This window comes from Myotis myotis, unplaced genomic scaffold, assembly GCF_014108235.1.
Source record: "Myotis myotis isolate mMyoMyo1 unplaced genomic scaffold, mMyoMyo1.p scaffold_m19_p_6, whole genome shotgun sequence".
Taxonomy (NCBI): domain Eukaryota; kingdom Metazoa; phylum Chordata; class Mammalia; order Chiroptera; family Vespertilionidae; genus Myotis; species Myotis myotis.
The window spans coordinates 15903237-16010974 of record NW_023416368.1 but is presented as its reverse complement, the minus strand read 5'-3'; the positions used below and the strand labels follow the sequence as shown (position 1 = coordinate 16010974).

General features: G+C 48.0%; 2 protein-coding genes across 4 annotated transcripts; one reads left to right on the top strand and one right to left on the bottom strand.

Annotated features, from left to right (window-relative positions):
- Nucleotides 1–1986: 1986 nt before the first annotated feature.
- On the top strand, nt 1987–17486 carry NIPAL4 (NIPA like domain containing 4). Of its 2 annotated transcripts, none has more exons than XM_036315274.1 (6): nt 1987–2270; nt 6659–6898; nt 8662–8749; nt 10304–10360; nt 13861–14021; nt 15156–17486. In XM_036315274.1, exons 1-6 carry the CDS (start codon nt 2225–2227, stop codon nt 15788–15790), a joined length of 1227 nt encoding a protein of 408 aa, XP_036171167.1. In that variant the 5' UTR covers nt 1987–2224; the 3' UTR covers nt 15791–17486. The 2 variants fall into 2 exon arrangements, with proteins under 2 accessions (XP_036171167.1, XP_036171166.1); XM_036315273.1 differs by lacking the exon at nt 8662–8749 and adding an exon at nt 11526–11616 and having other exon boundaries at nt 1990–2270.
- A 1565-nt stretch (nt 17487–19051) lies between these two features.
- Nucleotides 19052–100626, bottom strand: ADAM19 (ADAM metallopeptidase domain 19). 2 transcript variants are annotated; one of them, XM_036315271.1, is made up of 23 exons: nt 100474–100626; nt 97725–97810; nt 92619–92689; nt 65251–65329; nt 59244–59320; nt 49632–49824; nt 48956–49021; nt 44180–44251; nt 40076–40242; nt 38380–38464; nt 37460–37599; nt 35684–35861; nt 33010–33099; nt 32093–32288; nt 30542–30650; nt 29204–29408; nt 28447–28524; nt 28229–28337; nt 27525–27669; nt 26648–26732; nt 25871–26083; nt 23080–23235; nt 19052–22386 (listed from the first exon to the last, which is right to left on the bottom strand). In XM_036315271.1, the coding sequence occupies exons 1-23, from the start codon at nt 100538–100540 to the stop codon at nt 22333–22335; spliced, it is 2721 nt and encodes a 906-aa protein (XP_036171164.1). In that variant the 5' UTR covers nt 100541–100626; the 3' UTR covers nt 19052–22332. The 2 variants fall into 2 exon arrangements, with proteins under 2 accessions (XP_036171164.1, XP_036171165.1); XM_036315272.1 differs by lacking the exons at nt 19052–22386; nt 23080–23235 and adding an exon at nt 24685–25578.
- Between the last annotated feature and the right edge of the window lie 7112 nt (nt 100627–107738).

Sequence of the window (107738 nt, the reverse complement as noted above, 5' to 3'; positions counted from 1 at the left end):
AATTTTAATAATATAATAATTTTCTTAACCCATGCATCCAAGATATCATTTCAGCAAGTCATTAATACTAAAAAAATTATGAATGAGGTATTTTGTTCTTTTTTTTTTTCTTACTAAGCTTGAAATCTGGATGATTTTCAACTTGGGGCAACTTTGGCAATTGTCTAGGATGCTTTTGGTTGTCACAAGGGGAGGGGCAGGGAGTGCAGCTGTGTGTGCTACTGGCATCTAGAGGGCAGAGACCAGGATGCTGCTAACCACCCTCCATACATAGGGCAGCCCCCCCACAACAAAGCAGAAACAGTGCCTGCTTTACGCGTGCAACCTAGCACAGTGCAGATCAGCCAAGAGTCGCATGGAGCTGGTGGCTACCATACTGGACACGATGGCTCTATAATAAAAACATTTAGTCATGCACTTAGAGAAGCCACGTTTTTAGGAATTGGGGTTTTGGTAAGTTTGTTTTTCTACTCATCCCAAAATGATCGGCCAAATGAGATGTGGCGGGTTCCCAGTGCCTGGCTGGCTAAGGACAGAGCCCATCTGACTCTTCCCAAAGCCACCCACCCTCCCTGGGGGACTGAGCCTGGGACAGACAGTGCACCCTGTTGTTCTCTTCTGGGGAGACAACGCTGCAGGCCCTGCTACCTGCCTGACAGGGCTATTGTGGCTCCGGGAGAAAAGGGCTTTGTCGGGAAGCAGTGAGGAGCCTGCAGTTCAATGGGCTCTTTATGCCCGCACTCCCAGGATGCACCGGATGGCAGCCCGGCCGAGGCCCCGCCCCCTCCTAGAACAAACAGGACCCTGGGCCCAGAGGGGGTGTTGGGGGGCCCTCCCGTAGATCCCAGCTCCCTCCAGCTCAGCCCACTGAGCTGAAACCGGAAATTGGCCTAACTCTGAAAGGCCTGTCTCGAAGCACAGGGTGAACTCAGGACTGCCCTTCGCTCTGGGTAAGGGGGCCCAGCCCTGCACCCTGAAATGTAGTGGCTCCACCAGTCACAAACACATACAAAAACAAATGTATTAATAACGCGTGGGCGTCTGTATCTCAGAATCTGGGCTGCACAATGCACTGTAACCTCAACAGGCTCTCCCATGATTTGAAACGGCCAGGCCGCGGGGGCCGCTCCACCTCTCTTGTCCTCTGTTTTTTTGTTTGTTTTGTTTTTTTTAATATATTTTATTTTTTACAGAGAGGAAGGGAGAGGGGTAGAGAGTTAGAAACATCGATGAGAGAGAAACATTATCGATCAGCTGCCTCCTGCACACTCCCTACTGGGATATGCCTGCAACCAAGGTACATGCCCCTGACCGGAATCGAACCTTAAACCCTTCAGTCCGCAGGCCAAGGCTCCATCCACTGAGCCAAACCGGGCGGGGCTTGTCCTCTGTTTTTATTGTTACACAACAGTAACACGGTCCTTCCACCGCCCTATTTTTTAAGTGGTGATTTAGATAACTGACCCCATTGTGTTTCCCCCATAATACATAAGGTTCTCCGGGGACAGGGGCCAGGTAGGACTCATTTTGGCCTCCAGTCACCTCACTTCCGTCTTTCATTCCATTTACCAAGCGTCTGCCATCACTCACTCCACATGCACACCGACTGCTCACTGCGCACCCACTGTGTGCCCAGCACTATCAGACCTACGTTGAAGGAATGAGCAAGGCAGGGAGGTAGGAAGTCCGGAAGGCAGGCGGGAAGGAAAAAACCAGGGTCCTGGCCCCCCTCCCCGGGCCCGAGAGGACCCCAAGTGGCACCAGTGTCCCCTTCCACCCCCCACTTCCACCTTGGCCAGAAAACTGCCCTCTCTCCCGCCGTCCTGGGGCCCATCAACGCTGTCACTGGAGAGGGAACAGGGTGCCAGTCCCAGCTTCGGAGGGTGGTGGCGCCCGGGGACCCGCCCCCAGCCGCCTGCGCTGGGCGAGGGGCGGTGACTCCCTCGCGCGGAGCCCGGCAGCCTCCGCCCCCCAGAGGGCGTGCGCCCCTCTGCGGCAGCCCCAGTGCGTGGGGTGGGGGTGGGGGGACCCCGGCCTCAGAGTTGCCCAAGACCCTGGGTGACTCCTCCCCGGGGACCCTCCCCTTCTGGGGCGCGTCATTCTCCCCACCCTGGGTCCCGACCCGGGCGGCTTCTCGCACGCCCGGGACAAGTCCCAGCCACCTGCTCCGGAGCCCCGGCGCCCGGGCGCCATCCGCGCGCGTCGGTGCGTGCGCCCAGGGCCCATGGAGCCGCCCGCCAGCAATGCCAGCTATGCCAGCTGCGAGAACGGTGAGTACAGGGCCAGGAAGGGGGGCGGGGCGGGGTAGGGGGAACCCAGGGGTCTGCGCGCCTTCCATTCCGCCTCCTTTCCTTCACATCCTCTCCTGCCAGGGGGGCCCCAAACGGAGGGGTGATGTGTGGGGTTGGCGTTGGGGAGGGAGGTCAGCACGAGTTGTCTTCCACCCAGTTCTCAGACCTAACTTGGGAAGGAGCAGGGGTTCTGGCTGACTTCCCCCATCTTGGGAGCTGGGTAGCTGAAGGGACAATGGGAGGAAGGGGCACACATGGGGTAGGGAGGAGGGGGAAGCAGGCATTGATTGCAGTAGGTCGACCTAAAGGTGTGGGATCCCAGGTTTCTTTTAATGTAATACTTGCTTCAGATTTTGGTACCTACCCATGCTTAGCTGTCTTCCTGGGGCCCACTAAAGACAGGTGAGGGACACCCCCCCCCCCCCCAAACCCACACACACCTTTTAGAAAAAGGTGGGAAAGAACAAGCCAGGAAAGGATAAGTCAAGACCCTTGGCTTTACATTGTCTTCTTGCCATTTCACTCCTAACACAACCCTGGAAGACAGGTTGATGTGATTGCCTTACTGTCTGGAGACAGAGATTCCGTGGCTCCGGAAAGTCTGATAACTCGGGGTAATTCAGTGGGGAAGTGGAATACAGAACGAGGGCTCTTGGATTCTGAAACCCATACTCACACCACTGTGCTCAACTCGTTCTCGCTGTGTCTGCTTTCTCACCTTTCTAAGCTGTGGGATACCCCTGTTGCTCTAACTTCTCTCTCCGGTGAAGCTTTCAAAGCCGGCCTGTTGGGTGTTGGCTCGCTCTGGTTTCCTGACCAACAAGGTAGCTCGTTTTCAGCCTCTCCTTCCCCCGGGGAAGAAGATGTTCCCCAGCCCCAGTGTATTCTGGAAGAGAAGCAGGAATGATGGGCCCAGCACCTGCTTGTCCGATGGCATCCTTCCCAGAACTGGGTTTCCTTTGGCCCTCAGCCCTCTTTTTCTTTTTATCCCTATGGGAGAACTTGGCTCAGTGTAGGGTGCTGTGCCCCTGGGGACTTCAGGCCTCTCCAAAACAGCCAAACCCACAGTGGGGCCTCTGCTTCCACCTGCCGGAGGTGCACATTCAGGAGGGCAGGAGATGGTGTGGGGACGGGCTTGACCTTCCCCTTGGGAGTCGCCTTCCTTGGCCCACGACCTCCCAGGCTCTGGCTCATTTCCTGGGCGCAGGGAACTCCCAGGCTTGACTCTTGAGGAACAGGAGTGAGCAATCAGAACGAGTTTGATTAGGGGCCGAGCGGGCTTCTTGTCTCATCTTCTCTCGATTGTGACACGGATGTCAGAAAGACAGATCGCCCACTGCAAAGGACACAGAGGTGTCCTCTGGTGGGTTCCACACCCAGCTGCCACTGGGTGTGTGACACAACTTAGTACTTGCCCTTCTTGGGGCCTCAGTTTCCCCAGCTGAAAGAGGGCTAGATGGGTGCCCTCTAAGGACTGTTCCAGCTCGGCTGGTCCGTGCTTCTGTGCGAAGGAAGAAAGGTCAACATTGCCCTTATTTAGTGGCATCCACTAAGATGCCACTCTGGGGGCTGGGTATTCCAAAGCCAGAGCTGCTTGACTGTGAATTATTGCAGGGTTGGTCCAAGGAGAAGTGCTTGGCCCAGGCTTACATCCCTGACACTGGATACGGATCTTTATAACACACAGTTAGAAAAAGACCTTCTCCCACCAGAGGTCACAAATTCAAAAGCCTACAAGGGCTGAGTAAGTAAAAAAAAAAATATGACCAAAGGAAGCCTGGTATGGACTCCGGGGCATGGCAAAGAGCATGTCCCATCTAGGGCAGTGGTCGGCAAACTCATTAGTCAACAGAGCCAAATATCAACAGTACAACGATTGAAATTTCTTTTGAGAGCCAAATTTTTTTTAACTTAAACTATATAGGTAGGTACATTGTTATTAACTTAATTAGGGTACTCCTAAGCTGGCCTTTGCTATAAACGTCCTCAATCTGATTGAGGTACATTCGCTGAGGTCGACCCCTTCCAACTCTCCCATCCACACTCTTCTTGTATACTTGTTTCGTGTATCTCCTTTCGTTCATCCTCTCTATATGTCCAAACCATCTCAACATACCTTTCTCAAACCTCGACACTACATCTTCTTCCACTCCACAACGTTCCCTGTACGTGTGCACCCGCACGTGGTATTTTGTGGAAGAGCCACATTCAAGGGGCCAAAGAGCCTCATGTGGCTCGCCAGCCGTGGTTTGCCGACCACTGGTCTAGGGGGACAGCAGTGCTCCGAGGCAGCCAATTGTTACAGTGGGAAGGTCTGCCCCATAAGGTAACCAAGAGCTGCATTTTCATGAGAAGTCTCCTGATTTTTAAATGTTGGTAACTAATTCATATTTTAAAATAACCCTCAAGAGGCCAAATGAAACACCACCACCCCCTTGCTCCCTATTTTGAGGGGTGGTGGTGGTTGAGAGCATGGGCTTTGGCGGCAGGTAGGCTTGGGGTCCAATTCTGGTTTCACCAGTTTCCAGCAATGTAGCCTTAGGCAGGTTGCGGAACTTATCAGGGTCCCGATTTCACCAGCTAAAACCTTGGACGTGATCACTGTGCCATTTTCATGATGGGAAGGTCCATGGAAAGCCCAGAGCAGAGGGCCACGTGAACACTAGCAATGGAGGACCATTGGCTATGCTTTGTACTGTTCCTTGAACTTGGACAGTTTAGCTTTTTGACTAAAGGTCTGCCCCTCAGGCCCAAGTTTGTCCTGTTGTCCTCAGTGTTTGTGCCAGGAGGACAAGCAGAAGTGGGCTGGCTCTGGGGTGTTGGGGTCCAGCCCCAGCAGGTCCAGGGGTTCCCAAAGGTGTGGACGGAGTCGGCGAAGAATGAAGGACACGGAGGCAGCGTTCAGTTGATCAGCATAGCGAGGTTCTTTTTTTATTGTCCTGTTACATCTATATTTATACCATTTGATCCCATAAGCATGCCTCTATAATCACATCATGGTATGTTTTGGGTAACGTTCTACAGTTCCTTGTTTCTTATCTGACCTTTGCCAAAAATCCTGTCTCTATCTATCTAGTTCTGTTGATTTTAATCTTGTCTAGGTTAATCTCTGTGTTTCCATTACAAGGGCTATTCCAAGGTCGATGCTCTACTGATAAGCTACAAGGAAGTGACTGAAGGAGATTATCCTAGCCAGTAAAGGTTATGTCCTCCCAGCCTCGCTGCTTGCCTTCCCTGGGACTGCCCTGTGTCGATGGATCTCCAGGGGTATAGGCTTTGGTGCTTTCCCTGGTGGGCAGACCCCTGGGGATGTGGGCCCAACAAGTCTCAAATTTATTGCCAACAGTCTTAGTCCAAGTTCTTCGTAAGTAGTACATGGTATTTCTGTAACAGTAGGGGGATTTACTGATTTATTCTCTTCCTTAGTCCTGTTAATCCCTAACCTGGGGAAACAACCTTTCTCGGGGAGGTGGTCCTGTTTAAAACACATAGCGCTAAAACGGGGAGCAAACATATGCCATATACGCCAGGTCCCTTGAAACATAAGCTGTGCAGATGTTTCTTCCTTGCAGCGACTGTGTCAAGCAGCAAGGGTGGACCGGCTTCCGGCACTGGGGCATGAGGGCGGATTCAGACTCACAGACTCTAGGACTTGGAAAGCAAAATGTAATCAGAATCTGAGAGGGACTCTGGTCCCTCTGAGGCCTAAAAATAAGCCCCCGCCACTGGCCACAAGCATGGGAGGTCTCAGAAGTAAGGCCTGGGAATGGTCAGTTATAACCAATGGAACGCTCATATTTCATCATCCTCAGACCTACAAAGGGCTGTGGGCTCTCTAACCTCACTGCCTTGTGTTACCTGTCAGGGTCTCCATTGTGGCTGGTTAGGGAGATGTAAACGAGGAGGCCTCTGGGAGGGAGAATCCCGGTGTGATCCTGAGCTGTTGGAGGCCTGGAGGCTGGGAGGGGATTCCTATGGAGGTGGGAGGTTGGATTCAAGGATAGCTCAGGGACTCTGCCTGTTGTTTGGGCATCAGAATAGCTGAGTGGCTAGGTGCTGGGGTTCGGGAGTCCATCTGTGGTCTTGGGCGAGGTGCCTGACCTCTCAGGGCTTCCAAATCTGTGTCTGTGAAATGGGATTTAAAGACAGCACTTATGTGACAGGTGGTTATAAGAATTTGATGAGTTCATGCAGGCCTGGCATAAGCTCCGGTGAATGCTAACTGCTGCTTTTAGGTGGGGGGCCTAGTGTGCGCATGGAGTCCTGCCATGGTTGAAGCATAGGGTCTGAAACGGTGGTCGATTCTAATATTTTTAGTGTGCCGATGTCCCCCTACATGACTCTCTCCCCCTGGTCTTCCCGCCTAGGTTCCCTGATCACCCTATACTGCTCCTCCCAGCAAGTCCTATGCCAGATCGTCGGTGACCTCAACCCCCAGGCGCCCAGCAATGCCACCTCTATCAGCTGGCATGAGAGATTCACGAAGAACTACAGCTTCTACGTCGGCCTGGGTCTGGCCTTCCTGTCCAGCTTCCTCATCGGCAGCAGCGTCATCCTCAAGAAGAAAGGCCTCCTGCGTCTGGTGGCCTCGGGGGCCACGCGGGCTGGTAGGCTCCTGGTGGGGGAGGCGGGCAGGTAGAGATGAGGTGCTGGGCAGCTGAACCCTCAGACAGCCCTGTGAACCTCACTTCACTGAAGCAGTTTGAGAGCCTGGCCTGTAACGGCGCAAAAGGCTCACTGTCGACCCCATTGGGAATCCAGTCCACCACCAGGAGACCTTCGTTTATAATCCAATTTCCTGACATCCTCATGGTCAGTTAACTGGGGTGAAGAGAGGGAATAGTCTCAGGGCCAAGACTCAGAAACCCCAGGTCTAGTCCCAATTTTATTTCTTTTCTTTTTTTTCTTTTTTTAATATATTTTATTGATTTTTTACAGAGAGGAAGGGAGAGAGATAGAGGGTTAGAAACATCGATGAGAGAGAAACATCGATCAGCTGCCTCCTGCACATCTCCTACTGGGGATATGCCCACAACCAAGGTACATGCCCTTGACCGGAATCGAACCTGGGACCTTTCAGTCCGCAGGCCGACGCTCTATCCACTGAGCCAAACCGGTTTCGGCCCAATTTTATTTCTTATCAGCTGTGTCATCATAGACAAGTCACAACTTCCCTTCAAAATGAGACTACAAATACCTCTGATGAAACAATATCAGACACTACTGTGCCCTCACTTGCTAACATATTGACCCCTTTATGGGCTACACAAAATCGTAGAATCTCTGTCCACAGGGAGGTGCTTGTTTGGAAAATAAGACGTGTACCCATGAAATATTTCTTGAGAAATGGCATCATGTGTACAAGAATGTCCTCATTTAATCATCATTCACTGTGTACCTGCTGTGTGCCAGGTGCCATGTTGGACATGGGATGCAGTGCCTTTGTGGGGCATTGAATCTGGTGGGAGAGACAGACATGTAGTAGGCAGTTGTTTCATTGTGTGTTAAGTGATGGGGAAAATAGGATGCTATGGCAATATTTTGGAGGGGCATGTAAAGCCTGGGCTTTGGGGGTTAGGAGAGGTTTTCTGGAGAAGCAATTCAGAAGCTGCGACCTAAATAATGAAGTGATAACACGGCGGGGGGGGGGGGGGGGCGGGGGGTGGTGCGGAGGAGGATGTAGTGTTCCAGGCAGAAAGAACAGCATGTGTGAAGGCTCAGAGGTGAGAGAGCATGAGTGATGTTAGAGACTAAATGTAGTTCAGGATAGCTGGATCATAGCCAGGGAAGAGATGGTGTTGGGGCCAGATCTTGACGGGTCTTGTAAACTGGGCTTCAGAATTTGAATGTGATTGTAAGTGACTGAAATTTATGATGTGCGATGATTCCCGGTGGCTGGGTGGAGAATGGATTAGGGACAAGTTGGAAGACCAATTGGGGGAGAGAGACAACAGAACTTGGTCTGGGCCTGAGAGAGAGCAGTGGGCATGGAGACAAGTGGTGGAGTCCAGTTTTGAAGGTAGAACTTACTGGGTTTGATGTTGAAGGGGAGGGTAAGGACACGAGGCAAGGATGACACAGCTTTACGGTTTGAGCAACTGGGGAAATGAGGGTGCTGTTTTGAGAGATGAATAATGCAGGAGGAGCAGGTTTGTGGGAAGATGATGTGTTCAAGTTGGGACATGTTCAATTTAATTTTCTGCAATTTTAATATCTTCTGAGATTTCAAACCTTAGAATAAAATGCTTTCAGAGCTGTTAACTTTTTTGTGTGTATGTGTGAGAGATTTTAACTCCTTTAGGAACCTAAAGACCTTCTTAGGAAAATGGGAATTTACAAAAAAATGACATGCAATTTTGGATCTTCACAGAACCATCTTTAACCCAGGCATCATCATCATCATCATCATTGCTAATATTATTGAGTATTGACTATGGACCAGGCTCTGTGCCCACCATGTGAGCAAAGCAGACACAATTCCATTTTAGTGGGAGAAATGCCAGAAAATAAACAGATCGATTCACATTATAGATGAGGAAGAAGAGCTGGGTGAGATGATAGAAAACCCCAAGGGGAAGTCACAGAGATACGGGTTCAGGGAGCAAGGTCTCAGAGGCAGCAGCACTCAGGCAGAGCCTATAGAGTGGGTGTAGATTCAGGCAAATATCCTTAAGGAGACTCTTCTGAACACAGAAAAGCATGTGCAAAGATCTTAAGGCCAAGCCCAGCATGTGTGGCTCAGTGGTTTAGCCTTGACCAATGAACCAGGAGGTCACGCAGTTCGATTCCTGGCAGGGCACATGCCCGGGTTGTGGGCTCTATCGCCAGTAGGGTGTGTGCAGGAGGCAGCTGATCAATGATTCTCTATCATCATTGATGTTTCTATTGCTCTCTCCCTCTCCCTCTCTAAAATCAATATCTATATATATAAAAGCTTAAGCGACCGAACGACAGATCAACCAGTTTCTATGACATGCACTGACCACCAGGGGGCAGATGCTCAATGCAGGAGCTGCCTCCTGGTGGTCAATGTACTCCCACAGCCAACCTCCTGGGGCTGGCCAACCTCCCGTGGTCCCTCCCCCTGGCTGACCAGCCCCGATCGCCCTGATTGGGACTGGGCGAAACAGCCCCAATCAGTCCTGATCACCAGCCAGGCCGAGGGACCCCACCATGCACAAATTCGTGCACTGGGCCTCTAATATATATATATAAATGATATATACAAAAGACTCATCATTTTTGAAGAACTAAAATAAAGCTTCAGCGGCTAGATTGTAGTAAGAAGAGTGGCAGGAGATACCTTGGGAGAGGTGAGCAGGGTCAAAACTATGAACTTGTTCATAGTCTTTATCCTAAGAGTATTTGGAAGCCATTGACCAGCTATCCGCTGAGAATGACTAAATCGTAGACTACTGGCTGCTATGAAAGGAATGGATTATAATGGGGCAAGAGAAGAACCAGAGGAGGCTGCTGCCTCAACCCAGCCCAGAGGTGATGACAGTCCTTGGAGTTGGGTGGTGGCCGTGGAGAGGACACATGTAAGATGCTTTTTGGAGACAGAATGAGCAGGATGGACTGGATGCAGAAGGTGGAGGGGTGGGAGGAGCCAAGGGATAAGCCTGGTTTCTGGCTTCAGCAACTAGGTACATGGAGGTGCCAGTTTCTGAGTTTCATTTGGTGGGTGGATGGGGAGCATGTAAAATCAAGAGTTCCATTTAGGACCGAGTTTGAGGTGCCTTCGAGAGATCCAAGAGATGTCAAATAAGCAACTGGATATACACCTGGGCTCAGAAGAAAGGATCGGGGCACATACATGAAATAGGGACACACAGTATTTAAAATTTGGGGAATGGGTGACCTCACTAGGAAAGGGCCCAGAAGCAAGCCCGGAGAACTAACCACAGCTAACGTATATTGAACCCTGGAGATTGTGGAGCGAAGGCAGAGATGGCACCGGTGCCAGAGAAAGTGTGGCCAAGTGCTACCTTTGTGTCCCTTTCTTTCTACAGTGGACGGAGGCTACGGCTACCTGAAGGACGCGATGTGGTGGGCCGGATTTCTCACCAGTGAGTAGGGGCTTTGCTGAGTGACAGTGACCTATTGATGGCAGAGGCAGAGGGGAAAGGAAGGGTGGAGGGGATGTTCCTGTCTCTAAAGTATGAGCGCGAGGCCCAGGTTTTCAGGGGGACGCCTGAGAGTCTTTGCAGGTAGAACATCTTACCTGCGTCTCAGGTCACTTTCTCAACCCCAAGTCGGTTTTTCATCCATGAAGCATCTGTTCCCAGAGAGGTTTGTACAGAGCTGGTCATGATAAAAGAGCAATTTCTCAACGTCCCCTGAAATATAGGGAGAGATCATTGTCTGTTGGTGTCTTTTGGGCTTCTCCGTGCAGAAGCTGGTGCTCCTGAGCCAGTTCCCCCATTCCACAGGCAATCTGTGGGTTCACGTGGACCAAGGCTGGTCTGCCACTTAAGGTTTGCTCCAATTTGCACGTTCTCACAGTTCCCCCACTTGCCACCCACCCTCTCTGGCTTTTAAGCCCTAATTCTTTCAGATGGAAAATTAGCCAGCTTTCCATTTATAATTCCCCATGTCAGATTTTGATTCCAGTGCTAGCCAGAGCGATCACATTTGCCATCTTCTTTCAAAGAGCAGACCCAGGTCATTCTCTTCCAGCAGAGAGACAGAAGAGGCATGGCAGGAGTTTGCAAACGGGGGAGAATTTGGCCCTTGGAGAATGTCAGGCTTTCTAACCACCTGCCTCTCTGTTGTAAACCACCCACATTTCCTCCGGGAAAGATGACTCTGGACCAGTTGGTACCTGGAGAATTGATAACTGTAACTGTCTCTTTATTTGATAATTAACACCTTTTAGAACTTACCTTAAAGACACAGAGGAAATATGGGCAGTCCTTGAGACACACTTAACGATGCCTGGCCTAGAAGCCAAGAGACGCCCAACAATAAGACCATGTCTACCACAACCATGTCATGTGACTTTGAACTCTGGGCCTCGCTTCCCCATCTTTAACATGGAAAGATTTGATCAGGATGACCTGGGCCTGGCCTTCTGATCAGAGTCTCCAGGGAGAGCACATAAGGATCAGGAGTTTAAGGACTGCTGGTCTGGGATTCTGTGAATGGTCCAACACTGAGTGAAGCCGTCTCCACCCAGATTCATTTGGGCTGGAGATGGGGCATTGGAGCCTCTTTTCTCCCTTCATTTCCTAGTGGCTGCTGGAGAAATCGCCAACTTCGGGGCCTATGCATTTGCTCCTGCGACAGTCATCACGCCTCTGGGAGCGCTGAGTGTCCTCATCAGGTTATTGCCACCTCTCTTGCTTTCCCTGGCTCTTTCCTATTTGCAGTTTGTTGAGGTCTGGAACTGCCAAGTGGGGTCAGCTGCCACTTGCAATCAGGGACATGGGTCGGTCCCAGCTCCCAGAGGAGGCATGATGCTATTCAGAGCTCTGGCTCCTGGAATTGCTTGCTGCCAGTGGCTCTAGCATCTCCTCATCTCACCGGGCAATGGACGGGCAGGCCACGCCCAAACCCATGGGAAGGGCTTCCACTGCCAACAGCCCAAACGTTTCACGTCAGTGTTTTGGTTCCCCAATAGGAGAAGCTTACAAATGAAAAGCATGAACCCAAGGTGAACATTCCCTGAGTTCTCACCGTAGCTCTACCGCGTCGCAGTTACGTTACCATGTGCAAGTCACTGAACCTCTCTAAGCCTCAGTTTCCCCACCTGCTAAATGGGGATGCTAATAACACCTACCTGAAGGCATTGCCACAAGCACTAAATGAGATTGCACAGAAAGTGCATAGTTAGACTGGCATTGAAAAGTAACCATGGCTAACATATATGAACGGCTTACTACGTGCTAGATGTTCTAAATGGATTCCGTGTAGTAACTCATTTAGTCCTGACAGCATCCCTGCTAATAGTAGGGGAGACCTGAGGCCCAGAGAGGTGAAGCAACTTGGACAAGGTCACGCAGGCCCTAAGAGGCTGAGCCGGGTTTCCCACCAGCAGTCTAATGTGAGTCTGGGTGCTCAGCCACTGTGCTGTGTTGCCTTGCAAACATTAGCTAGTTTTAAAAATAACTAATACTCAATGTGTGCTTCCCGTTGCCCTTTTCCTCCCGATCCACAAACACAGTTCCTCTGTGAGGGTCCTATAGCCCCATTTGAAGCTGCCTCGAATTGTCTTAACCTTGGAGCCCTGGTAGATCCTAGCCACCCACACCCAGCATCTATGACTTCGCTGCTTCATTTTATCTCCTTGATGACAGCTTTGCAACATTTACACAGTCAAACACAACAACTAGAGCTGTGACTCACCTTGCATAGTTGGCTGCTGTAGCAGCTGCCTATCTGATTCGTTTACAAATTCCCACCCCTGGGAAGTTGGGAGGGTCGGAAGTCCTCCTGTGTGTGACCTCTGCCCACGCGTAGGCACCAGGCTCTCTTGAACAGGCCGTGTGGGTAGAATGTTTTTGGTCTTTTTAGAGGAGAGATGGGAGACATCCCAAGGAGCTTGGGCATTAATCCCCTCCAACTAGGCCTGGGTCTGATTAACAGATTTTTACCTTAAATGCATGCTATCTTTGTAAAGAAACCAAAGCATGCTCCAGCATTATATCGGTCTTGCCCGATTTCCCTCCCTTCTCCCTTCTTCCCTCACCTCTGCTGGCTCACCTGGAAGATGTGAGGGGAATGAAAATTACATCATCTAGGAACAGCAAGGAAGTGGGGGTTCTTTGCCCAGACAAGAAAGAGAGACTCAGGGAAGTTGTGAGAATTCTCTGCAGTGATGTGTAGAGGAAAACCCAGAGGCTCTATAATGAGACAGAACTGGAGCTCAGATCCTGGATCAGCTACTAACCAGTTGTATGACCTTTCCAAGTTATTTTAACTTCTGTGAGACTCAGTTTTCTCATCTGTATAATGGGGATAGCATATGTTACTTCTCAAGGAGTCGTGAGATGCTAGTGAGATAGTAAATAAAAAGTTCCTAGTGTAATACGTAGTACGTAACACAGGCCTGAGACACAGGCCTAGAATTGTTATTGTGGTTGTTTATATTGATATACAAAAGGAAAAAGGAATAGATTTGTTCTATATGGCTCATGCAATAGAAATGGAATAATGAATACAAATTGCCATAATTTTGGTGTATAATTAAAATGAGCCTACAATGGATTCATTTGCCTTGTGAAGGGGTGAGCTGCTTGCCACCAGAGGTATACAAGCCCAGGCTGAAAGCCGTCGTTTGCAAAGACGTGCTCATCTGGGAGGAAGTTAGACAAGAGTGCTTCGAAGGACTCTTCCAAATCTTCTGCTTTGGAATACTTCCAGTCTCTAGAGTGAAAGACACTCCCAGGCACGTCCTCACACACCGTAACCCTCAATCAGTGAGGGCTTTGGGGGAGTCTCGAAAAGCTTCCCTGTGAGAGAGGAGTGCGTCCTCTGTTCTCGGGGAGCACTTGCGCGGACCCCGTTTCTCTCCTGGGCGCTGCCCAGGCCTGGCTGCCTCATGGCTTCCTCCCATTCCCACCCGCAGTGCCATCCTTTCCTCCTATTTCCTGGGAGAGAGTCTGAACCTGCTGGGGAAGCTGGGCTGTGTGATCTGTGTGACCGGCAGCACAGTGATGGTGATACACGCCCCCGAGGAGGAGAAGGTCACCACTGTCATTGAGATGGCTGCCAAGATGAAAGACACAGGTAGGCCCCAAGCCCCCCACCGACCCCGCAGCCCCTCTCCCTCCACCCCTGAGCAGGAAAGCCCTGGGGATCAAGTGGAAGGGCTGACTGGGATGGGAGCATCTCAGGTGCTGCCACCTGGAGGAGAAGGCAAGCTACAGAAAGTTGGCGGCTGGTGCTAAGGCCAGCTTATAGGTTTCCCAGCCTGATATATACCCACCCCATTTATTCAGTGTGCAGTGTGTGCCAGGCACTGTGCTGAATGCTTTATCTGCATTGTCCAGGGGTGGGGAACGTCCAGCCCGAGGGCCACATAAGGCCTGTGAAACCACTTGGTCTGGCCCTGCCAAAGCATGAGGGGTGAGTTAATGAAATGTTTGACCAAAGAGAGCAGGCTAATTTTTAAGTGGATACTTTTGTCTGGCCCGAGAATGATGTTATAAATATCCAAATGGCCCTTGGCAGAAAACAGGTCCCCCACCCCTGGCATTGTCTTTGTCAGTTGTGGCTGCTATAACAGAATACCATAGACTGGCTGACTTATAAACAACAGCAATTATTTCCCATGGTTCTGGAGGCTGGAAAGTCCATGATGAAGGTGCTGGCAGACTGGGTGTCTGGCGAAAGCTGGCTTCCGGATTCATAGATAACCATCTTCCCACTGTGTCCCATGGGCGGAGGGGTCGAGGGAGCTCTCTGAGGTCCTTTAATAAGGATACTAACCCCATTCCTGAGGGCTCCATCCTCATGACCCAATCACCTCCCAAAGGCCCCACCTCCAAATACCATCACTTTGGGGATTATGTTTCAACATATGAACTTGGGGGGACACATTCTGCCTTACAGCATACATTATCTCATTTAATCCTGTGAGGAAAGCTCTCTGTGGAAGGCCTTTTTTAAAAAAATCTTTATTGTTGAAAGTATTACATAGGTCCTCCCCCCCCCCCCGCCCTCCGCCCCATTAACCTCTTCCAGCTCACTCTCTTCCCCCCACCCACTCTCACCACCCCATTGTCCATGTCCACGGGTTATGCACATATGCATACAAGTTCATTGGTTGATCTCTTCCCACCCACCCTCCCCAGGAAGGTCTTATTATTAGCCTTAGTTTACTACAGCCTTGGGGTTTCTCTGTCCCCCTCCTCTCTGAAGGGTACATCGTGTTTGCTGTGCTGCTGCTGGTCTTCTGCCTCATCCTCATCTTCGTCGTCGCCCCACGTTACGGACAAAGGAACATCCTCGTCTACATCGTCATCTGCTCTGTGATCGGGGCCTTCTCGGTGTCTGCCGTCAAGGGTCTGGGCATCACCATCAAGAACTTCTTCCAGGGGATGCCAGTCGTGCGGCACCCCCTCCCCTACATCCTGTCCCTCATCCTCGCCCTTTCGCTCAGCACTCAGGTCAACTTCCTCAACAGGGCGCTGGACATCTTCAATACCTCCCTGGTGTTCCCCATCTACTACGTGTTCTTCACCACCATCGTGGTCACCTCCTCCATCATCCTCTTCAAGGAGTGGCACAGCATGTCCGCCGTGGACATCGTGGGCACCCTCTCGGGCTTCGTCACCATCATCCTGGGTGTGTTCATGCTTCATGCTTTCAGAGACCTGGACATGAGCCAGACACGCTTGCCCCACATGCACAAAACCCCCACCCCGGCCCCCGCCCCTGCCCCCGAGCCCACTGTCATTCGACTCGAAGACAAGAATGTCCTCGTGGACAATATAGAACTCTCCAGGACCCCCTCGCCAGAAGAGAAGCCCAAAGTATTTATCGTCCATTCTTAAAGCTCAGGGATCTCGAGTGAGGATGAGCCCTGTGGTACAGCCTGACTTCTCAGTGTGGGAAGTTATTTTCAGCACAGCTGTTACCCATGGGCTCTCTTTTCTGAGACATTCGTTGATACCTCATCGCTGTCTCCAGGAGGAAAACCCGTACCCACTGAGTGGTGGGGACAGAACTTCCTGGAATCACAGCCTCAGTGACCAAACGCCCTGCTTACACTGTTGCCAGCAGGACCCCTGGACCTCCCTTCCCACGTGTTTCCTGGGTGCCATCTGTATGTGGGTGGGGAGAAGACAGAATCTGACCTGTTGAATGTAGCACTAAGGACTTCCCTGAGATGTTGGTCGGCAGGAAATCCTCAGCGCCATTCTCCTGAGACTGACTTGCCATTCCGCAGCCCAAAGATGAGGCTCAGAGAGCGATCACCAGGCTTCCCTGTCCAGAGACACAGCTCATGAAAAATGCCTTGCTGCTTTCGCCGCTTCCTCTTTCTTTGGAGACAGAAGTAAGACCTCAACTGACCTTCTTACTGTGAAAGTCACCTGGTGTCTCAGGGAAACATTTCCACCAGCCCCACTCCCCAAGCACTCCAGTCGGAGGTCAGCATCTTCGTTCCCATGGCCTCCTCCCCCACGCCTGCCCCTTTCCTCTCTCCTTACATCTTAAGGAGTTCGTCACTGAGACAGTCAGGCAGTTATCTCAGAACTGAACACAAAGCGACAACCACCACAACAAAAGCTGCTTCACAGCCAAGCTCTGCTGGCCAAACCCAGCGTGTCCTTCTGCCTCAGAGAACAGCAGTTGCACTGCTCTTAAATGTACCCTGTCGAGCTATTGGCAGATGCACTCTTCTTTTCATCGAGGAGTGGAACCAAATATGATTTGGAAGATGGGGAGAGTGAAGAGCAAAGTCAGGATTTGGCAGGAAGCAGCCAGCGGCTCCATGGAAACCAGGAGCTAACTTTTGTGTTTACTCTGGTGCCCAACCAATTCCCCAGGCAGAGAGGGCTCTGGGTAATTGCTGGGCTCCAGCCTTAAAGGCTTGGCCACTGGGACCAGCTTTGAACTTCAGTGACCAAGGGGAGTGTAGGCTTGGCACGGGAGCATCTGGCTGCTGACCAGGTTGCCACCAAGACCCCAGTTCCACTCATGAGCTGCCCACCTGGGAAGCAGCGTGTCATGATGCTCCAACACCACCTGCTTTGGGGTCTGCCGTCGGTCCCCTCACACTTGGCCAGAGGCATTCACAAAACAGGAGCAGCTGGGGAGAGAGATACTTGATATCCTTCCTGCAAGTCTGCTTTCCAGCTGCAGGAGAGTGGGAGTTGGTACAAGGACTACTGAATGGAGCCAAGTATCTGTAAAGAGGGAGGAGTTGACCCTCAGTCCCTGAGCTGGGGCAGCACCTCCCCTGAGAGCTCCCTGCTGCGCCCTGTGTTTACATACCACCCCCCAACCCCCCAGCGCAGCCAACCCCAGGCCAGTCTCTTGCCGGCCTTGGAGCTCCCAAGGTGCATCTGACCAACAGGCTGGCTTCCCGCACCTCCAGCCTCAAATCCCCAGTTGTTCAGGAATGGATTTCTGCCTGTAACTAAAATCAATGCACCGTGTTGGATTTTGGGAAGAGCAGTAATCTGAGGGCCCTGAGAGTGTGGTCTGCAGGGTCAAGAATAAAGACCTTCGGGTGTGTTTACTTTAGACTTGCGTCTTAGCCTTCCTTGGACACGGAGCAATTAATTACCCTGGTGCCTCTAGTGCTGGGAAGCCGGTCCCCGATCTCTGGAGGGTTGTGGCTTCCAAGGAAGTCCCTATAGCGCAAGGCTGACTAGGGAAGAGAGTCAGTAGAAGACACCCGAGCCCTTGCAACATGCTAAGAGCTTCACGTAAATTCTCTCTTTGTGTCCTCCAAAATCCTCAAGGAAGATATATTTTTATCCTCATCTTATAGATGAGGAAAGGGTCTCAGTCAGAGGTGAAGAAATGGGCCAAGGCCACACAGCCAGGAAGAGTCCACGTTGACATCTGGCTCCAAGCCCACAGTCTTAACCCCCAGGCACAGTCTGATATTACTCTGCTCATTTCTTCTGTGATCTGTGCTGTCACCGCCTCGGAGTACAGAGCGACCACCACGGCCCAGATGGATGTCCTAAGCACATAGCTGGGACTCATAAAAACCTGTATTGAATGAAGAACAGTACCATTCCAAATAGTCCTTCTTGGCCCAAACTCTCTTGGGGACCAGCTCTCAACCCAGAATAAGTCCTAATCGAACCCCATGTTCAGCTCTGACATGGATGTCATCTCTGAGCACTTAGCCTGGGCCAGTCCCAGCTGGGCGGGTTCCCGCAGGGCACTTTGCTAATGAGCACGGCATTCCCGAGGCAGGAGTTATTCCCACTTGCATTAAAAGGAGACTCACTCGGGGCTCTGGAACGTACCCCCTCTCACAGCACGGGCAGAATCTGAACCCAGGTCTGGACAGCCAGGCTCCGTGTCTGAACAGTGGTTGGCTTCGCTGATGGTGTTAGGCAGGCAGGGCTGTGGGGTGGTGGCTAATTTCATGAGCAGGCACTTTAGTAGGCAGGGCACTTGTGTTTGGCGCCTTTGATGTCCTTAGGCAAACTCAGCACGAGAAAAGTAGGATCAGAACCAAGGACCCTCCCAGGGCTGCTGTGAAGAACAAATGAGGTGAAGTAGCACTGCTGGGCAAGTACTCAGTAAATGCTTCCTGCTATCACGGTGATGCGGATCCTGTCTGTCTGAGAGAGCCTCAAACTTGAAATGGGTCCAGTGAGGGAATGAGGGTGGGACCCCTGCATGGATTGGGAAGCGCTAATGGATGAGCTCTGGAGTCTGAAAGCACACCCCACTCCCAGCCCCACGTGCCCACCCAGCCCAATAGACCAGAGCAAGTCCTCTCTCTCTTTGAAGTGTAGGATCCTAGCAATTAAGATGAGGAGAACAGAGGGCCTCAGCTGCCTCCTAAACTCATATCAGGGAACCCCAGAGTCATTCATGCCTTTCCTGACCCAGAGCCTAATTAAACTAGACCAGCCTATGTCCAAGCGCAGACGAACAGCCCCTTCGACTGGTCTGGGGCTGCCCAAGGCTTGTGTACGGCTCAGCTTCTCCCATGAAGGCTGCGGGCTGTGGACTCTGTGGGCACTCTCCCGAGGAGTCCTCTGGCAACAGATCCTCTCCAGGCTGAGCAGCAGGACATCCAAACAAACAAACAAACAAACAAGGAATAGCCAAACCAGACATTTCAAATGACAATTTAGTTTAATTAAATACAAACAAGGGGAAAAGGCACCATGGCCCATTCAAGTATTTTGCATAGATGTACAAATACTGTAAACAATTACTAGGTGGACGAGAGAGAAGATGATGTTTCCTATGAACAATCTCCCATATAAAAGAAAATTCACATTGCCCTGGATCGCAGACTCACACACGCACACACAGTGGATGGTGTGAGAGGATGCGGGGAAGGGGAGCTTTGGGGGCGCCTGGCTTAGATTCTGCAGAACCCCGTTTAGCACCTTTCTAGTCGGCATACCCGTGGCTTCCTGGGGTGTCCAGCAGAGCTATTGTACACGCAGTTCACACAGTCGCTGACTGCAGAACTCGTCCCCAATTTAAATATGCAGGTCTGCCATTCCCTCTGCCAAACGCGAATTCGGACCTGGGTAAGGGGAGGCTGTATTCGAAAGGATTATTGCAAGAGGCAGCAAGGGCGGTGGGGCCAGGGGCTACTGCAATCCCGAGAGACCTGTGAGCGGCTCAGAGCTGCGGCAGAAAGGGCTTTTCTTTCATAGGGAGAAGTAAACAGGGCCAAAGAGAACCCAGGCCGGCAGGTACTTCCCACCTGGAGCCCGCGCCTGGCCTGCCGCTCCCACCCAGACAGGCAGGGAGCCAGGCGCTGTCTCCCTGAGGTCCCCTGAGGTTTACATTTCAGAGATGGCTCCCAGGCTCGTAAGGAAAACATTTCCAAGGTTGTAAAACTGGCAGAAGGCTGAATTAGCTTTAAAAAAGATTTATACACAGCTCCATCTGAACAAAGCGCTGGTTAACTCGGTCCACGAAACCTTAGCTCCACTCCTCTCCTCCCCATGGGACTCTGAACCTGGACCCACCCTCGGCCCAACATACAGCCCCTCCCCCAAAAAGCCAAGCACAAGATGGTCCCTGAATACACCTCTTTCTCGCCAAGTTCACTCCTCCCTGCGAAAAGGCCTTTCTTCTGGAGCTCTGGGAGGCGGGCAGCCCTGGCAGCAGCTTGCCTGAGCATTCTCCCGGCTGAAATATTCCCTTTCCCCGTCTTGCAGTGATCCTTTCAAATACAGCCCCTCCTTCCTTGAGTCCGGATTTATCTTTGCAGCACATGGGCACAGGCGGGTAAAGGGCACGGCATGGCCGGTTCTGCTCCTGGGCAGCCACCGTGGCCTGCCAGAGTGGCGACACCTGGCCCCATACAGAGAGCCCGGAGTGAAACAGCCAAGAGAACCGGCTGCCAAAAGTCTATCAAATTTAAAAAATTCTACCATCTTCCAGTTCACAGTACAATTTTATGGGATGGAGGTGGTAATCATGGAAAACAAAAACAAAACAAAACAAAAAGAAGAAAGCAACAACCCGGATCTCTTTGGGTTCTGGTTCCAGGGAGAGTGGACTTCGGGTTCAAAAGGCTCAAGCGGCCACAGGGCGGGGGCATTTCCCCTGCAGGGCCATCTGCCCCTGACGCCAGGGAGAAAGGCTGGACACGCCACAGGAGAGCCTGTGAGCCACGGGTGGCTTCAGGGTGATTTTTTTTTAGGGGGTTGTTCTTTACATTTCTGGCACCCAGCACTGAGGCCTGGACGTTTGCAGTACCACACTTCAATGACAGGCTGCCCCCTGACTTAATCAACAGCAAGGAAGGCAGAAATTGGCGATGGGGGGCCACCAGGGCCCATGTCAGGGAGACGGGGCATGAACATCATGACTACCTGAGGGAAGAGACCCCATTTCCCTGAGACCTTTCTAAACCCACCGATGTGTGTCCCCAGGTGCAGGTCCCAAATCTCCCACTTGCCTGCGAACCCAATCTATTGAGCACCTGTCGTGTGCAGAGAACTGTAAGGGGTCGGGGGTGAGAGCTCAAGTCTTTTCCGTGCACTGAGGTTTCCAAGAGCACCTTCCCGGGGGTGGCAGTCCCAGAGAACATTCCAGGGACAAGTGGTCCAACCGTGCAGAGCACCACACAGCCCTCCCTCCTGCTCCGGGGAGGGCAGGACTCTCTGAGCGGCGTCTGAGGCTGCTCCGAGTTCTCTCCGTGAGGGCAGGTAAGGCAGTGACCGGAGAGAACGCAAGGAAGTAGAGCCTAAACAGCCTGGCTGGCCCCAGCTCAGACTCTCTTGCTTCGAGATGGCCGATGGCGGCTTCTTAGGCACCTCCAGAGACAGGGCTGCTCTGTCGAGGGCCGTGACCAGACCTAGGCACAAACTGGGGTTCCTAGGACGTCTGCTCCCTAGGTCACTGCACCCGCTGCCGTCCCTGCCCCTAGGGACCTTGCTTAGGCTTAGGTCAGGGAGTAAGGGGGAGACACCTTGCTGAGGTTATAAAACACAATGGAAAACGAAGCCACGCCCCCACAGCCAGGGCCCGAGTCCACTTTGGTCAACACCCGTGAGAACCGATGGCACGCACCCTCGGGCAGGACACAAGCACCAGGTCCCCAGGAAGTCAGCACTGCGGTGGGTCCACTCCCCGCAGCACCTCACACGGGGCGGGTCCAAGCGGGGGGAAGGGTGGGGCACTTAGAAAGTGCAGAAGACAATGGCTATCAAGAATGATCGTGAGTCAGGAGTCTAAACCTTTGGCATTACGGCTCAGGGGAGGCCTGGCGCTCCCCCTGCTGTCGACACTGCCTACAACTAGTACCTGTCTGAGTCAGAGAGACCCGAGAAATAATGGGATGGGGGATGTGGGGTGTGGGAGGGCAGAGGAGGGAACTAGACTTGTTCCCATGTGGATGCAGAGCCAGAAGCTGTGATGCCCAAGCCCGGGCAGGGACACAGCAGCGGCTGGTTTGACCCTCTGTCTCAGAGCTACGAAGGATGGGGAAGTGCCCGGCCTCCGTCCAGCCGGGGACCTTCAGGAAGACAAGCACTGGCAAGCTCCCATGCACACCTTCCACCAAGGGACGAGGATGGACGGCTCCTCCGCGCTAAGTCCTGACCTGAAGGGCTGAGGGGACCTTTCCCAGCCGGGCTCCTCAGCGCAGACAGCCCGGGCCTGGGCACCTCTGCGGTGAGGGGCCAGCTGAAGGGAGCTTGGAGAAGCCTCCATTCATCCTCTCCCCCCGGGCTGTATATTGCACAAAACAACTCTGGGATGCCGTTGGATGGTGGGGACTCTGGGCCTGAGAGGAGGCTGGGAGGCAATGAGTCAAGAAGGAGATTTTCGGAGATGCGGTGGTCCGGGAGGAGGGGCTCGGAGGCGGCCAGGCGGCTTCCAGACTGTGGTGCTGAGTCCTGGGAAAGGAAGCAGCCCCTAGACAGGTCTAGATTCTTGAGTTAGTCATCCACCCAGCCCTCTGCGCTGTGTAGTCAGGAAACTGTGGAAAGAGAGGGAGGGGAGGGAGAGAAGCGTCAGCTACCTGCGATCGGTGGTGTCCTCTGGGGTGTGGACAGGTCGGACGCGGACAGCCGGTCAGTGAGAGGAATGGTTTCCCGTGACATCAACTCTGCATGCTGGCGCCCCACCCCGTGCTGACAAGCCATCTCCCTTCCTCCCCGCAAAGCTGCAGCTCAGTCCACAGATTTCCCGGGGCCCCTGGGAACACAGGGAGTCAGCCAGCTTCCTCCCCTCCCCTGTGCTCCTAGGCCTGGCAGCCAGAGAGCAGGTCAGCCCAGGGAAGCGGGAAGAGGAGTCACTGTGCACATGCTACCAGGGCCGGCAGTCTGCATCCGTGAACTGCCTCGGCCTCCATGGCAGCCGGGGAAAGGGAACAGGCTCAGGAGGGTGACTTGCTCAGGGCCACCCAGCCAGTCGGGTGCAGATCCAGGTGTGGAGCCATCAAGAGCTCAGGCTCCTAAGCATCACTTTCCACACGAAACAAAAAGACCCCCGCCCCCCATTTAAGGGACAGTCACACAGGCACCGAGAAACACTAAGCTTTAGTCCTTGGCCTCGGTTCGGAAGCTCAGCCCTCCAACAGGAAGCGTGAACTCAGTGTTTTCTCGATCACACTCTTGCCCCCGGGACCCTCTGGCTTCCGCTTTGACCTTGAGGGCTTCTGCAGACTCACCTTTGGGGCAGGGGTTAACAGAGGCCAGGACTGCTGAGGGCGGCCCGCGGCGGTGGGTGGCAGGATGGCGGCACCGCCGGGCCTGGAGGCGTTCTTGCGGCCTGGCACGGGGTTTGCCGGGAGCGCCTTCTGAGGTGGCCGAGGCCTGGAGATATCCTGGGGAGAAAGCCACAAGCCTCACTCACAGCCCGAGGGGCCTGCTCAAAAGAAAACCTTCCCGTTACACGGAGCAGAGTCAGCTGTAAGGGGCATGCTCTCCTGTGCGGAGCCACGGAAGAAGCTGCCTGCAGCTGTGTGTTAACGCTCAGGAAAAAGCCTGGAGAGAGAGCAAGTCGGCGGCACCTACGAACACGAGAAAGACCCATTCTCCGACCGAGCCCTTCCACGTCGCGTGACTCAGGTGAGAGAGCCACCTGCACAGGTGCACAAAAGTGAGATGACGAGGACGGTCCTTGCAGCACATACGTGACAGCAAAAGAAACCATAAATGACCATAATTTCCATCGGCAGACAAATGACTACATTTATACAGTGACGTATACAGTGACACAGGATGCAGCATTTAAAAGGAATGAAGAAGGCTGATATGTGCTAATGTGGACAGATGACCAAGAGTCACTGAGAGCTGACCTACTAGTATAAGCTACAGAGGCAAATTCACGTAAACTCTGCCACCACGGCCTCTCACCCATCCCCGGGGTAAATACAACTGTACGGAAGAAAGCCAGGAAGGACACAGACCACGCTGATAACTGAGGTTAGGGATGGTGTGTGAGCGCGGAGGGCGTTCACCCAGGAGAACATGTAATTTTTTCCGCAAGAGCATATATGTGTACCATTTGTGCAAATAAAAATAAAGTGGAAAAATGACTGGTTGACTATGGGGGGCACAATGAACAGGAATTCTTTCCTCTCTGCTTTTATGTTAGCTTCATGTTTTATCACCTTCTCAATAAGGCCGTCCCAGACCATCTTATTTAAAATTAACACCCTGCCCCTGGTGCCCCACCCCCCTGCTCAGTGCCTTGGGGTGAGGCTGACACCATCTTCATTCAACAAGCCTCCAGTGTGGGGGTCACAGTGTGGGGGTCACAGGGACAGCTGTCTCATCAGACTGCTCCCTCCGTCTCTCCTCCCGCACCTCTGTACTCCCTCCACACCCTGTCGCTTGCCTTGCTTTCTCCCTTCTTGCTCCCTTTCCCTCCTGCACCCTCTCTGTTAGAGGCTGAACTGTGCCCCTTCAAATCCATATGTTGCAGCCCTAACCCCCAGTACCTCAGAATAGAACTGTCTTTGGAGAGAGGGCCTTTAAAGGGGTGATTAAGTTAAAAACGAGGCCCTGATTCAATCCCCCGGGTGTCCTCAGCAGAGGCCATCGGACACAGGGATACTGGGGCACACATGCATGAAGGAAGGACGTATGAGGACATGGGAGAAGCCAAGGAGAGAGGCCGAAGATGAAACCAAATCTACTGACACCTGAATCATGGACTTGTAGCCTCTAGACCAGCCGTGGGCAAACTACGTTTGAAATGAATAAAACTAAAAAAAAAAAAAAGACCGTACCCTTTTATGTAATGATGTTTACTTTGAATTTATATTAGTTCACACAAACACTCCATCCATGCTTTTGTTCCGGCCCTCTGGTCCAGTGTAAGAACCCATTGTGGCCCTCGAGTCAAAAAGTTTGCCCACGGCTGCTCTAGACTGTGAGAAAGTAGATTCCTGTTGTTCAGGCCACTGGCCTGTGATGTTTGCTATGGCTGCCCAAGCAGACTCATGCGCTCTCATCTCCTCCCCTCCCCTCTCTGCCAGGCTTTCCCCTCCCTCCCTGTCCACACAGCTTCTCCCACCCGTTTCAGCTTATCAGAGAACCAAACCGGTGCTCTGATCTCTGCCAAACGGTGACACTGCCTGTGCCCATGGGCCCCCTGAGACCTGGTGCCAACACCAGTCCAGGTTCAGAGACAGGCTGGGTCCCCGTGACGCCCTCTGGACTGTGCCCAAGAAAAGCAGTCCCAGGAGGAAAATAAGCAAATCTCCACGGTGGGGTCACACCCAAAATACAGTTTGGCTCGGAAGGCCGGCCACCGCCCTGGAAACATCTGGGTCTGCCTGCGGGAACTTCTGCCAGGAGGTACAGTTGCAGCCGCAGAGCACAGGCGCTGGGTAAACAGGCAGCGGGCGGGGCGGCTCGGCTTCCGAAGGGCACCCCTGGGAGTAGAGCCCAGGCCCACTTCACCCCCCACAGCCTCCTGCCCCCGACCGACCCCCATGAGCCAGGCGTCACAGCACACCCCTCCTCGGGCTTCCTGACTAGTGGACGGCACCCATAGGTACAATTTGGTGGGGTAATTACAAAGGTGAGGGAAGTCTGGGGCTGCCACATTCAGGTTTCCGGGGTCAGAGGAGGCTTCTTAGGAGAGGTGGCATCTGAAGGGAGACCTGAGGATGAAGAGGTGCTGGGCATTCAGCAGAGGAAACAGCCTTTGCAAAGACCTAGAGAAGGGAAGACGACGGCAGGGAACTGGGAGAAGTAACTTTGGGGTGGAAGGTGGGTGGGTAGTGACTTGTCATAAAATAGGCCACCCAGGGAGGAACTCCTCCGTGGTTTAGGGGCTGCCTGGGAGCATATTTCCCCAGACTCTTCACTCTGACCCTGTAGTTACCAAAATGCAGAAAAGGCAGTCAGCTCAGACTTAGTGAGCTCCCCCTTCCCAGCCTCAGTCACCCTCCATGGCCAGAGGACTTAAAAGCAATGTCCCCAGCTTTTTGCTGAGCATCCACTTACCTGGGAGACGATGCAATGTGGTGCGGGGGGCATTGGCCGGCTTGGGGGCGGCCTCCGGGCTGACTCCTTCCGCTCTACTTGGGGTCCAGCCCCAGGGGGGTTCCTAGGAGTCCTGAGGAGGTGTGCTGGCAATGGCACAGATGGGGAGCTGCCCTGCAGATAGTCCGGAGGGGGCACAGGAGGCTTCCGTGGGGGTTCAGGGGTGTTAATCACCTGTATGGATAAGACAAGGAACGTCTAAGACAATGGTTCTCAACCTGTGGGTCGCGACCCCTTTCACAGGGGTCGCCTAAGACCATCAGAAAACACATATATAATTACATATTGTTTTTGTGATTAATCACTATGCTTTAATTATGTTCAATTTGTAACAATGAAAATACATCCTGCATATCAGATATTTATATTACGATTCATAACAGTAGCAAAATTACAGTTATGAAGTAGCAACGAAAATAATTTTATGGTTGGGGGTCACCACAACATGAGGAACTGTATTAAAGGGTTGCGGCATTAGGAAGTTTGAGAACCACTGGTCTAAAACAAAGGAACTCTTAATGCACTTAAAAACTCAGGGAGCCCTTGTGAGATGACCAGAGGCTGAGGGAGAACTGGGTGACTTCTTAAATCCCTGGGATCCCAGAGGCCAGATGTAACCTTTCAAGTCACTAGGGGTTTTTATTATCAATTTCATAAACCACAGAGGCTATTAGGAAAACCCAGCAGGGTCCCGATGGTGAAGGAAAAGTAGCGAAGTTCAAGGTGCAAAGTCCTTACCTTTCGCTTGCCCTGGGGGGTCTGCAACTTGAATGTTGGGTTGGCATGTCCAGTTCCACTGTTCTGAGACACCCTGAAGGGACAACTGGTAACAAGGATTGGGGGGAGAAGAAATGGGAGTGATTATCGAGGGTCAGTGCCTGAGTTCCCTCTCACCCGGGCACAGCCAGTAAACAGCTAAATCCTCCCCAAAGTCTGCTCTGGAGGAAGTGGGATTGGTCCCCTGAACCCCAGCTCCCTAGGTATAAAGATGTGTGGCCAATGGAGACCTCCCTGGGAAAAAGAGTTGGCCTTATTCAAACCAGAGTTTTCCTCAGCACCTTATTTTCACCCATTTAAGACCTTTCTCCTGCACGGAGATTCAAGGGTGTCATCAACCACCAAGTAATTCCCCTTAGGGCATCGATTCAGAGGGATCAGGGCTTTAAAATCCCCTGCAGGACATGTGTAATATAATACGGGACCCAGAGACTAGACATCTTCAACATCCCAAGGGATGAATTGCTTAAAGAAAACTTAGTGTTTGTCTTGAGTTGATGCCCAGCCACCCCTGTGAGTGTCCTGGGCTCGTCATTCGTTCTCTGTTGCCTCGGTTTCCTGCTCTTTAAAATGGGATGGAAATAAAGGGTGGAAAATAGAGTTCTTCAACCTTAACTGATTGGGGGCATTCTGCTGAGAAGGGTTCTGAGTAATGACCAGACTCCGCAGAGAATAGGTAGAGTAAGGTCGACGAGCACTGTCAGCGTGGTCCTGGAGCATGGCCGAGGGAAGAGGGTGGCATGCACCTTGCATTGACCTTCCCTGAATTAGACCCACCACCACAGAAAGCTCAACGATCCACAAGGGACCCCAAGGCCTTCGTGGCACCCCGTCATACCTGAACTGTTGCCTCAACTTGGAGGGAAGGGCAAAGGCCTTGAGCTGGCCCAGCCTGCTGTCCTGCTTGCAGCAGTAGTACATCAGCACGAGCACCGCCAGCACGAAGAGGGCCGAGAACACGCCGGCCAGCACGGGACCTACGCCTGCAGGACAGAGCCCGGTGAGAGATGCAGATGCTGCCTGGGCCACCGCAGTGGGTTCCAAACAACAGATCCTGGTTCTTCCTCAGATATTTGATGTGCAGTGAATGTGTATTACTTAATTTAAATACTATCATAAAGACATATTTTAAAAAGCTTGGAAGCCAAAGGGCTGGAATCTCTGAGATTTCCAGGAAAACACTGTACATTTTTCTGCGTGTCTGGTTCTCCATTGTAAGCTTTGTTTCATCCAAGGGAATCTAAAGCACTAGAATGTGCCCCAGGTTCCTGATTATTTTTAAGTGGCTGATCAGGACTGGTTGCCACCCACCCCCAAGAGGATGAGATCAGTTAATCTACGGTCTGTCTTAATCTCCCTTTCTCTCTAAGAGGACAGAAGAGCAACTGAGCTGAGCCCCACAATGGGCTCAGGCCCTCTTTTTCTTGTTCCCTCATCTACAAAATCAGGATAATAAAGCTGTTGCATCATCCCTTTGCAACATGCCACCTGCCCCCATGGTGCCAACATCTCCTCACAAAGGTGGGCAAGCCAGGCACTCACCCTCGGGGGGCATGGGCCCGCTGTCGATGCTGCCTCCAAAGCCAGGCGTGTTGCAGTAGGGTGGGGCCCAGCCTGGGTTGCAGTGGCAGTTCTGGTTGTTGTTGCAGACCTGGAGCGAGGGCCAGGCAGAGGCGTCAGCACCCTGGAGAGCTCCCACCTCCCACAGGGCCGGTAGCCGGGACACTAGCGAGGAGCCCCAGAACCCTGGGCACACGTACCCCATGGTCATTGCACTTCTTCCCACAGCCTTCGGTTTCAAAGAAGGAGGTGTTCCTGCACTCCCCCTCGAAGCAAATCTGCAGTGAGGAGGAGACCGAACCGTCAGCACAAGCAAAGAGACACTGCTCCACAATCAGAAGACTGGGGCTTTGCACCTAAGACCTATGGGGCTCAGAAAGGCAGCCCGCTTCAGGCTATGCTTTACAGTAAAAATTAAAAAACCAAAAAAAGCCAGGGCTGGATAGCATTTAACTAAATTCCACTTTTACTTTTGTGATTAGCGAGAAAACAACAAATATTATATTGTTAAAACAATAATATAAATATGTAATAATATAATAAATATGCGTTATTACACCCTGTATTATTATATGTTGGTATATGTTAGTTTCTTAATTGTATGCTAATAGGCACTAATTTTAATATTAAATTTAAAAATAATGATGATGGTGGCAGCAGTCTACTCTGTGCCAGGTGCTATACAAAGATGCGTTCTATGTTTTTTAAAAATAATTTTGTTCTCAGAGTTAACTCTGCGATGGTGCCACTATTCCCCCAGGCTTCCCTGACTCCTGGTCTTAACTCACATTAATGATGAGGACAAAGGTGATGAGGACAGAAGCTAGCCTGTGGAAGCGCAGTCATGTTGGGCCGGCTGGGATTTGAGCTCAGGCATCCTCCCTCCCGAGTTCACGCTCCTCAGTCACTGCCCTCCTGCAGCCCAAACCCTGAGTGAAGCTGGAGGAAGAGACTCACATGGTTGTAGCCACACTTGGTCCCCGTCAGCACCAGGCCTGGGTCCAGCATGTCATTCTCCTCCTCGGCACTTTGGTAGACGTGGATGCCCCGACACTGGACTTCCCGCCCGTTTATGGTGATGGTGGTGTCGATGGCCACGGCGTTGTACTCCAGGGGCCGGGACTGAGAAGCCTGACACTGGATCTTCCCACACTTGGCATCCCTGGGCCCAGGAGAGAAGGAGGTGGAATCAGAGGCTGGGAAAGAGCTGGGCACAGAAGAGCTTAGTTTTTCTTGACCAGGACAGCAGGCTTGCAAGCCTGGGGAAAGGGCAAAGGAGCAACGGGCATGCTCGAGGGACCCACCAGGAGAGACCCCACGTGGGCGTAGACAAAGGGAAAGAAACAGGATCCTTGTCCCCAAGCAGATCCAGGCCGGAGCGCTGGCCTTAGGAAGTCCCCTTTCCTGCCAGGACAACGGCCGGAACTGAGCAACCTGCCTGTATGGTCCTTGCACCCCATGCACCCAGATGCTGCCACCACATCATCATCCTCTCTCATCTGGACACCAGGAAACGGATCTTTCTGCCTCCAGTCTTGCCCCATTAGAATCTAATTTCTAAATTGCTCTCAAGCCAAAGTCCACGCTCTCTCAGCCATGTCTTTAAGGAATTTATGATCTGGTCTCCAACCATCCAGTCTCATTTCTCAGAAGCCCCTTCTCCATTACACCTCAACATTATACTTTATATCAAATTATTAGTTCTACTGACCACTGATTTTTCTCTGCCTGGGACACTCTTCCCAGGGACCAGCACCATTCCCCACCCTACTCAACGAGATCATTTGTCCAGATCTCCACTTAGGCATAACTGCTGTTGGGAAATGATCTACACCCACTAAGATCATGTCCATTATCATGCTACATTGTTAATTAAAAGTCCCATGTACTCAGCAGAGTGTCTGGCACACGGTACACCCTCCACAGAGAGTGGATAGGTGAACAGATGGATGGGTGGCTGAAATGAATGAATACATGAATGAGTGAGTGACTGAGTGAATGAATGATGGGTTATTCAGATGAGGGTGTAATCAGCACCCTGCAGCAATGACCCAAGAAGGCTGATGGCCTGCCCTACTGCAAGAAAGTCCTGAACGGAAGTCTGATCGGCTTTCTAGGAAGCATTGCCATCGCACCCTCCCCCGGACTTCCTCAGGCTGAATGGGGCATTGTTCAACAGCCGCCCAGCTCCGGGGCTGCCAAGCTGCTGAGCCGGCAGGAGGGAGGAGTGAGGAGGACACAGAAGGAATTGCTTCGTGACCCTGCATCCCACGGGGTCTGCCCAGCGGTCATTACCTGATGCTGCACTTCTTGTGTTTCCCATTCATGTCCTTCCCACAGTTCCCATAGGTGTCCCCTGCCACATTCACCCTCTCGAAGCAGAGGTCGTGAGCAAGCCGGGCACCTGAGTGGGCAAGAAACATCCGTCAGTACCCTAGCCAGCTTGAGGAGAAGTCAGAAGCCCCCAGTGAGCAAAACCGGTCCTTGGTAAAGGGTCAAGGTGAAGAAAGCTTTTGGGGAGAGAATGTTTTCTTCCTTTTCTCCAATTAGGTTACTCCATTCCTACTCATAGCAAAAGCTTTTATATCAGCTCTTTATACCTTACCGAGGTTTTGTGTCTACCTGTGGGTTTGTATGTTAAACCTTTTTCTCTCTAGTAAAGAAACCCTGTCCTTTTAGGGATTTTTAAAAAGTGATACACGAGCAAATGTTTAAAGAAATAAAGTATGTCTTGGGAATTTTCTTGGGACTAGCCATTCCAATTCTTACTTCCCTACACCCTGGATAAGTAATCACAATTAATGATGTATCTTCTATAGAGAACTATGTTAACTTCTAGATCAGTGGTTCTCAACCTGTGGGTCGCGACCCCTTTGGAGGTCGAACGACCCTTTCACAGGGGTCACCTAAGACCATCCTGCATATCAGATATTTACATTACGATTCATAATAGTAGCAACATTACAGTTATGAAGTAGCAATGAAAATAATTTTATGGTCGGGTCACAACATGAGGAACTGTATTTAAAGGGCCAGAAGGTTGAGAACCACTGTTCTAGATACAATTCTTGTGTATCTTTTGGAGACAATTTATCTCATCAAGAATGACAGCCTATTCTATTCGCCGTCCTGCCTCTTGCACTGTTCTCTCAATTCACTGTGGGAGATTTTATTCAGTAGACACTGAGCTGCTGTTTTTATTCAGCTGCACCGTGTTCCACTGTATGGATGTACCAGAATTAATTTAATTGGCCCCTATGAAGGATGTATAGGCTGTTATTGCTAGAAAGAAGAATGCTGCAACCATTATCCTTGTAAGCTTATCTTCACATACATGTTCAAGTACAGTGGACGATACATGCCTAAGCAGTAGAATGGATGGGCCCGATGACTAGTGCATTTAAAATGTTCACATCTCCAAATCGCTCTCCACAGGGGCTGTACCTATCTGTGGCCCCCTCACTCTCCACATCTATATTATCATTGCCCTTGTGGTCGTTAGAGTATCACTGTTATTACTACTACATTACATTAACTCTTACGTCGCTGCCAATCTGATGCATGCACAAGCCCACCTTACAGTAGTTAGCATTTGCCTTCACTTCATATGAGTGCGGGTAAGCATCTTCCTGTTCTGTCTCCATCCTCTGCCCATTTGTCTTTTGGATGATTCTTACCCATTTACTCGCTCTGAGAACTGACAGCATCGAGGAACTGGGAGGAACACACTGTCTCTCCCTAAAAGTCTACCCTGACCCGAGGGCAGCACCTGGAGATGCTGCGTTGAAGCCAAGATTCCGCGCTCAGCAGAGGTGGGCGGGACGAGGGCTGACCCCGCCCACTTACCGGGACCCCACAGCTGCTCGCACTGGGCCTGGTAGGTGAGGCACATGCCGTTGTAGCAGTAGGCCTGGCCGCCCTCGCAGGAGGTGCCGTCCATCTGGTAGAAGTTGGTGGGACAGTGGGGAGACTTGCCCGTGCAGAACTCTGGGAGGTCGCACTGCCGGGCCTGTGGGCGGCACAGCGTGCCAGGGGCCACCAGCTGGGCGAGGAAAAGAGGGGAAGACATCAGTCTCCCTCCAGCCTCCCAGAGAGGCCCGTGAGCATCACTGTGTGGAACGGAATTCCCATTCCCATTATTTCACAGGCCCTCAGTAGTTCAAACCATCATCACCCTCTAATGTGAACAGTGACTTAGAGTTTTCCAGGCGTTTTCCCAAAGGTAACTCACTTCCTCTCCAGAGGAGGTCGGCCAGAGATCATATTCATGCAACAACTTACAGCTGACTAAATACTTCAGTAATAATGACTACTTTTATGGAGCTCCCGCTTAGGTGCCCAGTACAACTATTATTTCATTTAGTTTTCATGACAGTTTTATGTGATATAATTATCCCTATTTTACAGATTATGAAACCTGAGGCCGAAGAGGCTAAGCAATGTATCCAAAGCCTTATGGTGAATAAATGGCAAAAGAATCAGGCCCACTAATATACACACACACACACACACACACAGCACACACATATTATAAACTCACATAAGCAAATATATAGACCCATTTACACAAATGCATCTAAATTATACATATGCACATTTCCCCCGAACACCTACATGTATACTCACATGTGCTCATTATGTGTTCAAGGGGGTCCAGGCTCCATGCTTCTGAAACTTTGAGGCCCTCCCTCCCCCCAGAAGGAGGCTGTGGCCTGTCCATCACCCCACAGTGGTTCTGTTAGGTCAGGGAAAGGGCCACTCACCTTACAGCGGTGACAGCAGGAGCCGTGGGCACACTCCGCCCCTTCCCTCAGGGTGCAATTAGAGGCATTGCAGCAGGGATTGTCACATTCCTGGGGAGACAGTGGGAGTGGGCATGAGCCTCCGGGGCAGCAGGACAGGGAGACAGAGTTTGGGAGAGGTCAGGGCCTTCACCTGCCTCTCCCATCTCCCCAACCCTGCCCGCATGCCCGGAGCCTGGCTCCCTAGGAAGCCTTTATAAAAAAATCACTTTATAGCTTAATCGCTAAGGTAATGTATATTGATCCTAGGGGTGGGGGAATATATTTGTTTATATTTATATTTAATACACACACACACACACACAATCATCAGCTCAGACACAACTACATTTTGAGTGTGGATATTTTCCCAGGCATTTTCCTATACACATACACTTATTTTATAAAATCAAAGTATCCACACTGCTTTTTAACACACTGTAATAGGCACACACCTCCTTATAATCATGTATCCTTCCAAAACCTGATTTTCAGAATAGCATCCCACTATATGGAAATTCTGTGATTTTTTTCTCATCCCCAATATAACACCCCAAGACTCTGTCTTCTGTGCTTTTCTACACTGCCCTCCCTGCCCCCCCCGTCCCCCCACCCCCGGGTCTTCCTATCCCACAAAAAGAGGCCATCAGGAGCCAGGGCATCCTGCAACAACCTTGCACACAGTTTACGTCAGCCCCTGGCCTGCTTCCTCAGACTTCTCTCACCATCTGCTGCTCTTCCTCAAGCCTCGCCAGCCCGGGCCTTTCCGGGACAGGTCTCTAGGGCTTCCACGCTCTCCTCGCTTCCTTCCTGCCCTACTGCTCCCCATTTGCTGACAGCAAGAGATTTAAAAGGATGACGAGATGGCCAGTGGCTGTGAGTGTCCTTATAACACTCCAACTAGAGTCACAGGCCTGGCCACAAACATTTCTTGACAATGTGCTGGTCTCCGTGCATAGGACCATCACAGCCTGTAAGGCAAGACCATTCCCATTTCACAGGCGGGGAAACTGGGGCTGAAACAAGTCGAGGCGCACACACCTGGCAAGTGTTGGAGCAGAATTCAAGCCATGTCTACCTGGGGCCCACTTCATGCTTATTAACCATATCATAAACATAACTGTCCAGGTCAAGCATATTGAAGACACCACTGCCTGACTATAGATGCCCACCCATCTTTCCCAAGAGAGGGAACTAGAACACTTCCCTTCCATTCATCCCTCACCACCCTGGGCTCCGGGCAGACCCCTGTTCCCGCCCTTCTAACATATCATATCTCTTCCCACCTCTAGGCACAGTGTGTCTTCTCTCCTTGTGCTCCTCACTCACTCCTCATAGCCTTTGATATGGGGGTCAGAGGTCACACCCACACTCAGGAGGGCAGCTCCCCTTATACTACAAATACTCACAGCATCTTGTCATTGGCCCTCCTAGCGTTTACCATGGATTGTATTTAGATACCTTTGCAGCTATTTGGTCAAAGTGTGTTTCCCCTGCTGTACTATATGCTCCACACAGACAGAGACCACGTCTATTTTTGCTATATTTACCCTAGCCCTAGCATCAGCATAGTACCCCCCACTTAGTAAAAAGCTGTAGAATCAGCAGCTGCTTCAAATATAAGCTAACTGGCTGAGCCCACTCAGGGGTGTTCCTCAACCACACCTCCTTTCTGAAGCGTCTGGACTGACTGTTCTGAACTATGTCTGGTCCTATCCTATATAATAAAAGGCTAATATGCAAACTGTCCCCTCAACCGGGAATTTGATGGGGAGTTTGACCAGGGGGCGGGGCCAGCTGGCCAACGTCCAGTGTCCCCTCCCCCTGGCCGCCCGGCCCAATCGGACCTGATTGGGGCAGGCCGGCGGACCCCAACTGTGCACAAATTTGTGCACCGGGTCTCCAGTTTATTATAATATTTACATGCTGACAGTGAAAAAAAAATCAAGCCATAGAGAAGGTTATAAAATCAAATACTTTTCCCGCATAAACAGACTCGAAATCTCACTACCATAGCTGTTTCTCATGTTTTCTCCCCCAAATTGTTTTCATTTGTTAATGTACATATTTCCATCTTTCAAAAAATAGAGATGAAACTACCCAGTTCTGCTTTTTGCAGAACCACTTGCGTCCGCTAAAGTGACACAGCTATGCTGTATGCCTGCCACTCATTTTGAAGATCAAAACAGCTTGCTCCTTCTTCCTCCTGGGGGCCCTTTCAGACCTGACTGAGCTTTCTACTTCCCCTTTCCGCCATGTCGTCTCCAGGCTACGCAGCACAGCTTATTACTTTCAGCATTCTCCAAAGGCCCAAGGTCAAGTTCAGATATCCGGCTGGGTGGCCCCCAGAATAAATTTGGTGCAGCTGGAAGGCCAAGAAGTGCATCTGTCACTGCACTGGTGTGGACTGTGGTTTGTGGTGAGATCAGACACTCACAGGAAGAACTCCACCCAAACTTGGACACCAACAGGGCCAGGCTCAAACTGGGAGTCTGCAGAGGTGGTCCACAGTGAAGGCTGACCCTCCACGTCTTATTTGTGATGTCACAGGAAATGTGCATGAGTAAGACATTTTTCAATTGCATCCTCTTTGACCTTGAGATTTGAAATGAACGCAAACTCTTTCTCTCCTGCCTGTGCTGCCATGACACCTTACCTCTTCCTCCCCACAGTCACACTCTTCCCCTTCTTCCAGGTACCCATTTCCGCATCTCCGGCCTCCGTACAGCATCTTGATGTCTGGCATGTTCGAGAGACACATCCCACCACCTGACTGCAAATACCTTTCCAGCTCCCTCCTGTTGCATCCATTGAACACTTTGGGAAAAGGATGCCTAGAAGAGAATGAGCTGGAGTCAGTTGGGAGTCTGCACATCAAGCAGCCGGGACAGCTGTCAATCCTTCTGCCCATTGGGCTGATGGACTCAGACCCCCGCTAGTCCCATGCACATACCTCTTGCCCTTTTAGAACTTCAGTGATATATTAACTTACAATTCTAAGAATGAAGAAATACTAACCACCCATCATATTTCCCCCTCCTTCTGCCCAGAGGAAGTCTCTGAGAATCAGAGGCAGCAATTTCTGCCCTTTGCATGAAGCGGTTGCAATAAAGAAAGGGATGCGAGTGTTACAACAGGTCTCCAGAGCCAGAGAGCTGAATAAAATACCAGCCAACCCAAACGTTTTCTGAAGCTGATATCAGATAGAGATTTTCTTGGGACTGAGGACCAGGCCAAAAAAAGGCCAAGACCATGGGTTTAATTTTTGGTTGGGCCAGCAATCTGCTCTCTGTACTAAGGATTCAGGCAGTGCTCCAAATTCAACCAGCCAACTCGCAAAGGCACATTCTTTATCACAAGGGTATGAAAGGGCCTGGGGCCCACTGCTGGGAAAAAGAATTAAAAGTCATTCACTCCCTGGTAGCAGGTCAGTACTACCATTTGGGTCTATAAAAGAAGTCATCCTGATCCCAAGTCTCTAAGCCAACTACAGGTTAGACGCTAGAGGGTCTTCCTCAGTTATCAGATATGCCACACGGAACTTGTTACTAACTGTTAAACTACTGAAATTGCTAACTAGGTTAAAAACAAACTGGAGCAGTAACTAATATAACTCTCAGCTGCTTGTCTACGAATGTGCTCTTTAGATTGGGGGAGAAAGAGGTGGACTTAACCAGGAGCTCATGGGATGTGAGCATGGCCCATGGCCTTGCATCCTGCATGGCAACACCCTCCTCTGTGTGTCACAGCAGAGAAGGGATGGGAAAGGCACTGGCCCCGGGGGCTCCAATGTGCTCCTGGAGACACTGACACCATTTCTTTAAGAAGCATAAGCAGGTCCTAATGGTTTGGGGTGGGAGAACACAGGCTTCCACCAGGAGGCCTTCCAAAGGGAGAACCCAATGCTCTCTGCTGAGTGAGTCCAGACACTATCGGCCTCTGAATAAACTCCAGAATTCTCTTTAAAGGCTCTGGGTTTAAAACCGTCACAGCTACAGGGAGATGGGGCTGCCTTGCCCTTGTTCCGGTAAACGCAGCCTGTAAATCCCCTGTGGGCTCGCTGTGGGGTGTACAGATGCTCCTCTTTCTTGCCCTTGTTCTGGAGCCTACATCAGCCCTGTCAATCAAGCCTGGGAGGTGAGAGCACGCATCAAACCCCCTTGGGGTGGAGGGACTAAGAATTGGGACTGTTAGCAAAATGGATCCTCATCAAAAATTTCTGAAAAGAAAAGGACACAGGTCGTCGGGTGAATTTTGCAGCCGAAGACCTAGGACAGCACACCTCCTGCTAGACACCTGGTGCTCCCTGCATGCATTTGCTTCCTTTGTCCTCTTCCCACTTCTTTGCTGTCAAAATCACATTTCTCTCCAAGGTCTAACAGAGGCTCCCTTGCTCTGCCCTCTGCCCTGCCCTCCCCTTCCTATGACTCACCCGGTGGCGGCTGCCATGATGCACCCACCGTCAGCTGCGCTGGCGTGGCAGCAACCTTTCAGATCATGGGTCATGCCAAAGTTGTGGCCCATCTCATGGGCCATGGTGGCAGCCACGCCAATGGAATTCTCAGAGTGGTCCTGCTCAGGGAGAGAGTGCAGGTCAGGAAGACAGCCCCCGACCCCAACCCTGCCTTTCCTTTGGCCAAGCCTGGCAGCTTGATTAAAAACCTGTGCTTTTAACTACGTGCTGCACTGCCAATCCTAAGGGCTGGATAAAGGATGAGCAGACAGATGCTAGCAGGCTCCTTGATATCCACTTCATAGGTCAGAAATGAACAAAGTCATTTAATAAGTAGTCACCAAGTGAGAGAGAATTTCTGAAGAAGGTAGGAAGTTCCTAATCATGACTTTGAGACAGGCTCTTGTTTCATAATGATGTACATAACATAAAACCTAGAACTAAAAAAACCTCCATCTGTTGTCTTACTACTCCCCTGGTTTGGAATATATGAAAGACCTAGCGATGTATTAATATGACTGCTTCCGCGTTTTCCTGGGCTTGACAACTGGGGATAAACTACAACCCATGAAAATCCACCCCTGGTATCTCCATCTCTGATCACTGACTGACTTCCTTTTAAACAACTGCTCGAAGCTTTTCTTTTTTCTGCAATACTGAGTATAAAATTGTGGGTTTTGGGGGGTTTTTTTGTTTGTTTGTTTGTTTTTATATATATTTTTTTCTTGATTTCAGAGAGGAAGGGAGAGGGAGAGACAGAAATACCAATGATGAGAGAATCACTCATCAGCTGCCCCCCGCATGCCCCCAACCTATTGTTTTTGACGAGATGACCTCCTGTCCTGTGAGGCAGTCTTCTGCCTTCTGCCACCCGATTCGATGTAGCAGCTGAGACTCACCATGTTCACGCCTCCAGACTGGTACACGGAGCACATGACGTTGAGGGGGGCCAGGCCGATGGTGACGCCCTGGAAACGCACGCCTCTGCAGAATGGAAGGAGAGGGTGACTAGGGAAGGGATTGAGTGGGCTGTTTCGACGTGCCCATGCAGGTGGCCGTCATGGTGTCCCCTGGCCCCTCTGACACACCCAGATCATTCCCAAGGGGCGAGGCCCTGGTATTCCAGGCCAGCTGGACCGAGTCCAGGCAGCCAGGACTCTCATTTCCTCTCACCTACCCTCTCACTGCTCTAAAAAAACAGAAAGAGAGAGTGAAAGGTCCCTTTGTCCCACATATGCCCACAGCCCCGATCCCTGGAAGGAAATGGGCAGGGCTTGCACAGTTGCATCCCGTCCCTGCTGCACAGGAAAAGGTCACAGGGAGGGGTGAGGTGAGGGAAGAATGGCACAGGGGCTGATGCTGAAGTGAATCATGCCCACTTCCTCCAGCTGCAGGGTCGCATGCCACATCCTGGCTTTGGGGTATGTGCCTGGGGGTAGGTGGGGGGAATGTGGGGTAGCAGCTGCCAGAGGGCTGATGCTTCATTCCCTCACCGCCCGGGGCCAAGGAAACAGATGTGTCCCATCGGAAGCCTTGCAGAGTGCAGCAGGGTGCCAGAATGACCCGTTTCTGCCTCTGTTTCACAACTGTGATCCTAATCTGCCAACAGCCAAACTCCATTCCCCCAGTTTAATCCATCCCTCCCCCAGGGCAGGGGCCAAGGAGTAACTAAAACCCAGTGGTTTCATGCATGCCACAAAACGTAATTTGTTTAAATAAGCTTTTTGTGGAAAACTTCTAAATGACTTCTAATAACTTCTAAATAACTCGTGGCTTAAAAAGAAAACAAACTGAAGTGACAATTAGCAAGGACACTGGAGCGTTATATTTTAAAACCAATGGGACATACGAGGCCTTCTAAATGAGTAAACAAAGGTTTAAATGACTGTTGATTCAAAAAGGTATTTAAGCATCAGGAAGGCAGTGACTTACTATGTATGGGACTTCTGTTGTAACTGTCTCAGAATACCTTTGGAAGTCAACCCTAATAAACACCAGACAATCACCCCCGGGGACTGTCACATGCCAACATGACCCCCATCCACGTCTTCTCGTTTTCCCCCTGGGATGGAAGAAATTCCAACACAATCCTCACCCCACCCCCTTCCGGGTCTCCCTCTGACTGAGCACACAGTTCCTGTACCATCTGCCACTTGGACCGCCTTGGGCAGTCAGCCCTCAGCCCCTCAGAACGAAGTGAAGGACAACCCAGGGAGCCCTCGCCCTCCTCCCGGGCCCGGGCCTGCTTCAAAGCCCCAAGATGAAGATGAGCCCCTTACAAAGTCTGTTTCAAAACTGCCCGTGACCACGAGTCAGTCAGTCACTTCCCCAAACACTCCCAGTTGTTTCAGACGCTCAACTGAATATGGGTCGGTCTAATTTTCTCATCTGGATTGTAAGTACTTCTTGGGACTGGTCTGCCTCTTTTTAAATCTTTTCCACCGTGTGCTAGGTACAGAGCACATGTCTGAGAAATGCCCGATTCTGTGCAACCGACACTCAGCACCAGGAAACGAAGGGGCAGCCAGCACAGCACTGCGGGCAGGGGCTCTGCGGCCAAGGCAAAGGCAAGGCATATGGGGACAGGCTACTTACGTGATTAACTGTGCATTGTCGTGCTTCTTCCGAAAGACCAGCTTGCGCCTCCAACGAAGAAATGACCAGAGGGTGGTATAGGGGTTCGTCGAAATTTCACACTGATCCCCATGAGTCCATACTTCCAAGCCCACGAGAGCAATCCGGATGTTGTAGGGTCGGTAAAACTGTCGGGTGAAAGAGAAAAGCTACAGCATCACCTTCATCTGCCAATGCTAGGGAGGAGCTGAAACATCTCAGGTGGCTAAACAGCATGCCACTGGATGGACGCACCCAATTGTATATGGACATTTCATGGTCAGATGTCTCCACTCGTTTAGGAAGTACATGTGTATATAAGTAGGTAGACATGCTTACTCTCAGAAGTGTCCTTCCCCATCACTGGAGCTGTCCAGCTTTTGTCAAGGATACCATAAACAGGCTACAAGCATTAGGCTGCAAAGGCCCCAGATAACTGTCAGGGTTCCATCCAACCCAAAGATTTGGAAATTCTGTACATGAGACCTGACTCTTGGGACCTTAAGGCTACAGCTCTACCTAACCTTTATGATATACTGTCTCTTTTATGTCGTATACATATAACAGGATGAGAGCTTTCTTTAAAGCTGACTATTGGAAGGTGTGGGTATAAGCAATTCTTTGACTGGCATACCCTAGAGCAGGGGTGGGCAAACTTTTTGACTCGAGGGCCACAATGGGTTCTTAAACTGGACCGGAGGGCCGGAACAAAAGCATGGATGGAGTGTTTGTGTGAACTAATATAAATTCAAAGTAAACATCATTACATAAAAGGGTACGGTCTTTTTTTTCAATAGTTTTATTCATTTCAAATGGGCCGGATCTGGCCAGCTGGCCGTAGTTTGCCCACAGCTGCCCTAGAGGCTACTGAGGCAGTGACTTACCAAAAAGAAAAAAAAAAATTGCATGTAAATCTAGGTCATGTGAGCAAGGAGATACCATTTAATCTAAAATTGGATGACTTGCCTGACTGGTGTGGCTCAGTGGTTGAGCATTGACCTATGAACCACGAGGTCAGGGTTCGATTCCTGGTCAGGGTACATGCCCAGGTTGCAGGCTTGATCCTCAGTGTGGGGCATGCAGGAGACAGCCAATCAATAATTCTCTCTCATCATTGATGTTTCTCTTCCCTCCCTCTCCCTCTATCCCTCTTTCTCTCTCTCTCTCTCTCTCTCTCTGAAATCAATAAAAATGTATTTTAAAAAATAAAAACACTGGATGACTTTGGGCAAGTACTGCCCTGGCTAAACGCAGCAACTGGAGCACTTTCTACGCACTATGTACTGAGGCTTGAAGTTAAATACCTTCCTCGTCTAAACTCTCAGCAGAAAAATGGTGGAGCCAGGATTCGAGCCAAAATGATCAGATCTCAGAGCCTGTATATGGCCCCACGCTGCTTGAGTGTGGGCGGTTCTACATCCACACCATCCACTTGCCTCCAAGACGCTGTGCTGTAAAAGATGGGCTCCAGATTCAGCAAAACATCCGTTGATCTCAACGGAAATTTTGATTTTCCTGTTTTGTGCCAGGCCAATCATTACAGCAAATAAAAGGTTTGGATTCCAATTTGAACTTGCTTTATTCAGGGAGCTTTTTAAGGACTTAAACTTGGCTTTTTTTTTTTTTTTATGGCTAAAGAAAAGCATTTTGGATTGGGTTCATGATTCAGCAAATTAGTGCAGTTCATTCCAGGTTTAGTTCAACAACAGTTCAGTTCAAGCAGCTGGGTCAGCAGCCTCAGGGAAGTGGGCTAGCCTTCCAGCCGGGAATGCCGGGTGTCAGCTGCTGAGGACGGAACCGAGACTGCTCCACGGAAGGGAGCAGCTCTCCTCTCCTCTCATCTTTCATCAGCACCCTCGGTCCTATCACCCAGACCAGCCGGACAGTTCACAAAGGGGAGACCCAGCCAAGCCTGCCACCTGCCGCGTCTGCAGAACAATAGATGTCACGTGGGTGATAACAGAGCCGGCCTCCTGTATACCCCGCAGGGAATCAGGCTTTTCTTGTTTTCCCAGATGTTGAGGGTGTGGGTTGGAGGGCCATTTGGATGTTATTGTTGAGTGAGTGGAGAGCTAGAGGACTTGGACTGCGCTCCTGGAGCCCTTCCTCCCAGGAAATGCCGGTGTTGGACTTTCACCAGTCACTGACCAGGGCCTTCTGGAATTTCCAGAGCCATTTTTGGCATAGACTTTCCCACCTGATGGCATCAGAATGCTACCAAATCTGCTTGTAAATGTCTAGAAAATATTTCAGTTCTCTCCTTTATACTCTAGTGTTTAGGAAAAAATGGTTTCTCCTTTGGACCTGAGACCCATGACTCCCTAGCCGGCCCAGAGTGAAAGCTGCAGGAGTTCTGTGAGTGGCCTGAAATTGTACCATGTTGTTAGAGTCTCACAGAGACCCGTGACCCCAAACATATTAAAACCTACATTTTAAAACGGCTGCTAGCCTATGAAGAGGCTAGATTACCTGTTCTACTACATTTTGCACTATAACAAATGTAAAAAAAATATTTTCGAGACCATGTCCCAGACCAGCCTGTTCTAATAAACGTCAAAGAATTTGGGCATGCCCTAAGAGCATGTTTGAAAGGACTGCCCTAGGAAAGTTAGCCATGGTCTAGCCTGGTCTTTCTGAGACAGGACATCACTTTAGAACCTTTCACAGATAGAGGCTACACAGATTATTCCTGAAACAAGCCACTCCTCAACTTTTAAGATTCTGTCCTGTTCCCTTGCTGACCTAGCTCAATTCTCTCCTCAGGCAGAGAACTCCTGAGTTCCGTGCCTGGAAGGAACCTTAAAGCCTTAAAGAACCTTAACGCATTCTGAAACCAGGCTCCTCCATGTCCTCGGCTCCCTGGGAGCCCCTGCAGGGATGGAGAGAAGGGGTGAGAGGGCAGAGCTCTCTCTAGTCCTCACCCTGCTTCAGCCCGGAGCAGCCCGTTTCATCTGACTTTTATATTGGACGGTTTTGAACTGATCTCAGCCTATTCATAACCAGCGTTATAGAGCGGGACTACCCTTGTGATTCTTACTGTGACTGCAAGACTCCCTTCAGCAATAACCATCAGGAAACTGAGCAGATACAGGTGTATTACTCACAAGACCTGGAAATCACACAGCACACCTGGGGCCACACAGCGAGGTGGGGCGTGGGGGTGGGGGAGGTGAGGGGGGAAGAGTGAGAAAGGGCCTGGGTTCAGCTTTTATTGGGGTGAAGGGTGAGGATCCAGGTTTTTGAGGTCACTCTTTCTTGGTGAATTTAAAACACCGAGTGGGAATTTAAAGCACAGGAAAATAAAAATAAAAACCACACTAGCACCCAAATGGTCTCTTACTAAAATCAATCACGATCTCTAAACCAGAAGAGCCTCAGTGGAGGGAGGGGGCCTGGATCTTCCCCTTCCTGTAGTGGCTGAGAGAGACCACTTTGAAGTGGATGCCTCTTGGTAACGAAGGCCTGGGCACTCAAAGCTTAAGCCAGGCACTTGCGTTACAAACACAAAATAAGCAAACAATGCCAGGCTTATAATACATGGACAGTGGTGTAAGATTTCATTTTAAAAAAGTATGTCACCTGTCTGGCTGATGTGGCTCAGTGGCTGAGTGTCAACCTATGAACCAGGATGTCAGGGGTCCATTCCCGGTCAGGGCACATGCCCAGGTTGCAGGCTCGATCCCCAGGTAGGAAATGTACAGGAGACAGCCAATCAATGATTCTCTCTCATCATTGATGTTTCTCTCTCTCCCTCTCTGAAATCAATAAAAAGTATATATATTTAAACAACCACAAAAAAGGAAGCCACCAGAAAATGAAAAATTCTCCAAAACCCTTGATTTAGGTCAACCCCTCTATTTTATCAATTCCAAACAAAACAAAACTTCAAGCCAAAAAAGATAAGTCACTTGGCTCCGGTCACATAGTTGAGCTTCGAGTTCACCTGCGCCGCTGAGGCACTGCTGTTCCCTCTCAGAGGCTGGCTGGGCCGGCCCGTCCGTTACACACGAGGCAGCTCAGGGGCCATGTGCTCGCCTGTCCTCTGAGTGCTGGCACCGTTCCCACAAAGTACACACCTGGTCTCACCTTATCAACATAATTGGCGATCTCGATGAGCTTGTTTTTGGTGGCTTCCAGATCTCGTCCATTCTTGGTAAACTAAATGGGACAAGCAGAACTAGGTAAGACGCCAGGGCCTCTCGCATAACCCCTCCCATGCCCAGTACTTGTCTCTGAACTAGTTTTTACTTGCTTCCATCTTCTATGAGCAGTCATTTTTACACAGCTGTCCCCCCGCCCCCTCAACACACACAGTGTCAGCTGAGGGAGAACAGAGCTGGATCACATCCATCCTGGTAGCCGCACCGACCAGTGCCCAGCACGGAGTAGGCGCGCCATGGTTGTACAGTGAATTGAATTCTCTTTCTCCAGCCCTTGAAGTCAACCTTGTTCTCCTATTCTCCAAAGGAGAAGGCCTCCCACAAACTCACTGGGCCTTAGAAGAGGGACCGATCTGACCCCTGCCTTGGGTATCATCCAACTTAAAGCCACCAACCCAGGGGTTTCAACAGGGCTCCTTTCATGTGATCGATCAGCAGTGGTCAAACTGTTGCTGATCGCCCGCTCTACACAAGGCACTGGACTCGGCATAGGTGTGAGATCCTGGTCCTAGCCTAGAGGAGCTCCAGTTACAACAGAGAGAGGGCCAGAAATAACAGCAGTGGCAGGTTCTGTATCGAAGGGGCATATAACTGAAATGGACTGAGAAAACATGGACAGAAATCATGGCCACAGGAGGCCACAGGAGTGCTACAAAGCGAGTGCTGGTATCGAGGATCATAAGACCCGGGCTTTGTCTGGCACGCCACTCAGATGGACTGGCAGTGCCTTCTACGGTGAGAAGAATCCTGAGACTGCATGGGGCTTGGCAGGAAAGAGTGCGGTGCCCGATTGGAAATGTCCGCCATGGGTACCAGGAAGAAGGCATTTCATGATGCAGCCTCACATTTATCCTTCCTGCTTCAAAAGGATCGGCCTCTTTCAGCTGCAATGAAGGAAAGCTTCGCCGTGTAAAGATAAAATCTGCCACAAGTGACCTAAATTTGCAAGCGATGGGCATGTCCTGTCTGCTATCATTGTTACACAGAATGTGGGTACCTAGCTCATTTATCTTGTGTACACAACTATATATGCTACTTCAATTCCAAACCTCCACGCCCTTCCTCCACCTCCTTCAGCAAGAATAGCCAAACAAGAAATAAAGGACATCCAGGTAAAACTCTCAAGGATACTGGTTGTGATGGGTGTGTCTCTGCCATGACACAGGGGAGAAAACCACCCTTTCCTATTCTTCCACTGCACTGACTTTCCTGGGCTTCCTGGGAGCTGTCACTCATCTGAACTGTCAATCACCTCACTTTCACTAGTGTTTTCTAAGAGTTCAAGTCAGTATCAGGCATTGTGACTTAGCCTTTACGAGGTGTTAATCCTGAAGCTTCTCATTATAAAGTCATCCCATTTCTAAATTGGTCTCACTGCACAGAAAGTATGGCAGGATGTAGTGAATATTTACTATAAAATCAGTCCTATTTTATTGCCTTTCTAATATATTGCTCCTACCTTCAAGCAACTGTCTGATAACACCACCGCCATTTAAGGAATGTACCGTGTCATCTAGAAGAGTCTCAAGCAGGAGCCAGCAAACTTTTTCTTAAATGGGCAGACTGTAACTATTTCCGGCTTTGCATCCATATTGTCTCTGTTGCATCGACTCAACTCTGCCATTCTAGCTCAGCCATGGACAATACTCGCAGCAGTAGGCATGGAAGTGTTCCGGTAAAACTTTGCTTACAAAAACGTGTGGGCTGGATCTGACCATGGGTTGTAGCTTGCAGACCCCTGATCTATAGAAAGGACTGTCTTAACCTTATACTTTCTAGGTGATAAGAAAGTAAAACACAGTGTGTCACCTGGCCTTTCCCAACGGCCTCACATGCCGCCTACATCATGCAAGTTCTTGGCATTCCCGCTCTTCCAGCTGTCCTGCCCCTTCTGCCACACCCCATCTTGCTCTTCCCTCTCCTGGATTTCCCATTTTGCCCGAGGACGAGGACTTAAGCTGAGCCCACCCAGGTGCTCCCACCCAGACCCAGGGAGCGAGCAGCTGCTTAGTCAGTTTTACTGCTGACAATACTCGCTCTCGTTCTGCTCCCTCTCCCTCTCCCTCTCCCTCTCCCTCCCTCTCCTCCCACTCCCTCTCCCTCTCCCTCTCCCTCCCTCTCCTCCCTCTCCCTCTCCCTCTCCCTCTCCCTCCCTCTCCTTCTCCATCTCCCTCTCTCTTAGCAGCAACAGCAGCACTATCCCTGCCTCTGCTCCCTGTGCAGCCCAGAGGAGGAGCTTGGCCTGTCTAAGCACCAGGTTGTAAATCACAGATAAGGCCGCCCTCCTCCTCCCTGCCTTCCCATCCTTTCAGATTAATTGTCAGGAATACATTTCTGCCAGCAGAGGCCGAGGCCAAGAGGCCGCTGGGAGAGGGAGTGGGGGAGAGGTGGCGAGGGGGAGGGACTTGTGAGCCTGAGAACCAGCACGGCCTATTGTATCCCCTATTCCACCCCTCCCATGACTCATTCAAACCCCAGGACCCTGAGAAATAAGCAAGTTCCCGTCTCCAGGCAGCGCTCCCCAGGCAGCACAAGCCCGCCTGTCTGTCAGGAACGCCTGCCTGGCTGCTGCTGAAGGCAGCCCCTCTGAAAAAAGATGGTGGCCCAGGCGACACCTTAGTCCTGAAGGCACCCTGAGCAGCCAGTTTTCCTTGTGGGTGTTTTCTGCGACCCTGGAGGTCAAGAGACTAAAGATGCCCAATCCCTTCCCTGCCCCCGCTTCTCTGACTTGCAGAGACTCACATCCAGTGGGTTTTAAAACCCTGCCCAGGATTCCTCTGGGGAGAGTGCAGGGCTGCAGGGGAGGGTCCCCCACCTTTATAACAGAGTGGCTGTGTTTCTATATGCTTAACTCCTGGGTCCCAGGAGCTTTCCTCTGAACAAAGGATTCTGTGACTGAAAAAAACTGGTTCATGACACTATAGTGGATGATTTCAGATGCAAAGTTAAAATGAAAACGTCCTGGAGTCAGAAGAGCTCAGCTCTTCCAGCAACCCTCCCACTAGGGGCCAGTGAGGGTTGCCGCCTCCCATGACCCTGGGACCTTGGCCTTTGCATCAGCTTTAGATCCTGACCCCACCGTTCCCCATCCCACACATACACACACCAGTCTTCGGAAAGGAAAACAAAAGGGGGAGAAGAGGCTGCTAAAAACCAATACCAACAGCAATTAAAAAGCAAAACTCTTCTCAAAGCAGAACACGATGTTCTCGGACCTGGAATGCCCTTCACCTCCACCACTCTGCGCAGTTAACATCCTGTCCTTTAGGACAGCTCAAGGCCACCTCCTCCTGCCACTGACCCACGAAGGCAGGTTGTCCGGCCTGGAATCTAGTGTCCTTCCCACTACCCTGCACTGCCTCCAGGACCTGAGCTCTGGGACTGTGGACCAGGTAGAGCGGCCTTGGAAGGAAGCCCTCTGGGGAGCTGGTAACTAAACCACTTGGACGGGGTATGAGACAGACTGGAGCTTGGATAAGCCTCGGTCTCAGGGAGCCCCAGGCGAGCATGCAGCGAGCGTAGAGCCCAGCGAGTGCTCAGCTGCTCATGTTTTCCATGCCCAGAAGATGTGCTTAGCTATGTGGTCAAGTCGCTACATAAAGTGAGAACTGGAGGTAAAATACGGCGAATTTGGGCAAATAGGAGCACTGGGGCTTGAACCCATTCTTTGGGTGTCAACTTCAACCTCACCACCTTGGAGAAGCTTTGCCAGTTTCCAAAGCCACCGTGTTGGAACCCTCATTGTCTGCATTTCTAATCCTCTGCAACGGAACATCCTAGCAGTTACCACGCCTGGAACCAGTATGCAGTTCCCTGTGGGTGTTGTCAGCTCTGTGACTCCAGGGGCAGGTCTGTCTATATCTCTTGGGGCCAAGTTCTGTGAGTGCTATGATTGGCACATAAGAGAGAATCGAGACATCACGGACGAATAAATGAAATGAAAGAGAGAGATGAGTGTTCATCAAATCTTAAAGGTCAAGGCCTGCGAGAACCTGTCTAGTTTGAGGAATATGGAAGTAAAGGCCAAACAGCTAGTCCTTTGCGTCAAAAGTTCTCCAACTTGCCTGTGTATTGGAATCACCCAGAGGGCTTGTTAAAACCTAGATTGCTGGACCCCAGCCTGTCCACAGCTCAGGATGCAGTTCTAAGGTACAGCCCAGGAATTGGCATTTTTCACAAGTTCCGGTGCTACCAATACCACTGGTCCAGGGACTACATTTTGGGAACCACAGCTTCGGGTTTTCATTTAGTGCCAACCTGATTATAAAAATGGACCCATACATGGGCAAGAAAATTGTATTAAGTCTGATGACTCAGAATACACCTATTATCTGTGCCAAAAAAAAAAAAAAAATGTTTTTTAAATTTCTATCAAGAATTCACAGACTCCTCAAGAATAAGCACCAAAACCTAGAAGTCCTCAGACCCAGTCTAAGAAATGGTAATCCCACTAATGCAATTGCACTGTTTTTTGTTGTTTTTTTTATCTGATGAATGTATCAGGCTAGAAGAGACTTTCCTTGTTTTTCTCCTCCAACCATGTTTAAAACAGCCAAAAGAGCCCTTGGTCAGAGTTAAGGTCAAAATCCTATGACGAACGGGAGAAAGACGAGTGCTTCAGCATTCCCCCAAAGCAGTTGGAAGCGTGGGATGGAAGCTATTAAAAGAGCAGTTCTGCTGAAAGCCACTGCCTCCCCCTTACCTCCGCAGAATCAGCCACGATGTAGAGCTCCACGTACTTCATGTAGTTCAAGTCTTCCCTTTTTATCTGGGAAGGAGAGACAAGCACATCAGAGCCTGTAGAAATGGTGACGTGGCCTCATTTCAAAACAGTGGTGCTAGTTTAATTTTGTACGTGGGCACGTGGGCCAGCTCCAGCCTTGGTCACCATCCCCCTCAGTGCCCCCTCCGCCTGCCATGTTGGGTACCGCCGGTAGTTGCTCTGGGACACTGGGTCCTGTCCTCTAGTCCCAGCTGCCTAGCCCAGGAAGGTCAGAGGCCAACACACGGTGTGTGGGACATGCTGACATCAAGTTCCCCCAAACCATTTAAACCACATACCTCTATAAGTAAACAAACACTTTGGGCATCAGGTTAAGAGGCTATCCAAAAACGGGAAGTATAGGTTTTCCCCCCTCACATTGTGAAGTTTCTGAAATTAGCATCTCAGAGTATTTTAGATGTAGTAGTGTTTTCCCCAAAGCACTATTCTATCAAATACAAGGGTAACCCACACTCAACGATGACTCGGAATGAAAAAAAAGCTATTTACTCCTTTTAGCCATCTCCCTTGACTTCAGAATTACCCCTGGATCCAAAGTAAGGGCCCTCAGAGGGGACAAGCCTATCCCGAGGTGACTCCCGCACCGAGAACTCACCCGGTGAGGTCGTTTCTTGATCTGGTTTGTAAACTGAAAGCCCCAGTCCCTGCTGGTGTTTCCAGAGTGCTCGAACCCACAGTTCCCGGGAGGCAGCTTGAGATGTTCAGATCTGTAAATAAGGTGGTGGCCCCCACTGTCGGGGAGGGGCTCGATGATGTAGCTGAGGTTACTGTTCACCACAATCAGTCCTCTGTCAATAGGATAAACAGAATCTCTGGTTAAAGACTGAGGCCCTGGAAAAGTCCCTTGCTCAGGACTCAGTTTCCCCACATGCAAAATGGCACCATTGATTGTGATCACTGGTTCTTTTTGTTTGTTTGTTAATCCTCACCTGAGGATATTTTTTCCATTGATTTTTAGAGAAAGTGAAAGGGAGGGAGGGAGGTGGAGAGAGAGAGAGAGAGAGAGAGAGAGAGAGAGAGAGAGAGAGAGAGAGACATAGATGTGAGAGAGACACATTGATTGGTTGCCTCCCACAGTGCCCTGCCGATCAAACCTGCAACTCAGGTACGTGCCCTTGACTGGGAATAGAACCTGCGACTCTTCAGTGCATGGGCCAACGCTCTAGCGACTATGCACAAGGGCCAGGGCTAACCACTGGTTCTTAACCTTATTATGGAGTCATGCACCCTTTGGCGAAAAGCTGAGGCAAGCTCAGACTTCCTCCCCAGAGAAATGTGCATGTGTGTAAATGTGGTACACACTTTCAGGTACTAAAGCTTATCACAGAGAAGCTCAAAGGTTCTAAAAAGGCTGGAACAGGCACGGTTAATAGTTACAAATGTGGTAGGACCAGGATTCCAAAAAGCTTCCCAAACCCAAATATGGCATATGGTAAGTCATAGGTCAAAACTTTATGGACTCAGTAGAAGATGGTATGCTGACCAGAGGAAGAACACTGGCCTGGAGGTGAGACCTGGTCTTACCTCCAACATGAAATTGCCAAATGCTCTTCCACAGACTCTCTTAAATAATTCTGAGCCTCAGTTTTCCCAGGTGCAAGTGCAAATGGTAATTTACTAACTCGTGGGGACTCTTGGGATGATTAAATGGGATGACAAGTATCTTTGTCCTTGGAAACCAGAGTTGGAGGCATCACCGATGGCATTCCTTCTAGCCCCAACTTGCCCATGTCAGCAAGGCAGCTCTTTGGTAAAGTGACATCCACAACCAAGAATGTGTGTCTACTCTTTCTCTTGATTGTAGACACTAGCTTTGAACGCAGAATAAAGATATATTTGTTCATTATATTTACTCACTGAGCCCTTACTCTGGACTAGATGTAATCTAGACATGATCCCTGTCTTCGAGTAATTTGCAGCCCACTGGAGGACAGACATTCATTCCACAAATATTTCCCGAGCCCCTGCTATGGGCCAGGCATCCTGCTAGTTGCTGAAGATGGCATAGCGAACAAAACAGACAAAGTGCCTGCCCTCGTGGAGCCTGGGGTCTGGACATGGGAGTGAATCACTACGGTACATAACAGAGACAGCAAGGTTTCATCACCCAACACTGGTGGATTGGACGCAGCTGCCTGAAGGGCTGCATCAGTGAGGTGAGAAGAGTGCTACGACTTATTATGGATCACTATTGCAAATAATCAGTGGAAGGGTGAGTAGCCCTGGCCAGTGTGGCTGGAGCATCGCCCCATACACCAAAAGGTCACAGGTTCGATTCCAGGTCAAGGCCCATACCCAGGTTTTAGGTTCAATCCCCAGGCAGGGTATGTACGGGAGGCAACCAGCTGATGTTTCTCTCTCCCCCTCCCCCTCCCTTGTCTCTCTAAAATCAATAAAAACATATCATTGGGTGAGGATTAAAAGAACTTAAAATAATCAATGGAAGAATGAGTAGAAGCCCATTTGCCATCCTTGATGCAGTGACATGACTACAAGGGAATGCACCCAGGACTCCGGGGGACGAAGAAACCCAGCACTGAGCCCAGGGGCCCCGACAGCATTTCATGTACTCCAAAACCTCAGGCTCTCATCCATCCAGAAAACGCACAAGTTAAATGATCTCCATGTCAGTCTTTGCCACTCCAAGTTCAAAGGACCTCTCTCTTCAGCTGTGTTGGCTTCCAGCCCCACCCGAGCGCCTCAGGACCCCACCCAGGTTCTGCCCTTTGGGGAGAGCCTGTGATGCTCTCAGGAGAGACACGCCAGACTGATCAGCAGCAGCCCTTCCTGGAACCATCCCTGCCTGACCTCATTCCGGGTCCGGAGCCTGGCGGCTTCCAGGCGGCCTCGCCCAGGCTGACACAGCAGTCCCAGAGCTATCTGCAGCTGCCCACTGGTGGGACACCCAAGGTGCTCCCTGGACAGCTAGGGGTGGGAATGGGGCAAAGAGCAAGGGTCACATCCGCTCCCAACCCCAGACAGGAAAGGGCACAGGGCAGAGCTGCTACGGGCATCCTGTTCCCAAACTATCTCTCATCTCGGCTGACCAAGGCCCTTCCCGTCACCTCAGTTTCCCCCGATGGTTATGAACTTTGCAAACACAGAGGGCTGGACCACAGACCAGCTAATGCCAGTGTGCAGGTCAGGTTGGGCTGTGGAGATAACACCCAGTGAATGGAAAGTTCCAGGTAGGGATTGGGGCAAGTTCCAGAGGAGCTGACGGGGCATCACTTGGATAGGCCTCTGGGCCAAGTGGACAGAGATGATGCCAAAGTTTAGTGCAGGGTGAACATTAATAATCACGGTGATTATAAATGAGTGAGCCTTTGCTAAGGGCCAGGCACTGTGCTGAGTATTTTACTCAGCACACCAGCTTCCATGATCCTTACAAACATTATCCCCATTGTGCAAATGAGAAAACTAAGACTCAGCGAGGTTAAATAACCAACCCAAACTCACACAGGTAGCAAGGACCTAAGCAGTCTGGCTCCAGCTCCCACGACCTTAACCATGGCACTGTAGAGTGGGTCAGAAAGGTATCCCCAGATTACAGATGGCTACAAATGTCAGGCACCAGCACCCTCAGCCGGCCCATCTGAAGACACCATCTCTTATTTCATTCCCACATCAACGCTATGAGGCACCACCATGGGTCCCATTTTATAGACGAGGAAACTGAGCCCCAGAGAGATTAAGTAACAAGCTCTTATGAGATTGGGGCCAAAGATTCAAGGTCTGGTAGATTCTGGACACCATGCCCTTAACCTCTACGCTGTCTCCAGCAGTGAGTTCCAAACCTATGGGTCAGAGTTTGCTAGGATCAGAGCTCGCAGAGTTCTATACTAGAACATTCTACGGAGTGCATTATAAACACAAATGTAGGAATGTTGGATTCTACAAGCCTGGGTATTGTTACATAACAAGTCCCACAGTAATTCCTTGCACAGCCACACTCGGGACTGCAGCCTGGAGCCCGGGCTGTGCAGCAGGGGCGCAGCTCTCACAAAGCTCCTAGCAATTCTGTTTCAGGGAGAGGGCAGATGACAATCTGAAAAACACAGGCTCAGAAGGACACTGGAAGTCCTCCCAACAATAGGACTCTGTGGCCCTCCCTTCCCCCCCCCCCCCCCGAGTTGTAGCCCCTGGTGACTCACCCCATGTCACAGTTGCAATCCTCCCAGACTGCCTGGGGTCGGGGGAGAGGATGGCACAAGTCCCAGCACCTCACAGCCAACCCCAGCTTTGACAGCAGGGGATTTCTAAGAATCTAGTTCCTGGAGTCCTCCCCCATCACCACCCTCAGGTCCTGCTGACTGCCCTCCTGTGAACACTCACCAATTGTTTATCCTTCCAGCAGCCTCGGTTGATCTAATTTGCTAAATATAAGCATGGCGGAGTTTCACCAGGGGCATGGGAGGGGGCCCGGCGGCTGGGACCTCACAAGCTATTCTCCATTCTGCTCCCCATCCTATCCCTCATTGCTAAGCGCTTGATACAAAGGAAATTGCACAGAGGAACCCTGGCAGGGCAGGGCAGGGCAGGCTGACAGCAGCCGATTGGGGTTTGACCCCTGAGTGACTGCAGGACTGGTCCACTGGCATCCTTCAAGGAACTAAGCAAGACTGCTTCCGGGGAACTTGTCCATTCAGAGCTAAACCCAAGGGGACACACCCTGCCTCCCTACATCCCCAGCGGCCCTAGGAGGTAATCTCCCTATTACCCCTTCCTTCCTCCCCCTTAACCCCAATTTGCATCCAAGTGAGGAGTTAGGAGGAGCTTCAAAGGTTGCATAGAAGGGAGGAAAGGAGGCAGACAGGTGATGTGCTCACCCCGGGGTGGCACATGTGAAGAGCATGGCCTGGGGTGAGGCACGTCTGGATTCGAATTCTAGCTCTGCTATCTCCTAGCTGTGTGGTAAGTCACTCAACAACGCTGCCCATCTCCCAAGGTTGCTATGATAATTGACGGAATAGGCAATGCTTACTAACAATCAACGTAACATTAAAAAGAATAGCATATATTACACAGGGAGGGCACAGAGCATTTTATTTGATAGCCGTTCGACGCATGTGTATGGAGAACCTACAATTGTCAGGAACTATTGCAGGCACTGGGGATGCAGCATGATGGGAAAAAAGGTCCCCACTCTCAAGGAGATTGCACCCATCACCCAGTGATGTCACTATTGTTCCCATTTTACAGGTGAGAAAATTTGAGGCCGGAGAACTGAAGCAAACTGTCAGGTTTTGAACCAGGAATTGTCTGATTCCAGTCTACACATGTCACAATTTCATGGTACTCCCTATGAGGACTTACTCTGCGCCTGACTCAGAGGTAGCACTTACCATCCATTCTGCATAAGGAGGGCCAGGCATTCAAAGGAGAACGGGCTTTGCCGCTCCTCGGCAGAGGCAGGCCGGTATGGACTGGTTGTCTGCTTATGAGCCACCTCCTTCTGTGCCAGGTGCCACCACCCTGAGATTCTGCCCACTCTCTCTGCAGAGCAGAACTTCCCACGCTGAAGGAAGTGGTCTGGTCTACCCTCCTTTATCAGGTGAGAGGAACCAAAGCCCAGAGAAAAAGGAACTTGCCCGAGTAGTAAGTTACTGTTGGGGCAGAGGGCAGATCCCAGGTTTCCTGATCAGGCTCATTGCCTGTGGCGGGGCCCAGACACCATCCCCAACCCCCTCCCAGGACTCAGCGGCCTCCTGGGCACCATCTATAGAACAGAGTAAGGACCACAGGGAGGCACCAGCCCCGCCAAGACAAAGCTAAGGAGAAAATGAAATAGGGAGAGAAAACTCCGAGATCACATGGCAGGAGGTGTGGAGCCAGATCAGAAACTCAGGTGCCTTCCAGGCTGTCATGCACCCTTCCCATGCATACGCTTCTGTTCATCCTCAGCCTCACACGGAACCGAGTCCAACCACAGTGAGTGTGGGGCCTAGAGTTTTGAGGACGGGTCTGTTATAAGAGTAATGCATCAAATAGATCACTCCAGATGACCTACTGTGTTTCTGACAGACTTTAGTACATAAGAAACTATACCAGAAATTAGTACATAAGAAACCATGCAGCCATTAAAAGAATTAGATAGATCTATGTATGCCTAACACATAATGTTAAATTGAAACAAAATTAAATGATGGAAAGAGATTTGACTTGGGGTGGTGAACACAATGCAATATACAGATAATTATTATAGAATTGTACACCTGAAATCTATATTAATTTTATTAACTAATGTCACCCCCATGAATTCAATTTTAAAAAAGAAAAAGAAATCAAATCAGTTTAAGGAAATTGTTTGACTATAGAGTAGAACTCATGAGGACAAGATGTGGATAGATAAGTATGGAATATTTGAAGTCATCTATTAATTCTACAGAACTTGCTATGTAAACTTTGTGATTTCTACTTATTTTAAATATAATTTTTTGTTAAATGGAAAAAATTACAGAATGGTAAGTATGGGGTAATCTCATTTGGATTAAAAAATAATATATATGTATAACATACATACAATATACACACAATTATATATTTCAATTATATATACACCCAACAGTGATTACAGGTGGGGAATGGGATTGGTTGAAAGGGTGGACAGAAGAAAGAACTTTCACTTTTTTCATTTTACACTTCTGCATTATTTGAATGTTTGACACACTAATTAACTATGTAATGACAATTCTTAATAAGCAGTTTCTTTAAAAATAAGTTGACCAATCAAATTTTAAAAAATATTTTTACTGGAATCAATATCTCTCCTCCTGACAGTCAGTGAGCTAGGGACACACACACTCACACACACGCAGTGCCTCCCACATCCCACAGGTTCAATCAAGAACATTTCCACCCCATGCTGCCTAGACTTCTTCACAAATAACCATCGCTCCTTACATTTCTACTCTGTGTTGGTTTGCCAAGCATCCTGTGGACATTTAGAGGATGAGCTCTTCATTGGAGACAGACTTGATGGGTATGGACACCCGAAATTCATAACAAAATGCTGTAGCATTTTGGGGGTGTAGTTTATAAGTATCCATAGCTTCCACTCAATTCTCAAAGGGGTCAGTGGCCCAAATAAGATGACAAAAGCACTTCGTTACATGTCTATGTTCTTTTTTTGTAAGGAATATTTCCAACAGGAAACACAGGACACTGATAACCATGCCCACCTCTTAGAAGGGAAGATTCTGTAAATTCGGGGTAAGAGACCTACCTTTCATTGTACACTCTTGTACTATCTGAATTTTTTTTTTTACTATGGTCATATATTACTTCTTCAATTGAAGTAGCTCAAAGAACTGGTTGGAGGGAAGAGGGGGGGCCTAGCAACCATCTAGAAACTCAGCTGAATTCCTCTGTATCTGAAGAATCCACTTGGTATAAGTCCTACCTACTTTCTCCAATCACAGAAGCATGTTTCCAGGAGAAGCTCAATTGCTAAAAGATTTTCCATTGCGACATCGCTTTATGAGCCAGGGTCGGGGGGGGGGGGGGCGGGGGCGTGGACGACTTGAGTGCTACACGGGTCTGAAGGCTGCAGCTGCCGCAGCTGCTCCTTCCCAAGTCCGAATGGAGCCATCTGGCACGAGTCTCCAGCTCTTAAATCAGTCGAGTCCACAGTCACCCTTGGTTGCTTAAGGTGTGCAGAGAGACGGCTGGGAAAGGAAGGCGGGTGGACCCCACCAGAGGGAAGCATGCAAAACAGAAACACATGGGCGGCTCACCCGGTTTCCCCCTGTCGGCCTGGCTGCAGGAATGATTTACAAGAGGCCAAGCCAACTTCCCACCACTCCAGACCAAGGGGACAGAGGAAGAGGCGGAGAGATGCAAGTCACACCTGCATGCTCCCTTTCCTGCTTCTTGGGAAAAACGGTTGTTTACTTGCGGACTGCAGGTGGCCTTGGCTGGGCCTGTAAACACCACCGGGAGGCCGGTTGGCTCAACCAAGACACTTGAGTAGGGGGACTGGAGGACACTGTTATGGCCCAGCCAAAGCTTGTTTCCTGCCTAATTCCCTCTGGCTGACTCACCACGAAGCCCTACAGAGCAGACATGGTCCAATTTATAAACGAACACGTGGGATCTGCAGCCTTGCATTTGCATGTGGGCCTAGGTAAATCTGAGCAGTTTCACTGTCATAAAATGGTGTAAGACGACAATAATTGCATATGCCTGTACAGTTAACATAGCACATCTCATTCTCTACCGTGCCAGTCGTTGATGCCCATTTTACAGAAGAGACAACTGAGAAAAGTACTTTTCAATGCCTGTCTTTCTGCCATCTGTGTAGGGCATGGGCAGAGAGCAAGCACTCACTATTAATATGCTGAATAAAAGAAACAATTATTGAATGAATCAGTTGACAGAGAAGAAGGGCACACAGTGGAAAAACCTACTGGATCGTAAGAGGCAGTCATGTGCATAGCTTCCCAATTCTGCCTGCGGTATCGTCATGCTGTCTAGTTTAAGTTGCTCATGGTGGGAATAGCTTTACCAGCATATTGGCAGATGATACACATCAGGGCTTTTTCTTTTTCTTTTTTTTCCCCATAGAGACAGTGTATCAACACATTAGGTATAGATATCACGTTAAAACCCAGGAAATTAGCCTGACTGGTGTAGCTCAGTGGTTGTGCATTAATCTGTGAACCAGGAGATCACTGTTCGATTCCTGGTCAATCCCTAGTAGGGGGTGTACATGAGGCAGCCAATCAATGATTCTCTCTAATCACTGATATTTCTCTCTTCCCTCTCCCTTTCTCTCTGAAATCAATAAAAAAATATATATTAAAACAAAAAAACAGGCAATTAAATTTTCAGATCATCTCTTTTCCAAAAGAAAGGGAGTGTGGGAAGAGTCTAAACAAGTGGTATTTACTACTTCAATATACATGTACAGGTCCTACTATATGCAAAGCACTCAGGTAGGCTGGAGAAACAGATATTGGAGATAGAATTTATACTGTCAAGGAGCCTACATTCTCAGGGACAAACTGTACTGGGCACACTGGGGGATCTTGGTAAAATGCAGATTATAACCCAGTAGGTCTGGGTGGAACCAGAGACACTGCATACTGAACCCGCTCCCAGGTGACACTGGCCCTCTGCAAGCCATACCCAGGAAGCAAGGATCGAGGAGGTGACTGGGTGCTCCTATGTGACAGCCAGTTGTACACATTAGGTATCTCTTAACCCATCTAATGAGGATGACACTAGGAATATAGTCCCTTTATCCTCATTTTACAAATGAGACAGACCATCAAGACCCAAGGTCACCCGGCAGGTAAAGGGCCACTGGCTCACACCCAGGTAGCCTGACCCAGAGAATGAAGAGTCACTCTCTCTCCCACATGCCTCCTAGGCGGAACTTTTCAGTTAACTTTCTGTCTTGAACATTACCCTTGCTTCTCCTTTCTCTTCCCGTCCTTTCTTTTCGCTACTGCCTATTTCATATTTTTGCCACCTATAAGTACTCTACCAGAGAAGAGCCAAGCGGAAGTGGGAATAAATGCTCCAACTCAGTTTCAAGTGTGTGGACCCCATCATTTATATTCTACATTCTGATGCTTTGACATCTGCTCCCAGGGTTAGCCAATTCTTTGAGACAGTAAACTCGCCAGTGAGCATGCATTTCAAATGTGGCTTTCATCCTCTGGGCCACTATCCCCCTGCCCTGTTCACCCCAGGCCAGGTTCCAGACAACTAGGGACAGCCCCTGAGCCCCAGATCCCACGGAAATTATTGAAACTAATCCCAAGCCTTGCCTGTTTCTTCCTGCAGAAACCGCAATGAAGACTCTTGCCACATCTCCCTTTCTCCCGCTGCCTCCTGACTGACCCCTGTGCTTTCGGTATGCCCTCTACCCCCCGCCCCATACATGCATACACGCACGCACGCATGCACGCATGCACTCACGCATGCATGCACAGCAAGCCCCCTTGGGATCTTGAGTACGGCCAACTGTCTCTTCAGGGGCAGTCGACCCTCTCCTGCTCCGATGCTTCATCATACCTGAGTATCACTGAAACCCAAGAGCCTCAGTTCATTCCCAAGCTCGGCCCTTCTCACAACTGGCTAGCATGCACACCCAATGGACAGCTTCTCAAGGCCCCTGCCCAAGGCCAGCCCTGCTGTCCTGAGAATCCCACTCCTGGGAGAGAGCCAGGTGTTCCCCGGCACTGTCAGGGCCTCTTACCTCATTCCTCGGCAGGTGCTGAGCGTGACACTGGACTCCTCCGCCTTCCTCACCGTCCCATGGTAAAAGCAGTGATCCTAGCCAGGAGAAAGGGAGGCCAGGCCCAGCAATGTTAACGTCCCGTGAAGGTCACGGAGGATCGTATTGTAGCCTAACCTGACAACCTGCAGACAGCTTTCCAAGCCTCCATTTTACTTGATCCTCATCATAGTCCTGGGAGGTGGGATGGGGCAGATGTCATCGTCCCCAATGAACAGACGAAGAAGCTGAGGCTCAGAGGAGCACAGAGGTTTGCCGCAGGTCCCTCTGCTAGTGCGGGACCAGGATTTCAGAGCCAGTGCAGAGTTCTTTCCATGATATTGGCCTCAGGAACACTGGCTTCTGAAGAGCCTGCCTCCCCACTAGAGGCACCTGTGACCCCCTGTAGCAGGGGTGGGGAACGTCCAGCCCTCAGGCCGTATAAGGTCCCTGAAATCATTTGGTCTGGCCCTGCCAAGTCATTAGGGGTGAGTTAATGAAATGTTTGACCAAATATAGCAGGCTAATTTTTAAGTTGATAATTTTGTATGGCCCACGAATGATGTTATAAAGGTCCAAATGGCCCTTGGCAGAAAAACGGTTCCCCACCCCTGCTCTATAGGGTTGAAGAGTGTCCCCCCCAAAATCATGTCTACCCAGAACCTCAGAATGTGGTCATATTTGGAAGAGGAACTTTGCAGATGTAATTAAGTTAAGATGAAGTGATACTAGACTGGTGTGCTTTTAAGAAGAGGCAGGGATTAGAGTGATGAAGCTACAGGCCAAGGAGCACCAAGGATGGCCAGGGGCCAGCAGAAGCTAGAAAGAGGCCAGGAAGGATTCTTCCCTAGACTACAGAGGGAGCGTGGCCCAGCCGACACCTAGATTTTGGACTTCTAGCCTCCAGAACTATGAGGGAATCCATTTCTGTTGTTTTAACCTCCAAGTTCATGGTGCTTTGTTACAGCAGCCCTAGGAAATGGAGAGACCCAGCTTTTCTGTACCTCCCTGAATCCCTGCATGCCTGAACTTGGCACCTACACCCGTGGACGCCAGAGGCCCGATGCTGCTCTCTAGTCAGTGTGTCTCAGGGCCATGTGGCCTCCCAACCCAGCTGGATTCCTCCGTGACTATAAACATCTGTGGAGCACTGCTGTGTGCCAGGCCCCGGGTGAGGCCCCAGAGACACAACAATGAACAAACAGCGCTCCAGCTTCAGTGGGACTCACGGTCTGGTGAGAGCCAATCTTCACGAAAAAGCCACACAGATATAATTACAAACCAGGAAGAGTGGCTCGAAATAAAGGTTGGAGATGCCAGCAGAGGGGTTTATAAGTAGGGCAACCAGAGAATTTAGGAGGCAAACCAGGACACTGCTGAGAGGGCTACAGAGGGTGCAAACCAGACAGAGGGTGCAAACCGGGACTGTCCTGGGCACAGTGAGGGGTGGTAACAAAGGGCCATCGCTACAAGCTCCTTCCCAATCGGTTGAGAGAGAGAAGCTGGTCAGAAGAGAGAAAAGGTAACCCCCAGGGCAGAGCCAGGTCCTGATCAGGTAGGTGTTAGGAAGGATATAAACGGGAAGCTTCCTCCCCCACTCACCACAACACCCTGGGGCTGAGCAGTCCCCGCAACCCACCAGCAGGATGTTCCTTGGTACCCAGCAAGGAACATGTGACGTAGGTGACAGCGACCCATTCGACCCATTCTCTATCTTCTCTGGCTCCATCTCCTGCCCAGGGCTATTTAATTAATAGCCTAATAATTAAACCTGAGCATTCAGGCCAGGTTTAAATGCAAGCTCCATACCGACCAGCTATGTGAACAATTGCACAACCTCTGTCTGACCTCAAGTGCTAACTCCAGGGGTGAATGCAAGGTTACTGGCCCGGGGCAGCCGGCAATAAACATTAGTGATCCTTTGTCAAAGGCAGAATGTGGCCTCGAGGGAGTGGCAAGCCCCACAACGGACTGAATCTTTGGCCTGTGCTGTGCCAATTCTATGCCCTGCCCAGCTGAGCCATGCAGCCAGGTCACAGTGGGCGAGCCAGGCTGGCACTCCACTCAGGGTCAATCTCAGTCCGGTGCTCTGTCACCTGCTCAGACACAATCTGCTACCCGTAGGGTGGCTCCTCCCCCATTCATGCCCAGGCAGTCAGGAGGAGGCAGTTAAGGATTTGAAACAAGTCAGATCCCGACCTTTAGTGGGGCACAAAGGAAAGCCACTGCACCAGGGTCATCCTGCAGCATCGGTGAAAGAGGGAAGGTGGGCACGACCCTCCTTCCAGCCAGGAGTCCATCTACTCTCAAATGCCAGCATGCCACATGGCTTCTCCACCTATCTCTCACTACTCCACTACCCCCCCCTCCACCCCCCGCCCCTGGCTCTTGTGAAACCTGGAGGCACATTGTCAGTGTTTAAGTTCTAAACCTGGTCCTTAGAACTCAGCAACAAGGCCATGGACTCCACAACCCAGGATCATTTGTGGGTAGAAGAGGGGGCTGAGCCTGTAGGGAGTAAATGGGGCTCACAGATACTGGAGTGATGGAGAGTCAAGAAGTTCAGAAATATAAAGAGAACTCTGAGCCAGTGCTGGGCATGACAGTCCTGGTACCTCCTCCCATTGGACCTGCTCACTGCCTGGTGCTCTCTGAAACAGCATCCCTACTGACTTGTAGCATGCCTTACATTTCCCAAGGGCTTTCACACATGACGTCGCAGGTGTACTGTAGTAACGCCTGCCATTCAGCGTTAGTAACAAGGGATAACATTCATCCAGCTTTTACTACCGGTTAAACAACTTACAAAGCCTTATGGGGTAGATATACTACTCCCATTTTTTTAAAAAAGGGAAACTAAAGGTTGGGGAGGTTTTGGCATTCACAGGCCACATAGCAGAATGAAGATTAAAACCCCAGCAGGCTGACTTCAGACTCCATGCTCTGCCTCTCACAGCAAAGTGCATACCAATTAACTTGTCAAAACTATGATCTTCTAGCACCAATGGAAACTTGAGGTCTAGTCTCTCAGCCTTGCCATTTGCTGGTTATCTGAACTGAAGCATGGTACTTTTTCTCCTCTCTCAATTTTCTCATGTGTAAAATGTGGCTTTGCAAGAAATGTTTATAAATTCCCATAAAATCAGTGCTTCATCCTACCCTTCCATAGCCCTGAGAGTCGGATCTTAGCATATCTAATTTTCAGAAGAAGAAATTCAACACTAGTGTAGTCAAAAGGGCTGTTTAAGGTCAAACAGCTAAAGCCAAAACTAAAACCCTGGCTTTAGACCCCAAACGCTGTAACTCTTTCTATTGGAACATATTCACAGACCCATTCCCCCAGCGATCTGACCTAGATTAGGGCTGTAGCCTACAGCCTGGCGGCCCAGCTGATGAATTTGATAAAGTTCCCAGAACTCCCGCTGCCCCAGGCCAAGTTTGGTAGTAGAGTGTGGTCCTCAACTTTTGGGTCAAATGCAGCTAAATGGTTCATTCTATTCCCACTTCTCTTTGAGTCTTCAGCTCCCAAATAAGAAAGCTGACTGGGAGCCCCATGGGGCAGGGTGGGGGCTTTGCTGTAGCAGGGGATCTAAGAAAACAATAACTTCTGCCATACTTGGGTCAGCAAGACCTTTAGGAAGAGGGGCATTCTGGGATGGAGGGCTGGTTCTCTGCCTAATTCTGAGAGCACAAAGAGCAAGTAAATGAACAGTCATGAAGTCATCTCATTCCTTCTCAGCTCCTCGGCCGGACAGGGCCACCCTGAGGGGCTTTCATAGCAGGAAGCATGAGGTCACGGCAAACTTGTGCACTAAGACCCATTCTTGAGCTGCTGGTATATCAATGCAGAGCCCAACTCAGAAGAGGGTGCTTTGTGAGGTTGGCATGGCTAGGGCTTTCGAGGCACGCCTGTGCCCTCCCGGTCTCCCCCAAGGCGGAGAACAGAAATCTTAAGGAAGGAAAGACTTTTAGCCAAGGGGCACTGAAGAATATGTATGGACACACCACAGCTGGACAGCCTCCCCAAAGATAAAAAGACACAGTCAACTTGCCTGCTACCTGCTACCACACATCTGATGTTCCTTTTGTCATTCAAGGGTAATCTGATAAAGTAACCCGAGTTGGTAATGACTGACAGTGGCCTGTGCTGCTGTCTTCACGCCACATCTCCCATCTCTACATGCCACTCAAGTCCATTATGTCCCCTGCCAGAGTCCATCTTCCCTTCTCCTTCAGCCCATCCCATCAGCCCAGAGTCTGAGAAGGGTCACTGCAACCCAGTGTTTCAACCTGGGCACTAGTGACACTCGGGGCCAGGTAATTTCCTGGGGGGAAAGGGGAGATTGTCCTGTGTTGTAGGTTAGCAGCACTCCTGGCTCTACCTTTTAGGTGCCAATAGCATCCACCTCTTGGCCATGACAATCAAAACTGTCCCCAGTCATTGCCGAGTGCCCCCTCCTTTGCTGACTCTGATGGTCAAACAAACAAATAGTATATTTTATGATAATTACATTGAATTAAAATTGGTATAAATCATCGTGAAGCATATTTTCGTTGCTTCGTGTTAGTTACCCACATATCAACAAAAGTTTAAGTAAATGGATGACTGAAAACAAAATCACTCCTGATTGAGAACCTCTGCTCTGAGCCTATGGCTTTGCAGTGGTTCTCAACCTTCCTAATGCCTCGACCCTTTAATACAGTTCCTCATGTTGTGGTGACCCCTAACCATAAAATTATTTTCGTTGCTACTTCGTAACTGTAATTTTGCTACTGTTATGAATCATAATGTAAATATCTGATATGCTATAATGTGTTTTCCGATGGTTGTGACCCACAGGTTGAGAACTGCTGCTTTAATGGGCCCCCTGGTAGGAAGAGCAAGCAAACCATGAAATGTGCATGATTCACTACCTTCAATGTTCACCAGTCGGTTGTGAAGCCAACTAAAATTTATCCATCTCAAAAACCATTTTTTAAATGACAAATCTTCGTGCAAACATCTGTACTGAAAAACTACTTTGAGGGGAAAAATACCCAATATGGATATAGAAGCAAAATAAGAAAATCTTCATAACCTAAAGTCACATTAAAAAAGACTACAACCCGCCGAACCGGTTTGGCTCAGTGGATAGAGCGTCAGCCTGCGGACTCAAGGGTCCCGGGTTCGATTCCGGTCAAGGGCATGTACTGTGGTTGCAGGCACGTCCCCACTGGGGGGCGTGCAGGAGGCAGCTGATGGATCTCTCTCATCGATGTTTCTGACTTTCTATCCCTCTCCCTTCTTCTCTGTAAAAAATCAATAAAATATATTTTTTTAAAAAAAAGAAGAAAAAAAAGACTACAACCCTAACCGGTTTGGCTCCGTGGATAGAGCGTCGACCTGCGGACTCAAGGGTCCCAGGTTCGATTCTGGCCAAGGGCATGTACCTTGGTTGTGGGCACATCCCCAGTAGGGAGTGTGCAGGAGGCAGCTGATCGATGTTTCTCTCTCATCGATGTTTCTAACTCTCTATTCTTCTCCCTTCCTCTCTGTAAAAAAATCAATAAAATGTATTAAAAAAAAAAAAGACTACAAAAACCTTAGCAGACTACAAAACCTTACAGATCCAAATGAAAAAGGAATAATTAGACTTCTGATTGGGTGAGATGACAGGATTACCAGAAATCACTCCTTTTGCTTAACCTTCTGTTAATGAGTAATTAATATAAAGCAAGGAAAATGTATCCTTCATGGTGATTTATACCAATTTTAATCAGATGCAATTATCCTAAAATTGACCACTTTAGCCATCAAAGGAAAGGGCGCATGTAGGAAACAACAGGTTCACACTTGGCCTCTCCTGCTGGCTCCCTTGGTCTTCAGTCAGGGGAAACAATCGCTTTGGAGGAGGGACATCTCCATCCAGTCCCGCTGTTGCCTCCTCACTTCCCAGGGGTGGGGCCAGGGAGGGCAGTTGTTGGTAGCTATTTGTTGACCGGAACTTACCTCGGATTTCAGCGTGGTGGTTCGAGGGTTGCCACTCAGAGTATAATGCGTTTCTGTGTAGGTTGGAGCAAAAAGGTATCTGTGAAGAATAAGAAAAGACATTAGTTTCCTGAGGTGATGGACTCCACCCTCCTAGGAACTATGGCTGGCCATTCTAACTGAAGCAGGCAGAACTATCCCCCACATCTCAGTGCAGGAGAAATGGGGTGGCCAAAGGGACTAAGAAACTAAAAGAAAACCAGGAGGAAGAGTTTACTATGAATTTTGTATTTGTGGGGGTCATCATTGAGTTCAGACAACCAGATGGAGTCAACAGACTAAAGCAGTGATCTTAAACTTTTTCTGGGTCCTGGGAACACACATGCAAACACATAACTCAAAATTTACCTGGATTGATTTTTCTACCACTGCATCCAAGGAAGGATCAGCACACCAATTTTTCTTTAAGGAAAAACCTCTGCCCTGTTGCATGTTTTGGTGAGACTGTCAATCCAGGTGTCCTCCCTAGCCTTGCCAAGAGTGGCCATGATCCAAGCTAAGCCAATGGAATAATGCTGCAAGAGCTGAACAGATGGGAGCAATTCATCTGTTCCTTTGTTCCTGCTGCATGGATTCCTGAGTCTGCCTTGGCCTGTCCTTTCTGAGACCTAGTGGTTCAGATTTCCTGAGACCTGGTACTCCTGTGTGTTACCCTTCTAATAAATTCTTTTCTAAAATTAGACATTGGTTTCTCTCTTACTACAGACCGCCTGAAGCTGAGGTTAAGAATATCTCACCAAAGGAGAGGCAACACCAAGCAAGGTTCCTAGAATTTCTCTAAAAGTAAAAAATTATACACACACACACACACACACACACACACACACACACACACACATATCTCCTATCTAATAATAGACAAACATGGTAATTAACCATACCTCCGACACACTTCCCATCGGCTAATCAGGGCGATATGCAAATTAACTGCCAACCAAGATGGCGGCCGGCAGCCAGGCAGCTGAAGCGAACAGGAGGCTTGCTTGCTCTAGTGATGGAGGAAACCAAGGTTCCCCCCACCTGCCGCTGCCCAGCTCTGAGCTGTACTCTAAGCAACTATGTTGCAATTATATAAGCTAAACAATCCTCAGAAACCTGCTTTCAGCCAGCTGGGCTTCAGAGCTGGAGTTGCAACAGTGTTTCAATTATAGAAGCTAAACAAACCCAGATACCTGCTTTCAGCAGCCGATGTCTCAGAGCTGGAGCCGAGCCTCAGAGCTAAAGCCGGCTCTCAGCTCCAGTGACAGCCATAGAAGGTAAATAAATCCCAGAATAAAAAAAAAAGAAAAAAAGGAGAGGTTGGGAGCTTCAGTCACCCGCCAGCCTGAAAATGGCCCTCAGTCCCTCACCCAGACTGGCCAGACACCCCTGTGGGGACCCGCACCCTGAAGGGGGTGTGCCCAGCTACAAACAGTCATCATCCCCTCATCCAGGCTGGCTAGGCACCCAAGCGGGATCCCCACCCTGATCTGGGATACCCTTCAGGGCAAACCAGCGGGCCTCCACCCATGCACCAGGCCTCTATCCTATATAGTAAAAGGGTAATATGCAAACTGACCCTAACAGCAGAAGGACTGGGAATGACTGGTCACTATAACACACACTGACCACCAGGGGGCAGGCGCTCAATGCAGGAGCTGCCCTCTGGTGGTCAGGGCGCTCCCACATGGGAAGAGCTCTGCTCAGCCACAAGCCAGGCTGATGGCTGCCAGTACAGTGGTGGTGGTGGGAGCCTCTCCTGCTTCCTCAGCAGCGCTAAGGATGTCCGACTGCAGTTTAGGCCTGCTCCCTGCTGGCAAGTGGACATCCCCCAAGGGCTGCCGGGCTGCCAGAGGGATGTCTGATTGCCATCTTAGGCCCAATCCCCCAGGGAGCGGGCCTAAGCCAGCAGGTGGTCATCCCCTGAGGGGTCCCAGACTGCGAGAGGGCACAGGCCGGGCTGAGGGACCCTCCATCCGCCCCCCCGAGTGCACAAATTTTTGTGCACCAGGCCTCTAGTGTGTGTGTGTGTGTGTATGTGTGTGTGTGTATATATATATATATATATGCCCAAGTGACCGTTACAACCAAATGACTGGAACAACCGGAACGACCAGACGACCAGCCAGTAGCTATGATGCACACTGACCCAGACTTTGCTGCTGGGGCCCTGACAGCCCTGAATCTGGTTCACCCGCACCCCAGGCCCAGCCAGGAGGAATCCCACCTGTGCATGAATTTGTGCACCAGGCCTCTAGTAATAATAATAATAAAGGAGCCAAATGGATGCTCCAACTAGCTCAGCCACACTGAAAGCAGAATGTACCTATAGAAAGTCAAGGTGAGAGGGCAAAAAGGTTTCTAATGGAAGAAAAATTGGAGTCTAACCCAAAACAAAGAATTAAGTGGATCTATATGTACTAACTGTAAAGAATGTCTAAAATTAAGTTCGACAAAATAATAAGTTTTAGGAAAATATGCATTTTCAAAATCCCTTTAAGTGAAAAATAATAATAGTCCACCCTAATGCAGCAGTTGCTAACCTTTTGAACCTTGCGGACCACCAGTTGGCAACCGCTGCCCTGGTGTATGCATTGAAAACAACTGGGGAAGCAAGTGCCCACTGCTGATGGTGGTTATCTGAGGTCCTGCAGATGTTCACAATGTCAGTTGCATATTTCTGAAAATCGGTTGATTTTTTAAAATAATGATCTTGCGTTTATTTTGAAAACTGAAAACCTAATTTGAAACTCCTTTTCAGAAGAAAATATAGGCTCAGGCCAGCATGGAAAGCCAAAGGAATCTGCAGGGACCACTCTGATTCTGGAAGAGGTGACATTTCCCAAAAAGATGGGGTCATTGAAGAGAGTCTCTAGAGTCACTTCCAACTCTAAGAGTTCTGGGACTCCTGACACTCAGATTCCCCTCTACCCCTAGAGTGCAGTCAGAAGGCAAATGCCACAGAATGATCTCTTGTATCATCTCAAGCCCTTCAACATCCAGCCTTGGACAACAAGAAAAGAAACCCAACGGGGAAATGTCAAAATAAAGCAAAGTCCAAAACTCAGCTTGTGTAGAGAAGCTCTCATTACAAGGAAACTCTGGGTCAGTAGCTAACTTGCCAAGTTCTGCCTCCCAGCTCTTTCTCTTTCTCCTGAGCATCTAAGCAGCCAAGTATCTCGGGAGGAGTCACTTATGTGTCTGAGGGAGATAAACTGTGGGCCCCATGAGGACAGAGGCCAAGCTGCTCTGCTCACCAGTATATATCCCTGTTTAACATTTACTCAATGAAAGAACAATTTAACTAATTATTGGATGAAGGAATGGATAAATGAAGGAACAAGTAAATGAATGAGTCGATCAGCATGCTAGGAGCTGAGAACATGGTCTGGTGTCGGCGAGACTAAGGTTTCAATACCAGTTCTGACATTTGCTGTGTCTATGGCCATAAATGACTTACTTTTTCCCTCTGAATATCTGTTTTCTCTTCTTCAAAAATGAAGACAATATCCTTACTTAACATGATTGCCATAAGAGTAAACTGACAAAATGCATAAAAAGGGCTTACCACCAAGTAGGTACAGAGTGGAGCTCAGTAAAGGTTAGCATTTATCACTACTGCTTTCAACAGGAAGTACCATGGAAGGACCCAGCAAAACTGATGGAATTACCTATTTCCCTTTAAATCTCCCCAGCCAGTAACTCTCCAGTAGATCACTTGGGAGTGGCAAAAAAAGCAATTAGCTCATTCCCGCAGCCCCATTTCCTAGGTCTGGTTTCAGAGACTGCATAATGGACAGCCAGGCAGGGGTTCAGAGTTTAATGGTCTATCCAGGCGCCAGTGGGATGTAAACGTTCTCACTGAAAATGTACTCCTGATAAATACATTATCAGTCTCTTCTCAGTCTTAGGGGGAGAATTATTCATCCGGCGACATTAAGACGCTCCAAAGAAAGCCATCCAGAGTGAACCTCACAGGTGACCACATTGTTGCCAGTCCTCGGCCACTCATAGGACTCTCAGAGTCTCCACATTGAAAGGGACTTTAGGAATCAGCCAAACTCACTGGACTATGGGCTCACTAAGAGCAGGGGATATGGCTGCCTTGTTTGAGGCTTCTCCGCAGCTTCCAGCTGCCACCAGGCAGGAGGCCCATATTTATTTGGTGAATAAATGGACGAATGAATAAATGAATGAACATTCTACTTTGTATGGGAATCTGCCAGATGGCCATTCATCTCTGGACATAGCCAGCGACAGGGAGCTCCTGAGACCGCATCTAGTAGTTAAAGAAAGTCCTTACACTGAACCAGAAACTACCTCTCTGTGAGCGGCGCCTACTTGGCCTTTCCTTCTGTCTTCTGAGTCTCCAAGGAACAATCGGCTTCCTCATCTACCTAACTGCCCTCCTGGGACCAGCAGCATCAGCCCTGCTAGGAGCTAGTTAAAAATGCAGCTTGTCGGGCTCCACCCCAGGTACACCGAAGCAGGCAGACCTCTGGGGTTGAGATCAAAACGAACACTCTAGACCACAAGATTTCAACATACTTTTAAGGAAGGCAATCTTCAGAAATATCAAAGAAGCTCGGAGCACCCTCCTGCCTCCATCGCACCCTGCTTCCACCACACCCTGGATCCTTCTGAGCTTGGGAAACCCAGAAAAGTTGCCATCAGAATCGTTCACATGTATTTACGTGTTCAATTACTTCACCCTCACGACACACCTCTGAGGAAGGTACTAACCCCTTCCCCATGTTGTAACTGAGGACATTGGGAACTGGATGTTTAACTGTCCAGGCGCTCACGGTGCCGTGTCAGAGCCGGGTTTCCAACCAGGTCTGCTGGTCCTGACCATACTTTTAAAGCAGTTTTCTGTTCTGTCTCTCTTAGAAGGTGGAGGCATAAAACTACAGCACTGCCAGGAACCAGCAGTCCAAAGCACAGTTTGATGACGATGACAGTGGCCTTGAGGACACATGTGCTGTCGCACAAAGGAGATTCAGCTCTTAAGTGCGATTGGGAGCAGAGAGGAGCAATAGGCATAAAAGCAAAACATGGGGCAGGAAGAAGAGGATGGACATGTGAGAACTTCAGGGTTAGTTGTGTGTGTGTGTGTGTGTGTGTGTGTGTGTGTGTGTGTGTGTTTTGCAATAACAACCCTTTCCCCAAATGGGGTTGCAGATGTTGGCCAGGAAGGTCCTTTCTTCTTGAAGCAAAAGGAAGGGTCATGTTTCATCACCACCATCTGTGCAATTTTACTGATAGATGAGACACTGCTTTCGAATACTTCCTGCTGCCCCGAGCTGGGCCCATCTGTGCCCATGCGGTGCCCTGGCACTGCTCTCAGGACCTGCAGACACTGCTGTCCCCTCGCAGAGGGGCCACGGGGCCACGGAGCAGCCCAGCTCGGCCCACCCGCCCCTTCTCTGACCACATCTTGTTCTCATCTCCTCCCTGACAAGGAGCTGGCTCAGCAGATCGGCAGGAAGCCGTCTCTCAGCACTGGAGTGTATTAGGATTTTCAGGAAACGAGTTGTGAGTGATGTGTGTCCAGGAAGAGAGAAGGGCTATCTAAGATTTCCCACCCCGCCCCCTCCTTTTTCTGGCTTTGATGGAAAAGCAGTTTCTGTGCACCCTCCTGCCCTCTGTAAGAGCCCCCTGCGGGTCCCTCCAGGCTCACAAGCCCTCAGGCAGGTCCACATCCTGTCCAATGCTAACAGCAGCCAGCATTGGAATGTCCACCTGGCGAAACCCAGGCTGCCCCAGACCCCAAAGTCCTTGAGCAAGACCTGCATCTTCTGAATGCCACCTGGGGAAATAAGCTCCCAAATATCAGACATAAAACATAAGGTTGCTCTCCAGGGAAGGACAAGTGAACCGCCCGTGGCAGCCTGGAACCTTTTTGTAACGTGTCGTCTGATCCCAAAGGCACACTCCCCTGACCCCACCTTTCCTAAGGCTCGGGGGCCTTCAAACCCAGCACCATCGTCTGAAGGGCTGTTTACTGTCAGACAAACTTGAAATGCCTCTCTCAACTTCAACTCAAAGCAACGTTGCAAAATATCTCTCAGATCAGCTCTCCTTCCTGCTGCTTCAGATAAGCAAAGCGGTAAAGACGAGTGCCAACAATTTCCAAACCACCTTGAAAAACCTATGCAGACAAGCTCAGCGGAAGCAAACATCACTCCGCCATCCCAGGGGCTATTTTTACTGACAGCTTCTTCCCCTAGCTTTTGGCCCCATCTTGCTTTTCCAAGAGTATCCGGGTACTTAGACACTGGTGCTGCTTGGGAGGGGCAGCCTAGCTGGTCCCTCGTATTTTCCCTGGAGGATCCTTGCCCTGCCTTCCTGTACTGGTGATGATGTAAGCCTCTTTCATTTCTTGCTCATGCTCTTAATGCCATCATTATGGGACTTAGTCCAGTAACTGCACTACACCCGGAAATGCTGTGAAAAAAAATAGTATCCCAGGCCCCATCCCAGACCCACAGAGAATTTTATTCTCTAGAGAAGGACTCAGAAATCTGTATTTTTAATCGTTTTTCCAGGTGATACTTTTTCCGGCTCGGAGAATTCTCCTGCTCCACTGGATCAATTTTAACATTTTAAATTCTGTTTCCCATTTCTAACCTCCGCAAACCTAAAAAAACGATACCAGCACAAGGTACAGGGAAAGCCTGGGGCTCGGAAAGCTTTGGTTTGAGTACCAGCCACACTACTCTCTAGATGAGTGGCCTTTCAAACCCTGGAAATGAGTCAAGATGCCTGACGTCCCCTTCAATGTCACAACAAGGGCACAGTCAGGTCACAGACTCTGAGAGGCCAGCTGCCTTAAACTGGAAAAGACTATTCACAGTTAATTAGGGCAGCTCTTTTTAAAACGAGAATGTAACTTGTAAAAACCTAATAAGGTACAATAGAGACGAAAATTATTTCCATCCAGTGGAAGAGAGAACGCCAAGGGTTATGCAGGACTTCATTGCCCCTAGGATATTAATGAACAAGCTTGGTATCTAATTTAAGCTATCCATTTCAACATTCCTTTTTTCTAATGTTTAAACCAGTCTTATCATCCTGCGGGTCCCCCATTTGTCAGTGAGTAAGACTGAGAGGTGCATTTGTATGAGAAGAGCTTCACTCACTCGAGCCCCCCATTTCCCAGATGGCAAGTGAACAGAGGAATAATTACTACCCACAGCTTCCTCGAGAAGATCGAATGGGGAAATACAGTCAAACACTAGCTCTGATGCTTGTTAGTTCTGTGAGTCTGTGCCTCAGTTTTCTCATCAATAAAATGGAGGAAATGGCAATCTACTTCATATGCTGTGAAAGGTTAGAAGACTAGCTAATTTAAAATATGTGCTTAAATAAAATGAAGAAATGTAAAAAAAATTAAAAAACTCCTTGAACAGTGTCAAGTCTTTGTGTTTTACAAATATCGTTGGTATCATTTTTTCCAGAACTACCTATGAAGCTTTAATCATTGTTACATAGAGGTAATGAGTTTTTGAGTGTTCATAATCTAGTTTCTCTCCCCTCAGGGATGTTTGGAAATTTTAATATTAATGTTTTTTAATGAGCAGGAGATACTATGCAAGTCACAAGCTACTCAGCCTGTTTCCCCATCAAATGAAAGCGGTGATGCCAGGACGGGCAGGTTCTGGGAAGGGTTGGAGAGAAGCGGAGCGCGGGTCTCAGAGAGCGGACAAGGCCTGCCATATTTGGGACAGTCATATACCAAATTCAGTAAGTATTGCTTTGTTTTTTCTTTTGTTTTCGAAGAAGAAAGACAAGGGGGGAAGAGATGGCTCGAGCTGTTTTAGAATCAAGATTTCCCAACCAGTGCTCATTCCATCCCTGACTCCAAAGGAATGGAAATAAACATGCCAAGGCAAGCCCCAAAGCCAAATAAGGGACTGACAAGTCCAAGGGCCCACGTTCCTTTCTGAGGGAATAGGAAGGCCATGGAAGGGGGAACTTGAAAGAGCAGGGATCTCCTCCTATCCCAAGGCCTCCCCAGAGCGAGCCTCATTGCTGCCTGGGGACCAGCTGCAGCAGCAGCACTGGGAGCAAGATGGCACCACCCGCAAGCCTGGCCCAAAGCCAAAGCTACTTGGCATGTGTGTTTTTTTAACCTTCTATTAAGAAGTTTCCCAACAATGCGTTAAATCAACACTCCTTTTTACCAACCACTTCACCTTACATTGGCTCCTAGTCCCCACAAGACCTGGTATCCTTCTGACCAGCTCCTGATCCCGTGTTTTGCTTTTATGTTAAATACCAAAGGATGTTTGGATAAGCGCTGTTTACTCCTTTGGTCAGCAGGGTCTTTATTTAATCCTCTTCAGGCCTCCCTCTTGGCTGCCTCCACAAAGATGAGCAAGCTCTCTGTGCAGACAGGGTCAACTTCTCGGGATCAGGGAGCTTAACTGGCAGGGACCTGTGGAGCCCTAAAAATGGCTCACCCACGCAGAGGCTACAGCTCTGTTTCAGTCCTGCATAGCCCACTATGGGTATTTACTGGAAATGGATAAGAGCAGATAAGAGAAATGAGGTACTATTTACTATTTCTGAGAAAGATAAAAAAGTGAAACATTGTTTGATAGTAGCCTGTTAGCAACCAGTCTTGGATAAATAACCACGAATGCTTGTTTATCAGATTAACCTGAAAGGAAGGACCAATGTGAGAGGTGACTGGCCATATTGTAGAGATAAACTTTGTGGTGAGACAGAGGAAGTGAAGAAAATGAACCTCTAAGATCACAGGACCTTTGAGAATATGCTTAGAAAGAAGGGAATAGGTGGACCATCCCATGAAAAACAAACAAAAAACAGGTGGGTGAAGATCACAATCCAACTTGCCCTACAGGTGGGTGCCTGGTCCCTTTTGGGCTCTGATTAAAAATCCCATAACTTTGATAAATATTGCCTAATGTTTCTTTGCATCCTAAAGCACAAACCACAGCCGAAGCACAAGCCAAGAAGGTTAGAACTTGGAAAGGCCTCCAAAGTCGTCATGAACATCTGTTGTCCTGGCCTCGGCATCCCTGCTGCCTCCTTGGGATAACAGTGCCCTGATTTGCATTTAGAGAAATGTTCCCCTTTCTCTACCTACTGGCTGGGAGCACCCAGGGCCAGTCACTTCAAGCCAGGACAATCAGTTCTCATTTAGCTGAATTTCAAGGTGAGTGACACCTCCTGAAAATGGCTGGAGCTGAGTCACCCCAGTGGTGGCACCTGAGGAGACTGTCTATGAATTCCTCAATCCTATCCTTCCCAAGCCCCAGTCCTACACCTTTTCCCTCATTTGATGTGCTGCCCCGCATCCTTTCCATGTAGGGTGTTTTTTTTTTGGGGGGGGGGGGGGAGCATTAGTGCAGAAACTACAGAATTTACCACAAAAAAAAGAACCTCGATGCCACCCTCTCTGTCCAATGCTTACCCCATTTCACTTTTACAGATGAAGAACTTGAAAATGAGCAAAAGCAACATATCTACCATCATACAGTTTGATTTTGCTTCTAAACCCATCAGTCTAAATAAACGAAAGTAAGATAAGCTAAATGTCAGTGGTAAATAATCCAAGAGTCAGCCACCCAGACACTCCCAGAGGGCAGAGAGGAAGGATGCACATGCAATCTCATCGATAATTGCTTATTACGCAGCATAATAGTGTACAGACTATGGGGCACGGGGAAGACCAAGTTCCTCCTGGCTTGAATCCATCACCTATGTGCGCTGGGTCTTGGGCCAAGCAGCAGTACCTCTTCTGAGCCCTAGGCTCTGCATTTACAAGCCCACGCACTCATGCCGCAAACACTTATTGAGGCCAACTGTGTGCCAAGCATCATGCATGGTTTTCCTGCACCTATATCTCCTCCCATCATGAAGATTAGAGGAGGCTGAATGGTGGCAGAATATGCCTCCCCAAATATACCACTTTAGCACAGGATTATTTTGAGCTGAAGGCAATTGAAAAGAAGGAGATACTACAAGCAAAACACCTTGGCCTTCCCCTGTTTGTCTAGAAGAAGGACATCAATTTTTTTTTCACTCCTTTTCCAATTTATTTAGTCTGATATACACACACAAAAAGACAACAGTAGTAATAACAGCAGCTAATATTCATTTGTGCTTCCTATACAGTATACCAAACACTAGGTTAAATATATACATCATTTCATGTAATTCTTTTTTTTTCCTTTATTGAATAAGATATTACAAATGTGAAGGACATCAATTTTCAAAGGCCTCCCTCCACTCCTCTCTCTCAAGGACAGAAGTTAATTACCAGAGACAATTTTAGACCCTATCAGTTTGGAGAAGGCACCAAAGGAATTTGCAAAACAAACTTGACTAACTAGCCTTTATCCACCATTTATATACCATACATTTACGCACAGCTTACTGCCTTTAGAGGCCTAACAGCTCTTTCCTTTATCCTGTCATTTCTCTACACATGTATTGTTCTTTGTCGAGGATGCTATAGAATCCTGAATTCTAAGTGAGTTGCTCATTTTTACCTGGGTATCTCTCATGTAGACATGTTAACTTCTGTTTGTTTTTCTCTTGCTAATCCCTCTTGCTAATCAGTTGAGAACTTAGACAACTAGAGGGAAAATTATTTTTTTCTTCCCTATAAGGTCATCTGTGAAAGTCCTTTGCAAACACTAACAGGACACACAGAAGGTAGATATCACTATATGGTTCTCAGAACCCAAGTCACTGTTTCAAGGTTCATCTTCCTGCCTTCCTAGAATTGCTGCAAACCAGTGTTGCAACCAACTTCCTAATTCCCCTAACAAGCTGCCTACATGTAGACAGGTACAGAGCAGGGGTGCATATGTGTGCATGTGTGCATGCATGCATGCAGTTAAGGTGAAGAAAGACAGCCAACAGATCAGGTATTCAGAATGCTCACTCAACATTGCTGATGATCTATAACCACACAACTGAAAGCCAGTCTATCCAAACCACAAATCTAACATCAAGAAGTCAAGAGGTCACAGAAAACAGAATGATGGGTGTCAGAGGGAAAGGAGGTTGGGGGACTGGGTGAAAAAGGTGAAGGAATTGAGAAGTATAAATTGGTAATTACAAAACAGTCACAGGGATATAAAGTACAGCACAGGGAATATAGTCAATAATCTCTCTATATAAAAGGCTAATATGCTAAGTGTCCATCTGGGTAATGATGTCATGTAGCAATGCCTGGCTTCCTCTCTGTAGCGACTATCCTCCTTGGAGTTTCTTTAGCCCAGGAACACAACTTGCTTCATAGCCAGGTGGAAACATTTTGCACTGTAACCAAATGTCTGTGAAGCATTTTCCCATGCCTCGTCTCATTGGATCCTCACAGAAGTCCTGGAGTAGGTAGATAGGAGACTCGGTGGAATCCTATTTTCTTTCCATTAGCCGGAAAATGGAGATTTAGAAAGCTTAGAAATTTGACCCGATTGAAAAGAAGAAATGGTAGACCTTGAAAATGACTTCAGGTTTTCTCACTGCACAGAATATGGTCAAACACTGCTGCAGTTAAATATTTTACCCTTTGTTCTCCCTGCATGATCTACAATAATAATCTGCTTCGTGTTGATATTTACTGCTGTGTTACTGATAATTACCTGAAAGAGAAGTTGGGGTGCTTCACTGGGCTGGAAAAAGTTTAGCTAAATCAGAAAGCAGGTCTAATTAAGCAAGTTTATCTATATCTATAAAAGGCTAAGTTGACTTGCGCATGTGTGATACATATAAAGTTCCTGCTGGTGCTAATCGCACGTGTGTGTTTCCATCTGTCATTGTCAATCATGAATTTGGGTGACCCTTCTATTATAGAGAAAGGGCGAATAGTGATATTAAAATATTTCTTCTAAATAATTTCCTTTCAATGTGCATGAATTCGTGCACCGGGCCACAAGTACTGTAATGACTACGTATGGTGACAGGTTGGTACTGAAAATATTAGGGGGGACATTTTGTAAAGCATATGATTATAACCACTCCGCTGAACACTTGAAACTTAATACAAAATAATATTGAATGTGAACTATAATTGAAAAATAAAATAAAATAAATCAAGATATAAAGAACTTCTAGAATACCAAGAGCCTGTCATCTTTGCCAACACTTAGAATCACCTCTTTTGCTAGCACTCACCTCCCTTCAAAGGAATCCCTTTCTGTGACTTTCTCTTCCTTTCTCCAGAAAGGGGGGAGGGGGCTTGGAAAAAGAAACCATGCCTGATATAATGCAGCCATTATAGCCCCTTGGCCCATCTGGACCTCTCTCTGGGGAGACTGATGGAAGACAAGAAAATGTGGAGGCTGCCAGTTTTCAAAAAACCCATAACCTCCGGGGAATAAGGAGGAGGAAAAGGGGGTAGTGGGGCCCATGGGAACTATGGAAGAGACTGGAAAAGAGCCATCAGTACAGAAGTCATAAAGACCCCATTTCTCCTTAAACTGGCTGAGGGAAGCCTGGACTGGTCCACCCATTCAATGATATCATTGTTTTCAACAAAAGCTGGTTTGAGAACCCTCAGAGAGGTCCCCAGTGAGGCCTCAGCTGCTAGAATGGGCAGAGGTCTAACCAGTTCCTAGAATATCAAGTGCTTAGAATTGTAGATAAGGAGGAAAGACTATGTCAGAGCACAATTACAGAGAATACTAGGACAAGGACAGACCTTCCTTTGGGGGCCATGGAAAAAATACAGGAGGCTACTTTTCACATAGATTTCACCACTGGCTCCCCACCGCAATCCTGTAAAGTTGGTGACTAGGGATTACTACCTTCATCTAATGAGAAACCTAAAGACCTGAGGAAAGAAGTGGCTTGTCCCAGGTCCCACCACAAGCTAAGGACACACCCAGGGATTGGCACCTCTGTCCTACTACTTCCTGAAGCAAGAACTTCAGACTGGTTCTTGAATCCATCCTCTCCCTCAACTCTATTCAACCCATCTCCAGTCTCCATGACTCCACCATATAAATATCTTTGAAATCCATCCCCTTCTCTCCATATCAGCTACCTCTTCCCTAAATTAGATCACCATAATTTCTCACTTAGATTATAATAAAGCATTTGAATGGATTTTGTTACTAATGCTGGTCTTGCCTCTTCCAATCCATTCTCCACACTTCATTGGAAGTAGTCCTGCTCAAATGTTTTTTGGGTGCTGTCACTATCTGGCTTTTAAAATATTCTTTATCAGGACACAACCCAGAACCCATGCGCACCTGCCACAGACAGCACCCGGACCTCACAACTAAGTGAACACCAGCAGGACCTTGAGCGCCTGCAGCTGACTCCTCTGGGACCAGCTCTGTGGGGGAAGGGGGTACAGCTCAGAACAGGAACAATTAAGGTGTGAGACTCAAGGCAGATTCAGCCTCTGGGCTAAGAACTCCTCACCAGCTGGACTACTAGGGGCTTTGACCTCTCAGACCTCAATCAGGTTGCCCAGGACCAGAAAGGGATAGAGACGCACACTGACCTGCACCAGAGAAGCTCCCAGGAGGCCCAGGATAGACACACCAAGGGACAAGATTCAACAACATCAGAGCAAAATCCAGTGAGCTCCACAAATAGTGGACCCAAAGGTTTTTGAGTGTGTGTGTGTGTGTGTGTGGTTTTGTTTGTTGGTGTGTGTGTGTGTGTGTGAATTTTTTTGTTTTTGTTGTTGGTTTTTTCCTCTTTTTCCTTCTCTTTTTTCTCACATGTCTCTAATTTCTCTCTTTCCTTTGATTCTATTCTACTTTATTCTTATTAATTTTTCTTATTTTATTTTGTTATCTTTTCCCTCATTTTTTCCATTTTACTTTTCCTATCTATAGGTTAGTACACCCATTATTACTATATTTTAGATTCATTATTATTATTTCATTTATTTTCTGTCTTCTTTTCTTTTTTTCTCCTACACTAGTTCTTTTAGCTTCCTGTTTGCTTCCATATAGCCATTTTTTCATCTTATTTTTTCCCTTTTTCTTTAAATCCACTCTAAGTCTTTGGTCATGTGTCTTTTAGTATTCTTTTTTTATTTTTTATTTTTTTTGCTTTCTCTTCTTTGTTCTTCTTAGTCTTTCCTGTTATTGTTACACTGAGTAGCTTGGTTTTCGTGGTTTTTGGTTTGGTCCTGTTGTGTCTTATTCTGTTCTATCAGCACCTGTATATGTATAACAGCTGGCACCATGATGTTGGGGTTGAACTTCACCAGGAGCAAGTTGGAGGGAAGATCCCTCCCACCAATGGGACATCAATAATCAAATCCCAATTACAACAGGAGAGCCTAAATAACACACACAAGGGGCATTCCCAGAGCATCCAGCTCAGGTGAACAAAGAAACTGCACCACTGATCCCTCCAGACATTTTCTACATAAGGCCATCCCACAAAGACTGGCAGGCATAATAATTCTATCTAATACATGGAAACAAATACAAAGAGACAGCTAAAATGGGGAGACAATGAAACAACCCCCAAATGAAAGAAAAGAAGCAATCTCCAGAAAAAGAACTAAATGATATGGAAACAAGCAATCTATCAGACATAGAATTCAAAGTAATGGTTATAAAGGTTCTTAAGGAGCTTAGTGCAAATTACAAGGAACTCAGTGGGAACTATAGAATCATGAAAAAGGAAATAGAAGCCCTTAACCAGAACCATACAGAAATGAAGAATAACATATGGCATCAAGAACACACTGGAAGGAATTAAAAGTAGATTGGATGAAGCAGAGATTGAATCACTGATTTGGAAGACAAGAGAGAAATAAATACCCAATTACAACAGCAAATAAAAAAATGAATTCAAAAGCAGGAAGATGGCTTAAAGGAGCTCTGGGACACCATGAACTGTAACAACATCCACATTATAGGAATACCAGAAGGGGAAGAGGGTGAGCAAGGAACAGAGAACCTGTTTAAAGAAATAATGACAAAAAACTTCTCCAACATGGTAAAGAAAAATGTCACACAAGTTCAGGAGGCACAGAAAGCCCCAATCAAGATGAACCTAAAAAGACCAACACCTAGACACATCATAATTAAAATGGCAAATGTTAAAGACAAAGAAAGAATCTTAAAGGCAACAAGAAAGAGACGGAAAATTACCTGCAAAGGAGTTCTCATTAGAATGACAACTGACTTCTCAATAGAAATACTTCAGGCCAGAAGGGCATGGCATGAAGTATTCAAAGTAATGAAAAGCAAGGGCTAAATCTAAGACTGCTGTATCCAGCAAGGCTATCATTTAAAATTGAAGGTGAAATAAAAAGCTTTCCAGACAAAAAATGTTAATGGAGTACATTACCACCAAACCAACAATGCAAGAAATGTTAAAAGGACTGCTTTAAGAAGAAGAAATGGAGAGGAAGAGAAGATCATAAAGAAAATAAAAATGGCAATAAATAAATACCTATCAATAATAACCTTAAATATAAATGAATTAAATGTTCCAGTCAAAAGACCTAGGGTGACTAAATGGATACAAAAACATGACTCATATATATGCAGTCTACAAGAGACCCACCTCAGACCAAAAGATACACACAGACTGAGAGTGAAGGGATGAAAAAATATATTCCATTCAAATGGAAAGGACAAAAAACCTGGGGTAGCAATACTCATATCAGACAAAATAGACTTCAAAATAAAGGCCATAACAAGAGACAAAGAAGGGCACTACATAATACTAAAGGGAATGATTCTACAAGAAAATATAACCCTTGTAAACATATACGTACCCAATATAAGAGCATTAAAGTACATTAAAAAAACTATTGATGGATTTTAAAGCAGAGACTGACACCTACACAGTCATAGTAGGGGACTTTACCACAGCCCTATTTCTTATTTACTTCACTTCCTCCTAGAAGCTGACCCTCAATCCAGGGTAGGTTCCCCTTCCCCATGCTCCCACAGTATCTCAACTTCCTCCATCACAGCATGTCCACTCTTCAGAATTAAAATGATTCGGCTGGTTGGAATACTGAATTCCTAAGAGATTATTAACACCACAGCTTTGACTCCCCTTGATCCAGACCAAATATTTATATATTAATTTCTCAGTCTGAATTCCTTTTCATGCTTCCACTCACCTCTCTTCCCTCCCTCCCTCATCCAAAGACTCTCCTCCTTACTCCCGCAAGACAGAGCTCCAGGCTGTCCTCCTTAGAGAAGCTTTCCCTCTCCCGGAGTCAGAAATCCTCTCTTCCCTCCTGCCTCCTCAGCAGTGAACTTTCAACTCTCTTATGTAAAACTGTAATATACCTTGGATTTGGCTGTCCATGTTTTCTCTCTCAGAGAGTACACAGCCAGAGGGCAAGCATAATGTGTTTGCTCCTGCTCCCTAGAGCACCTAGTATAGGGCTTTACTAGTACACATAGGTGCTTAATCCGTATTTGCTGAAATCAACCTTGTAGAATGGGGTCAAGTTAGCTGTGGCTGAAAAGGCAGGAGATCCATCAATAGATGTATGGATAAACAAAAAGTGATAAATTCATACAATGGAATAACAACAAAAAGGACTGAACTACTGATACATGCTGTTCAACATGGATAAAACTCACAAACAATACACTAAATAGAAAGAAGCCAGTCCCAAAGGACCACATACTATATATTCCTTTTATAGGAAATGTACAGAATAAGCAAATGCATAGAGACAGGAATCAGGTTAGTTGTTTCCTAGGGCTGAATGGGGTAGGTGGGGAGCGACTACTTATACGAGTTTGCTGGGGCTGCCCAACGAAAGTACCACAAACTATGTGGTTTTAAAAAAACAAATTTATTGTCTTACAGTTCTGGAGGCTGGAAGTCCAAGATCAAGGTGTTGGCAGGGCCATGCTGTCTCCAAAGGCTCTCGGGGAGGATCTGTTCTGGGCTCCTCTCCCAGCTGCTGGTGGTGCCTTGGCTGTGGCAGCATAACTCTAATCTTCACATGGGGTTCGCCCTGTGTGCATGTCTGTGTCTAAATTCCCCTTTTTATAAGAACATCAGTCATACTGAATTAGGGAGCACCTTTCTCCAGGATGAGTTCATTTTAACTAATTATATCCACAATAACTCTATGTCCAAATAAGGTCACTCTGAGGCACTTAGTGGTTAGGACTTTGACATATGAATTTGGGGGCACACATTCAACTCATAACTGCTGATGGCTCTTTTCAGAGTGATGAAAATGTTCAAAAACCGGAATATGGTGGGGTTGCACAGCTCTGTAAATAAACTAAAAATATATTGAGTTGTGTACTTTAAGTGGATGAAGTATATGGTATCTAAGTTATATATCAATAAAGCTATTTGTGATGTTTGATTTTTTTTTTAATGCAGGAGAGCTTGGGTTTAGTCTGCCCAAACTACAAAGTCAACCATTGGTAATAGTACGTGAAGCAAGTTATCTAAATAAAGGTGATGAGATGTAATTTAGAGAGAAACCAAAGGTAATGTGCCTTAATCTTCCTATGTGTTCCATGTAAATTTCCTTTGACCCAATGATTCACATCTAGGAGGTGTGACCCAGTGACTCACATCTAGCAAATGCCTCTATAGCAGGCATCTCCTTCACTATAGGTAAGACCTTCCAAAGAATACAAGAGTGTTCACTCCAGCACTGTTTCTGAAAGTGAAGGAAAAAAAGGGAACACATATGCTATTTGACTTTGCAACGCTACTTCTCTCAATCCTACAGAAATACTTGCAAATGTGCTTAACGATTATGTATAAGCCTATTGCTGCAGCATTATTTGTAATAGCAAGAAGTTGGGAGCCTAACTGTCCATGAAAGATAAATTAATACATTTTGGTCATCCATTCAATGGAATCCTATGTTGCCATTAAAAGAATAAAACAGGCCTATACTAGTAAATGTTCTACATAAAAAGATATTAAAGATAAATAATGAAAAAGCAAGTTACAGAATAGTATATAAAGTATGAGCTGATTTATTTTAAAACTCTATTATTTGTGTAACTTTTTTCTAGAATTTTATTATCAAAGTTTTCAAACAGTCCCAAAAGTTCTCATGTCAAATTTTTTTTAAATGATTTGGGATTGTCCAGGCTATATTTCCAAGTGAAAAAACAAAGGCTATAAACTGAGGATACCGTATATCCCTATTTGGGTAAATATATGTAGGGTTAAAAAAAAATCTATGTAAAATAGTACGCTCATGTAAATGCTCACTCACTGCACGCCAGCTCTCATTCCCTGAAGGTGCACAGCCTGACAGTAAAGGAATCCTCAGACTCAAGAATAAACTCCTGACTTCCTCCGAGTGCACAGCTTCCCTGCACTCTGACAAGGGTCCATCTAAGGCCGACAGCTGACAGCTTCCTCCCATTCATGTACCCTGCACTCCTGCTGAAGGGCCGCCAGGAGAAATAAGCTGGAGACAAAAGAAAACCGTGGACATCCTTCCTGGCTACAAAGGCAGCCCTGGCTGTGGGTCCCTGGAAGGAGAGCGAGCCAGAACCGGGGAACAGATCCTGACTCCTTATCGTACAGTTCAGGGACTTGCCAAGGGCGGGACCGGGCACTGATTCCGCAGGCACAGAGAAGAGATACAGTTTGGCCCGGGGGACCCTGCAATGCTGTATTCTTGAGATACGATGAGGTCAACCTGGGCACGGGCTGCAGAGCAGAAGTGAGCTTCCTCCCGGGGGCAATGGGTTTTGAGGTCAAGTCTTATAATTACATTTGGAAACCAACTCAGGGGAATTCCCTCTTACTTCATTCTTACATGTTTTTCCAACCCCACAAAATACAAGTATAGTGACTATTTTATTGGGCTCTCAGTGTACCAGGCATGGTATAAGTCCTTTAAGAGCATTACATTAGCAAATTCACACAACATCTGACATAGGCCACTGTTATTAGCCCCATCACGTGGATGAGGAAACTGAGACATGCAAAGGTGAAGCAACTTGCCAAAGCGCTTATCACCAGTGGGCACCAGGCGCCAGGCTCTGGATCCGGCCTGCCTGGATTACACCACTACAGGACACTGGAAGCCAAATTCTAACCAGGGCCTAGGGAAGGAAGAAGGAAAGAAAAGAGGAAGGGCAGAATAACGGAGAAGTAACGCTAGCGCTAACGGAAGAACAGCATACACAGAAGAACAGCAAGGACAGGCATCTGAAAGGCAATGTAAGGCCATGGCTAAGAGCCTGGCTCTGCCCTTCCCATCCAGGTGACCTTGAGCAAGTCACGTGGCTCCATGCCTCAGGGTCCCCATCTGCCAAATAGAGCTAATATAGGCACTTGCACTTCAGAACAGGGCCTGCTACAGAGGCATCTCCTACACTGCAGCTATCACCATGATTGATGACATCATTATGCATATCTGACCCCCATTCTTCAGCCAGAATTCGAAGGCAGACAAAGCATCCGCGTGCACACATGACCCGGAACTTGGGAAATGCTGATGAACGATAACCCCACGTACTATTTGTCTATATATTTTTCTGTTGTCACTTTCCTATCTGAAGACAGTCACGGGGGACACACGCAATGTTTTGCATCACCAAGACACTTCAGAAAACACGTTCTTAACTTGGCATTAATGAATGTTAGCACATCTTAAAAAACTGCTTGTTATTTGCCAGGTACTGTACTATATTATCTCTAAACCTCACACACCCACGTATGCGTTTCCTGCGGCTGCTGTGTAACAAATTACACATGCTTGGTGGTTTAAAACAAGAGAAAGCTATTCTCCCTCAGTTCTGGCGACCAGAAGCATGAAATCAGTATTACTGAGCTGAAAGCTCCCTGTGGGTGACTCCATTCCTTGCCTCTTCCCGTTTCCGGTGACTCCCAGCATTCCTTGGCTTGTGGCTTTAACGCGCCAGTCTCTGCCTCCAAGGTCAGCATTGCCTTCTTCTCTAACTATGGGCAAGTCCTCCTGTCTCCGCTCATACAGAGGTAACCCAGACAACCCCTGAGAATCTCCCTTCTCGAGATTCTCAATTTAGTCACACTGACAAAGTCTCTTTTTTGCCATATAAGGTAGCACAGCCTCAGGGATTAGAATGTGGCTATCTTAGGACAGTATGGGGGGGTGGTATTTTTTCCGCCTACCCCACCCTGCCATGAAGGTATTAATGTCTATTTCCTATGAGGCAGTAGAATATAGTAAGTGGCGGGTAGACCTGAGTTGAACTCTTGGCTCTGGCTGACACTGGGTAAATGACCTGAATTCCTCACACGAAGCGTCTTTATTTATAAAATGTGAGAATCAATACTATCTCCTTCGAAAGGCTGCCGTGAAGATGAAATAAGACAGAGTGTGAACTGCCTCTGCACAGTGACGGCTCTCGGTAAATGCTCACTGAGGACTATTATCGTGAGAAATAACATTCGGAGGCCAACCAACCAGGAAGTGCCAGTGCCCGGAATTCAATCTGGGTCGCTCTGGCACCAAAGCCCACGCCTGTTTTGCTCTATGGATTATGGGGTTTTGGGTTTATGTGCTCACGGCCTTCAGAGTCAACACACCTAGGTTATTTCAATTCCGGATGCTCCTTGGTCCTCTCTTCCAGCACCTGTATAGCTGCACCCCTGCAGATCACCAGTCCTAATTACTGAGACTGAGTTTATGCAACGGACCCTATGACAGTAACATCATTTTTCCAATGATTTAGAAATAATGGGGATTCTGCTTAGGCAGCAGGAAGGTTGAGAATTTGGCCTGTACGAAGATCACATCAGATCGGCAGGCAATCCACTTGGTCTGTGACTTCAGAGGTCCTGGACATTATAAGAACTAGAAATGGAATTAACCTCTGTCTGCAAAGCCAGCATTGGGAATGGCATCTCAAACTGGACCACAGGGTCTCTCAGGGTCAAGGTGCCAGCCAAGCACAGCACTCAGAATTCAAATTCACTCACGCACTCACCGCCTCTGAGTCAATGCGGCAGGGTTAATTCAGTTGCTCATACTTCAAAAACAATATTTGAAAAAAGCTTCCAACACTCACAGGCAGCTCTCATCAAATTCTGGTGTCCCCACCCATCCATCCAACTGTTTCCTCGGCACCGGTCTCCCTGGGTTGGACAACCTCAGCTGCAGGGAGTGGGGAGCCCAGCTGCGTGCTGAGTTTGGGAAAACATTATGAATACTTGAGATCTGCCAAGTACTTGGTTAAAGAATGATATCCTCTAATTTCTTAAGCCATGTGTATTTTAAGTGAAATGTAATCCATATGTGTGCGACTCATTTAAATGCAACTCAGTGAAACATGGTTTCCCAAAAGCATTGGGATATTGTCCTAAGCCTTTCTTAAGCTTCTCTTTGATCCAGGACACTGAATTTTGCCAACAACAAATGAAGCTCCCGACAAGAGAGGGACAAAGGGAGTGGTCCTTTTTCCTAGTCCTAGATAAGGTGCTAAAGTGGACTCCTGATGCCAGGGGAAGCCGGGAGGGTGGGGGCGGGGGGAGCTCCAGGCCCGGGCGGTATGCAGGGTTTTGCTCAGGATGGGCTTCATATTTCCGCCAGGCCTACTTGGCAGTGAAGTGCAGCAGAAGAGGTGAGAGCTAATCCATCCTGTCTGGTGCTGAGAAACTCCTCTCCTGTCTGCTAGCTCTCCCCTTCTCTGCTCCTCAGTACTGAACAACTCAAATAGGATGGAGGGGGAAAGGAGAAAATGAGGGGGGAAAAGGAGAAAATGAGGGAGCTAAATCACAAATGACTTAGTTTTCCAGGTGGTAGCCTGATTTCCAAGCCAACAAAAGCAGTCTCCTTCCCTAGAGGATCTCTGAGGGACAGATAAAAAGTCAGAGATATATGCCCTAACCGGTTTGGCTCAGTGGATAGAGCTTTGGCCTGCGGACTCAAGGGTCCCGGGTTCGATCCCGGTCAGGGGCATGTACCTTGGTTGCGGGCACATACCCAGTGGGGAGTGTGCGGGAGGCAGCTGATCGATGTTTCTCTCTCATCAATGTTTCTAACTCTCTATCCCTCTCCTTTCCACTCTGTAAAAAAATCAATAAAATATATATTTTTTTAAAAAGTCAGAGCTATGAAGAGAGATTCAAGTCAGAAGTAATGGTGAGTACTAGGATCAGCAAACCTCTAAATGCCCCCATTCTGCTTTGACAATTACTGTTCCTCAGGAGGTCTGGAGGTAGATATACACACACAGGAGAAAATAAATATCCATTCTTACTAGCGAGACTGATGCAAACAGGATCTGTCTTTAGCCAGGCCTGAAGCACAATGAATGGGGTGAGACCAAAGGACAGCTGTCCCTTTTCCAAGCCAAAACCCAAATCTTATCATCATTTGGACTCTAAGGGAGGGCAGTAGAGTGAAGAGATGAGAGTTCCAGAATGTGTGTAAGAGACAAGCAGAGAGAAGCACATGGAAAGAGGTCCTCTGGGCTCAGTGCCCACTAGTTGAGCTGTTCATTTGCCTTTGAAGGTGACCTTACAATGTAGTTAATGTAGTGACCCTGACCTCTAGTAATGCAGCCCAATGAGCATCCTGCAAGCTGGTTCAAGAGTTCAGTGTGCCCTCCTCTTGAGAAAAAGTGAAGGAGAAGGGAAGAAAGACAAGGCCTATACTCCCTGAGGTGTGCCTCTCCCCAGATGCCGACAGCTCAGCAAGGTTCCATTTCATTTCAACAAACAAGTTTTTGTTGTTGCTGTTTTATGTCCATTATGGTCTCTGGGTTGATGAGCCAGTCCTCAGAGCATAGGGAAAATTACATGAAGAAAAAACATTATGGATGCATGCCTCCAAACTGTGGCTTGTGGAAACAGCACCATAATTTCTTCTCTGTAATTTCCCTTCTCGTGTTTATGTTGCCTAAACTAGTAGTTCATCCTCAACTTCAAGGTCCATGGTTTGGAGGCGATTTTCCTTTATCCCACTGTCCCCTATTTCCAGGGATGTCTCCATGAATGGAGAGCAAACGCTATGCTTCTTTTCCATTTTTCCACTTGCATGGTATCCTTTAAATAGGTGGAACGGTAGTAGCTCTTAAAACCCAACTGGGACAAAACCCCCATTTGAAAGATGAGAAATTTGAGGTTCAGAAGGGCCAAATGGCTTCTTGACCAATTCCACGTGTCTGCCTCAGAGCTCAGTACTGTATCACACTGCCCTAACCACAAGGGTCTCATAACAACAGCTATGCACCAATATTTGCAAATTACGTGTATATGTGTGAATAAATATAAAACAATGTAATATATACTCCATTAGAGCAGTGTACTACCTTCATGACATATGGCTGAGTCTAAAAAAAACAGGCGTGGACCAATATGTATAGTATAATCTCATTTCTGCTCCTCCCTTCCCAACAAAAACAGCAGCCCGTGTGTGTGCGTCTGTGCGACTGTGTCTATAAGTGTCTAAGTGCAGATTCCCACTCACATAGAAAAGGTCCAAGGTATGCTCACCAAAATTGTTAACAGTGGATTCTTCTTGTGGATAGGAGACTTTCATTCTTTTACTTATTATACTTGGGTATTGCTAAATGTTTTACAATGAGCATGTTGCAATGAAAAAAGACACGAGTGAGAAAAAAAAATAAGAGACTCGTGAGAAATCACAGTAGCTGCCATTTGCTGAGTATATAATATGAGCAAGGCACTATGCTCGGTCCTTTACATGAACCATCTCATTTTATCTTCATGGCTCTAGAGCATATGACTTTCATAATACCCCAGATAGGGAAACTGAGGTTTAGAGAGGACATCCAGCCACGAGGTGGGAGAGCTGGGACCTGAACCCAGGACTATCTGACAGGAAAGCCAAATGCAGATTACCTCTGCGATGCTTATGCACTGAGTAGATAAACATCATTGTTTATTCTGAGTTGCTTCACAGCAGAAAATCACTGCCAGCTGCCATGCTATTGAACTAAGGCACCTTGGGTATCTGCTGCCTGAGCTAAAGGCCCCTCCCTCTCTCCTGGCCCATCCCCCATGCTCCTCCATCCTCACCATTCTTGGCAATCTCTCCATGTGCGAATTCCATTAAAGTCCTGCTCATTGCTATTTTGGGCCATGCATTAGCACGTGGGCTTTGATTTGATGGGAGAAGTCCAGACACCTCAGGATGATGAAAAAGACATTAGAAATGTCTTCTCTCCCCTCAGAGTGCCAGAAGCTCTTGCCCACAGCTCCCCAGGGCGCCCAAGAGTCCAATGTAGGGGGAAATGTATAGCGGTTGGGAAGGGAGAGAAGAAACCTTCATAATCTATTAGGGCCTTTGAACTTGGCTGTCCCTTCTCCTTGGAATAGCCATCCAGGGGTCCTCAAACTTTTTAAACAAGGGGCCAGTTCACTGTCCCTCAGACCGTTGGAGGGCCGGACTATAGTTTAAAAAAAAACTATGAACAAATTCCTATGCACACTGCACATATCTTATTTTGAAGTAAAAAAACAAAACGGGAACAAATACAATATTTGTATTTGCATGTGGCCCGCAGGCCGTAGTTTGAGGACCCCTGAGCCACCCCCTAGCCATCCACATGGCTCATTTTCTCATCTCCTTCAGGTCTTGACTTAAATACCAATTCACCACCAAGCCCTTCTCCCTCCCCATCCCTGCTCTCTGAGCCCGTATGTTCCTTTGTTTCCATAGCACTTGTCACCAGACATACTACACATTCACTTGTTTATCTGCTTACTGTTCTCACCAGCAGACTACAAGCCCCATAAGGGCCAAACTGTTTTATTCACAGCTATATCCCCAGTACTGACACTGGTGCCTGCACTGCTATGGATGCATAGGAGATGAAAAAAAAAATTAATGAATCAACTGAGGAACTTAAAAAACAGACTGAGAAGTTGCTTAGCACAGGGCCCAGTTTCCCCTCAAATACCATAGGATTATAAAAACTTTAACAGAGAGATTTGAAAAATCCAAAAAGCATCATCCCCACCCCCAAGCTGTTTTGCATCTGGCCTCGCACGCACCATGAATGAGGCGGCTTTGGGAAATAAACACAATAGGAAGTCGTGTGCAGTTGGAGTTCCGCTTACTAACACATGTTCAAAAACAAAAAGCCCAATTTAGACGAAAATAGCAGGAAGCTGTCCCCCAGGGATACCTGATGAGGTCATAGTGCTTGACGCTGCCGTTTCCATTTTTGTCAAGTCTCCTGCCTCCTGCCAACTCAAGGAGCCCAGGAACCACATTCAGGCCCCTGCCGCTCACTGGGAAGCCAGAGAGCTGCTCAGAGCAATACACAATAGAACCACATCCACGCGCTCTCCTTAACTTCAGATCCAAGCCAAGAACACAGAGGATCCTACTCTCACCTCTCTCGCTTACCTGCTGTGTGGCCTTAGATAAGTGTCTACCCCTCTCTGAGTTGAAGTTTCTGCATCCACACATAAGACAGTTGTACTCAGTGTCTTCCCACTACAACTTCCTATGACCTCTTACAAAGGCTCCAAAATAGGAGGGAAGGACGAGTGCTGGGATCCCTACTTGGCAAGTCCAACTCCTAAGGATTTGCCCCTGACAGCAACCCCACCACACGGACTGCCCAGAGGAAGCTGGAGGGTCAAATACTCCAGTTGGGGGCAGAATGGAGCAGATTAGACTGAGTGGCAACAGAGAGCATTTAGCCCAGAGCTAGAGGGCTGGGACCATGAGAAAGTGAAGCAGAGCCCTGAGAGAGACTGTCAAGAACAGACCCTCTAATGGCCTTTTCCTGCAGGACAAAGGGAAGACCATGCAAGGAGAAATCCCAGGCATGCAGAGCCGGCACCCTCTGGGACAGAGGCAGCCAGGTCTGTTCCAGGGAAATGGGACAAAAAGAACACATTCTTGCCGAAACCGGTTTGGCTCAGTGGATAGAGCGTCGGCCTGTGGACTGAGAGGTCCCAGGTTCGATTCTGGTCAAGGGCATGTACCTGGGTTGCAGGCACATCCCCAGTAGGAGATGTGCAGAAGGCAGCTGATCGATGTTTCTCTCTCATCAATGTTTCTAACTCTCTATCTCTCTCCCTTCCTCTCTGTAAAAAATCAATAAAATATATTAAAAAAAAAAAAAAAAAGAACACATTCTAGTTCATAGTCTAGAACAGTGGTCGGCAAACTGCGGCTCTTTGGCCCCTTGAGTGTGGCTCTTCCACAAAACCGACTTCTGCGCATGGGCCACGAAGTTTCAATCGCATTGTACATGCGCCCGTACGTGGTATTTTGTGGAAGAGCGACACTCAAGGGGCCAAAGAGCCGCATGTGGCTTGCGAGCCGCAGTTTGCCGACCATTGGTCTAGAACATATTCTCAGTCAAGCAAAAATGACTGAGATGTCTAACGCCTTAAGCAGAGGAAAGGCGTGGATGAAGCTGCATTACTGCGCGTGCTCAAGTCTCACTCCTGCCACACTTCCGACTCCATCCATCCTCCCTTCGCAAGGGACCAAAAGCCCAAATTTGGAATAATTTATGTTCTCGCTTTCCACCCAAGCTCAGCAGCCTTCCCATCCTTCTGGTTATGGGAAGGCCCCATCCATCCCTTTCTTGGCAGTAACGCGTTTGATTACTCATCTGCTTCCGGGGTGGCTGCCAAGAAGAGATGGGCAGTTGTCCGAGCCCGGCAGCCTTATCTGCAAGGTCTGTGTGGCAGCATCAAAGGGGGACCGTTGGCGGGGAAAGACCAAAGGCCTCCGTGGTCTCTGGGCCAATGAAGGAGAGCTCTCCAGCGGCCAAGCAGATTGGGAATGGCCCAAGAACAGGCAACGGGCAGGGCTATGCATGATCTATTCACCTGCTCCATAGCATGAATCAAGATATAACTGTGCTTGATGGCAAATCAATGTGGAAATATTTCTGACTCAGGCCACCACCCAAGATGAATGCGGTTAGAAAGATGGAAGAACCAGCCCAAAGAAGCCAGGAGACTGCTGACCATGCCCCTACTGGCAGAATCTCGGATTTAGCCGATCCCGAACAGATAGAGCAGCCAGGGTTGAAGGTGCAAATCTCAGAGCCCTCCGCTTTGCCTCTCTCCTCTCTGCTCTCCTCTAATCTCCTTTACGTCCTGCCATGCCCTGTGCTGCAGCTAGTGAGACAGCTGCTGGAGTCCTCCAGACCATCCCTCCCTCATCACACACACACACACACACACACACACACACACACACACTGAACTCTAAGAAGCAGCCCCGGAAATACAGCCCATTAAACAGTCTAGCAATTTCACAGCAAGTCAAGAGATTGTGGAAACACTGTCTTTGCGAGAGGATCTGCACAAAGAAACCACAGATTGAGAGCCTGGGTCACTTCGCTAACCGCTTCCTTCCAATCCTTCCAAAACAGCAGCACCTGTGTCCGGCATTGACACGGAAGTGAATTGTTTCATTTTAGACAAAGGAGGACTCCACTTACTCATTCTTCTCCAGGTCCAGGATCAGCTCTCGCCCCTCGGCCATTACCCTGAGCTCAGCTTTGAGTGGATGCTAAAAGCAACAACAAAAGAATGTCAGTTCCTAAAAGCAGGGTGGAGGCTCCCAGGCACACACACAGGATCTAGCTCAGCCCTCTGACATTGATCCACAGGAAGTGAACGGGAAAGGGTCAACTGCATTCCCAGCCCAAACATAAAATAGCTGCAATCCCAGAAGGACCAATTCCCCTCCCCCATCTGCCTGTGCCTAAAAGACAAAGGAAAGAAACTCCGAGCTGAAATGTGCTGTAAGTGCTTGCATGCAGATCTCATAAAGGCAAATGCTGGAAAACGTGATCTTCAGCAGCAAATTCTGTGCGGAGTCAGATCTGGATTCAAGTGCTGACTCTGGCACTGCTGTGATGTGAACTGGGGCATGTTCCTAAACCTGCCTACAACTCAGTTTCCTTACTTATAAAACAGATAATAATAGCCAAACGTACGGGGCTCTCAGAAGGATTAAGTGGCAGAGTGAATGCAAAGAATTTATCTGCATCTAGGAAGCCCCCAGTACATGGTGGCTATTATCTAAAATACTAGGGAAAGCCCCTTCATAATGCGTTCTCATTTTACATTATTGTGTTTTGGCTCCCAGTTTAAATAAATACCCCAGTCATCTCAGAGGAGACAACTAGGAGCACTTCAAACTAAGGTTTTATAAGTCCAAAAGAAGATACATTTTACATACTAGAGCAAATTTGCTGATGCCTAAAGTTGTTATACACCCAGCATAGGTCATTTACGATATCATACAAGAAAGTATGTTCAACGTCACTAGTAACTACCCACCTCTAATTTTTTTTAAATACCTTTAAAAGAAATCAAAGTGACAGATTTTTAAAACCATGAGTCATAGAGTGCAACAGAGCACACTATAAAGTGGGCACTCTCATACCTACCAGTGAGAATTCAAATTGACACCACCAACTCTGGAAAATATTTGACAGTATGGACTAAGAGTTTTAACTGTTTAGACCTTCTGACCCAGTAATATAAGACTATGTCTGGAAGGAACAAATGGAAGAATGGGCAAAGGTTTATTATATAGAAGGATGTTCATTAATTACAACCCTGAATAATGAAATATAACCTAAATGTCCAAATAGGAGAATGGGTAAATAAACAATGATCCATTCATATGACATAGTACTAGACAATCATTTAAATAATTTCTAAATTATCAAGAAGCTATACATGATAATCATTAGGCACAAAGACTCAAAATATGCCGAAACCGGTTTGGCTCAGTGGATAGAGCGTCGGCCTGCGGACTGGGGGGTCCCGGGTTCGATTCCGGTCAAGGGCATGTACCTGGGTTGCGGGCACATCCCCAGTAGGAGATGTGCAGGAGGCAGCTAATCGATGTTTCTCTCTCATCGATATTTCTAACTCTCTATCTCTCTCCCTTCCTCTCTGTAAAAAATCAATAAAATATATTTTTAAAAAATGTACGTTTAAAAAATAAATAAATAAATAAAAAAGACTCAAAATATAACACTATATATTTTATTTAAATATACTTTTATAAAAGGAAAAAGTAGAGAGAGGAAAAACCTAAACCAATAAATTACCATAGTTACTTCCAGGCAATGGGATTATTGGCTAATTTTATTTTCCTTTGTGTAATTTTCTGTTTTTATCATTGCTTAAGAAATGGGCTTTTATCTCTTTTTACCTCATTATTGTGGACACTTTCAAAGAAACTAAAAATCGGAAGTCAAAACAAACTTCCATGCTTCAACAATTCAACATAGGGTGGGTAAACTATTTTTGAAGGAAGACTTATTTATTTAAATCAGGGAATTTACATATTTAAACCTGTTTAAAACAGCACCAATTCTCTGGGGTATTTTAAATATATACTTTCTAACTTGAGACCAAGACACTGATAAGCTCTTGAAGTCTCTTTCAATCCAATAAGCTCTACTAGAGTGAAGTCTCTGCCCCTTTAAAGGTGAACCTAAAACCTTCATTGTGGCGTCTGAGAAAGTAGGTCACGTGCTTCCTCAGCCACTTTTGGTTGGGGCTCTGCCTCTTCCAAGCACATTTCTTCCTGTTCTTTGCCTCAAAACCTACTTCCCATTAGAGTCCTGGGCAACCCCTTCAGGGCTCTGCTGAGACCTGAACTTTCTGATCCAGGATGCTTGAGCAACCCTGTCCTCTGCTTTTTTTCTTGGCTAATTTGTCCTATTGACTTCTCTTAAGAAGTACATTTCAAAACTATGGGGAGAGGAAGTTAGGTGGATGTTTGCCCAATAGCTTTCCACTAAGGGATTCACTTCTCTGTTTCTGGTGTCCTGCTTCAGCTCTGCCAACGCGTGTCTATTCTGGTTGCTGGTCCTTTGCCACTTTACTCTGGGGAGTTCTGGAGCAAGAGCCCTGTGCAATCACATTAGGCTTCAGGGACACAGTCCCAAGTGGTTATCTGAGAATGAGCACATGGTGACAGAGCTGCAGCAATCCTCTTATCCAAGAGGCAGGTGGCCATGTGACAGCCCACACAAAAAAGGAAAGCTGATAAAAATCGAAGTACTGTCTCCCCTCCCCAACAGAGACACAAGCTGCAACAGGAGGGCAAATATTTATCTTTAAGTGGGCCATCCAAATATATTTCTTTCTGGTCTGGAAGATGCTCAGACACTGATATTTTTAAAAGATGATGTTCCTTGTTTCCAGGAGACATTTCAAGCAAAACAATGAAGCAGCATTGCAAGGATCTACACAGCTTCCCCGTCCAGCTTTACCCAGCTTTTCCCTTGCAACTCCACTGTGTGCGCTTGGAATGGGCGACGTCACCTCTCCTAGGGTGCTGACCCACTCGTATATAGACCCTAGAGAAGGGTTAAAATTCCTTTCACTTCAGTGCTGGATTAAATAGGTTTTCAGGTCCACCAGGTATTGGAAAGCTATCCTATGTATTGCATCCTCGTTAAGATCTAGTATGATATTTATTATACAGTGAGTGTTCAAGATGTTTGATGAATAAATTATGTAAATGAGAATAAGAGGCATGAGTGAAACCCACCTTTCCTCCCTCTCTCTTTCCACCGCTCGCTCTCTCTCTCTCTCTCTCTCTCTCTCTCCATCCTTTCATTTGTTCATTCAAAAAATACTTATGGTGCCAGGCACTGTGCTGACTATTTGTATAAAATGCAATGACCCAGATTCTGGGCTGACAATGGCTGGGAACAAAGACAGGATCTGGCACGCCACTTGTTTCTCAAACCCTTCCTGAGGATGCCAGGCATCCCACATCTGGAAAGAACAGAGAAGCCTCTACAAAGAGTGTCAGAGGCAGTGCTCGGTAATAATGGGTAGGCTGGACTAATTTTTAAAAATAACCTGCTCAAGGCTGGTCATCCATTAATTTGTCTAGACTTTTCCTGAAGCTATTTTCAGCCTTTCTTACTTTTTGATGAAATGAATCCCATGCACTCATTGTGTTTAAGGAAAAATGTTACTTGTTTTGATTTATCCTAACATTTTCTCTGTAAGTTTTCTTAGCAAATACAAATTGGAGCATTTTTTTTGGACATGTCTGTATTACTCTAACCATAACTGTAAGGATTCTAGGCATTGTTCTTCTGTTTACCTTTCTAGACTCAAAGGCCACAAAGTCTGAAGTCTTATCTGACATAGCTCTCTCCTCTCTCTGCTACTGTAATCTTGCGCTCAGATGTTGCCCAATAAATCACTGATCCTTTGAAGCCAAAGGGATCTTATTCACTACCCCTGCTCCCCAGCCCTCTTCCTTCTTATTCCCTCTCAGCCCTATTTCCTAAATGAGGAAACAGAGTTCACAAAGTGGGAGGTCGACAATCACATCTTCCTGTCTAGCTCTCCCATGTAAAGCCAGAGCCACAGAGAATATCCTAGATGCACAGGCCCTCTCTGCAGGCACAGGATAGCATTTTCTGACATATTCCCAAGCTCCTTGATAGAGCCTGTGCACTTGCTGGTGTTGTGGCCCAAGATGCCTATTGAATGTTAAGATATACATTGCCCAGTGAGTCCTGGGTCCCTACTTGAACTCTTATTAAAAAATTAGAGGCCTGGTGCACGAAAACGTGCACAGGTGGGGTCCCTAGGCCTGGCTGGCTAGCGGGGCCTGCTGGTGGGGAGGCGGGGAGGGGGGGAGGGTTTGAGGGACCGCAGGAGGTTGGCTGTGGGAGCGCACTGAGCACCAGGGGGCAACTCCTGCATTGAGTGTCTGCCCCCTGGTGGTCAGTGCACATCATAGCTACCGGCTGGTCGTAACAGTCGCTTAGTCTTTTATATATATACTAGAGGCCCAGTGCATGAAATTCATGCGGGGGGAGGGGGGGCGAGGGGAGTCCCTCAGCCTGGCCTGCGCCCTCTCACAGTCTGGAAGCTCTCAGGGAATGTCCGACTGACAGGGAGTAGGCCTAAACTGTCAGTCGTACATCCTTAGCACTGCCGCGGAGGTAGAAGAGGCTCCTGCCACCGCTGCTGCGCTGGCCAGCTGAGAGCCTGGCTTCTGGCTGAGCAGCGCTCCCCTTGTGGGAGCACAATGACCACGAGGGGGCAGCTCCTGCATTGAGCATCTGCCCCCTGGTGGTTAGTGCAAGTCATAACGACTGGTCATTCTGCTGTTTGGTCAATTTGCATATTAGCTTTTTATTATTTAGGATAGAAGGGTTTGGATTAGCATTTTCTCTCCATGTACATTATCTCATCAATAAAACGAAGCATGTATAACGCAGAGCAAAAATAACAATGGCGATATTTAATTAACTCCAATAGAGCCAGTGATTTTTGACACATACTTGCACTTAGCTTGTGTCAGCATTAATGTGGATTTTCATTTCCTCAACTAATAGCATTTGAAAGAGTTCTAGAAGTGTGTCACACGATGAAAGAAAGTCCCATCTGGGATTTCAAAAGTGGCAAGTAGACAGGATAGAGTGGGTCAGAAACAGAACTAACGGTGATGACAGGGCCACCAGGAAAGTCGAGTAGGTAGCCCCCACCCTCACAGAATGATGTTGTCAACTCTAGCCTCTGAAAAGGAGAGCTTTTGGCCTTACCTTTTCTCCCATAGGGCCTTCTGCAGCCTTCCACTGAGGTATTATTAGTTCATGCTGTGGCTGGGGGCTGCCTTCCCCTTTTCCTCCTGCCAACACAAGATGCACAACCATTGGAATCCCAGACCTCTGCACCCTAGCTGAGCCACATGCACTGTGACTGAGAAGAACCCCATATTGGTTCATTAGGAGACCTGCTGGATTCCAGGCTCTTAGCATTTACTAAGGGTCAGGCACTCTGTTAGGTGTTGGCAATACTGTGCTCAACAGGGGTAGCAAGGGCTCTGTACTCCTCACCGTTTATCTTCTAGAGGTGGGAGATGGACAACACACAAGTATTCTCATATGGTACAATAGGGTCATGGAATAAAGAGACACTGAGGGAGGGATCCCTATTTTAGACAGGATGGTCAGCAAAGATGGCATTTAATTGAGACCCGAGGGACCAGAAAAAAGGCAGTCGTGCAAAGATCTGGAAGAAGAGGCCCCAGGTAGAGGAACCACAGGCACAATGGCCCTGCGTGAGCAGAAGTGGACTTGGCCTGTGCAAGGAAGCAGCAGCAGATAAAGGTAGCTGGAGTCTAGTTAATGAGGGGGAAGTTGGTAGGAGACGTGGTCAGCAAGACAGCCATGGGTCTGGTATCACAGAGGCCATGGAAAGTGTCTGGATTTTATTATAAATAGTCTTGGAAAGTACTGGAGGGTTTAAATACAGAGCAATATGATCTGTATGCAGTTTTTAAAAGATTGTTGGGCTTGCTGGGTGGGGGAGAGGGGAGGAAGGGAGAGTAAAAGCAGAAGGCAAGGCTGGAGACTTTGCAGGAGCCCTGGTGAGCAATGACGGTGCCTCAGACGAGAATTACATCAGTGGAGAGGAATGAAGTGGTTGGATTCTGGGCATATTCCGGAGTTAAGGCCATGGGCAGTATTTCAATTGTGCTTCAGTTTTCTCATCTGTAGGATGAAAATAATGATACCTGCCTGCCCATCTCATAGAATTACTGGGGAGAGTCACTGTGAAATTGCTTCTCAATCCACAAAGCATCCCAGCATGAACTTGAGCTTCCTAGTGGGAAGCCTGCATCTGGATGACACTCCCTACTTTCCAAATCAATCTCACCACCCAGCTTTCCTTCATCTTCATGACAGCCCTGGGAGGTAGGTGGCAGGAATCCTATTTTTTTAAGAAAGGCGAATTGTAACTTGTTTGAGGAGAGACTTGTTCTAGGCAGTGGCACCCTCCAACACTGGCTGCAGACAATCTTAATAAAGTGGTCATTTCCCCAAACCTAGGCAAATCAGTCTCCATAAAAACAGGCTAAATCCATAGGACTCCTGGGGATGAGGGTGAGATCTCCAAAATCAATTCTGTCTAAACCAACCACATCAGTCACACAGAATGTAGTAGATGAGAGAAAAGATGGCCCTAGCTGTGTTGTTACAGTGATGGGATTCTGAGTGATTCACTTTCTTTTCAGATTACTGGTATAATGCGTTCTCAATCAAAATATATCCTAAAAATCATCTCATTAGCCTTGCACCAGATTCATCACTTTGCTAAAAATCTGAAGCAATGCATTCATTTACCCATTACCTGTTTTCTGAGCACTATGCTAAGTGCTTGATATTCTGTATCTCTGAGTAAGTCCAGACTCTTTGCAAAAAAAAAAAAAAAAAAAAGAATTACATGATATTTAATGGAATATTTAAAAAATGAAATGATCTTTATGATGCAAAAAAATACTGAAAGCAATCGAAAGGCTCAGTAATGGAGGAGCACAGTACATCTTTAAAAAAAATTGTCCAAAACTTGGAAACAAGGCAAAGAGAAAGCAGGATGTCCTCTGGATGTCACATTGCGGCATTGTTTAAGAGCCCTTCCAGGATCACTAAGTTATCTAGGGGAATGGACCTCTGTCTGACTTGTTTTTATTTACTATTCATTAAAAGACTGTGTGTGTTCACTGTAGATTTCTGGTCCGTAGAGATGCAAATGACTTCACCTAGTAGAAAGATAACTAAGAAATCTGGTGGTCTGGCCCCATGGGGCACTGACCACTTTTGCATCTGTCCCAGAACAAGATTTCCACACTCTTCCTCCAAGGCCTGTACCATTCCTTTTCCTGAACTGGCTTCACCACTCCATTCACTGCCTCAAGAATGAACCCAATGAATCTTTGCCACATTCACCCTATGTCTGTATGAGAGTCATATTTTTAACTTTTTTAAGATTATAGTCCTGCGATTTTTTGATGGAATTTATAGTCATTAAAATCATGTTTTGGAAAACTTAACGATGTAGGAAATGCTCATTATGTGAAGTAGAAAATGCAAGACACCAAACTGTACATATGGTATGGTTCCAATTTTATCAGTATATATTTATAGGAACAACACTCACACAAAGACTGGAGAAAAGAGGAGAGACTAGGAAAGCAGCGGAAAGAGAAGCCAGCAGCAGGGAAAGAAAGAAAGAAAGAAAAGAAGGAGAAAAAAAAAAGAGGAAAAGGCAAGACAGGGAGGAAGGGAAGCCGGGGAGGGGACCCGCCGCTTTCTGCATGCTCAGGACTTCTCCCACCTCCCACGGCGGCGTACAACGTGGGAACAAAGCCGAGTTCCCGGGGGGCTCCCGGGCTGGGGGCGAAAGGGGGCAGCCCCGCGGAGTTGCGGGTGGGGGGGCAACCGCCAGGTCCCTGGACCACCTAGCTCACCCACCTCCATCTTCACCCCAGCCCCCGGCCCCGCCACTTACTTCTGGTCCATGCCAGCAGGGCGAGCGCCAGCAGGCAGCGCCGGGCGGCGCCCACACCCCCGGGCATGGTGGCAGCGGCCCCTCGTGCGCCCCGCGCTCACAAGCCCGCGGCCATGCCGGCACCCCAGCCAGGCGGCGGCGCGTCTGCAACCCACTGACCGTCCAGCGCCTCCCTGCCGGCTCTTAGCCATCAGAGATGCTCCGCCCTCAGCTCCGCGGGGCTCCGCGGGGCTCCGCGGGTGGAGGAGGGGACGCCCCGCCCGGAGGAGTGGGAGGGGCGTCAGGGGAAGAGCCGGCGCGACCCCTGGGGAACCCAGCGGGCTCAGGTGACCCTGAGCGGCGGAAGGAGAGTCCTGGCCCCCGAGGGCTGAGGATTCACTCTAGGTGGGCGCGGCCTGGGAGGGTCCTGGGCTTGGGCCTGCAGGAGTTAAGCTGGACCGGGTTGACGCTGGAACAGCGGCCCGTTCCTCCGTCCCGCACTATTCTAGACGCCTTGGGTGACACTGAGGCCACTCACTCATCAGGTTAATGGAACCACCCGGCACAAAGAGCTAAGTGCTATGTGGAGTTGTTTTCTTAGCAGGACGCAAATCAAGGAGCCATTCCCTCTGACTGGGAGGGGGGAGGTGGAGCAGAGAGGATTCCCAGGGGAGAAGACATCCCAGCTAGGGAGGAGGAGGATTGGAGCACCAGGCAGAGAAAGTGGCCTAGACAAGGGTGTTAGGGCGGAAAAGACCTTGAGCTGTACTGAGGGGAAGTTGGAATTTGGGATGGTTAGGATTAAAGTCTGTGGAGGGCTTACTTTCTGCGGGAATCAGAAAATAACTATAACTGAGGCTGGCATAGCCCTTACTGAGTACCAGACACTGTCCTCCGCACATAACATCCCTTCATTTATTTAATTAATTAATCTAGGAAAAGAACTACCCTTTATTGCCTTTCAATATGTGCCAGGAACTCTGCATACATCATCTCTTTTCATTAGCCCCATAATTTCCTAGAGCAGGTACTAAGAGTATCCTGTTTTACAGATGAGAAAACCAGACCTAAGAGGCTAATTTGCTCAAGGTCAATTACCTCTTAAAGGTTCTTTCTCCAAAGAGTCATACTGGTGGTTAGGGCTTCTACATAGGAATTTGGGGGAACATAGTTCAGTCCATAATAGCCCATCCTCTGCTCCCCAAAATGCATGTCCTTCTTACATGCAAAATACATTCATGCCATCCCAATAGCCCCCAAAGTCTTAACCCATTCCACCACCAGCTACAAGTCTAGTGTCTCATCTAAATACCTAATTAGATATGGGTGAGGTTCTAGGTATGATTCATCCTGAGGCCAAATTTCCTTCCATCAGTGAACCTGTAAAACCAGGCAAGTTACTGCTTTCAAAATAGAAGTATAGGCTACCAGGGGTGGGCAAACTTTTTGACTCGAGGGCCACAATGGGTTCTTAAACTGGACCGGAGGGCCGGAACAAAAGCATGGATGGAGTGTTTGTGTGAACTAATATAAATTCAAAGTAAACATCATTACATAAAAGGGTACGGTCTTTTTTTTTTTTTTTTTTTTTAGTTTTATTCATTTCAAACGGGCTGGATCCGGCCCACGGGCCGTAGTTTGCCCACGGCTGGGCTAGATATTCCAATTCCAAAAGGGAGAAATGAGAAAGAAGGGTGACGGTTAAGAGTAAGACCAAAACCTAGCAAGGCAAATACCACTGAATCTTTTTTTTATTGTTGACAGTATTACAGATGTCCCCCAAACCCCCGATTTTTCCCCCTCCTCTCAGCACCCACCCCACCCCACCCCAGGGTTATGCACATTTGCATATCAGTTCTTTGGTTGATCCAATATGTTTTATTGATTTTTTACAGAGAGGAAGGGAGAGGGATAGAGAGTTAGAAACATCAATGAGAGAAACATCGATCAGCTGCCCCCTGCACATCTCCCACTGGGAATGTGCCCGAAACCAAGGTACATGCCCTTGACCGGAATCGAACCTGGGACCTTTCAGTCCGCAGGCCGATGCTCTACCCACTGAGCCAAATCGGTCAGGGCATGATCCACTAAATCTTAAAGCTCCAGAATAGTCAGTCCTCTGGCTGGGTGCTCTGCCTTCCAGGTAGCTGTGGCATCAGTGGCATCCCCGTGGTCCTAGGCAGTAGCCCTGCCCCTGTGGCTTTTTGCAGCAACCCTGCCCCTTGAGGCTCTAGGCCTGGGCAGCCTGGCTCCCAGAACCCAGGAGGGGGACTCACCCTCTGAAACCAAGAAAGAGCCTTGCCTTCTAGGCCTGTATGCTCTCCGCCTGTAGAGGGAAGGAAGGGCAACCCTGATGATCTCTGAATCACCTTCAGGATCATCCTTCCCTTTCCTTAAAGGATAAAGCATGCCCAGTAACTCCACTGTTCTGTCCTGTAGAATCACAGGAGTCCAAAAAGCCTTTCTTATTTCGTCCTGACTCTGTTCCCTTTGGTCCGAACTGGTTCTCAGCTGGTATACTCGCATCTCTATTCTTGGCTTCTGTTAAAATGGCTGGTTAACTGCATTGGTCATCTTATTGCAACCATCTTGGTGTCCTATAGGTTCTTATCTCCAAATACAGTGGCTTCAACATATGGATGGAGGTAGGGGACATAATTCAGTCCATAACAGGGGCTTTCCCCCCAGAGCCATGAAAATAGGATTCTAGTCCCAGCTCTCTCCAACCAGCTCTGTGACTTTGGGTAAGTCACTTCTTTCTGGGCCTGAATGCCTGATCAATGACCTGGAATGGGAATGGCTACCCCGATCCATCTCACCCAAGAGCTATGAGAAGCTGTTCAGATAATGATGGTGAAAGTGCTGTGCCAGGCAACAAATGCTGAAATGCCAAGTCTAACTGATTCTATGGACCATCTACTTGCAAAAGGCACGCAAACTCCATACTTGAAATTTGTTTCCATTTGCTGGCACTCAGCTGATCAGTAGTAAATCAGCATGTACCCCTGAACACTGGGAAGTGGCTCACAAGAGAAAAAGTCTGGTGGTTATGGAACTTTGACCAAGGAGTGATAAAGTTTCTATTCTGTTTCTTACCCACCCCCTTCACAGTTATACACAGGCACAAACATATACAGAACTTTTGACCCCCTTGGAAGCCTTCCCATTTACTTGTAAAGAATGTATTCGTTGTTTTTTTAAAAAATACTACATCTCTACGTAGTTTTTTAAATCTTCATGACATATAACTACTAATTACATTTCTGGGAAACTATCCTAAAAATAAAATAATCTGCAATGCACACAAAGATTTATGGACTAGAATGTTCATAGTGGTGCTATTTATAATAATGAAAATATTGGAAACAACCTAAATATCAAATTGTGAAAGAACAGTTAATAAATTACAGAATATCCATATGATGGATTACTGTGAAGGCATTTAAAATAACTTTTACAAAGAGTTTATGCTCTAATGTTAAATGAAAAAAAGCAGGGTCCACAATTACATTTAAGTATGACCTCAGCTATGTAAATAAGACATTTTAAAAAAAGACTAAGAGGAAATGTGCTAAAAATGTTTATAGTGGTTACCTCTAGGTGGTGAAACTTTGGATGAATGAAAGTTTTTGGTTCAGCTTGTTTTTTTTGGGGGGGGGGGAGTTTGGTTGGTTGTTTATTTTCGTGGGGTTTTTTTTCTCTCTTAGTTCCTACAATACTTAGGTATGACTTTAGTAATGGGGGTGGGTGGGTAAATTGTAAAGACAGGAAAAAAACTCAGAAGGAATAATAGTTTATCCTGGTGGCTTAGAAAGTTTTGCATACTTGACTTCTCTCCTCTCATGTTAGGGAAACTGAGGCAGGGTTAAAGCTACAAGTTTCAAACTTCTGGAGTCCAGGTGACCCAGGTCACTGTTCCCATCTACAGTATACTAAAATGGTTAGGAGGTGGCCATTCCTGCCAGGGTTTAAATCCTTTTGCTGTCCTTAACTGGCTGTAGTACCAGGGGCAAAAAAAAAAGCTTTTCTGTAATTTTGTTCCCTCATCTATAAAGGATGCTGATAATGATAGTTCCTAGCTCAGGAAAGAGTGATGATAGGGAATCCTATATAATAAAAAGCTAATATGCAAATTGTCCCCTCAGGAGTTTGACCAACTGGGAGTTCTACTGCTTGCTATGATGTGTGCTGACCACCAGGGGGTAGTGCAGAATGAAGGAAGGCCCCACCCAGCAGCCAGAAGGCCCCGATCGGCCCTGATTGCCGGCCAGGCTTAGGGACCCTACCTATGCACGAATTTCGTGCATTGGGCCTCTAATATATATAATGAAATCACTTTAACCAAGCTAATAAATTATTAACTAACATGAAGGTTGAGGCATTAGGAAAAACTCCATTCTTTTTCTAACTAGCCCAGGAACTTAAATTTTTAAATATTCCAGTCCTGCATGAACATCGGACTTCCAGATAACCCTCTAATTGTCCCCTGAAGGAGTTACAGATCCAGGCCATCTGACTACCACCTGACTCAACGGATACACCCCCTTGACACCCATTATCCAGACACTGGGTCTGACCAGAGCTCCTGGCTCCACTCATCCTGCCTGCCTGACGTCTGTCTGATCGCCATCCTGGAGTGATCTTAGAGCTGAGCATGCAGGACTGATAATTCCAGAGAATGTACTTTTTACTAGAATAACTTTTAACTTTCTTTTCTCCTTTGGAACACTTCTGGGGTTTTGCCTAGCTATGCTCCCAGTTTGCAAACTATCAGACCCTTGAGTAAATCTTTATCATTTATTTCTAGCAAAGCCTCCGGACTTTTTGAGTTCACTCAACATAGCTCATTGAGTTTTTGTGAAGCTTAAATGGGTGCTTAACGTAGTACCTCTCACATAGTAAGCAGTCAAATGCTAGCTTTTATGATCTTCCTTCTACTGCTAATAAGCACGGGGGTGGGGAACATATTTATAACCTTTAGTTTGTGCTTTTAGTTGTGTAATGTGTGAAGAGCCTAATTATGTACTGATTCTTTCATGATTATCAGAGATAATGATCAGGTCATACTGCAATTGTCTTTTTCTTACCCCACCCCCACTACACGTTAGCCCTTTGTGAATAGGAGCTGGACCTTCTCCTAGTCTCATCCTCCCAGCACGATACATGTTTAATTAAATAAATTATTGATTAAGTGATTAATGATAGTTATTTCATTCTGGCTCTGCACAAACTTTCAAGTTACTCGTGGGAGAATTGTCTTCATTGGCCCATACTTTGAGAATAGTGTTGGCCCTGTGATAATTTGCTATCATTTTCCCAGCAACCAGCACTTTTTTAAAGTTCAGTTTATTCAAGTATAATTTACATACATTAACAGTCTCCATGTTTGTTTGTTTTTTTTAGTAAACATGGCTCTGCGTTTTGGAAAATGCATATGACCAAATAATCTCTTCCACAATCAAGATCACCCCAAAAATTTCCCTCCTGTCTCCTGTCACTCCCAGGCCCTGGCAATCACTGATCTGCTTCATGTTCTTACAGTAACCATAAAAAATGTAGCCTTGTGAGTCTGGCTTCTTTCACTCAGCATAATGCATTAAAGATTCACCCATGTTGCCCAATGTGTCAATAGTTCCTTTTTATTGTTCAGTAGTATTCTACTGTGTGGATGTACCATAGTTAGTTTATCCATTCACCAGTTGATGAACATGTGGATGTTCCCAGTTTTTGACAATTATTAATAAAGTCACTATAAATACTCCAGTTTTATGTGAACATAAGTTTTCGTTACTCTAAGGTAAAAAAATTAAGAGTGGGCTTACTACATCTTATGGTTAAATATAGGGTGTCTCAAAAAATGTATCCACACTTTAACAGCTGATAACTAACTTAATTTTCACTTCTTTCAGGTTTAACTGATAGTAACTTTATAATCATTCAAAGTATGTATACACTTTTTGGACACCCTGTATATACACACACATATATGTATACATGTGTACATATATGTATATACTGTATTTGCTTTTATATAAATGCTGATGCTTTGTTCTCGGGTGATACTGATGCTATTGACAAGGGAGCATATTTGGAGAACCATGGCTCTTGGGTGCCATTGACAGGAATTGCAGTCATCCTTTGCCTCATTTTTCAAACTTTGGCGAATTTTTCTCAACAGTTACCAACATTTTAAAAATCAGGAAATTTTGTATTTTTAAAGAACTCCTTATCCTGTTTTTTTCTTGAAAAATAGTAAGCCTAAATTTTCCCATGGTAACAATTGGCTAGAGATCAGTAGAAGCTGCTCCTTTTAGGTTGAACATTTGTTCATTTTGTCACAGTCACTGACCACCCACAGTTCACATCACTCGTTTATTTTCTAGGCATCTCACTTTGCTGTCCCTGTAAAAGATGTGGGGACATAATACAGAATTTGAGGAGGGGCAGGAGCATAGCTGCTTCTCCTTTCTGATTTGTTCAGGCACCTGGGGCTGGTTTCACAAAAGTGCAGCCCAGGCAGTGGCACAGGACCCCACTCTTAGGAAGGCCCACACGCAGCTTAATGCTCTGCTGTTGCTGTCTTGACATTCTTAGTACTTTTTGAGCAAGGGCAGCACATTCTCATTGTGTATGGAGACCGACAAATCCTGTGGCTGGATTTGCAGCCACTCCACACTTAATGGTCACCTTCTCATCACTAGATTACTGAGGAGGGAAAAGACAATTCCAGAATCAGAGATCTGAGGGCACTTCAAAAACCATCTTGTTCAGCAGACAAGGCAATGATTTAACTTTACAGCTAAAGCTACCAAAGTTCAGAAAGCGAGAATTGATTTTCTCAAGGTCATGCACAAATCCTGAAAAAGGAGCCAAATTGGAAGGCTAAAGTGATGAGTCTGCAAGGCAGTGAATACGAAGGCTGTCGTGAGTTTATGCGTCTGACGCATCTCAGCATGCCAATGAGAAAATTCCCGTTTGTCACTTAGCTCAGTCAACTGTGGCTGATCTGATTGAAGCAGAGGGATGTGAATACAATGGAAGGAGGAAGGGGGTGATCTTTGAACAGGTCGAGACAACTGTATGAAAGATCCAGTTTAGGATAAGGATTGTGAGGGAGGAAAAGGTCATATGTGAACTCCACCCCTGTGTTTGTTACAAAAGGCAGGCCTCCACCTAAACCCCAAATAAACTGCAAAAGCCAAAGGCATTCAGGGAATGACAATATACTGCCTGATTAAAAATGGCAATCAAGGTTCAAGGAAGCACTTAATTTCAGCCTCACTTAG

Bases quoted from the DNA above. Each gene is read 5' to 3' on its own strand.
- NIPAL4 (XM_036315273.1), top strand. From the start codon at position 2,225: ATGGAGCCGCCCGCCAGCAATGCCAGCTATGCCAGCTGCGAGAACG. The intron at 2,271-6,658 runs GTGAGTACAGGG...CTTCCCGCCTAG, and splicing joins CTATGCCAGCTGCGAGAACG to GTTCCCTGATCACCCTATAC. The intron at 14,022-15,155 runs GTAGGCCCCAAG...TCCTCTCTGAAG, and splicing joins TGCCAAGATGAAAGACACAG to GGTACATCGTGTTTGCTGTG.
- ADAM19 (XM_036315271.1), bottom strand. From the start codon at position 100,540: ATGCCCGGGGGTGTGGGCGCCGCCCGGCGCTGCCTGCTGGCGCTCGCC. The intron at 59,321-65,250 runs GTAAGTTCCGGT...TCTCCTGGCTAG, and splicing joins CCACCACGCTGAAATCCGAG to GATCACTGCTTTTACCATGG. The intron at 29,409-30,541 runs GTAATGACCGCT...TCCTGGGCCCAG, and splicing joins CACAAGAAGTGCAGCATCAG to GGATGCCAAGTGTGGGAAGA.